The following is a 124,529-nucleotide window of genomic DNA, read 5'->3' on the forward strand; positions in this document are numbered from 1 at the left end:
TGCTGGTTTCCTTCCTGAGTTTCGATCAGAGGGGCGGGTTTAAGGCTGGGCTTGGTTGAGCTAGCAGCTCTTCTTCAGGAAACCTGAAAGCTTTGAAAGAGAAAAATATTGTTTGTTCCAGAGCCAGGGACACTGTCCCCTCAGCCTGGGGTGCTTTTGTCTCTGATGAAGCCCCCTCCCCAAGAGATGTGTGTTCAGGGTGGGGTTGGGGAAGGTGAACATTCACACACCCCCACCTGCACATTTATAACACACCCCCATACACACTCACATGCCTAGCTTCTGTCTTTCTCTCACACACCCTTACACACTGATACATGCAAGCGTCCACTATACCCATCCACAGAAGGTACACATTCCCACCCCACCCTTCCACACACACCGATGCCTGGCACACTCACATATAACTGTGTTACTTTCTTTTTATTTATTTATTTTTTTATTTTTTGAGACGGAGTCTCACTCTGTCGCCCAGGCTGGAGTGCAGTGGCCGGATCTCAGCTCACTGCAAGCTCCGCCTCCCGGGTTTACCCCATTCTCCTGTCTCAGCCTCCCGAGTAGCTGGGACTACAGATGCCCACCACCTCGCCTGGCTAGTTTTTTTTGGTATTTTTTTTAGTAGAGACGGGGTTTCACCGTGTTAGCCAGGATGGTCTCGATCTCCTGACCTCGTGATCCTCCCGTCTCGGCCTCCCAAAGTGCTGGGATTACAGGCTTGAGCCACCACGCCCGGCCAACTGTGTTACTTTCATAGTCCCTATGATTTTACTGGTGTGCACACTCCCCTGCATGATCATAGATGATCTCTGCACCTTTGCACTCATGCCCCCCCATTTATTTATACACATCCTACAAGCTCCCTGCATACCCTTTTCCCTACTCATTTTCTTTCTTTCTCTCTGTCTCTTCCCCTCTCATCTCAGGGAGCCAGAAGGGATGGTTATCCTCAGATGACAGTGAGAGCAAGAGAAGACACAGGCAAGTCAGCCTCTATTAGGCCAAGCCTGGTGGGAGTGGGGCTCAGAAGATAGTAATAATAATAATAATAAAATTGAGGCTGGGTGCGGTGGTTCACGCCTGTAATCCCAGCACTTTGGGAGGCCGAGGCAGATGGATCATGAGGTCAGGAGATCGAGACCATCCTGGCTAACATGGTGAAACCTTGTCTCTACTAAAAGTACAAAAAATTAGCCAGGCCTGGTGGCGGGCGCCTGTAGTCCCAACTACTAGGGAGGCTGAGGCAGGAGAATGGCATGAACCTGGGGGTGGAGCTTGCAGTGAGCTGAGATCATGCCACTGAACTCCAGCCTGGGTGACAGAGCTAGACTCTGTCTCAAAACAAAACAAAACAAAACAAAACAAAAACATAAAATCAAATAGTGGGCAGGTGGGCACTGCTGTGCTAAGCACTGTTCTGAGCACTCTGCACGTGTCATCTTGGTTAACACACACAATAGCGCTAGGAAATAGGAATAAGTATCCCTTTTTTTTTTTTTGAGATGGAGTTTATCCCCTTATGATAGCTGGAAAATGAAGGGAGGCACAGAGATGTTAAGTCGCTAGCCTGAGGCTGCACGGGTAGGCCATAGTGGAGACAGTGTCTGAACCCATGCAGTCGGACCCCTGATCTGATCTTGACCATCAGCCCCTAGGGCCCCTCTTCCCTGATTCTCAGCCTCACTTTTGTGTTCTGCCCAAGGTGTCTCCAGGATCCCAAGAGTTAGCTTCCCAGAGAATCCATGCACTGTGAATTTTCCCAGGTTGGCCCAGGGCCCACTCGGACTTCTCAAGGTCCAGAAAAAGGCCTGGGAATTACCAGCGCTCTGAGTCTCCACTTGGCGGCCTCTGACTCTATCCCCACATCAGGCACCAGGGAGGTGGTGGCAGAGAAGAGGTTTCCAGGAAGATCATGAACTGCCCCTTGCTTCCATTCCAGGCATCCAACCCGGCTCTCAGGTATCTGGATTGCAAGAATCCTGGCCACCTGCAGGGGGAGTCAAGAGTGGGAGAAACTGGCTCCTGCTCCCGCTTGCAAGGGAATACCGGGAATGGGTCTGGGCCCTGGAAAATCCTGGAAAGGTGTATGGAAGCAGGACTGGATTAGACTGCGCTGTCTGGTGAGGCACCGTCTGGCTCCTATGGACTCCAGTGTGTGTATGCGTGATCGTGTGCCTGTGCGTGTGTAGGTCTGTGATCAGGTGGTGCTTCTAGAGCAAGGCTCGTATCTCCTCTGGGAAAGAAATCAGGCGGTGGACTTGTGAAAACCCCTGAGAATCTGTGCAAGAGAATATTCTAAGCCATTCACAGTAATCCAAGGATGTGTTTATTGATAGAGATGAGGGGAAAGCCTGCTAAAATTCATATGTGTAATATGATCCCACTTATGGGAAATGCAATTTTTTTTTTTTTTTTGAGATGGAGTCTCACTCTGTCACCCAGGCTGGAATGCAGTGGCACAATCTCGGCTCACTGCAACCTCCGCCTTCCAGGTTTAAGCAATTCTCCTGCCTCAGCTGGGTTACAGGCGTGCACCACCATGCCTGGCTAATTTTTGTATTTTTACTAGAGACAGGGTTTCACCATGTTGGTCAGGCTGGTCTTGAACTCCTGACCTCGTATCGTGATCCACCCATCCCAACTTCCTAAAGTGTTGGGATTACAGGTGTGAGGCACTGTGCCTAGCTTTTTTGTTTTTGTTTTTGTTTTTTTTTTTGAGATGGAGCCTCACTCTGTCACCCAGGCTGGAGTGCAATAGCATGATCTCAGCTCACTGCAACCTCCGCCTCCCAGGTTCAAGTGATTCTCCTGCCTCAGCCTCCCCAGTAGCTGGGATTATAGGCACCTGTCACCATGCCTGGCTAATTTTTGTATTTTTAGTAGAGACAGGGTTTCACCATGTTGGCCAGGCTGGCCTCGAACGCCTGACCTCAAGTTAAACACCTGCCACGGCCTCCCAAAGTGCTGGGATTACAGGAGTGAGCCACCACACCCGGCCTGGAAATACATATTAATATAAATGGATGATGCATCTATTGCAGTAGAATATACTGCTATACCAGACACATGAGTATGGTCACACATTGCATAACGAGGTCTCTGTTGTAAATATGGTGCATATATGACAATGGTTCCATACATTATAATGGAACAGAAAAAGTCCTCTTGCCTATTGACATCGTAGTCATCATAATGTATCAAATGGCATTACTCATGTGTTTGTGAAGATGCTGGTGTAAAAAACCTACTGTGCTGCCAATTGTATCAATCTATAGCACATGAAATTACATACAGTACATAATACTTGATCATGATAGTAAAGGACTATGTTACTGGCTTGTATATTTACTCTACTTTTTTTTTTTTTTTTTTTTTTTTTGAGACAGAGTCTCGCTCTGTCGCCCAGGCTGGAGTGCAGTGGCGCAATCTCGGCTCACTGCAAGCTCCACCTCCTGGGTTCACGCCATTCTCCTGCCTCAGCCTCCTGAGTAGCTGGGACTACAGGCACCCGCCACTGCGCCCGGCTAATTTTTTTTGTATTTTTAGTAGAAACGGGGTTTCACCGTGGTCTCGATCTCCTGACCTTGTGATCCGCCCGCCTCAGCCTCCCAAAGTGCTGGGATTACAGGCGTGAGCCACCGCGCCCGGCTATTTACTCTACTTTTTATCATTATTTTATCATTATTTTAGAATGTATTCCTTCTACCTTTTTTTTTTTTTAGATGGAGTCTTGCTCTGTTGCCCAGGCTGGAGTGCAATGGCATGATCTCAGCTCATTGCAACCTCTGCCTCCCGGGTTCAACCGATTCTCTTGCCTCAGCCTCCCAAATAGCTGGGACTACAGGTATGTGCCACCATAGCCTGCTAATTTTTTGCATTTTTAGTAGAGATGGGGTTTCACTGTGTTAGCCAGGATGGTCTCAATCTCCTGACCTCGTGATCCGCCTGCCTCGGCCTCCCAAAGTGCTGGGATTACAGGCGTGTGCCACCACTCCTGGCCCTTCTACTTATTTATGTTTTTTTTTAGAGGCAGGGTCTTATTCTGCTGTCCAGGTTGGAGTGCAGTGGTACAATCATAGCTCAATACAGCCTTGACTTCCCAGGCTCAAACGATACTCCCACGTCAGTCTTCCAAGTAACTGGGACTACAGGTGTGTGCCACCATGCTCAGCTAATTTTTGATTTTTTGTAGAGACAGAGTCTCACTATGTTGCTTAGGCTGGCCTCAAACTCTGGGACTCAAGCCATCCTCCTGTCTTGCCCTCCCAAAGTGCTGGGATTACAGGCATAAGCCACTGCACTCAGCAATGATCTGTTTTGCTTACTGCTATATCCCCATTGTTAGAATAGTGCCTGGCACATAGTAAGTGTCCAATAAATATGTGTTGACTGAATAAATTGAAAGATATTTATATATAGAAACACCTGGAAGGTTAAACACTAAAATGTTAATAGTGGCTACTTCTAGGTGACAGTATTTTAGAAGAGTTTTATTTTTTTCTGATTTTATTTTATTGTCTGTCGATTTAACATTTTCAATTCTGAGTTAGTATTATTTATATAAAGAGAAGGAGGCCGGGCGCGGTGGCTCAAGCCTGTAATCCCAGCACTTTGGGAGGCCGAGACGGGCGAATCACGAGTTCAGGAGATCGAGAACATCCTGGCTAACACGGTGAAACCCCGTCTCTACTAAAATACAAAAAAAAAATTAGCCGGGCGAGGTGGCGGGCGCCTGTACTCCCAGCTACTCGGGAGGCTGAGGCAGGAGAATGGCGTGAACCCGGGAGGCGGGGCTTGCAGTGAGCTGAGATCCGGCCACTGCACTCCAGCCTGGGCAACAGAGCCAGACTCCGTCTCAAAAAAAAAAAAAAAAAAAAAAAAAAAGAGAGAAGGAAGCACCACAAGGCTTAGGATCTTCTCCCTCTCCCTCTACACCTTTTTTTTTTTTTTTTTTTTTTAGATGGAGTCTCACTCTGTTGTCCAGGCTGGAGTGCCATGGTACGATTTTGGCTCACTGCAAACTGCCTCCTGGGTTCAGGCGATTCTCCTGCCTCAGCCTCCTGAGTAGCTGGGACTAGGGGCGTGCACCACCACGCCTGGCTAATTTTTTTTGTATTTTTAGTAGAGATGGGGTTTCACCATATTGGTTAGGATGGTCTTGAACTCCTGACCTCAGGTGATCCACCCACCTCAGCCTCCCAAAGTGCTGGTATTACAGGTGTGAACCGCTGTGCCAAGCCCCCCCTACATCTTTAAAACTACAAACTTTCTTCCGGGAGTGGTGGCTCATGCCTGTAATCCCAGCACTTTGGGAGACTGAGGTGGGCGGATCACCTGTGGTTTGGAGTTCAAGACCAGCCTGACCAACATGGAGAAACCCCATCTCTAATAAAAATACAAAATTAGCCAGGCATGGTGGCGCATGCCTGTAATCCCAGCTACTCCAGAGGCTGAGGCAGGAGAATGGCTTGGATCCGGGAGGCAGAGGTTGCAGTGAGCCAAGATCATGTCATTGCTTTCTAGCCTGGGCAACAAGAGCGAAACTCCATCTCAAAACAAACAACAACAGAAAAACAACAAAACAAAACAAAACAATAAAAAACCAAACAAACAACAACAAAAAAATCCTATAAACTTTGACTTTAAGAAGCCAGGCAGTGGGTGAGACCTGCCTGTTCTACCCGCTCTGCTTCCCCACCCAACATCAGCCTTCCTCAGTTCTCCCTCTTTCTGCCCCTTCTTCACCCACAAGCTTCAGCTGGCAGGGCTCGCTGGGCTTTCAAGCCACCTTAGCAGGCAGAGTCGTTGGAACAATGGATCAGGCTGACTCAGGAGCTGGGAGAGGGCCCTGGGCCATACAAGCACCCTCCCCACCTGCCAGGTCAGGCCAGCAAGCAGTGCCTCTGGGGCCAAGGGGAACTGGGCTGATGTTGCAGCAGGAAGGAGTGAGGTTAGACCTGAGAGCTTCCTGATGATAAAGGAGGCTGCAGCCAGTCAGCGAGGTCACAGAGCCCGTGTTCTTTCCTGGAGGGCAGCAGGTGCACTCCACTCTCCCTTAGATGGGATTATTCGTTGCATCTGAAGCACCCAGCACAGTGCTTGGCACTGAGAAGTGCCCAGTCAATGTTGATGGGTGGATAATAGTATGAATGAGCTTGTCTGAAGTGGGATGTTGAGGTCCCCCTTCCTGTGTCTCCATCCTACTCTCAGGGTTTGTTCCAGGCTGTCCATATTGCAAGATGAAATGAGTCCTGGCCTAGTGGACTCTAGTCCCATCCTTCTTATGTGTCCTTGGCCTGTTGCTCTTCCTCTCTGGGCTTGTTTCTTCTGCAGTGAAACAGCATGTTGGACGAGATGATCTGCAAGATCTCACTGCCCTGCCATTCTGCACTGGCAAGTGTTACGCCCCTGTGGGATGTTTCTGCTGTTGGGTTGCTCTAGGCGTGTGTTACTTTGGTCTTTTTTTTTTTTTTTTTTTTTTGAGACAGAGTCTTGCTCTGTCACCCAGGCTGGAGTGCAATCGTGCGATCTTGGCTCACTGCAACCTCCGCCTCCCAAGTTCAAGAGATTCTCCTGCCTCAGCCTCCCAAGTAGCTGGGAATACAGGCACGTGCCACCACACCTGGCTAATTTTTGTATTTTTAGTGGACACGGGCTTTCGCCATGCTCTCGAGGCTGGTCTCGAACTCCTAACCTTGTGATCCATTCACCTTGGCCTCCCAAAGTGCTGGTATTACAGGCGTGAGCTACTGCGCCCGGCCTACTTTGGTCTTCTTAACTAGAGTCTACGTTTCCCAAGGGCAGGCATGAATCTGATATGGTTCTGTGTTGCCCCAGCACCCGCAGCGCTGGGCCCTCCTGCCTGGCTGTGCCCAGCATGCTGCCATCTGTGCCCCTGAGCCCAGCTCACTCCACCCTCCCTAGCCCCGACCAGCTGTGTCACTGTCGTGACCCAGGAAAGGTGGTTACCTGGAGGAGGGAGCTGTGGGTTTTCCTTTTGAGGAGTGGGTGGGCTGCAGAGAAGAGCACATCAGTGGGTTTAGGGATTAGATATTAAGAGAATTTCCTCTCCCTTCCAGGATAGATTGGGAGAGATTCGTCAGTTTCTTAGTTTCCCCTTTCCAACTCTGCTTTTCATTACTTCTCTCCTTTGGAAAAGTTTCCCAGACTCCCCCTCTATGTTCTATTCCCAAGTCGTGACACCTAACGCTGCTCCTGTTTCTGGTCTTATTTTCTTTTTTTTTTTTTATTATTATACTTTGAGTTCTAGGGTACATGTGCATAACGTGCAGGTTTGTTACATATGTATACTTGTGCCATGTTGGTGTGCTGCAACCATCAACTCGTCAGCACTCATCAACTCGTCATTTACATCAGGTATAACTCCCAATGCAATCCCTCCCCCCTCCCCCCCGGTCTTATTTTCTTGGGTTTGTGTGTGTTTGGGTGTGGGGACGACTTCCTTTGTCAGGGAATTTCTGAAATTGTTTTTGAACAATGATCTCTAATAATAAATTCATTTTATATTACAGTTCTGCATGCGCACACACACACACACAGAACAAAATTTCATGGTGCAATATTACCCTTACTACCTGTGATGCACACTCATGTGCTGGTAAAGACTCATGCAATTGATTTCACAATCCACTAGTGGGTTGTAGCTTGCAGTTTTGAAAATACGGATCTCCTCTCAGATGGAAGTTCCTTGAAGACGGGCAGAACCTCACTTCCAACACCCAGGGCATAGCACTCAGATGGCCACGGGAGAGAGGCTGGTGAGACGGTTGACGGGGAGGGAGCTGGTCCATGTAACCCCCTACTCTGTCTCCTGGTCCGGGAGTTCCTGCTGCAGCTTTCACTGAACATCCCCAGGGTGTAGGAATCTTGATAACTTTCCCCTGGAAGTTGCCCTTCACCCTCTGGGGTGTTAGGAGGCTGTCCTTAGTAACAGGTCTCATAATATTTTCCAAATCAGGAGCTGTTGCTAGCGGCAGGGCACCCAACTGGTTGAACCTGATTGGGTCAGGGTGGTAATGGCTGGGTACTAAGCCCTGGATGGGCATGTCTGGATTCTCAACTCAAGTTCTTGTCTGAACACTTCCCTATTCTCCTCTCAGGGGCCCCCAGAATTGGAAGCTCTGTCCAATCCCCTTCCTGTCTCAGGCACCAGCAGTTTGTTCCTGGATGTGTATTCCTGACTCCCAGCCTGGGACAGTCTCCCTTTCCTCATCCTGGCCCATGGTGTGCTGGGCCTGCTTGAGCAAACTCAGGAGACCTGGTTGTGTGCGTCTCTTCCCAGCTCTGCATTCAGTGACATCATGGTGGTAGCTTGAAATCAGCCATGGAATATTTGCACCATGGAAAATGGCAAACACTACAGAAGAGACTTATCTTCCCTCCCCGACAGAGAGCCCCTTGTGTAACAATAACACACCACTGCCCCATCCCTGAGAAGAGTGCTATGTGTTGCAGCAGAGTGGGAGCTGGTGTCTTCTCCCTTGTGCTCTCCCCGTAGCCCCAGCACCAGGGAAACTTCTGGTTTCTTTGTTATATAGGAAACATGTACACATATGTACTACATGAAGGCTGTACAGTGTTCCTGGGAAGACTACTGGGGCAGTGTATGTTTAGAAGATCTGGGTTTTTATTCTAACTTGGCCTCTCTTTGAGATCTTGGACAATTGTTTTGTTTCTGTGTCTGTAGAGCGAGCAAGAATAATACCCACATCTCAGATTGTGGTGAAGATAAAAGAAGATGAAGGATCTGCACAGGTCCAGCCCAGTGATTGGCACTCAGAGAGTTCCCAATAGTATTTTTATTTATTTATTTATTTTTTTAAGAGGGAATCTCACTCTGTTGCCCAGGCTGGAGTGCAGTGGTGTGATCTCTGCTCACTGCAACCTCCACCTCTGGGGTTCGAGTGATTCTCCTGCCTTAGCCTCCTGAATAGCTGGGATTACAGGCATGTGCCACCGCACCCAGCTAATTTTGTGTTTTTAGTAGAGATGGGGTTTCACCATGTTGGCCATGCTGATCTTGAATTCCTGGTCTCAAGTGATCTGCCCTCTTTGACCTCCCAAAGTGCTGGGATTACAGGCGTGAACCACTGTGCCCAACCCCCAATAGTATTTTTAAAAGTGTGTTGTAGAACATGATCATATTAGCCACTATGGGTAAAAGGGCCTTATTATTCCAAAGTTTGGCATCATCCCTCACTCCCACCCTCAACTTGGAGACATATACTTCAGTTCTGGACTCCCAGGCAATGTTTTGCTAATCTTTTCTCTCCAAGGTCTCTGCCTTAGGAATGCCCTTCTTGTGGGTTTCAGGGCCTCTCTACCTGGGCATGGAGAGGCTGCAGAGGCAGCAGCTTGGCTTACCTGTGGGGTACCCTTTCCCTGTTGCAGTGAACCCATTGCCTGGGTGGGTGCCACTTTCCTTCACTTCCAGTTCAGTGACAGGAGCAGGGCTACCTGGGTAGCCTGGGTAGCTACCTCCCAGGCAGGAGGGTACCAGGGGCAGAGAATGCCAGAGTGTGCTCTGCCTGGGTATGGGGTAGAGAAGGGGTGCACTCTGTAATCTTCTCCCTTCTTTCTCTCTTGCCCGACAGGCCAAGATTGGTGCTAGAAGTCAGAGAATAGCCACATTCATCTTTGCCCTTCCTGGCTTTGGAGGAACTTAGAGCCCTTCCTCAAGGGTACTGTGTAAGCCACTGAAGAAACACAAGATGGACTCAGGTGGCGCAAAGACAAATGTCTTACTTTTTTTTTTTTTTTTTTGAGATGGAGTTTCGCTCTGTCACCCAGGCTGGATTGCAATGGCGTGATTTCTGATCACCGCAACCTCCATCTCCAGGTTCAAGCAATTCTCCTGTCTCAGCCTCCCGAGGAGATGGGATTACAAGCATGCGCCACCATGCCTGGCTAGTTTTGTATTTTTAGTAGAGGTGGAGTTTCACCATGTTGGTCAGACTGGTCTTGAACTCCCGACCTCAGGTGATCCACCCGCCTCGGCCTCCCAAAGTGTTGGGATTACAGGTGTGAGCCACTGCGCCCAGCCAAGTGTCATACATTTTAATAGTTATGTTTTATTTGAATATGAATTACAGCATTAAGAATTAGCACACAGAAGTCAAGATTTCAAGGCTGTTATTGTTTAGGGTCAGGATAAGAAAAAAGTGAACTGATTTAGATTTGATTTAAAGAAAACTTTTTTTTTTTTTTTTTTTGAGACGGAGTCTTGCTCTGTTGCCCAGGCTGGAGTGCAGTGGTGTGGTCTCGGCTCACTGCACTCTGCCTTCCAGGTTCATGCCATTCTCCTGCCTCAGCCTCCCAAGTACCTGGGACTACAGGCGCCTGCCACCACGCCTGGCTAATTTTTGTGTTTTTAGTAGAGATGGGTTTTCACTGTGTTAGGCAGGATGGTCTCGATCTCCTGACCTTGTGATCTACCTGCCTTGGCCTCCCAAAGTGCTGAGATTACAGGCATGAACCACCACGCCCGGCCTAAAGAAAACTCTTAAGTATGCCATAATACCTATGGAATTTGGTCAATGCAGCTTGATGGTAAAGGTTGAATGCCAATGACCGATGTTCAGGATAATCAGGATATCCTGGCTTAGAATTCGGCATGCACTTCTCAGCTGCAAAACCAAAAACGGAGAGAAGCTTCCGTGGTGCCTGGATCAGGGAGGTCACTGGGGTGTCCATGGTGAGGGAGCGGAGGCTGACCAAAGGCAGGGGCAGGACACAGCAGCCTTTTCTGTGCAGTCCCTCTCAAACAACACGACAGTAGCCAAGCCTTTCCTTGGCCTGTGAAAGCCAGGGGACCTGAACGCGTGTGGGTGGGCCAGCCTCCCCTTCGCCCAGGCGGAGCTCCATCCTCACCTCCCAGCCTACACTCTGCTCCCTTTGTGCCTGGAGGCTCTAGACCCCAGGAGATGACTTTTGTTTTTTCTTGGAGCATGCCAAGAATACGAATGCCTGCTGCTTCTGCTTCAAGAAAAAACGCAGCCTTCCACAGTCTCTGAAATGGTGCCTCCAATACTCTATTGCCCTTACTGGTTTTCACGTAGGTTCCCCAGTTTCCCAACCCTTCCTCTCCCTCACCAGACTGCAAGTTCCTCCAATGCAGAGACTTTGATTAATCTTCATTGAACCTGGGCTCCCATGGTGCCTGGCACCTGGTGATGCTTACTAAATGCTGCATGAATGATTGTTGAGGGATGAGTTTCAGTTTGGGATCTGCTGTGTGACCTTAGGTACATTGCTCCACTTCTCTGGGCTTCAGTTGGCTAAGGTAGCCTTTAACAGTGGCATTCCTGGGTCTCTGAGAGGAACACAGTGTGGTGGTAAAGTGCAAAGACTCTGAAGCCTGCAGCATGTGTCCAAATCCTGGCTCTGCCATTTACCATTATTGTTCTCTTCATGTCCCTTTCTGTAAGTTTCCCCTTCTGTAAGATGGTGATGTAAAGTACCTACTTCATAGGGTTGTTAGCATTAAATGTTTTAAAGTTGGAGTGTAAATGTAAACACGAAATGCTTATTATATGTAAGTTCTGAGAACCGGGCCTGTCATAAAGTCCCCATTTATTGTTTGATCTTTGGATAAAACAGCTCACTGACAATGTTAACTTTAAAATTTATTATTATTATTATACTTTAAGTTTTAGGGTACAAGTGCACAATGTGCAGGTATGTTACATAGGTATACATGTGCCATGATGGTTTGACGCATCATCACCTCATCATTTACATCAGGTATTTCTCCTAACGCTATCCCTCCCCTAGCCCCCCAGCCCCCAGCAGGCCCCAGTGTGTGATGTTCCTCTGCCTGTGTCCATGTGTTCTCATTGTTCAACTCCCACTTATGAGTGAGAACATGTGGTGTTTGGTTTTCTGTCCTTGTGATATTTTGCTGAGAATGATGGTTTCCAGCTTCATCCATGTCCCTGCAAAAGGATATGAACTCATCCTTTTACAATGGCTGCACAGTATTCCATGGTGTATATGTGCCACATTTTCTTTATCCAGTCTATTATTGATGGACATTTGGGTTGGTTCCAAGTCTTTGCTATTGTGAATAGTGCCACAATAAACATACGTGTGCATGTGTCTTTATAGTAGCATGATTTGTTGCCCTTTGGGCATATACCCAGGAACGGGATGGCTGGGTCAAGTGGTATTTCTAGTTCTAGATCCTTGAGGAATCGCCACACTGTCTTCCACATGGTTGAACTTAATTTACATTCCCACCAACAGTGTAAAAGTATTCCCATTTCTCCACATCCTCTCCAGCATCTGTTGTTTCCTGACTTTTTAATGATTACCATTCTAGCTGGCATGAGATGGTATCTCATCGTGGTTTTGATTTGCATTTCTCTGATGACCAGTGATGATGAGCATTTTTTCATAAGTCTATTGGCTGCATAAATGTCTTCTTTTGAGAAGTGTCTGTTCATATCCTTTGCCCACTGTTTGATGGGGTTGTTTGCTTTTTTCCTGTAAATTTGTTTAAGTTCTCTGTGGGTTCTGGATATTAGCCCTTTGTCAGATGGATACATTGCAAAAATTTTCTCCCACTCTGTAGGTTCAGTTCACACTGAGACTGTTCACACTGATGATAGTTTTTTTTGCTGTGCAGAAGCTCTTTAATTTAATTAGATCCCATTTATCTATTTTGGCTTTCTTTGCCATTGCTTTTGGTGTTTCAGGCATGAAGTCTTTGCCCATGCCTATGTCCTGAATGGTATTGCCTAGGTTTTCTTCTAGGGTTTTTATGGTTTTAGGTCTTACATTTAAGTCTCTAATCCATCTTGAGTTAATTTTTGTGTAAGGCGTAAGGAAGGGATCCAGTTTCAGCTTTCTATATATGGCTAGCCAGTTTTCCCAGCACCATTTATTAAATAGGGAATCCTTTTCGCATTGCTTGTTTTTGTCAGGTTTGTCAAAAATCAGATGGTTTTAGATGTATGGTGTTATTTCTGAGACCTCTGTTCTGTTCCATTGGTCTATGTATCTGTTTTGGTACCAGTACCATGCTGTTTTGGTTACTGTACCCTTGTAGTATAGGTTGAAGTCAGGTAGCATGATGCGTCCAGCTTTGTTCTTTTCGCTTAGGATTGTCTTGGCTATGCAGGCTCTTTTTTGGTTTCATCTGAAATTTAAAGTAGTTTTTTTTCCCCAATTCTGTGAAGAAAGTCAGTGGTAGCTTGATGGGGATAGCATTGAATCTATAAATTACCTTGGGCAGTGTGGCCATTTTCATGATATTGATTCTTCCTATCCATGAGCATGGAATGTTTTTCCATTTGTTTGTGTCCTCTCTTATTTCCTTGAGCAGTGTGATTTGTAGTTCTCCTTGAAGAGGTCCTTCACATCCCTTGTAAGCTGGATTCCTAGGTATTTTATTCTCTTCGTAGCAATTGTGAATGAGAATTTACTCATGATTTGGCTGTTTATCTGTTCTTGGTGTATAGGAATGCTTGTGATTTTTGCACATTGATTTTGTATCCTGAGACTTTGCTGAAGGTGCTTATCAGTTTAAGGAGATTTTGGGTTGAGATGATGGGGTTTTCTAAATATACGATCATGTCATCTGCAAACAGAGACAATTTGACTTCCTCTTTTCCTAATTGAATACCCTTTATTTCTTTCTCTTGCCTGATTGCCCTGGCCAGAACTTCCAATACTATGTTGAATAGGAGTGGTGAGAGAGGGCATCCTTGTCTTGTGCTGGTTTTCAAAGGGAATGCTTCCAGTTTTTGCCCATTCAGTATTGTTATCTTTGTTTTTTTTGACAGGGTCTAGCTCTGTGGCCCAGACTGGAGTGGAGTGTCATGATCTTGGCTCACTGCAACTGTCGCCTCCTGGGCTAAGACATCCTTCCACCTCTATCTCCTTAGTAGCTGGAACCACAGGTGTGCACCACCACGCCTGGCTGATTTTTGTATGTTTTGTAGAGATGGGGTTTTGCCATGTTGCCCAGGCTGGTCTTGAACTCCTGAGCTCAAGCGATCCACCCGCCTTGGCCTCCCAAAGTGCTGGGATTACAGGTGTGAGCCACAACACCTGGTGACAATGTGATCTTCATAGTTATTGTAGGTCCGACAGAGGCTCTCTGGGATTCAATGAGACATTTGACAAATTTTCTGATGTTCTTGAAGGCAAGATGGCAAAAGTGGGATCTGGAGAAAAGTACAGCTGGGTAGATTCCCAAACAGAGGGAGGGTTTCTAAGAAGAGCACGCCACGGGGCCTTGTCCTTGCTTTTCTTCAAGACCGGGTCGCTGGAGAAATAGGAACTCCCCCCACCACACCAACATGCCAACTTGCAACCAGGACAGAACCTCGCAGCTCCTTCCTCCTCTTGGTTTCTGTGCTCATGTGTGTATCTTCCATGAGACTGGACACTCCTTCAGGTTGGGGAGGCGGCTTATGCATTGTGTATCTCCTGTATCACTTAGCTGATTGTTCAGCCAATAGTAGATGCTCAATAACACATACTCATGTGCACATAGAGTAATGAAACCACATTTCCCAAATGAATGGGTGGGCAGGTTGCAGGGGATGACTATTGTTTCAAAGAAGAGAATTGAGAATCAGAAGGATCTCCAGAGATTGGCAGGAAATCACCAAGATGAAACTGAATGGGGATTCATTCATTCAACTAGTATGTACTGAGCACCTACTGGCTGCCAGGCACCGTTCTGAAGTGCAGAGAATACAGAGGTGAGCAAAACAGACAAAATCTCTGCCCTCTTGGATCTCACATTCTAGTGCAGGAAAGCTGGCAAACAGAATGAGTGAGTAGAATACACAGTGTATGAGGAAGCGATAGATGCCAAGTAGAAAGAAAGCAGGGAAGGGGAGAAGAGTGGCAAAGGAGGGTTGGTCTCGGGGTTGCAGTTTTGGTTTGGCGCAGCCAGAGAAGGTGGAGGAAGGCCAGAAGAAGATGGGGAGCAAGCTAGGAGGGTATCTGGGGAGGAGCATGCCAGGAAGAGGACACAGCGAGTGCCAAAGCCCTGAGGCTGGAGTGTTCTGGAGTGTTAGAGAATAAATTAGGGGATAAACTAGGTTAGCCTTCTTTTGTGTCTTATACTTTTCTCTCCCAATCGTAATTACAATTAAAGACTTGTTTAATATCTGTTTCCCCAATAGACTCTAAGGTCTCTTAGTTCAGTGGCTGGGGCTTGATCTCAGGTAAATTTCTGTTTTTTTTTTTTTTTTTTTTTTTTGAGACAAAGTTTCCCTGTGTTGCCCAGGCTGGAGTGCAGTGGCGTGATCTCGGCTCACTGCAACTGCTGCCTCCTGGGTTCAAGCAATTCTCCTGCCTCAGCCTCCTGAGTAGTTGGGACTACAAGAGACTGCCATCACACCCAGTTAATTTTTGTATTTTTAGTAGAGACGGTGTTTCACCATGTTGGCCAGGATAGCCTTGAACTCCTGACCTCAGGTGATCTGCCCACCTCAGTCTCCCAAAGTGCTGTGATTACAGACGTGAGCCTCCGTGCCCAGTCAGGTTCTCAGGTAAATTTCTAACTCTCAGCACAGGGCCTGAAATATGGTAGGTGCTCAACCATATGTTGTTTGTGAATAAATGAATAAATGTGAATAAATGACTTTTGGGTGAAAAGATCGACTGCACAAGCAAGAACTGGCTTGAGAGCAATTAGAGAGAAAGGTTGGAGACTTGTAGCTGTGGCCAACAGTGAACTTAGGGTGGTACGGTGAGAGAAGAGGCCACAGGAAAGCCATAAGAAGCTGTGCTGAGATGCCGGGTGCAGTGGCTCACGCCTGTAAACTCAGCACTTTGGGAGGCTGAGGTGGGTGGTTCGCTTGAACCCAGGAGTTCAACATAGGCAACATGGCAACATGATGAAACCCCATTTCTACTAAAAATGCAAAAATTAACCAGGTGCAGTGGTGTGTGGCTGTAGTCCCAGCTATTCAGAAGGCTGAGGTGGGAAGATAGCTTGAGCCTGGGAAGTTGAGGCTGCAGTGAGCGGAGATTGCGCCACTGCACTGTAGCCTGGGCTGCAGAGCTGGACCCTGTCTCAAAAAAAAAAAAAAAAAAAAAGCTGTGCTGGCAGGGCCTTTCCCATTGATAAGGGCCAAGGCAGGGACAGGCTGTAGAGCATGAGGTGTGGTTGAGAGGGGTTAACCTGGAGCAGGGGAAACTGAGGAAAGATATAACCCATTAGAGCCTTGGCACTGCAGGATTTAGTATTAAGTCCATGATGGGAGCCAATTATACTTTTGCTGCTGCATGAATTGGGATCTCTGTGCACCTTTGTGTGCAAAACCAAGTCACTCGGCTGCTGAGGGGCCTGGTTCAATCTCCAGACTGTTGTCATTCTCCCCATCACTACATGACCATCTTTCTAAGTAGGGGAATTATTTCTAAGTAGGGGCAGCATCTGTTACAGCAGCAATTGCAAATCTGGGGATTCTGCAAGGTCCCTGGGTATAATGGTCGTGGATAAAAATTCATCTGTTTAAACAAATAGTGATTGATGCCTAGTGTATGCCAGATGCTGAGCTGGATAGAGGGGTGGACAGGACATACATCATGGAGCTGTGATTCAGTGTTTAGTGGTGCTGTCTTAGAAAGTTTGAAGGGCGGGCGGGCATGTGGAACAGGGAGGAGGTTCATTGTGGGCTGCTCCATGGGGCAGTGGTCTGAGCTGGGTACAGGTGGTACCTCCAGCCTGAGGAGCTCTGTGGGCTGCCTTGAGCAAGTCCCTAAGATCACAGAGGGATGGGCCAGAGCAGACTTAGAGGTCACCTGGCAACCTCTTATGTTGCCCTAGAGTGTGCAGTCTCTATGCCCTGCCCCACACCTATGGGGCCTCAGGGTCCTCGAGTGTAAAACAAAGGCATTGGCTCAGATGACCTTGAAGTGCCCTTCTGGCTCTGTTATCTACAAAATTACAAATATGGGGAAGTTCCATGGAGGTGGATTTGGCCCCATCCCAAATGTGGCCTCTGTCCTCCACCCTGAATCCTGACAGGGAGGGATGGTAGAGTTCAGTTCACAGAAATCTTTCTCAAGCACATTTGTGGGGTCTGGAAGGCAGGCCCAGAACCTCGCCCCTGCACAGTGGTCCCCAGGGAGTAGGGCTTGAGTCCCCTGAGGAATGAGCAGAATTCAATGCATTTCCCAGCCCTCTTCTGGACTCTGGGGCTGCTCTGCATTGCCTCCTCTCTCCTTGGTGCACCTAATTCTCCTCCTGGGTCTTTTCTCTCCTCTTCTCTTCCTTACCTGGTCCCTTCCTCCTTGAACTCCTTTGTTCTCCCCACTGAAGGCCCTGCCTCTTCTTCCTCTTGAGGTCACCTGCCATTCAGTTTCATTAAGGCGTGCTGCTGGTTGGGGCCAGGGGAAGGAGGAAGGGGCTTTTAATCCTCTGGAGGGAGGTGAGGCATACTCACTGTTATCTGGCCTTAGGGTGGAGTATCTGTGGGATTGTTCAAATTGCTAAGACTGACTTCCTCATAGCACGTCTCTTGAGTGTTCAGTATTCTGAGCCCTCGTTTGTCCTTGCCTTGAGTTGCATTGTCAAAGGCCCCGGTGTCCTTGCTTATGAATGTGCCAGGCTCTAGGAAAGGGGAGGGGGACCGGGAGAAATAGCCCCCTTGCCATGTAAATAAGAAATTTTAGATACTTGCCCAAATCAGAGTGGTCCAACTCTGCCGGCCAGTGGTGGAGGAGCTTAAGTGGAGTCTACTGGATGCCTTCCTTCCAGGAGTCCTGCCACTCAGGAGAGTTTGTACTGAAGTATCAGATGAACCCTAGGGTTTTCCTCCAACCACCAGACTTTCAGGCCAGAGGCAGAGACTGTCCTCTGGGGAACCCCAAATGTCCTGTTTCCGCTCCCAGTCCATCTGGAGTATTTTTCTAAATGCACGTTGCTTTTTCTTTTTGAGATGGAGTCTCACTCTGTTGCCCAGGCTGGAGTGCAGTGGCGCAATCTTGACTCACTGCTCAACCTCTGCCTCCTGGGTTCAAGCAATTCTCCTGCCTCAGCTTCCTATGTAGCTGGGATTACAGGTGTGTACCACCACACCTGGCCAATTTTTGTATTTTTAGTAGAGATGGGGTTTCGCCATGTTGGACAGGCTGGTCTCAAACTCCTGACCTCCAGTGATCCACCCACCTCAGCCTTCCAAAGTGTTGGGATGACAGGCATGAGCCACTGTGCCTGGCCCTAAATGCACATTTCATTTTGGAGGCTGGGTGGCTCTGATTTGTAACCTGAGGAAGCAGAGCTTGATGGCAGGTGGATGGGCCTGGCCCTGAGTGCTTGTGGAAGGAGCAGAGCCATAGGCTGGGTCAGAAACGAACTGTCCATGAGATCCTGGATGGAGATGCCTGGTTTCAGTGGGTGGTGCCTCATGGATGATTGCTGGGTTGGGCAAGAGGAAGGACTTGGAAACCCTGTTTTTCTGTTTCATTTCCAAATCTTGGAGTGTCTTTTAGCCAACGATGGCAATAACACCTCCTCACTTTGTGGCGCTGCAAGTGCGTTCCTTCTCCAACTCCTTGAGGCAGATTCTCCCTTGAGAATCCAGGGCACTCTGATGCTTCCTCTGAACCCCTTCTAGCTTTCTTTCCTCTTCAACCTCCCCGCTGCTTCCCTATCTGCTCCAGGAAGCCTTCCCTGAGTGGCCTCAGTGACTTTGCTCTGGCCATCCCTCCCTGTCCCTCAGTACTGACATCCTGGTCTCCTGCCTGCTTCCTCACCTTTGGGCATGCCTCTTTCTCCAACAACCTGGGAGCTCCGAGGGCAGGGTCTGGGTTTCCTTCTCCCTTGGCTCTGCACGTGCTGGACACTTATTCTCCAGGCACGTCAGAATAAGTCAGCTGGAGCCAAGTGACAGACACAGTCAGATCAAGAGCATCTTGCTCTCCAAGGCCCAGCCCAGGTACGGGAGTGGATAAAAGTCTCGTGCTGGGGCCCCAGGGCAGAAACTCACACACCTTGACAATCTGTCTGTCCGTCTGCAGCTGCGTGACTGTCTGTCTCTGCCATGTCTCTCTCCCCATGCCGGGCCCAGAGGGGCTTCAGCTCTCGCTCAGCCTGTTCTGCTCGCTCAAGGGGCTGCAGCAGGGGAGGCTTCAGCAGCAGGAGCCTTAATTCCTTTGGGGGGTGCCTGGGAGGCTCTCGTGGGAGTACCTGGGGGTCAGGGGGAAGGCTGGGGGTGCAGTTTGGGGAGTGGAGTGCTGGGCCTGGGCTCTCCCTGTGCCCTCCGGGGGGCATCCAAGAAGTGACCATTAACCAGAATCTGCTGACCCCACTGAAGATTGAGATCGACCCCCAGTTCCAGGTGGTGCGGACGCAGGAGACCCAGGAGATCAGGACCCTCAACAACCAGTTTGCTTCCTTCATTGACAAGGTGAGGGTCAGCTCAGCCAAGCCCCTGTCTCTGTGCTTCCCTTAGAGGAGCTGCTCTTGATGGACTTGGGAATGGGAAGTTTGTCCTCCTTTTACCACTTTTCTAATAACTTCTGCAGCAAGGAAGTCCCTCCTGTGGACTAACTGGACTCTCTGGCTATGCGGAGGCCCTGTTGTTCCATGACTGGGGCTCAGGGACAGAGAACGGCCAACCAGCAGGGGGGAAGACCTTGTCCCATTAGTCTGTCCAGTCTTTTGGTGTGTTCAGAGTGTCATGGAAGGTCATGAGGCTCCCCCTGGCCAGGTTGGGCAGGGAGACAGCGGAAAGGTGGGGCTGATGGGAGGGTCCCACAGGCTTTACTTTCCAGAGGCTGTGCACAGGGAGTCCCACGGGAGCCTCAGGGATCCTCTGCTTCTGCTGCAGGTGCGGTTCCTGGAGCAGCAGAACAAGGTCCTGGAGACCAAGTGGCACCTGCTGCAGCAACAGGGGTTGAGTGGCAGCCAGCAGGGCCTGGAGCCTCTCTTTGAGGCCTGCCTGGATCAGCTCAGGAAGCAGCTACAGCAGCTCCAGGGAGAACGAGGGGCTCTGGATGCTGAGTTGAAGGCCTGCCGGGACCAGGAGGAGGAGTATAAGTTCAAGTAGGCACACTGAAATTTCCCCATGCTATGTGGGCGGGGTCTGGGAGGACTCAGATTGGGTCTGACAGTCAGGAGGTGTCCCACATACTGAGCACCCAGAGGCACATGACTGGCCTCCCCTCTACCCCTCCGCATCCCCATTCCCCAGGCTCTCAGGTGCCCACCTGCTACAGGTAAAGGAGGTGTCCCGCAGCCCCCACCCAGGTCTGGAGAACCTCGGAGGAAAGGCGAGGAGACCAGTGTCCTACATGCCCCAGCTACAAGGGCCCGTGTTTCCGGTCAAGGCTGGGAAGGGCTTATTTAAACAATGCCCCAGTGGCTTTTTTTTTTTTTCTTGAGAAATTCCTGTTCAGCAGGCTGTGGGCTAAAGTGATTCAGATGTTCTCTGAATTGACTGAAATTGATTCCTCCCAAGGAGGGGAGGGAATCAATTTAGTGGGGCTGTCGCCAGGCCCGTGACACAATTCACAGATGGGTTGTGGTTCTGGGCTGCACGCCTAGGTCACCTGGTGGAGTGGAGAGAGCCCTGGACTAATAGGGGGCTTGGGTGGGGGTGACTGTGAGTGAGGGGTAGCTGTGCGGCCTGGGCAAGGCATCTCATCTCTCCCAGACTTGGTTTCCCTTCTGTAAACTTGGGAAATGTCACCTGCCCTTCCGGCCTCCCAGACCTGTTGGGATGATGGAATATGAGGCGGAGGAGGGCAGGTTCTGGAAGGAGCCCAGGATTGGGGTCAGGAGACCTGGGTTGGCTCTGTTTTGTCTACCTAGTCATCTGTGGGGTCTTGGTCAAATAGTCTAATCTCTCTGATAAAACCCAAACTGTCTGCCCCAGTGATGGGTGTGAGTAGCAAGTGGGAAAAGGTATTCTAATATGCCTTATAAATTGAAACAATGTGACTGTCGTCATCAAAAGGACATGGGCTGAAAGAGTGGCACAGGTACATAGCCAGGACGTGGCGGGAAAGGAGAGAAGGGCTGCTTGTTGTCCTGTTTGGGGGCATTCTCAGGCAAGGAGTCCTTTTCAGGGAAGTCATGCTTGGAAGTGGGGGCATGAGCTCTGACCGTGGAGCCTCGAACTGCGTCCTTCTCTACTTATTTGGCAGGTATGAGGAGGAGGCTCACAGGCGCGCCACACTTGAGAATGACTTTGTGGTCCTCAAGAAGGTGAGGGTGGGGGCCAGTGCTCCACTTACGTCCTGAGCACCCACTGTACACGGAGCCTAGTCCTAGGCTGGGAGGGAAAGGGTGAGAGGTCCTGATTTAGGACAGGCTATCGCTCTGCCTGCAGGGGTCCCCTGGGGAAATGGGACATCTGCCTAGACACAGGGACCCCAAGACAAGATCTGACTGAAGGACTGCTTGACGAGCTCTGATGTCACAGCAGGAGAGGGTGGGGAGGGAGAGGAAGAAGCAGAACTGGTTGTGATTAATCAGGGAAGACTTCCTGAAGGTGATGTTGGGTCAATGTTGGGCAAAGGAGAGAGCAGGACAGGGTGGGGCTGGAGGAGGAAGGAGGGGGACTTGGGAGGCATGGTGGATGGGTGTCGAGCAGTGCATGAACAGTATTCCTGAGCCAGAGTAGGATCCCCAAAGGAGAAGAGGGGGTTGCAAGGTTTCTCTCCCGCTGTGTCTAGGATGCGGATGGGGTTTTCCTGAGCAAGATGGAGTTGGAGGGCAAGCTGGAGACTCTGAGAGAATACATCTGCTTCTTGAAGCATCTGAATGAAGAAGTGAGGCTCAACCAAAGGGCAGGCGGGAGCCAAGAGAGGGGACAGGGTGGGCAGGCTCCCTGTGGCCGTGGGGAGAGTGGCCAGAGGGGAAGTCTGTTAGGATGGCTTAGATTCTGGGTCATTCAGTCACTTGACAACCAATTACTAAAAACTTACTATGTGAATCGCTAGGTCCTGGGGATATATCAATGAATAACCAGGCAAAAATCACTACAGACAAAAAGATTGCTTTTTTTTTTTTTTTTTTTTTTGAGATGGAGTCTTGCTCAGTCACCCAGGCTGGAGTGTTGTGGTATGATCTCAGCTCACTGCAACCTCTGCCTCCCGGGTTCAAGCAATTGTCTGCTTCAGTCTCCCGAGTAGGTGGGGTTACAGGCGCCTGCCACCACAGCCGGCTAATTTTTGTATTTTTAGTAGAGATGGGGTTTCACCATCTTAGCTAGGCTGGTCTTGAACTCCTGACCTCGTGATCCACCCGCCTTGGCCTCCCAAAGTGCTGGGATTACAGGCATGAGCCACCGCACCCTGCTAAGTTTGCTTTCTATTGGGAGACAGACAATAAGCAACAGACTTAGTAAATAAGGAAATTATACAGTATGCTAGGAGGTTATAAACACAATGGAAAAAAGGAAAATGAGCACAGGGAAAGGAGGATTGGGAAAATGGAGCAGGTGCCAATTTCAAATCATGTGGCCAGGGTAGGCCTTATTTAGGAGATAAAATCTGAGCAAAGATTTGGAGGAGGTGAGAAAGGTTACCAGGCAGGGAGGTTTCTGGGATTCCAGGCAGTGGCTGCAGCCCACAGTGGGAGTGTGCTGTCTGAGGAAATGCAGGAAGGCCAGTGTGGCCAGAGTTGTAGGAGCAAGAGAGAGAGGAATGTGATAAGAGGTCTGAAGATGGCTGGGCACAGTGGCTCGTGCCTACAATCCCAGCACTTTGGGAGGCTGAGGCAGGTGGATCACCTGAGGTCAGGAGTTCGAGACTAGCCTGGCGAAATGCTGTCTCTACAAAAACCACAAAAATTAGCCAGACTTTGTGGCAAGTGCTTGTAATCTCAGCTGCTAGGGAGGCTGAGGCAGAAGAATGGCTTGAACCTGGAAGGCGGAGGTTACAGTGAACTGAGATCATGCCACTGCACTTCAGCCTGGGCAACAGAGTAAGACTCCATCTCAAAAAAAAAAAAAAAAAAAAAAAAGAAGAAGAAGAAAGAAAGAAAAAAGAAGAAGAAGAAGAAAAAAATGAAGCCTGAGGAGTGATGGGGGCTGGGTGATTTCGGGCCTTGCAGGTCATTTTCCATTAATGTCCAAGCTGCAAGAGACCTCAGAGACCACCTCCTATGGCCCTCATTTTTGAATGAGGAGATCAAGTCCCATGGTGAGCAGGGCATACTCAATGCCACCTGGGATGAATGGGGGTCATGGCATGTAAGCAGAAATTTGCCATCTTGCTCAATCATCCTAGGCTTCAAGGGGAGAGGGAGCTGGGGGTGGGTGGACACTGAACCTGTCTTCCCTGCAGGAGCTGGGCCAGCTCCAGACCCAGGTCAGCGACACGTCTGTGGTACTGTCCATGGACAACAACCGCTACCTGGACTTCAGCAGCATCATCACTGAGGTCCGCGCCCGGTATGAGGAGATCGCCCGGACCAGCAAGGCTGAGGCTGAGGCCCTGTACCAGACCAAGGTGGTGGGACCCGGGAGGGCAGCACCATGCTGGAAATGGCTAGGTCTCCATGCCCACAGTCTAGGGTGGTCATCCACCTAGATTCCATTGGGGCAGTTCCAGTTACCTCCCTGAAGGTCTGGGGCTGGGTGGGCAGGGCCATTTCCCCTCCAGGAGGGAGGTGATGCAGAGGAACTGTGGGAGATAAGCTTGGACTTCTCGAAGTACATCCCACTGTGTCCTGGCTACAGGCGTTTAACAAACACTCCAAATAATGAAGTGAGAGGTGGCATTCCAAACATAGGGAGATGGTCAAAGGTGGCGGTCCTCTCAACTAATGGTGTCCCCTCTGTTCCCCTCTCAGTACCAGGAGCTTCAGGTGTCTGCCCAGCTTCATGGGGACAGGATGCAGGAAACGAAAGTCCAGATCTCTCGGCTGCACCAAGAGATTCAGAGGCTGCAGAGTCAGATTGAGAACCTCAAGAAGCAGGTAGATTCCCAGAGCCCTCCAAACATCCTCTCACTGCCTTTGTGTCTTCAACTCACTCCCCAGTTCCTAGTTTCTGTCTCTCCATTGGGGTTGCCAGTGGGTTTGTGTCGAGGACGTTGATAACTGGCTGGAGCTTTGGATAATTTGGGGAGAAGATAACTTCAAGCCCCATTTAGGGTGAATTCAGCCTTCCTGTTGTGACTTCTAGCCGCATGTTGGCTTCTGTGGGATAGTGCCACTGCATTGCACTCCCCTGGCGTTGGGGAGGGGCTGACAGCATTGGAGCCTATGTCCAGGTGTACGTCTTGCTTTCAACCTTTTGGGGAGATGGTTAATTCATCTCTTTTCTCTTTTCTTATCTCTTTCTTTTCTTTTCTTTCTTTCTTGTTTCTTTCTTTCCTTCTTTCCTACAGAGTCTTACTCCGTTGCCCAGGCTGGAGTGCAGTGGCGTGATCTTGGCTCACTGCAACCTCTGCCTCTGGGTTCAAGGGATTCTCCTGCCTCATCCTCCTGAGTAGCTTGAATTACAGGCACGTGCCACCATGCTTGGCTAATTTTTGTATTTTTAGTAGAGACGGCGTTTCACCATGTTGGCCAGGCTGGTCTCAAACTCTTGACCTCAAGTGATATGCCCACCTCGGCCTCTCAAAGTGATGGGATTACAGGCATGAGCCACTGCACCCAGCCTCATCTCTTTTCTTTTTCTTTCTTTTCTGTTTTTTTTTGAAATGGAGTTTCACTCTTGTTGGCCTGGGCTGGAATGCAATGGCATGATCTCAGCTCACTGCAACCTCTGCCTCCCGGGTTCCAGTAATTCTCCTGCCTCAGCCTCCCAAGTAGCTGAGATTACAGGTGCCCACCACCATGCCCGGTTAATTTTTGTATTTTTAGTAGAGACAGGGTTTCACCATGTTGACCAGGCTGGTCTCAAACTCCTGACATCAGGTGATCCACTGGACTCAGCCTCCCAAAGTGCTGGGATTACAGGTGTGAGCCACTGTGCCCAGCCCACATCTCTTTTCTTATCTCTTCTTTTGACTCTTACTTCTCAAGCCCAGCAGGGACTTTAAGGTCAAACACTGAAGGTCCTGGGGCCCTATGGGGGAAGTTGGGAGCCAGGGCCTCAGAGAGTAAGTGAGGTGGGTGGCAGGATGGGGCTAACTTCTCCTTAGGTAGATGCATTACAATGGTCAGAAGTAGAGGAAGGGATTGGCAAGGGGAAGGAAGCCATTTCCTGCTCCTCCTGCAGTGAGGAGACCTCACTTCTAGGTGTGAAGTGTTATGAATTCTCAAACTGTGAAGTATTCTTGCACTCATATTTCCTAAACCCAAAAGATCAATTCGGGGATCAATGGAGGATGGAGAGCAGAGACCACAGAGTCAAGCCATTTCCTCAAGCACTATAGCTTGGTTCGAAAGTCACATGCTGTCCCTTGACTCCCAAGCAAGGCCCTCTGGGGAGGGTTCTTGGAGTATCCAGAACCCACACTTCATCCCAAACCATCTTTCTGGCTCTTGTTTGCAATGAGAGGCAGGGCCTGAGAGGAATGTGATGAGTCCTGTTACTCAATTTGCTGCCACTATGTTTCACCAACCAATTTGAACCCCTTGCTTTGGAATCCTCTGGGGAGGCTGTTAAGATCCAGATTCCTGGCCTCCTGGCAGAGTTGAGGAGTCAGAATCTCTAAGGATGGGGCCCAGAAACCTGCTTTTTAAATGAGGTTGCTGGTTCTGAAGCATGTGGTCTTCAGAGTCTAGTGGCAGCATGCAGGAGTGTGTACTGGGTACCCGGGCCTGGGAATCACAGCTCCTCACACAGCAATGTGCCTTTCCTGGGAGAATCCCTCCTGGGGATATAGCACTGTCCCCTGCTGCTTTTCCTGCACAAACATGATTAACTGGGCTCCCCTGTGCAGGCCCAAGTGGGTTAGGATCCCAGTTCTGCCACCCATCTTTCTGAGCCTCAGTTTCTTCATCTGTAGAGTAGAGATTATGTTTCTATCCACAGAGTGGGGATCTAATAATGACAGACTTTAGATAATTCCTTCTTTCCTGAGTCAGATGTGAGGGCAAATCAACTGTAAGGCTGATAAAGACAGGGATCTCATCCTTCCCCTAGCTTTCTATTGTCAGTAAAGGGATTATATTTTCCTTCTTTTTTTTTGAGAAGGAGTCTCGCTCTGTCACCCAGGCTGGAGTGCAGTGGCGCGATCTTGGCTCACTGCAACCTCCACCTCCCAGGTTTAAGAGATTCTCCTGTCTCAGCCTCCTGAGTAGCTGGGACTACAGGCGTGTGCCACCATGTCCGGCTAATTTTTTTTTTTTTGTATTTTTAGTAGAGACAGGGTTTCACTGTGTTAGCCAGAATGGTCTTGATCTCCTGACCTAGTGATCTGCCCACCTCAGCCTCTCAAAGTGCTGGGATTACAGGTGTGAGCCACTACACCAGGCTGAGATTATGTTTTTCAAACCCAAAATTGAGGCACACGGTTTGATATACTCTGACAACAGGACAAAGTATTCGAAATGGGACTGTCTGAAAAAAAAAAAAAGAACGTTGGTGGCCCTCAGGGGGAGCCTTGTAGGTGGTGATCCACGGTACAGGAAGAGCACTAAGCACCCTGGGAGAGGTGCCGAGGGCTGGGGGTGGGAAGAAATAGGGAAAGAGCACTTGGGGAGGTGGCACAGGAGTTGTACTAGTGTCCTAGGGCTGCCGTGACAAATCTTCACAAATTGGGTGGCTAAAAACAACAGAAATGTAATCTCTCCCTGTCCTGGAGCCTTGAAGTCTGAAATCAAGGTGTTGGCAGGGCTGTGCTTCCTCTGAAGGTGCAGTGGGAGTCCTCCCTGGGTCTTGCTAGCTTCTGCAGGCTCCAGGAGCTCCTTGGCATTTTTCGCCTTATTGCTGCATCATTCCCATCTCTGCCTCTTTCTTTTTTTTTTTTTCTTTTTTTTTGAGACAGAGTCTTGCTCTGTTGCCAGGCTGGAGTGCAGTGGCACGATCTTGGCTCACTGCAACCTCCACCTCCTGGGTTCAAGCAATTCTTCTACCTCAGCCTCCCCAGTAGCTGGGACTACAGGTGCGTGCCACCACGGTCAGCTATATATATATTTTTAAATTTTTAGTAGAGATAGGGTTTCACTGTGTTAGCCAGGATGGTCTCGAACTCCTGTAATCTGCCTGCCTTGGCCTCCTAAAGTGCTGGGATTACAGATGTGAGCCACTACACCCAGCCCTGCCTCTCTCTTCTGATGAGTTCTTCTCTCTGTGTCTGTCTCTGTGTTCTCTCTTCTATTCATAAGGACACCAGTCATTGGATTTAGGGCTCACCCTAAATATGGTATGATATGATTATGAGATCCTTAATTAATTACATCTGTAAAGACCGTACTTCCAATAAGATCACATTCTGGGGTCCTGGGTGGACATGAAAGTTTTGGGGGATTCTCTTCAACCTACTGCAGGAGGTAAGGAAGTGAGGGAAGCAATACCTTCCCTTAGAATGAGAGGAGCCTGTTGCAGGGGTGGTGTTGGTACAGACGGCCATGTATAATTTTGAGCTCATGAGATTATGATCCACCCCAGCCCTCAAGTGATATCCACAGGGGGTGCTTTGAGAGGCTATGTTGGACTTACAACCACTTTCTCGCTCATTTCTACCCCGCTTCCAGAACGCCAGCCTGCAGGCCGCCATCGCTGACGCTGAGCAGCGTGGGGAGCTGGCCCTCAAGGACGCTCAGGCCAAGGTGCACGAGCTGGAGGCTGCTCTGAGGACGGCCAAGCAGAACCTGGCCCAGCTGCTGTGCAAGTACCAGGAGCTGATGAGCACGAAGCTTTCCCTGGATGTGGAGATTGCCACCTACCGCAGGCTGCTGGAGGGCGAGGAGTGCAGGTGAGAGAGGCTTGGAGGGACCTGGGAATATGAGGTGGGGGAGGAGGATGGCATGCCAACACAGTGAGCTGCTTGCTAAAGAGGATTCCGAGAGATTTCCTGACATTGCGAGTCGCTAAGGGCAACTGACGCTGCAGAGAGATATTTTAAGTTGGGGACTGTGGATTTTATCTGCTGAGAGGGTGGGTGGCCTGCTCTGAGGGGCTTAAAAGCTCGTAGGGATGCATTCTTTGCAGTATTTCTTAGCGCATCCCTCTCTTGTCCTTTTTCCCCTAGGATGTCTGGGGAGTGCCCCAGCCAGATCACTATTTGTGAGTATCAGGGGACTTTGGGGATGGGATCCCCATGGGGAGCCGAGGACCCTGCTCTGACCCGGTGCATTTCTTGGCAGCCTCGGTGGGAGGCAGCACTGTCATGTCTGGAGGAGTTGGTGGAGACTTAGGGAGCATTTGTGGACTTAGTGGCGGGAAAAGCAGCTCTGGGTCCTGCTGCACCAGCATCGTGACTGGAGGCTCCAACATTATCCTGGGCTCTGGGAAGGACCCTGTTTTGGGTTCCTGCTCTGTGTCTGGCTCCAGCTCTGGCTCCAGCTGCCACACCATCCTGAAGAAGACAGTTGAGTCAAGTCTGAAGACATCCATCACCTACTGAGTGAGCCAGCAGCCACCTCCTTCCTGAACACATTTGGCCTGCTCCCCCCATCAGCCGGCTCTGCACGGCCAACTCTGTGTCCACTGCCCACAGCCCAAGCCAGCCCACAGCGGATGCTGCAAAAATCAATAAAGTCTCCCCTCCTGCCGTTCTGAATGCTCTAAGTGCTTGCGCACCTCACCCAGCAAAACAAAAGCTGTGTGGCTCCCCAGCCTCCTCTCCTTGGAAGGCAATCTGTGGCATATGTGTGTCCAAACGGGTCCTATTGGCATCTCACTCCACATCCCAGCCACTCTATCAAGGGATCCTTCAAGCCCCCCAGTGTGTTCCTCGGGGTGTGCTCCATCTCTTATACTTCCACTGATGTTTTAGCTGTGCTTGTAGCTCGCTTCCTCGTCAATTGCCTGTGTTAAGAGGTTCTAGTTCTTACTGCGGGCAGCCCCCTTCCTTATTCCTGACTGTGCACCAAATTTTTCTCCTCCTAGGAAGATTCTCTAATTCTCATGTTTAACCTGCTGGGCCCTTCCTGTCCCTGGCAGTCTGGCTGCACCTGTTGCTGTCCCGGGCTCTGTGTCTGTCTGGTTCAGGTCAGGGACTCAGCTTCTCAATTAGCCTGCACTCCTGCACCCAGGATGAGGATGTGCTCAGCTTGTGCCTGGGGGCTCTGATGGAGACTTGGGGCTCAAACTCTGCCCCTACCCCCTTATCTGTTGGCTCTCATCTTATCTTTGGGCAAGTCTGAACATGAGGCTGGAAACTTCTCCTCCTTCCTCTCCTTCAGGAAACTCTGCAGGAAGCCAGGAGTGTGGGAGTTGGGTGGGGTGCCAGGAGGGGCTGTAAGGATCACCTTTTCTACCCACCCCCAGCAGCCTCACGGGTGCCTGCAGTTGCTCTTTCCCCATTCTTGCTTTCCAGACCCAGGTGGGGGACCTTGCTCAACCTCACACTCCACTGTCTGGGCTGCAGGAGTTCACATTACACCTGTCCTTGCTTTAGAGGGAGGGCAGGCCTTTCCTCAGATCCATGAATCTCTCCATCCAAATTATGCAAGAAGGCTTTTCAGCTTTGTGTGAAGGAGACAGGAACCGGTGAGGATGTGGCTAGAACTCCTAGGCTTGAATCCCAGCTCTGCCGTTTCCTAGTGGTGTGACCTTGATCAAGCGGCTTGACCTCTTCAGTTACCTCATCTGTAAAAAGAGAATAATAATAATATGTACCTCACAGGGCTGTGTGGCGACTGTGCCACTAGGATCCCAGAAGGAAACGAAATTCATCCAAGGTAGTTCGATTAAATTGACTTTTTAAAAAAGTAGGCCGGGCGCGGTGGCTCAAATCTGTAATCCCAGCACTTTGGGAGGCCGAGACAGGCAGATCACGAGGTCAGGAGATCGAGACCATCCTGGCTAACACGGTGAAACTCCGTCTCTACTAAAAAATACAAAAAACTAGCTGGGCGAGGTGGCGGGCGCCTGTAGTCCCAGCTACTCGGGAGGCTGAGGCAGGAGAATGGCGTGAACCCGGGAGGTGGAGCTTGCAGTGAGCTGAGATCTGGCTGCTGCACTCCAGCCTGGGCAACAGAGGGAGACTCCATCTCAAAAAAAAAAAAAAAAAAAAAGTATAATTTCCATTTCTCCCACCTCCCAGAGGATAGTCTTTCTTTAGTGCTGAGGGATTCAGCCCCTTACGTGGGCTTTGGCAGAGGTTTCAGGCAGCACCTGCCATTCTGAATCGAGATATGGGTGTTGGGTCCTTCTGGGCTTCACAAGGCTGCTTCCTGCCTGGCCTGCTGTGAGCGGCTCCCCTCACATGGTAATGCAGTTTCACATTCAGCCTGGGAAGCACCCAGACATCCAAGACACTCCCTTTGGAAATGTCCCTGACGGTGGTGGCCTCTACCACATTTTCAGATGAAGACTTTCTTAATGGCCTTGCCCTCGGGCACATGTCAGGTAGAGTTTGTGCAGTGAATAGGCTGCACGTGGCCGTGGGCGTAATTGTTGTTCCTTCTTTTCTTTGTCATCTTGGAAGTGAGGGCCTGAGAGGGCTAAACTGACTTTAATGAAAGGATTACTTACAGTGGTGTAGGTAGGGCGGAGGGAACAGGGATGGAGAGGCTAGGGACCAGCAATGGGGGGAAGCTGTTACCACCCCTAGAGCGAGGTCCACCCTCTCAGTGTGTCCAAGACTGAGAGGACTTGCAGAGCTAAAGCTGGGCAGTCCTGAGAAAATCAGGATGGGCTGGTCGCCTTATGTAGAGCTGAAGGTCAAGAGAAGCAGTGAGGCGGCAGAAGCTGTAATCTTGGGGAGACGCAGCCATGACCCCAGACAGTGGTCTGAAGGGGTTGGAAGTAGGGAGGGAGCTGGGAAGAAGCACCTGACCTCTCTCCTCCCTCTGATCTCCTGCTGGTGTCTCCCTTTGGTCAACCCAACTGGAAGCCAGAGTGCCAGGGAGCAGCCCACAAGGGTCAGAGGAGGGTGGAGAATGGAGCGTGAGGGAGGCAGATGGAGCATCACCATCGTGGAGACTCAACATACCATTGCAGGGATGGTGCCCAGGCCACTGTCTGCCTCATAGTATGTGCTGAGTAAATGCTGACTGTAAAAATGATGATAATTAGCTCAGAAAGCCCTACCCTTTGGAGGCTCCTTTGTTCCTGTAACTTTCTTATTGTTCAGCACCCAGCCTGGCCCACGGTAGGTGCTAGGTTGGCAGTATCCACTGTCTTGCCCCCTCCCTTTGGCGGCAGCAACCTTCTTTCCCCTCTGCTTTTGTGTCCTGCCATCAGGGAGGGACTCTGGGCAGGTGACAGTCTCCAGAGATGGAGCCCCTCAGTAATGAGTATAGCAGTGTGCAGCAGCTCTTCCTCTCTGTGGAGGGCAGGAGGGGAGGAAACCGCTCCTCCCTGGGTTGCAGAAAGAAGGTCTTAGCTTGCATGTCTTGTCTGAAGGTAGAGTTGTGAGGGCTGGTGGAGGCAAAGTGGCCTCCCAGGCTTCTGTCTGGGCCTGGACTGTGAGCCTGGGTGGGAGGGAGGCTGTCTTCAAGCAGCAAGCCGGGAGCTCCATGAGAGTGTGCCCTGGGCCCTGTGCACCTGTCCCCAGCTCCCAGCACAAAGCCTGGCCCAGAGAGCAAGCTTGGTAAATGTGTGCGAGGGATGGTGTGAGTGTCAGTGTCTGGGGTGAGGTGAGACTTGTGTTTACTGACTGCCTCTCACTCCCACCAGCCTGGCTGTCCTGTGACTCAGAGGGGGCCCACAGCCACATCCTGGAGGCTAGGGCCCACTCATGACTGTTTCCTCCTCCCACACGGCCCAGGGAGAGATAAGGGAGGCTGAGAAAGTGATCTCAGCCTGGGTAAAGGAAACAAAGGTCAGTGGGAAGTGGTGGCTTCATCCAGGGATCGCTTTTCCAAAGGGCTTCCATGGAGGGCCCTGCTTATAGGCAGAGGAGGAAATGGGGCTCAGAGAAGTTGCGAGTTGCCCCAGGACACGCAGCTCAGTGTGGGAGATGGCTCGGCTTGGCTCCTCAAATGCCCAGTGTCCTAACTCCAAAATCTCCTCTTGGCTATTAAGGGACTAGTTCTGCAAGTGCTGTCACTCTCATTCCTCGTGGGAGCGGGGTTCAACTTCTTCAAGCAACTGGGAGCCACTTACAGCCTCCCAGGGGCCCTAGGAGAAGATCCCACAGCTCCCTCTGGTCCTGGAGCAGGCAGTCTCTTCACTTGCCCTCCCTAGGCTGAGGGAGGCCAAGCCTTCTCCATGGCAGTCCCATGTCCTCTCTTTTGGGATCCTGGGGACACAGGCTGGTTGGTCGTTCTGCTCATCTTGTGGGGGTGGGGAGCACAACGATGCTGTCCTCGCTCTTTTTTTTCAGGCAAGTCTCGGTTCACTTTGAGCCCATCTTCTTGCTGAGAGATGAAGGGGGTGAGGAGGGCCAGTGTCTAAAGTCACCTCCTCAATCACCCCTTGCCCCTGACAGTTGACGTCTCTATCTTTGCTTGGGGCTTTGTTTGGTCCCAGCAGACTGAGGTGAATAGGAAGTTGGGGGCGACCATATGAGGTGATTTAAGGAGCTCCACTGGCCCCTCTGAATCAGACACACGGGCTCCTGCATAAGGGGAAGATGGGAGTGACAGGGTTTCTGCACGGGCCTCCTGGGGCTTTTTCGGAACACCTGCCTTTTGGAGCTGTGCCTGTTTCCACCCAGGGTGGTCTGTGTCCTCAGCCCACCTCCAGCTCCCTCCAAAGTGGCCGAACCTTTCTGTGGGGACTCTGCTGTGGTGCAGAGGGTCAGGGATCTCAGGTATTGGTTAAATCCCCTGCTGTCTCTTCAGCCTCCATAAGAGGGTCCTTTGCTCCCAGGCTTCTGGGCCCTGCCTGAGGACCCCAGGCCTTTTCTACCTCCTGATCAAGTGCCTTGCCCCCATGGTTGGCCAGGGACCCTCTTTCTGTCTTTGAATTCACTTTGCCTGCTCAGGCTCACTTCCCAGAAGGCTCTGTCGCTCTATGGCAGAGGCAGAGGCTATCCCCACTCTCACCCTGTCACCTGTGTCACCCACCCTGGACCTGTGAGGAACGGTGGGCCATGGGCTGGGGGTGGGAAGGGAGCAGGCCTGGATGCTCTCTCTGGCAGCCCATTGCTCAATGCTCCTTCTCCTACCACCTGCACAGCCCCAGGCCCTGCAGCCTTGGCTTACAACAGGGGCCTGGGACAAACCCCATAGAACAGAGCTTCCATTGACAGCGGCCACTGGGGCTGGGTAGGAGGACAGCAAGGCAGCCACTGGGTGGTGGGGGTGGCCGTGGGAGCCCATATCATCCTGTGCCAACCAAGGAGAGCCTGGGGGCAGGGGGAGAAGGTGGCATCCTGCCCCAGACAGTCTCAGCTCAGCCCCAGCTCTGGAGCACAGGTGATAACCAGGGGGGCCCCTCCCTCCTGCTGGGGGAGACCCCTCCCTCTCCCCCTGGGGCGATGGGGCAGGAGTGTCTGTGGAGCTGGGGAGCCGGCCCAGCTGGGAAAAGATAAAAAGCCCACGGTGGCCCAGCAGCTCACGGCACTCCCTTCCTGCCCTCTCGTCCTGCCCTCTGGCCTCTCTGCAGCTATGAGGTCCTCTGTCTCTCGGCAAACACACTACACCAAAGGGGGCTTCAGCTCCAACTCTGCCAGTGGAGGGGGTGGGTCCCAGGCCCGCACCAGCTTCAGCTCAGTGACGGCGTCCCGGAACAGGGGCAGTGGTGGCGGGGCCCGCTGTGGCCCCAGCACAGATGGCTTTGGCAGCCGAAGCCTCTATAACTTGGGTGGCCACAAGAGTATCTCTGTCAGTGTGGCCGGAGGGGCCTCCTCGGGGTGGGCTCTGGGGGGCTTTGGCTTTGGCAGCAGGGCATTTACAGGACAGGGGGCTGGCAGGCAGACGTTCGGGCCCGCTTGTCCTCCTGGGGGGATCCAGGAGGTCACCGTCAACCAGAGCCTGCTGACTCCCCTCCATGTGGAGATAGACCCCGAGATCCAGCGAGTGCGCACTCAGGAGCGGGAGCAGATCAAGACCCTCAACAACAAGTTCGCCTCCTTCATCGACAAGGTGAGCCAAGCAGGAAGGAGGACGGGAGCTCTTGGGGAAGAAGCGGGACCTCTAAGAGAGGGTGGGCTGGGCTAGGACTGCTACAGCCCCCTTGTACTAGGGTGGTTGTTGACAGAGCTCTGCAGCTCTCCCCGTCTGAGCCTGGGATGCTGAGACGTGGGTTGCTGGAGGCAACCTTCAGGTCTTTGCTGTGCCTGTGCGGGGGAGTCTCCAGTCTACTCATGAGTCCTGTTTGCCAAGCCCACCTTGCCTGTGTTGAAGCCTATTCTACCACCATGATTAATACGATTGATTACACAGTAGCCTTACCTCATCATCAAAAAATGGATGGTCCTCATTGCTCCTCTTAGCAGGGTGGTCCGCATTGCCTTTTGTCATTTTACAGCTGGGGAAACAATGGCTCAGGAGTTGAAAGAGTTGTTCAAGGCTAAGGGCATGGAGCCCTGTTTGTTTCATTCTTTCAGGCTTGGAGGAGGCTTAAGGGCAAGATGTGATCAGAACACAGTTGTGTGTGGGTGGGGTAATAGAGGAAGGCTCCCCTTTGCTTCTCCTTTTTTTCCTCTCTGTTTGAGCGAAGAGGCTCAGGTTGGGGTGGACAATGAGGAGGGTGGTCGTCAGGTCACCACGCTCTGGGGGTGTGGAGTTTGACCTGTTGCCCATAGGCGTGTCCTGAACCCTGCCCTTGCTCCACATGGATGGGGGCAGCACTTGTGCTGGGATTTCCTGGTCTGTTTTGCTGGCATTGTCCTCCTCGATCCTGAGCCAAGGACGTGGGTCATGATGGGGAAGGTCTGGCAGACAAATGTCCCTTGGTTCAGTGATTTGTGTTTTTCCAAAGAACATGCACATCTCTTTTCTCCTGTGGTACCTACAGTGCTTCTATGAAGAGTCAGAAATGGTGATATTGTGCCCATTTTTGAGATGAGAAAATTGAGGTCTAGAGAGCTCAACTGATTTGCCCACAATGATACAAGGAGTTGGAGGTAGAGGCAGGACTGGAAACCAGGCCCCTGGACTCCGTGGTTCTTGGCACTAAGAGGTGTTACTGCTCACGATAGGCACACCTGCTGCATGGTGCTCCCGGGCCATGTGACTGAGGCCCAGGTGCTGTGGAGGTAGGACCTGGAGAGACTGGATGACAGAATGTGAAGCAAGCCGTCTTGCCTGCCTCCTCACCCTCTCCCCTAGTGACTTTTGGTTTTCCTGTGGGACTGTCCCAGAGGCCAAATAAGCCAAAACCTTTCCCAGGCTTGCAGAATCACAGCCTGGGAGCTGGAGGTCTGAGAAATTGCCTTGGAACCCCAGCTGGGTCAAAAACTCCTGGGGGTCCTGTTAAACCCACACTATAAGCTTCCTTCTGAGTCTATAGAGGAAGGGCCCATACATCGGTATTTTTAAAAAAAGTTTATTTTTTGGGAAAAAATGTGGAATTTACAGAAAAGTTGCAAGAATAGTACAACGTACTCCTATATACTCTTCCACCCAGTTCACCAATTTTCTTAATTTTTTTTTTTTTTTTTTTTGAGACAGGGTCTTGCTCTGTTTCCCAGACTGGAGTGCAGTGGTATAATCAAAGCTCACTGCAACCTCCATCTCTTGGGTTCAAGTGATCCTCCCACCTCAGCCTCCTGAATAGCTGGGACTACTGACGCATGCCACTACACCTGGCTAATTTTTAGTAGAGATTTTTAGTAGATTTGATTTTTAGTAGAGACAGTCTTGCTATGTCGCCCAGGCAGGTCTTGAACTCCTGAACTCAAGCACTCCTCCAGCTTCAGGCTCCCAAAGTGTGATTTTAAACAGTTGATTTACATTTTAAACAGTTGATTTTAATGCAGAATTAGGGGTCAGAAACATAGATCTAGTCCAGTTTACGCAGGACAAGTGAGAGAGGGAGACTCAGAGAGAAATGATTTGACCAAGGTTACCAACTAGTAAATTGGTACTGCTATTGAGCTGGGCTTTTGTGCTTATTAACTTGTTAGAGTTCTTTCCATCAGATGGGACGGTCATTTCCAGCAGTCTGTTCCCCTAAGGACCCTTCCCCACAGCCAGGTGTAGGTGCGGCTGCAGTGTCCCTATGATGCCCTGGCCTAGGAGGGGAGGTGGCAATGGACCCCATCCTTGGCCCCTCTGGTGACCGGAGGATGACGTCAGCCCACCCTTTCTGCTCTGGCTCAGGTGCGGTTCCTGGAGCAGCAGAATAAGGTGCTGGAGACCAAGTGGGCACTGCTGCAGGAGCAGGGCCAGAACTTGGGTGTCACCAGAAACAACCTGGAGCCCCTCTTTGAGGCCTACCTGGGCAGCATGCGGAGCACGCTGGACAGACTTCAGAGTGAGCGGGGGAGGCTGGACTCAGAGCTCAGGAATGTGCAGGACCTTGTGGAGGACTTCAAGAACAAGTGAGGAGAGCAGGCCAGGAGGGGCCATGTGGGAATGAGGAGGGGCAGTGGGAAACCTGCTGAGAGGGCCACCCCATTCCCAGGGTCCCAGGCTCACCTGGGGGACACAGACAGAGCTGGATCCCTCAGGTACTCAGGTCCAGCACCTGCTGCCATCTGGAGAATTGGCAGGTTTGTTTGTAATTTTAAAAAGTCTTTAAAGTAGGGAGAATAGTATAGTGAACCCCATGTTCCTGTCACCCAGCTTTAATCATTATTGGCTCATAGCCAATTTTTTACACCTCCCCACTTCCCTTCCTCCTGTGTAGTCTTTTTTGTTTTTTAACTTTGCATTTTTCTACATGTTCTGACTCCCTTGTAGTCTTGAAGCAAATCCCAGACATCTTGTCATTTCATTCATTAATATTTTACAAGTTATATTCATATATCTGCATATATGAATGTAGTTCTTCTACATGACTCAATAAAACATACAGTGCCATAATCACATCTAATACATTTTAAAACAATAATTCCTCAATATAATTAAATATCCAGCCAGTTTTGAATTTCCAGTGGTCCCATACATGTCGTAACTTTAAAAAATACGGCTTGACTCAAGCTCCAAATAAGGTTTATATATTACAATTGGTTGATATGTATATTTATAACTTTAAGGCACATTTAAAAATGACTTTTCGCATAAATCGACCATGGCAATTTCTAAGCCTTAAAATCTCATCGAAAGTGGTTGGGGAGGAGTTAGCTGGTTTGAATGACACCGTGTTGTTGAAAGTGACAGTAAAGGTCAGCCACTGTTGACACATCTTCACTTGTCCCTCTAAAGCCTCCTAAGGGCTTGGATCCAAAGAGATGGCAGCTCTTGATTGCCATACTATTGCACAAGTTCTGTGCCTCTTTCCCTAAAATGGGGTGGGGAGAGGGAATGTTTGAATCAAGGCAGACCCCACATTTCTTCACTGGTTGGCTACATTAAAGAACCGCTCCTCAGAGGTGTTCTTGACCAGTGAGTGACCCATCAGGGCTTCCGTAAAGCTGAGTGGGTCCCATGCCTGAAAGGCAGAGCCAGGCTGAGCCTGGCCTGAGTCTCCCATGTGTAACAGGTACGAGGATGAAATCAACAAGCGCACTGCTGTGGAGAACGAGTTTGTGGTGCTCAAGAAGGTGAGCCGAGTGGGGTCGGGGAGGTGGTCCTTCGGCTGCCAGGGTACTGGGCTGATTCGGGAGGAGGTGACATCCCTGGGGGCTGAGGCTGTGTCTTGCTCTCTCATCCCCAGGATGTGGATGCAGCGTACATGGGCCGGATGGATTTGCATGGCAAAGTAGGCACCTTGACCCAGGAGATTGACTTCCTGCAGCAACTCTATGAAATGGTGAGGTGGCCAACGGGCAGGGAGAGTTTGCATACGTTATAAACAGCACTGGGGGTTTTTGATGGAGGTCTGACCTGAATTCACCAGTGCAGCCTCATTGGTGGAAGATGAAACCTTGACACTTTTTTTTTTTTTGGAGATGGAGTTTCGCTCTATTGCCCAAGCTGAAGTGTAGTGGCACAGTATTGGCTCATTGCAACCTCTGCCCCCAGGTTCAAGTGATTCTCCTGCTTCAGCCTCTGGAGTAGCTGGGACTACAGGTGCCTGCCACCACGCCTGGCTAATTTTTGTATTTTTAGTAGAGATGGAGTTTCGCCATGTTGGCCAGGCTGGTCTTGAACTCCTGACCTCAAGTGATCCACCCGCCTCGGCCTCCCAAAGTGCTGGGATTACAGGCGTGACCCACCGCACACAGCCTAAAACCTTGACACTTTAATTAATATTAGCTTCCACGTATTAAGTGCTTTTGATGGGCCAGGCACTGGGGCAAGCTTTTAACATAATCTTCTCAATAACCCCATAATGCAGGTACTATTATTGTCTCCATTTTATAGTCAAGGACCCTGGGGCTCACAATTACTTGCTTGTGGTCACATAGCTAGGAAGAAGCATTCTAGAATTTGAATCTGGCTCTTGAACTCCAAAGTCTGACTCTTGTCACTGTTACATTGCCCCCTCCTGCCCAGTTGGTAATGGAGCAAGGGATGAGGGAGCAGGAATGGGCAGACAGGAGGGACTGGGATTTCAGATTGGAGTAGAAGGTGAGTAGTGGGTAGATTAAAGAATCCAGGAGGGGTTCCAGGAGACAAGGGGGCTTGGGAGACTGGAGTGAGAGGGTGGAACTTAACATGAATTGACCACAGAATCATAGACTCTTAGGGTCCGCAGGACCTCAAGACCAAACTTTCATCCAGTGCAAGAACACTTTCTATGATATCCCTGACATATCCCTATCATATGTAACCTCTACTCAAGCACTTGCTGTGGTAGGGAGCTCACTACTTTTTAGGGCAGGCATTGCCATTGTTGAACAACTTTATTAGAGCACGGACTTAGATCTCCTTCTCATGACTTCTGCCCTTGACTTTGCTCTCTGGGCTACACATATCCAGTTGTCTTCCATGTGACTTATGCCTTTCACATGACAGCCCTTTAGAAGTCACGATGATGACAGGATAAAAATCTGTGGCATGTGAGTAAAGTATTCAGAAGATAGAGGGATGGGGAGGGAGATTCCAGATACAAACTTCTATTGATGCAGCCTAATAGTGCACTAGTTTATGTGTTGTTTTAGAAGTCATTTCACAATGTTGGCTTCTTAGAACCCCTCCTGGACTTTTTCACATAAATCCTTTCAAATGAGACACACATCTACTCTCCTCCAACTTCCTGTATTTGGGTAGCTGAATTTTGAAACTGAGTGGCATAGTTAACCATTCCCTTTCTTTCCTATGAAATGCCATTGTGGTGTCATCCCAACATTTTGAGCTCTGTGGGCTCTGAGTAACTTGATTCTTTTATCCAATGTATTAGTGATGCATAGCTTTGTGTTATCTGCAGATGGGATAAACTTTCAGTGTAGGTATTTGATAGCATCTCGTGTAAATCATTGATACACATGTTAAGGCAATCAGGGCCCAAAACAAAGTCCTGTGGGTCTTCAGTGGTGATTTTCCATGGGACTGTTAACAGACTGTTCCATGTCTGTTAATCAATAATTTGTGGTTAAATAGCCTCAGCTACTTTAAAATCCCCTTAACAGTACTCTTACCTGGACCACATTTTTCTGTCTTCTTTCAAGAATGCTATGAAAGGCTTGGTCAAACATTGTCCATGGCAGACCTTTAGCAGTTTAATATTATAATCATGAAGGAAAATTAAATCCACTTGGTTCCACTTTTCCTTAGGGAACCCATGATGGCTTCATGCCTCCCACACACATTTAGGAATTCATTCTATGGGTCTGGAGGAGGTTGATGTCAGCCTTATTTGAAGAATTCCAAATCTCTCCTGTTTGAAAATCAGGCCAGTTACTGTGGGGTTTTGGGGTCTCCTCCTCTCCATATCTCTCAAGGATGACCAGGCATTCCTCCCCTTGGCAGTCCCTGGAGCCTCTGAGTGTATGCTCTTCCGGCCTGGATCCCTGTGATCTCCAACAAGGCCAAGGCCTCTCACCTTCCCTGTCTTGGGTCCCCATTTCCTCTCAAGTATTTTTCTTGTGCTTTCCACTTTGATGACCAGTTTGTTCTTGATGGAAAAGTGGCAAATGACAAAGCAGCTAGCTGAGCGATTGGCCTTTCCTGGATCTTTTGTAGGGATCAGCCCAAAGGGACCTCCGTGTTATTCCTGCCTAGAGTTCATCTAACAGCATCTGACCTCTGACTTTGCTGTTTCCCAGGCTTATCCTTGGCTGGACTGCTTGCCTTCCAGCATCTCTGCACAGCCTGTCTGGATGGAACTCGCTGGGAAGTGTTCTGGGCCGCCATGCTGAGTTTTTAGGTGCTTCCCCAGTTTCTACTTTGCCAGGGTCACTGATGGTCATTCATGGTCTGGGGCCTCCTTGTGGTCCCTTAGGTTCCATTCTCTCTCCTCTTCTTCTCTGACTTGGCTTCTAGGACTTGGCTTTTCTCTGGTCTAAGGCACATAGCTGGCACACTCAGCATTCCTTTCCTTTGCTATGCCTTGTTTATTTAACAAACATTTACTGAACACCTTCCACATAGCAACAAAGACAAAGTCTCAGCTCTTGTGGGGACAGGTTATCAGGTGATGAGAGCTGTAGGGGACAGGCACAGGTGCAAAGGCACATGGGGACGCCGAGGCTGACACTTCCTAGAAGGGCTGCAGAAGCCTTCGAGGGAGATGACATCTGAGTTGGATCTTGATGGAGGGGCTAGACTTCTAGAGAAGGAGCAGGAAGGACTTTGCAGCCTGGGGCCCAGCCTGTGCAGTGTCACAAAGGCGTGAAGGAGCATGGTGCTTGGGTACCAGTGGGTGGTGAGTGCCCACATCGAGTGTGTGGGCACAGTTAGGTGAGGAGGAGGCAAGGGAAGGAGAAGTAGAGACCAAGCCTGGGCCCTTTCCTGTCAGAGGTCCTCACGGCCTAGCAGTGCCTCAGTGGGGTGAGAACAAAGGCCAGTACAGTTGTTCCCTTGTTGTCTCATGGGCTCAATCAGTCACGGAACCAGCATGGCTCTCAATAATGCCATGGTCTGATTTTGGCGAAGCCAGATCCCACAGCCATCTGGGCGGTGAACCACCTATCACTGGGTGTCTCACGGGGCAGGAAGGCAGCCTCCATGGTGGCCTCTCTCTGGCCTGGGGTGTCTGCGGAACCCAGTCCCTCTTCCAGTTATGCCACTTCTGCCTGCTGGCTCCCTTTACCCTTACCTAGACGTCTCCACTATCTTTCCCCCTTAGAGTCCCTGGTGTCTAAGGAGACACACACCTTAGTGATTCACAGAGCTCTTTCTGCTCTGATTTCATGAGCTCCCTTTCATTGGAAAGCCTGACTTTTTCTTTTCTTTTCTTTTCTTTTTGAGGCAGGGTCTCATTCTGTCACTCTAGCTGGAGGGCAGTGGCGCAATCACGGCTCACTACAGTCTCGACTTTCTGGGCTCAAGCGATCCTCCCACCTCAGCCTCCCAAGTAGCTGGGATTACAAGCACACGTCACCATGCCTGGCTAGTTTTTGTATTTTTTGTAGCAACAGGGTTCGCCATTTTTCCCAGGCTAGTCTCGAACTCCTGAGCTCAAGTGATCGGCCCACCTTGGCCTCCCAAAATGCTGGGATTACAGGTGTGAGCCACTGCACCTGGCCAAGCCTGACCTTTCTATCCCCTTGGTCTAGCAAGACCATTGCATCACCTCATCCACTCTTGATGCTGTTCAGTGGAGAGTTTTTGCCTCCTTGTCTTAGAAGTTTCGGGTTGATTTTCCTCGGGACTATGCTCTGACATGGGGCTGGAGAGAGACCCTGAGTTGGGGAGGGCAGGGGCAGGATGCTTCAAGATGATGCTGACAGTTCATCTTGGTGGGGAAGGAGTCAAGGCAGCTGTGACAACACAATCTTATCTGTGACAAATAGGCCTTATGGGCACCTCCAGTGGCCTTCAGAGAAGTCTGGGCAGGTAAGAATGCACTTAAATCAGCACATGCCATGGGTCATACATGGATCTTAAGCCCCACAACCACCGCAGGAAGAAAGTATGATCAGGCCGTGGTACAGAAGAAGGAACTGAGGCATCGCAAGTCTTAGCTGCTACATCAGCTACAGAGCCAGTGCACGTCAGGCCGGGGTCTTGATCTCAGGCTTGTCTATCTCCAAAACTCATATCTTTCCAAAAACCACAAGTTTTTGTAGTGACTGGATTGATTGTGTCTCTAACCTCCTCATCCCACTTTTTGAAATACAATCTGATTTAACAATCTGCATCGACATCAGTATGGATATTGGTTTTGCCTTTGGTATTTCTCTTTACCCCTTGTCTCTCTTTGTTCCTGCCTAGCTCTATTTTAGTCTATGTCCTCTCAGTTTCTGAAGTCAGACTCCTGGGGTTTGAAACTGAGCTCCTCACTTACTGGCTTGTGATCTGGGGCAAGTTACTTAATCTCTTTGTGCTACTGGAAAAGGGCACGTAATGAGTTAGTACCTGCCACGTGCCTAATGCAGAGCCTGAACCACAGTGATGCTCAGCGTCCGAGGGTTGTTATTATTATTCTATTATAATTCCCTGGGCTGCCACGAAGGGCCAGTGTTTGAGAAAGGATGGACACAAGACCAGAATATGGGAGGTGTTGGGTTTTAGGGTTAAGGTTCTTCACCCATCAGGGAGCCTCTAAGGAGTACTGAGTGAATGAGTGATTTGTTTAGGGCATTCTATGGGCAGCCCAGAGCAGGAAGGACCATGGGAGAGATGGAGGCAGAGCCCCACGTGCGACCAGTGATCCAGCTGGTCCCAAGACCAGAACAGAGACCCTTGACTCCCCATCACCTAACCTGCCATTCACAGCATCCTGAAGCCTACTTATGTGTGAAAGACGATACTTCTAGAAACAGGAGGGCCCAAGAACATCATGACAGTCTATACCTTTCTGTGTGCTCTAGAGGAAACCACTTGGGCTTTGTGGTGTAATTGACTGGTCCGAGGCTGGGTCCCACCCTGGACCTGGTGGTCTTGGATGCATCACTTCTCTCCAAACCTCTTTCATCACATGTCCACGGTCAGGGCCACTGTGGATGGTGGTGCAGCTGGTGATTTGGCTGGTGCTGGATGTGCTGCTTCCACCTGAAGGGCTGTCTTTCCCCAATTTGCACAAAGGCACTCTGTGAGCCTGCCGCGGGCCTGCCTGTGAGCCTGCCATGGGCACCCTGTGAACCTGCCATGGGCCCGCCTGCCGCACAGGGTGTTCTGAGGCCTAGAGGGGTTAGTGAATGTGCTAGCACAGTGCCGGGCATCAGTGGTAGTGCAGGGAGTACACATTCTCTTTTCCCTCTCTAATCTTTTGGAAGCCTGCAAACCCACAAAAATAAATGAAGTCTGTAAAAATGGGAGCTTCATTTTATAGCTGGGGAGACTGAGGTCTTTCCAGTTGTGACTTTGCTCTAGGCTGGAGCCTGGACAAGAGCACAGGCCTCCTGATGCTACCTGTCTTTCACCCCCTGATGCTTCCTGGGGCCTGGAGCACGGATGCTGGTGGCAACTGTCTCTGTTTCTTCAGGAGCTGAGCCAAGTGCAGACCCACGTGTCTGACACCAATGTGGTGCTGTCCATGGACAACAACCGCAACCTGGACCTGGACAGCATCATCGCCGAGGTCAAGGCCCAGTATGAGCTGATTGCCCAGAGGAGCCGGGCTGAGGCCGAGGCCTGGTACCAGACCAAGGTGAGAGGCATAGCTGGCTCAGGTGTGAGGCCTGGGGTCTGATCAGATCTTCTCCCATCGTAAGAGGCTTGGGCCTCTGGGACTCTTGGAGTCCGGGGGGCCAGATATACTCAACTTGCATGGGGCCTCCAGCTGTGAGAGTGGGCTGGGGCCATTTGAAAGCTCACTGCCACTTCTTTGGTCCCCAGTATGAGGAGCTGCAGGTGACGGCTGGGAAGCATGGGGACAACCTGCGGGACACCAAGAACGAGATTGCTGAGCTCACCCGCACTATCCAGAGGCTGCAGGGGGAGGTAGATGCAGCCAAGAAGCAGGTGGGACTCTACCTGGGGGCTGGGGGCTCTGGCCTGGTGTTGGCAGGGCCTTCTCATTGTCATCCCGAGGGGCTAGGCCTGCTCTTCTCTTGATGGACACAATAGAATGCTAGGCCATTGATCACAGGCTCCTTTTACAGGGGGGAAACTGAGGCCCAGAGAGGGAAGGGGCTTGTCCAATGTCACACGATATATGAGTGGTAGAGCAGGTGGCACAACCTTCTCCAAGAAGACTGATCCATCCCATCTCCAGGAGGTCAGAACAGGAGGTAGAGGGTTCAAGGGGCCAGGTCACAGATGCTGATGCCGACTCCATCTTGAGGACAGCTGAAAAGTCTGGGTTCTTCCACAGATTAGAATGAAGCACTTGGTTACTAATCAGGCTCTGTTATTTATTTCATCTCTTCTGAGGCATTGGGCTGATCTGCAGTAGGAGGGGTTGACGTTAGACTTCAGTGAGGACTTTCCCAATGGCCTTACTTGATCCTGCTTGTGTAATAGCATCTCTTCAGATAAATACTTCTCTCTTCTTTCTTTCCCAGTTGGTTGGGGGCAGGGATGTGGGAATCATGATGCCTTCATGGCTTGAGGGCAGAGAGATGAATGGGATGACCCCGGAGGGTGCTTCCAACACCTCTCTCCGCTGGGCAGTGTCAGCAGCTGCAGACGGCCATTGAGGAAGCGGAGCATCGTGGGGAGCTGGCGCTCAAGGATGCTCAGAAGAAGCTTGGGGATCTGGATGTGGCCCTGCACCAGGCCAAGGAGGAGCTGGCGCGGCTGCTGCGTGACTACCAGGAGCTGATGAATATCAAGCTGGCCCTGGACGTGGAGATTGCCACCTACCGCAAGCTGCTGGAGAGCGAGGAGAGCAGGTGGTGGCCCCTCCTGCCCGACCCAGAGAGCTGCTCAGGCCTGCCCTGGGGGAGAGCCCGAGGAGTCTGCTCTGGGGTCAAGAGGGAGAGGGAGGAACCAGGGAGCAAGATCCTGACTCACGCCGGGGGAAAATCTGTTTTTGCCCACTGCCTCCGTCACTCCTCTCCTTGGCTGGCACAACTCTTGTTAATCCTTATTGTGGCTGACAGCCCGGTAGGAATGGAACTTCCTCTTCCATCACCAGATTCCACCAGCAGTGGAAGCTTTGGAAAAAAAGTCCACCATTTTTGTCCTTAGGAAAGGCATGAAATAGAGAGAAAGTGGGCAGAAACTAGGCAGCTCTGTCTGGTTGTGGGCTTGTTGCCATTGGGGCAGGGATGCAGTCCGTAGCCCACATGGGGAGAGAGGAAAGAAAAGGGGAGGATGGGAGTTGGCACAGCCTACTGGCGACTCTGCCTTCTCTGCAGCACCGGGTTTTGGACCTGGGCACAGCCCTATACACATACTTCTCACGTTTCCTGGTCTTGTCATCAGGATCCACTGAGTTGATCCAATGTAAAGGCAGAGGGAAGGAGAGGGTTTTCATGTGGGCACCAGGGACCACTGACTGCTCTCCCGGCCTTTCTGTGTCCCCTAGGATGTCTGGAGAATGTCCCAGTGCAGTCAGCATTTGTGAGTATTTACTCCCCGCTTCCTGCTCCACCCCTGGCCAGGCCCCAGAACTCTGCTCAGTTTATGCAACCTGTCCTTGTCCTAAAGCACGCTCTCCTCCATTCGAGCCCCTGGAGACAGGTTCAGAGGGTCCTAGTACTGGGCTTCTCTATCCATTTCCCATAGCTCTGCTGCCTGATTTTGTTCTGATTCTCCACTGATTTCTGGGTGTCCCCCAGCCCTCTCCTGGCACAGCCACCCTGATTAATCCAGACCCTTTGCTTTGCAGCTGTGACTGGCAACTCCACTACTGTGTGCGGAGGTGGCATCGCCCTGGGTGGGAGTGGGGGGGCCACCAAGGGTGGATTCAGCACAAATGTGGGCTACAGCACCGTCAAGGGAGGGCCAGTCTCTGGGGGAACCTCCATCCTGCGGAAGACCACCACGGTCAAGACGTCCAGCCGGAGGTATTAGCTGCTGAGCCCTGCAAGGGCCCCTGCAATCCTCTCCCTGCCCTCCTCACCCCACCTCTGCTGCCCTTTCCAGTCACTTTCTCAGGAGCAGGAACAGCCAGGGGACCTCAGACCCAGGGTGTTTTCATACCAGACTATTTGCATCTTGGAAAGCACTCAAATCTACTCAGGTTTTTTTCTTGGTCCTGCAATAGGGTGGGAGGGGAGGTTAAAGTTGCCAGCTTGAGTGATGTGCTTGGGTGACTTGGGGGTGATCTTTTGACCACTGAGAGGAGGCTGAATTTCCCAAGCCATTTGGAGAGAGAGAAATTGAGAGTGGTCCCCAAAGACCCTTCAACCTCCCCAGTCCCCCACCAGACCCACCCTCTCCCTGAATCTACCCACACCCCCCTTCCCTGTCTGTGTCTCAATAAATGGTACAACTACAGCTAGCTGTCTGTGGCTGCAGTCTGTTCTGCCTGGGGAACTGAAATTGTGTCCATTGATTAATGTCCTGATGCCTGACACAGCAACAATCACACACTCACTACGTCCCAATCGCCATGCTTACTTAGGTACATTAGTTTGATACCATCGCCACTCCAAGGCTGTACATGGCTCACAAGAGGAGACTGAAGCTCAGAGGGAATATGTACGCAGCTCAAGGCCAGACCTAGCTGAGTGGCTGCCTATTACCCAGCCACCCCCTGGTGCCCATTCAGCCTCCCACTAACTCTGTAGGGGCAGATGGCATGCTTTGTTCAGTGGAGAGATCTTAGGCTTTAGAACAAGGCAACTTGGGTTTAAATCCAAGTTCTGCCACTTACTAGCTGTGTGACCTTGGTCAAGCTACCTAACCTCTCTGAGCTTTAGTTTCCTTCTTTGTAAAAGTAGGTTGTGATAAGAACATGTGTAAAGCATCTGGCTGATGGAGGCCCTTACGGGAATTGGGTTTCTTTGCTTCCCCACTCCCTGACTTCTGGATTTCCAGCTCATCCTCCTGGCCTCAGTGATGTCTCTCTCAGCCCCCACATCCAGTCAGCAAGAAAAATCCACATTTAATTGGATTTTGTGGTTTACAAATACATTACTTTGCCTGTGACCATCACCACAGCCCTGGGTTCAGCAGTGGGCACGTGGTGTTCCAGTTTACAGGTTAGGCGATTCACGCTCACAGAAGTGAACTCTCATGCTGTAGTCATCCTGCTGGTTAGAGGCGGGTCAGTAGTGTCCAGGGCTGCAATTTCAAGCCCTCTGTCCCGTGACCCTGGAAGCTACCTCTGTCCTACTCCTGCCTCCATCACTTGCTAAATTTTACTGCTCCTTCCTCCGTGTGTCTCCTGATATCACCTCCTTTCCTCTTCATCTCCACAGTTCTCTACTCTGAGGCTGGACCCCATTCTTCAAGCTGTACCCAAGTGATTCCCCAATTGGCTGGCCTCTCAGCCCTGCAACTCTCAGGCCCTCCCCACCCTGCTACCAAACCAGTCGGCCCGACCCGAGGCTGTCACCACACTGCTCCCTTCCTTGGCAATGTTAGTGCTGCCAACCCCTTAGGGCTCCTGGCCGTTGCTGGGATGCAACCCTCACTCTTCAGGCCTGATCACCCCGTCCTCCTCAGAGGAGCCCCGAAGAGTTCTGATAAAGCTTCCTCCAGGGCTGTGGAAGGCCAGCAGAGGGATTTTCAGCCAAACCCTAACCTCCAGCTTAGGAACACAAAGGCCTAGCGGTTTAGGGTCAGCTCTGCCTCACCAGCCTGGGTGGTCTCTAGCTTCCCTTCTCAGACAGATGGAGTATAGCCCACCCCATGTACAACACTTTGAGGAATACTTGCTAATGCTCATTGAGTGCCAACTGTGTGCCAGCATTGCTGTGAAACCTTTAACTGATTATCTTCACAGCAGCCTGTAATACAAATACTATTATCATCCTAATTTTGCCTAGAAGGAAAATAAGGCAGAGTGGTTAAGTAACTTGCCTAAGGTCACACAGCTAGTAAGTAGCAGAGCTAGGTGTGGAATCCAAGTAATCTGGTTCCAAAACCCAAGCTCTTAACCACCAGGTTATTTTGCTTATATAGAAAAAGGAATAGAGAGGAGGGGGTGCTGGAGCTAGAAGGGGCATTGGATGCAATCGACTCCAAACTTTTTATTTCATAGATAAGAAAACAGGTTGAGGAAGGGGAAGAATTTATCCAAAGCCATGGTAACTTAATGGCAGTGTTAACAAAAATCAGTTTTACTGAGATCATAGGCCAGGTGTGGTGGCTCATGCCTGTAATTTCAGCTCTTCAGGAGGCGGAGGCTGAGGCAGGTGGATCGCTTGAACCCAGGAGTTCAAGACCAGCCTGGGCAACATGGTGAGACTCCGTCTCTACAAAAAAATACAAAAATTAGCTGGGTTTGATAATGCATACCTGTCGTCCCAGCTACTTGGGAGGCTGAGGTGGGAGGATCACTTGAGGCTGTTGAGGCCGCAGTAAGCTGTGATTGCACCATTGCACTGCAGCCTGGGTGACAGAGGGAGACCCTGTCTCAAAAAAATTCTATTTAGGGCTCAAAAACTGAACAATAGAAACTTTTAATTGTCATGGAAAAAAACCTCAGAGATTATATTGCAGCCCAGGAGGGCCCACCAACAGTAATGTGCTGCTTAGACATACTTGTTGAAGGATGGGAATGGCCCAGACCCAGGGGTTTCCAAACTGAGGACCCTAAGGGCTGCTTTCAGGGCTGCAGGGGGAGGTCAGTAGGTGAGAAGTATCATGGTCCCCTCCTCTGCACCAACTGGATTATCTCCCCTTATCTGTTTTACTCATGAGGCTGTGCGCGTGATTTTGTTTGTGAGGGTGCTTTTGCTGCCAGAACATGCGGGAAGCCCCTGCCTGTATATGCCCGGGGTAGGAGGCCAGCAGGGGCAGCTCTCTGGCCTGGGGGAAGAGGAGCCCCTGGGTACAGACCCCCACGCCTGGCTCTCAGGAGTGCCCATCCTCTCATTGCCCTCACTGGCCTCTCCTTAAAACGCTGATGGCCCTTTTCTGCAGAATCTCCGATCCCCATATTGGCTCTGGCTCCTCAAGAATGACTCAGGCCCGGTGGGGCAGTTGAAGTTGGGTGACCGAATGGGGTGAGGGTGCCTGCCTGGCCAGGGAGGGCAGGAGCACTTTCCCACACCACACAGCGGATTTGGAGCTGAGAGTGACAGAAGCCCTCAGGATCCCTTAATCCCAGGGCTGAATGTGTGAAGGGCTTGCCTCCCTCACCCAGAAAGCCCTGAGCAAACACTCCCTCCGCCCGGCTCCACACCCCTGTCAGCTGCTCATCCCTCTGTGAAAAGACTGGGAACAGCTGCCAAACAAGGAAGGGTCACGGAGGGCAGTAGCAGAATCTGCGTGTGGGGGTCTGGGGAAGGGCAGGGGACCAGCTTTTAGCTGTGGCTGCTGGGTAGAGGCACCTTGTTCAGCCGCCTGCCTCTGGCCCAGATACGAAGGAGATGTCTGTCCCATTTTCAGGGAAAGAAACTCATCTCTCTTTCTCTCTCACTCTAGGGTGTAAAGGCGCTTTTGCATAGGAAGTTCTTCCTTATGTCTACCTTCAGTTTCTCAGGCTCAGTTTGAAGATTCTGTGAGCTTCTTGCAATTCTGATTTAATAATAAGGACACAGAATGTGGCTCTAGACTAGAACTTTCTTCCTGTTTGGATTGGGTTTATTGTAGGGTTTGTCATGAAATTAATTTGGATTTAGTTAATTGGAGGATACAAAACTGGCCCCTCAGGACAGTGTCATATCTTATTGGGTACTTGTAAGAACAGGGCCACATCAACCAAGCAACTGACCATGTGCCGAGGGTAAGGACAGAAAGGAGCTGAGCCGCATCTGCGGAGCTTGCAGTCTGCTGGCCAGACACCATGGCCGTCCTGGTGGACCATGAGCTACTGGGCTGTATAAGTTGCTGTGTACTTTTTTCCCTGAAGATTCTGTGCGGGCCAGTCACTCATATAAAACATTGTATCTACCGTTTTATACATTGTAAGGTCACAAGCTTTGAAGTCAGACAGATAGGACTGACTTCCCATCTCTACCACTTCCTGGCTGTGTGATCTCAGGCAAGTTACATACCCCTCTGAGCCTCAATGTCTGCAGCTCCAAACTGGACATAGGAAAACACTTCTTTGGCCGGATTGTTAGAAGAAGCATCTAGTGTTCAGCATATAATGGTAGTTCCAAAAGAAAATCCCTTCCACCCAAGAGGCACCGCTGCCTTTCCTTTGTCTTCCTTCTTGTATCAGGGATAGAACATCTCAAGTCACCTTCATGAGAAGTACCTCAGTTGCAGCTCCTTGGTTTGGGTGCCCTACAGGCACAAAATAAGACTGATTGCATATTCTATATTGTTTCCCTGAAAATCCCCTTGGCTTCTGGCTTGCTTTTTGTTCTAAGCAGTAGACACAACTTTAGGGGCAGTGAACCCACGCCATTTTCTCCTAGTGTTGGAGTGTTACAGCCATAGAGTAAAAGACCCAATAAGCACACTACAAGCCATGTGCTCAGGCAAAGCCTCTACCCTGGCCTGTGATAGTCCCCATCAAACCCCAGGGGCTACCAGAGAAGAAAGCAGTGAATGGCAGGTGCAGAGGCTGAGGTGAGGCAGCCGGGGGCACTGAGCTCTGGCCCTCACTCAGGCTGAGATCCCAGTGGTCCTACCATGTCCTCTGGGGCAGGAAACCAGGCAATTGGACCTCAGCTTCCCAAGGGGGATACTCACATGTTTCCTCTGCTCCTGCAGCTGCAGCCCCCAAAGACCTGCAGTAGTTCCCACCCTCCTTCCAAACCATGTCCACCTTAGGAGCAAGAGTGGAAATTGATAGACCCTGGGATGCTAGTGCTCCCAGAGCCCCTTTGACCCAAACAGCCAGTTCCATCAGGTTTATTCGGGTGCCCATTCTGCATTGGTTATGACACAATTTAGACAGAGTGACTTTATACCAGGCAGAACAGTGTGAGTGAGAGGCCATATGTGAGTGAGAGGCCATAGAATATGGAGCCTTTGGGACCAGACTAATGTGAGTTTAAATCCTGCCTCCATCACGTGCTGCTGTGTGACTCTGGGAGCTACTTTACTTCTCTGAGCTTCTGAAAGGAAGGTTAATGGTGCTAACTGCATAGAGCCTTTAAGTAGACTAGTTGATCAAGTGTAGGTAAGGCATCCAGCACAGGACTTGGCACAAAGTGGGCGTTTGGTGAATCTGGGCAGAAAGGATCAGTGAAAGTCCAACCCCTTCCTTCTAGGAGATGGTTCTGGCTCTAGAATGCTCACCTATTGCAGGTGGACTGACCCATAACTCGGGCATTCTCCCGTGATGGGGCCTGAGGACTCCAGTCCTTACGACCACAGTCCCTCCACCCCCTCTCCACTTACTTAGAGGCCATCTTGGCAGAGACAGACCACAGGTAGGGGTAGGAGGGGTTGGGGGAATGGGGATAAGGGAGGAAGTGGCTGGAGAAGGAGCTGGCTGAGCTCTCAGCCAGCCTGGCCTTCCCTGCATCCCTGCATCTGGGGTGGGATCTGCTGACCACTCTGTCCTCAGCACTGGCCCCTGCCTTCTGTCTGTGCATGGAGGCAGCCGTTCACTCTCTCCCTGGCCAGCTTTCATTCAGCTAGGGGCAGCTTGGGTCTGTGGGATTAATCAGGTGCTGGTGACCACTCTTCCTCAGACCTGGGGTCATTTCATCCATGAGGAATTGAGAAAAGGAGGGAGAACAAATACAACAGATATCTCCTTGTAAATGACAATGACAAAGCTTGGGCAGGAAGAGAATGAATGCCTGCTGACCTCCTATATGCCAGGCACCATGGGGACATTGTCTCATTCCCTGTGAGGCACATGTCCCATTTGGTAGATGAGAAGATGGATTGGATGGTCCATTATCACGCTGCTCATAAAGACAAATTGAGTCTGGAAAATTTACAAAAGAAAGAGATTTATTGGACTTACAGTTCCACGTGGCTGGGGAGGCCTCAAAATCGTGGCAGAAAGCAAAAGGCACTTGTTACATGGTGGTGGCAAGAGAGAGAATGAGAGCCAAGTGAAATGGATTTCCCCTTATTAAACCACCAGATCTCGTGAGACTTATTCACAACTACAAGAACAGTACGGGGGAAACTGCCCCATGATACAATCATCTCCCACCGGGTCCCTCCCACAACATGTGGGAATTATGGGAGTACAATTTAAGATGAGATTTGGGTGGGGACACAGAGCCAAACCATATTGGATGGGTTCAGAGTGGTTAGATGGCCCGCCCAAGGTTACACAGCTAGTTAGTGGCAACAGGAGGGATTTGAACACAGATCTGTTACACTCAGCTGGGAAAAATTTAAGTTATGGCTTAAAACTAGGATTTTGCGTTTAAAAACATTGATCTGAGAAGGGATCCACAGGTTTCATCATTCAACCAAAGGGATCCCCAGCAGCAAAAAAGTGATGAACTCTTGCCCCGAATTCTGCACCATTATAGAAAATCAGAACGCGCCTAGCAAACAACTGGGCAGCAAATGGAGTCGCAGAGTGCACAACACCAGACCCTGCTGGAGAACGCCCGTCTAGAATTGTGCGAGCACAGACTGAAGGGAGGCCTGCAAGGCAGCATGGGTACCCAGGGCTGAGAAAGACAGTCAGGGTTTTCTTAGGGAAGATGTTTTGTCTTCCCCCATCTCCTTAGTACCTAGCTCCATGCCTGGCAGGTTCTCAGTAGCTGTTGGCCAAGTTGAAGTGAATCTGGATCTAGGTTTAGAAGGCTAAGGCTGGCATACAGAATATTCCCCTTTTTATGGGTACATGGAGCCAAGCACATGTGGAGGAATAAGAATGCTAAGAATAACAAATATACATGTGGCTTTTGACAGTTTACAGAGCACTCCGTTAATCACTAGCTCACTCTATCCTGAGAAGTGGTAAGGCAAATATTTGTATTACTTCCAATTTATAGGGAAAGCAACTGGGCTTCAGAGGACAATTTGTTCCGATTTGCAGAGCTGGGAAGTGGCAAACTGTGCACTCAAACTCAGGCCCTCTAACTCCACATTCTGTAGGGTGAGAGGATGGGTGATGGGATGTCTTTTCTGGAGGAAGGAGGTACTGTGAGGCTGGAGAGATGGAGGTACAGTGGGTGGGGACCTGGAGGGCTGGGCCCAGGCAGGGGCTTCTGATTAGGAAGCCCTGGGGCGCCGGTTCAGGTTCTCCCAGAGAGGAGTGTGATGGGATCCAGTAACCTGTGCCCTCCAGATGACTTCTGTAGGTGTGTTTAGTGACATGCTCAACAGGTGCGGGAAGGATGGGTTTGTGCCAAGGGCCAAGCCCAGAGATGTTTCAGATTTTTCTCTTTATGCCCCTGCAACCAAGCCCTGCTGCTCCAGCACATATAAGAGACCCAGGTTGAGGACTCCAGCATTCACCGGCCTGGGCCCTCTTGCTTCTCTGATAGCTCCCAGCTTACTCTCTGCAGCCATGATTGCCAGACAGCAGTGTGTCCGAGGTGGGCCTCGGGGCTTCAGCTGTGGCTCAGCCATCGTAGGCAGTGGCAAGAGAGGTGCCTTCAGCTCAGTCTCCGTGTCTGGAGGTGCTGGCCGATGCTCTTCTGGGGGCTTTGGCAGCAGGAGCCTCTACAACCTCGGGGGGAACAAGAGCATCTCCATGAGCGTGGCTGGGTCACGACAAGGCGCCTGCTTTGGAGGTGCTGGAGGCTTCGGCACTGGTGGCTTTGGCGGTGGATTTGGGGGCTCCTTCAGCGGTAAGGGTGGCTCTGGCTTCCCTGTCTGCCCTGCTGGGGGAATTCAGGAGGTCACTATCAACCAGAGCTTGCTGACTCCCCTCCACGTGGAGATTGACCCTGAGATCCAGAAAGTCCGGACAGAGGAGCGAGAACAGATCAAGCTCCTCAACAACAAGTTTGCCTCCTTCATCGACAAGGTGAGCTATGTCCCCGGCCGGAGAGGGGCAGTTAGAAGAGAAGGGTCCTGAGTCGTGGGGTCTCAGACCTGAGCCTACCACAGGTGCTGGGAAGACCGCTGAACTTCCCCGGGCCCCAATTCTCCAGCTGTTGAAGGGGCATCGTGACTTTTAGCCTTCCTTTTTTTGTCCCATGGCTGGTGGGAAGGTGGGAGGTTCAAGGCAGTTAAATGTTTGGATTTCCCTAGACATGCTGTGGGATATTGGACAAATCATTTGACTTTTGTGGCTCTAGTCATCCCAGCTATAAAGTGGGTTCATTATTTCTCTGCTTCTTCTCAGATTTTGGTTTTGAATATAATGCAGTTAACTCCACTAATCACTTAACAATGGCCACTTCTGCTCTTACAACAGAAGAAAACTAAGCTGATTGTGCAAGTGAAAAAGGGACTGGCTCCAGTGGCAGATTCTAGGTCTCACCAGGGCCTTGGAAATTTACCTTTTTCATTCCTTTGATTAAACAATACTGCTCATGTCTGGGTCTGTTTGAAGAAAGGAGGAGACAGGTCTTTTCTTTTTGTAGCCCAACTTCCTTTTTCATGCAATGTCTAGAAGTTCAAGTTCTTTAAGCTCAGTTACAGTCATGCATGATGGATGATAGTGAGCAGCGCAGCCCCAGAGAGCCGAGTCATCCAAAGATTGATGACTGGGTGGATGAGTGCCGCCCTTTTGTCCAGATTGCCCTGGTTTACCAGGCATCAAAGTCTTAGGCAGCTTCGACATATGGGGCAAGAATGAACACTCTTGGAGTAGAATAAGGTGCATATTTGCTCTTCTTGCTAGTTTGAATAAACCCACAGTAGCTTAAAGAGGTTTTACTGTGACTGTAGGACATGCAGATATGACAGCAAAAACTCAGGGCTCTTTGATGCATCCTTGTCTCATCTCATCTCATTTTACCTTTCGAGTTCAAAATGTGATCAGTCTCCCTTACCTGCTTTCCTTTCGGTTCTGAGGCTCATAAAGTGGAAATGTCATGCTAAGCTGCTGTCTTGGTTCATCTGGATAGATTTTTTCATAGAGGGAGGGAAAGTTCAGGGAAGTCCTTTGCAGAATGGAGTTTAGGTGAGACTCATAATGTGTATAGGGCCCTGGTTTTAAATATCTATACTCAGTTGTTCACAGGTTCACAGGGACACACCAGGTCCATTGATAAGTAAGCTTATTAAAAAAGTCTGTAGTGACTTTATCTTTTGTTTGCTTTGGGTCAGGATCACTTTGAATGCAACAGCCTCCAGACTGTGATGTCTCCTAATTTCATTTTGTTATTTCACAGAAGTTTAATGTTCTTCTTTGGGGCTTTGGGTGCCTGTGGTTAGGAAGTTGTTCTTGCTGCACTGTCAGGCCCTGCTGCTCTGGCTGTGCTCTGTTCTCCACAACATATGTGACCCCCTTGGTGCTATGGGCTCGAGAATGGGGCCATCATGTTGACCTGAGTGAGTGGTGCCCTGGAGATGCAACATAGTGGCCCTACTTGGGTGGTTCTTGGGCCGTGTGGTTCCCTGGGATTGACTGGGTTGGTGTTGGCCTTGGCTGGCCCTCCTGCCACACTTCAGGCCATTATCAGTTGGCTGGTGCCTTTATCAACACAGGTGCGGTTCTTAGAGCAACAGAATAAGGTCCTGGAGACCAAATGGAAGCTGCTCCAGCAGCAGACGACCAGCACCTCCAGCAAAAACCTTGAGCCCCTCTTTGAGACCTACCTCAGTGTCCTGAGGAAGCAACTAGATACCTTGGTCAATGACAAAGGGCGCCTGCAGTCTGAGCTGAAGACCATGCAGGACAGCGTGGAGGACTTCAAGACCAAGTAAGTGGGGAGGAAGGAAGGGACGCCATCTGACACATGTGCCCAGCCACACCCAGGCTCCCGGGCCTCTCTCCAGTGGCTTAGAATCTCAGGCTCTGAAGGTGGCTAGGAAGGCCCTCTAGTCTGTTTTCCTACATCGACATAGTCACGTTTTCACAGGGTGAGGTCTAGTAACCACAAGTTGTTCCAAATGGAAATTCAATGATAGATTCAGGGATTTGGGTCTGCCATATACAAACAAGATCAGAACCCAAATAGATGAAAAGCAGTATAATATGGTCAGAAGAATACAGGCGGTAGAGACAGATGGAGCTGGTTTGCATACTGAGTCCTCACTTACTATCTATGTGACCTTGGGTGAGCTGCTGAACCTCTCTGAGCTTCAGTTTTATTCATCTTCAAATGGGAATAATATTCCTACTTTATGGATTGTGAGAATTAAATGAAATAACATGAAATAGAGAAAGCATGTGGCATATTTCAGTACACAGAGTGAACACTGAATACACAGCACCTCTCATTAAACTCACTATGGGATAGGACTGACAAAATAAATACCAACCCTCTCTCTCAATTCATTCACCCACCAAACAAAGGAAAATGGAGTGTGCTGATGACATTGCTGAGAATTTAATCTGCCAAAATGGCCAAAAGTACAGCCCTTCCATGGATATTAAATCAACTACACCATTGCTGGGTTTTCTCTCGAAAACAGCCTCTTTAAAGTTTGGTTTTCATGTCTCTGAATAAACCTTGGCCTAAACTGGTACTTCCTATATTCAATGAATGCAGTGAATGTAGGTTAAATGAATATCTGTATAAACATGGGAAATGTAACTAATTACCTGGATATCTCCAAATTTGTTTGGAAATGCTTGAAAACAAGCAGCAGAGATCTGAGAAACACCAGCTCACTGTGGGCTTTTGTCTTTTTCTCCCTGTGCCCACCCCCAGATATGAAGAGGAGATCAACAAACGCACAGCAGCTGAGAATGACTTTGTGGTCCTCAAGAAGGTAAGAGACGAAGGATGGTAGGGAGTGCCTTCAGGGTGCTCCTTCCCTTGGGGAGTGGTCTTTGGTTGAAGTCATGGGTTTGGTCCTTCTCTGCCTCATCTCCACTTACTTGGAACTACCTAGATCTATACAGTCAAAGAAAGTGGGTAACCAAACCAGGTTCTAAGGAATTAAGGTAGGGAGGAAAGCCTATTTGCATTTTTTTTTTTTTTGAGATGGAGTTTCACTCTTGTTGCCCAAGCTGGAGTGCAATCTTGGCTTGCCGCAAGCTCCATCTCCTGGGTCCAAGTGATTCTCATGCCTCAGCCTCCCAAGTAGCTGGGATTACAGGCATGTGCCACCACGTCTGGTTAATTTTTTATTTTTAGTAGAGACAGGGTTTCTCCATGTTGGTCAGGCTGGTCTCGAACTCCTGACCTCAGGTGATCTGCCTGCTTCAGCATCCCAAAGTCCTGGGATTACAGGTGTGAGCCACCGCACCTTGCCAATTTTTATTTTTATAAATTCGTGAGGTACAAGTGTAATTTTGTTACATGGATAGTTTGTGTTGTGGTGAAGTCAGGGCTTTCAGTGTATCCATTGCTGGGATAACATACATTGTATCCAATAAGTAATTTCTCAATGTCCACCTCCCTCCCACCCCTCCCTCTTTCAAGTCTCCATTGTCTATCATTCCGCGCTCTATGTCCATGTGGTACTTGCCTTTCTGTGCCTGAGTTATTTAACTTAAGATAATGAACTCCAGTTCCATCCACATTGCTGCAAAAAGACATAATTTCATTCTGTTTTTATGGCTGAGTAGTATTCTATGGTGTATATGTGCCACATTTTCTTTATCCAATCATCTGTTGATGGACACTTACGTTGATTCCATATCTTTGCTATTGTGAATTGTGCTGTGATAAACATGAGTGCAGGTTATCTTTTTGTTACAATGATTTCTTTTCCTTTGAGTGGAATTCCAGCAGTGGGATTGCTGAATCCAATGGTAATTCTATTTTTAGTTCTTTGAGAGATCTCCATACTATTAGAAAAGCCTATTTGGATAATCAACTTCCATGTCTTCAGGTGGCTCTAAGGGAAGAATATATAAAATTGGTCCCCCACCAGCTCACCTGCTGCTGAGTAGTCTTTCCTAAGAGTAGACTTTCCTAAATGCTGCTGAGAACATCTGTAGGTGTCACTTAGTACCCCGCCCCCCCACTGGCATTCCTGTTCCTCATCTCTTATCCTCCTTCCTCCTCTGCAGGACGTGGATGCTGCCTATATGAACAAGGTGGAGCTGGAGGCCAAGGTGGACAGTCTTAATGACGAGATCAACTTCCTGAAGGTCCTCTATGATGCGGTGAGGGATCCTCCCTTCCATTCAGGGAAAGGGAATCCCCTGTCTGCGATGCTGCTGGCTGGGATTCACAGTTCTTTGAAAGGACTCCAGCTCCCTTATTTTAGGGCAGTGGGTTCTCATCAAGGTCATGCATAGAAAGGTTTGAAGTGGGAAATTCAACTGGGAGATTCTTAGAACCAGATGTAGTCTTGGTCTTAGAAGGGGTGATTAGATCTAAAGAGTGCTTGGAATAGAATTCATTGCTGTCTAGCATTTTTTCTGGTGAAATGGATCTGTTCCATTCCCTTCCATCCAACACACCGACACTCACTGCATTAGACAGAGTGGCTTATGGTTCCTGGGGACCAGTAAAGACTAGAAGCATTGCTCTTCCATTCTGAGCTGTCACAACCACTTGATTTCTGCTTAGAACTTTACCTATCTCTCCCCTTCCTACACATTGTGAATGCCAGCTCTGCTCCTATCTGAGCCTGTATCAGGTCAGTGAAGGCTTTCCTAGAGGGCTAGGAAAAGCCTATTTGATGTGAGACATTTGCCTTGCAGGAGCTGTCCCAGATGCAGACCCACGTCAGCGACATGTCCGTGGTCCTCTCCATGGACAACAACCGCAACCTGGACCTGGACAGCATTATTGCTGAGGTCCGTGCCCAGTACGAGGAGATTGCCCAGAGGAGCAAGGCTGAGGCCGAGGCCCTGTACCAGACCAAGGTGGGTGGTGTGGATCTCTCAGGAGATGGGGCTGGCTCTGGGGCTCTGCTTTTTACATCTGTGAACAGGGGATCATTAGCTCAAGACCAACAGAAGTCAGATACGAACAGACATTTCCGGGCATCGTTGGTCCTGGTCTGAATTGCCACCTGTGGCAATTCTCACTGAGTTCACTTGAGAATGGACCCTACCCAGATGCCCCTGACCCCTGGTTCTCTGTGTTATTCTTGAGTATTAGGTCCAGCAGCTCCAGATCTCAGTTGACCAACATGGAGACAACCTGAAGAACACCAAGAGTGAAATCGCAGAGCTCAACAGGATGATCCAGAGGCTGCGGGCAGAGATCGAGAACATCAAGAAGCAGGTGGGTGTCTCTCCCTTCCAGATGAAGCACAAGGCCAGGGGCCTCAGGCAGACATCTCCAGAGTGGACAGGCAGATAAAGCATCGGGCCAGAAGACCCTGAGCTTGTTGCTGGGAATTCACAGTTCTTTGTGCAAGCCATACCCAGATTTTTTCAGCAATAACCCAGTTGGCACAACATGACGCTCCTGGTGCATAGGTTTCTTGGCTCTTCTTCATGGGTTTTTGCTCATCTTTATTTAATCAGTCAGGTGGAGGCATTGGTGGGCTATGGCTGGAGTGAATGAGATGTGTAAGTGTCAGGGAAAGTGGGCAGTACAGATAGAATCTTGACATCCTGACCCAAGGAAAGCTGGACCAGGGTAGGGGACAGGTGTAGAGGCCTTGAAGGCAGGGCACTGCTGACCACCTATCTAATGCCTTTGTCAACAGTGCCAGACTCTTCAGGCATCCGTGGCTGATGCAGAGCAGCGTGGTGAGAATGCCCTTAAAGATGCCCACAGCAAGCGCATAGAGCTGGAGACTGCCCTGCAGCAGGCCAAGGAGGAGCTGGCACGAATGCTGCGTGAGTACCAGGAGCTCATGAGTGTGAAGCTGGCCCTGGACATCGAGATCGCCACCTACCGCAAACTCCTGGAGGGCGAGGAGTGCAGGTGAGGGGTTAGGCAGGGTGTGAACATGAGGGCCGGAGAGGTCCAGGGCCATGAGCTTGTACCTCTGCCGGGCTGCAAGCGTCAGTGCTGTGCCAGTGCATTACGAACCAGGACAGCTTAGATAACAGGTTCACACTGGGTCCTCAAACTCAGAGGCTGCTCAAGGGTAAGAGAGGTGAGTGAGGTGGGCTTATTGAATGAAATTCTGTGCTCCCTGAGGTTCACTGCCTTTTCTTTCCCCCACAGAATGTCTGGAGAATGCCAGAGTGCCGTGAGCATCTGTAAGTACCTTCTGCTCCTGCTGTAGTTGTTCATTCACCTGGGTCTTGGCTGAGACCCCTGGGTGCTGGCACCATTGGAATAACTATGTCCTTTGTGTCTTTTCTGCAGCTGTGGTTGGAGGTAGCACCAGCACTGGAGGCATCAGTGGAGGATTAGGAAGTGGCTCTGGGTTTGGCCTGAGTAGTGGCTTTGGCTCCGGCTCTGGAAGTGGCTTTGGGTTTGGTGGCAGTGTCTCTGGCAGTTCCAGTAGCAAGATCATCTCTACCACCACCCTGAACAAGAGACGATAGAGGAAATGAGGTCCCTGCAGCTCACTGTGTCCGGCTGGGCCCAGCACTGGTATCTCTGTGCTTCCTTCACTTTACCTCCATCCTCCCTCTCTGGGGCTTGTCTTACTAGTGTCCCCTCCACTATCCCATGGGCTCTCTCTGCCCCAGGATGATTTCCTGGGCTGGGACAGGGACTCTGCCTCTTGGAGTTTGGTAGCTTCTTCTTGATTTGAGCCTGGTGACCCACCTGGAGTGGGAGGGATGTCAGCTGACAACTCACCTCCTATGGACAGAGACGAAAATGACCAAGAGTGTCATCTCCAGAATTATTGGGGTCACATATGTCCCTTCCCAGCCCAATGCCATCTCCCACCAGATCCTGTATTATCCATCTACATCAGGACCAAACTACTTTTCCATCACCTGGTAGCACCTGGCCTTGCAAGCTTAGGACAAGAACTACTTAGTGTCCCATTCTACTCCTGTCATTCCCTCTTATCCATCTGCAGGTGAATCTTCAATAAAATGCTATTGTCATTCATTTTGAGCAATGGTCGTTTTTCCCTGGGGAGGGGTCTCTAAAATCCTGTATAACTAGACAATTTTGGTGAAGGTGGATGCTTGAGGGTCTGAAGGATCCGTCTATACAGATCTGGGTCATCGAATAATTTCTCAGGTCTCTACTTCTAGGTTGCTCGAATTATTGGGGTAGAAGTACAGTGTATAGAGGCCGAAGGCTGCCTACAGGGCAGTTGTACAGATACAAGGGGCGGCCGACAATTACACACACATTAGCTATTGTAGGGCAACCTGGGGCAGCACTGTTTCAATGCTGATCCTGGAATAAACCTGGAGGGAAGGGGTTTAAGTCTGCAGGTGGGGGGCATTTGACAGGTGTGAGAGAAGCAGGCCAGGGGTCTCTGTTGAATATAGAGCAAGAAGGTATGGAGCTTATGAGAGTGCTTATACTCTGTGTCTAGCAAGGCCTCCCTATTTTCATGAAATTCCATGCATGGGGCTAAATCTCACTGGCCCAACAAGGCTTTCAGGAACCTGTTCCAAGAATCAACAAGGTCACGGTTGTTGGAAGGAGGCATGCATGTGCGTCATTCTCCTAGAGTTTTCATGAGCTGCTCACTTCCCCAGCTCCTCAGGGGTGCCTGGGGTTATGTCTGTGGTGCTCTCCCTGAGTGGCAAAGAATGTTGGAGGTGGAGCAGGGCTTCTGGAGCAGCAGTGGAGGGAGCTGTCTAATTACAGAAGTGAGGAGAGGATAGTCAGAGGTGGGGGTCTGGGTAGAGCCTTTGAGGACACCCTTTTTCTATACTGGAATTGGTCCAAGGTACTTGGAATTGGTCTGAGTATAGAAAAAAAGCAAAGTCTCCCCTTTTCCAAAGATTTCCCAGCTCCTGCTCTGCAGTCTGACCCGAATCAGTTTGCCGCAGATGCAGAATGCACTCTCTGCCTTGGCCACCCAACTGCACCTCCCACCCTTGACTGCCACAGAGTTCATTCAGGCTCCAGTTCCTCCAGCCCTGTGTCCATGGGGCCTCATGGTGTGCAGGCAGAAAGGCACATGGTTTTCCCAAGACCAGTCCCTGCCCATGGGACCCTCATGCAGATCCAAGGTAGGCTCAGGGTTGTTCTGCCTTTGGGAAAGCGAGGACAGAGCAGCAAAGCATTAATCTCAGGGGCTTGTGCTCTCTGGGCAGGGGACTTTGCCAGGAGGAACCTGGGCTCTGTCCTTCACCAGCCTGGCCCTAAAGTCCCCATTGTCTTAGGGCTCATTGAGCCCCATGTGTCAGACCAGGAAGTCTCTACAGCCAGCCGCATTTGGCGGCTTTGACTTCTTCTAAGGGCTGCACTCCTCCCCTGGCAAAATGCTGATGGGCTCTTTTTTTTTTTTTTTTTTTTTTTTAGTTTCTGGGAGTGGGGAGGAGGAGTTAAGTGTTGGAAGTAGGGGTGGAGCTTCTCAGGTTCGCCCACCAGGAGGCTGCAGGTTGTGATGGGCCTCACGGAGAGGCAAGGGGCAGGTTAAAGCATTTCCCATGCCCCCTGAGTGTGGGAGCAGCCAGCCTGAGCGGCCCTCCGTGCCTCTCAGTGTCTCTTTGGTTGAACTCAGTGATTTACACTGCAAGGTCAGGCCATAGATTATATGTGTGTATGTGCATCTTAGAATAAACGTGTTTGTATTCATAAGCACATGGCTATGTAAGCGTGTCAGTGTTTCTTATTTATATAAAAAGTCTCTTAGGTTGGGTGCAGTGGCTCACACCTGTAATCCCAGCACTTTGGGAGGCTAAGGTGGGCGGATCACAAGGTCAACAGATCGAGACCATCCTGGCCAACATGGTGAAACCCCGTCTCTACAAAAAATACAAAAATTAGCCTGGCGTGGTGGCAGGAGCCTGTAATCCCAGCTACTAGGGAGGCTGAGGCAGGAGAATCGCTTGAACTCAGGAGGCAGAGGTTTCAGTGAGCTGAGATCACGCCACTGCACTCCTGCCTGGCGATAGAGCAAGACTCTGTCTCAAAAAAAAGTCTTCTATTTTACATAAAAGATGAAAAATCTTCACATTGATCTCTGTTTCTAGAACAGTCCAGGAGAGTGCATCCTGGCCTTGATTCATATGTTTGAAGCTGGTTGGCTAGTCAGAGGGGATATTTAGGGTAAATATACTGCTGAGATAATAGGCACTACCCTTCTCTCTGATCTTTCGAATTGGATTCTGGCCAGCTCCTAGTGCTCAGGAAACAGGGAGACATGGTTTGCATTATCTGCCCTGTTGGAGGCCCCATGCTCTCCCTTTTCTTTTAAATGCTTCACCTCTAAGTATACAGAAATCACTTTTTACATCTGAAGGGCCCAACTGCAGGTTGGCAAATCTCTAACTTGGTTTATTTGGCTCATCTGCCCTGACTCCATTCCCCAAGCTCTCGGCTCCCAGCCCTGACTGTAGTAGTCCCACCATCACTTTGGCTCAGGCACCTGTCGGCTCCTAAGCAACTGTTATGTTTGCCTAGATCCCTCCCACCTCACCAAGACCCTCTGCTCTGGGTTCAGCCCTCTCAGTTCCAGAAAGTTCTCACTAATGCTTCTGAAGTCTCCCTACCTCGTTGCTAGTAAAACCAGAAGGGTACAGCAAAGAGGGGCTTATTTAATGTTCTACCATGGGGTTTTGGTTTAACTTACTGATGGGGCCCAGGCTTTGGGTTCTAAGACCAGAGGACCTCAGAATAAGGCACGACTGCTCTCATGTCTTGGGTGGATGTTCAGGGTTTAGTGAGACAGCTATGGGGGGAAATAATTGAGGGAGGTGGGCCCCCTTTGTGGGCCCTCAGGACACGGTAATAGTGGGCCAACGAGGGACAAAGGGAGGGAGCAGGCTGAAGAGAAAAACGCCATTTTAGCACCATTCCATTTTTTTTCCGTGTTGATGGTAGAGTCTGAACAGTCATCTCGTTATTCCACTGAGAAGGCCGGGAGTGTAGAGTTGTGGCCACGAACGGTCTTGGCGGTGGGAGCCCCAGACTCAGGCTCATTGCTGCCCATGGTTTTCTGGCTTGGCTTTGGGTCAAGGTAGGACTGTTCTGCATCTGCATTTTTTTTACTTGATTGTTGTGGATTTGATCCTCAAAAATTCGAGAAAGTGGACGAGAAGCCAGATAAGCTGGGAAGACACTTTCTGGAGAAAGTGTTTTGATTGTCATTTGCCATCCACCCATTCACCCATCTACTCATCCATCCGTCCATCCATCCATCCATCCATCCATCCATCCATCCATGATCCATCTATTCATCCATCCATCCATCCACCCACCCATTCACTCATTTACTCAACAAACCACTAGTCTATAAATTATTTATGGACAGGAAACATGACTTTATTAATCTTGACATTCCAGGGCCACTGTGCTTGCCATATAGTAGCTGTTTAACAAATGTCAATTGAATAATGTTTACTGAGTGCCTAGTTTGTGCAGGGCAATGGGGACCCATTATGGAAAGAATAATTATACTCTCTTTTCAAGGAGCTTTCAGTACAGATGATAATGTCTAGATAAAAACATGCACATAAAGAACTTGGTAACTGGATAGACAGATAAATGACTTTGGAAGTTACAAATGAAGGACATGACAGTCCAGAGGAGAGTAAAATTACTTGTAGTCTAGAGCGAAGGGTTGGCACTCACAGGAGGCTTCATGCAGGAGGCGGTATTGAAGTGGGGTCTTGATGAAGAAGCTGGTCCTAGATGCTAGAGACGGGGGCAGGTGTTCTCCTTACAGAGGGCAGGATTCTGATACCTAAGAGCAGTCCTTTCTTCTAGAAGTCTTCTAGGAGTGGCTCCACCCCTTTGGAATATCCTGCTGTTCTGTCTCCCTTAGGCCTCCTCATACTGGATTTTGGTCACACTCCATTTTCTGTGCAGTGTCCTGTGAAGCTGCAGCATTTCTCCCATCAGGCTGGGAGCCCCTTCTCTTGTGAATCCACCACCCAAGAGCATGGCAGGGGCAGTTGCTTCAGCTCGACAAGCATTGTTGAGCGCCTACATTGTGTCAGACTCTGTGTAGGGCCATGAGGATATAAAGCTTATTGCAGTATGGTCCTCACCCTTGAGAATGGCATAGTGTAATGTGAAAATGGTGCATGAGTGTGGGGAGTGTAGACACATTAAATACACATTCTCCACACTTTCAGGAAAATGTTGAAAGCAATGGTGTATGCAAACACTGAGGCTCTGGAAGCATAAGGGAGAAGCATTTGCTTTTGCCAGGGATTCAAGGAAGACTCCCTGGAGGAGGTAACACCTGTGAAGCCAGCCACGTAAAAGGGGTGTGGACCTGGAGCTTGTGAGAGGGGTGCAGGGGAGGAGGGTGCTCTAGGCAGCAAGAATTTCAGAGTAAAGACAGGGAAGTGTGGCTCAGTGCAATACCAAACCAAAAGCCGCTTAGCATCACTCCAGGCAGGGCAGGGAGTGGTGGGAGAGGACGCTAGAGAGAAAGATTGAGGCCAGGATGTGGAGGACATGGGTTGGCCCATTGCCTAATTTGTTTGGGGTTTGGGCTTTATGTTCCAAGACTAGACAAGCTCAGAACAAGGCGTGTCTGAGAGATTAAGCTCAGAAACAGATGAGGAGGTAGCTCTGGGCCACCTGCTCTCAGGGTGTGGCCTGGAGGCCCATGATGTGCTTTGAATTGCAGTCTAGGAACCACCACTCTGCCCCTCCCTCCCCTGCCATGCAGCTGTAAAGCTAAGCCTTGCCATGGCTCTGCCTCCTTTCCCACTCTTGTTTCCTATGAGGGTATGTTTCCAGGAACAAAGACGTTTGCTGTCATTCCTTTGTCTCTTGGCAGAATGGTATCTCACCCCGCATGCTGGCATCCATTCCTTTGATATTTATTGAGCACTTTTCATATGCTAGGGGCTATAAATTGCTATTTTAAAAATCCCCTTGTGTTACTTGCAGTGTCCCCTGGTCCCCTTATTTCCACTATGATTGTACCCTTTGCTTTATGTCCAACTGGATCCCCTCAAATTCCTCAGTGGAGAGAGATCCATGCTTTTCAAATCATTGCATTGAGAAATAAATGTATTTTTCCTCTTAAATGCCTCTTTCCCAGGTTAAATGACCACCTAATGGTTGTTTTCACCTCCTCTTTTTTTTTTTTTTTTTTGAGAAGGAGTCTCGCTCTGTCGCCCAGGCTGGAGTGCAGTGGCCGGATCTCAGCTCACTGCAAGCTCCACCTCCTGGGTTTACACCATTCTCCTGCCTCAGCCTCCCGAGCAGCTGGGACCACAGGCGCCCGCCACCTCGCCCGGCTAGTTTTTTGTATTTTTTTAGTAGAGATGGGGTTTCACCGTGTTAGCCAGGATGGTCTTGATCTCCTGACCTCGTGATCCGCCCATCTCGGCCTCCCAAAGTGCTGAGATTACAGGCTTGAGCCACCGCGCCCGGCCTCACCTCCTCTTTTAACTTTTTTTTTTTTTTTTTTTTTTTTTGAGATGGAGTCTCTCACTGTTGCCCATGCTGGAGTGTAGTGGCGCGATCTTGGCTCACTGCCATCTCTGCCTCCCTGGTTCAGTCATTCTCCTGCCTTAGCCTCTGGAGTAGCTGGGACTACAGGCTCCCACCACCACGACTGGCTAATTTTTTGTATTTTTAATAGAGACGGGGTTTCATTGTGTTAACCAGAATGGTCTCGATCTCCTGACCTCGTGATCCGCCCCCTTGACCTCCCAAAGTGCTGGGATTACAGGCCTCAGCCACTGCACCCTGCCTATCTTTTGTTTTACGACAACTGTTTAATAACTTCCTAAGATCTCTTGGGAATTCTCCAGCGAGGACAAGGTTGTGATTTCTGTCGTGCACAAGCATCTGGTTTGAGCAGGCACGCCAGCCAGACATGATTCAGCACAAATATAAATGGACAGCTCTTATCCATGCAGAGGAATCTTATGTAAATAGAGGCTTATTCAGGGCAAACCTTTTTTTTTTTTTTTTTTTTTCATTTTTACTGTTATGTTTATTTTCTCTGTAAGTGCTTTGTGAATGCTGTCCCTTCAGTTTATTCTTACAGCAGGACAAGGAAGTGAGTTATTTAAAACTAGGAAGCTGGCCGGCATAGTGGCCCATGTCTATAATCCCAGCACTTTGGGAGGCTGAAGTGGGCGGATTGCTTGAGCCTAGGAGTTCAAGACCAACCTGGGTTAGATCGAGAGACCCTGTCTCTGCAAAAAAAAAAAAAAATAGCTGGGCATGGTGGTGCATGCCTGTGTCCCAGCTACTTGGGAGGCTGCGGTGGGAGGATGGCTTGAGTCTGGGAGGTTGAAGTTGCAGCGAGCTGAGATTGCGCCACCGCACTCCAGCCTGGGCAACAGAGTGAGACGCTCCCTCTCTCTCTCTCAAAACAAAAACAAAAACAAAAGCAAACCAACCCCCCTCTGCACCACCACCAACAAACCCATGCCTTACCATTCTCCTCCTCAGGCAGGACTGATGGAAGTCAAGAGCTAAGGAAGGGAATAGAATCTTAGCTTGCATTGAAAGAAGCACGGTGCCCCCATCACAGACAGGAAGGGGCTTCCTATTAGTTCTGGTGCACATGAAGCCACCTTTGAGTACCCTATCTTAGCACTGTAGTTTTAAGAGATCCATTACATATTAAAGTGGGTGCAGAGAATAGTCCTGGAAACCATGTGTACTGAGGACTGGGAGAAACAACTGGGTCTATCAAACTGGGAGGTTGGTGTCTGTGAACTCCACAGTATTTTCTAATATTGGAAGGGTTGTGATACAGAAGCCAGGGGAGTTTGTGTGTTTTACTCTGGAAGGCCAGGCAAGAGCAAATTCATCTGAACTCAGTTCCCATCTGCTGAAGGCCTGCAAAGGCCACAGGCTGATGGACACAAAGGCAGGGAAGACAGGTGGTAACAGCGCTCAGCAGGGAATCTCAGCTGGGGGCAGGTGTCCAGCGGTGGAGGGGGCAGGAGCTTGAGACCTGAGGCTGAGAGGCCCCAGTTAGGGTTGCTGTTGTGTCAGGACTGCAAGGGTTCTGAGAATGCACATGGATGCAAGTGTCTCTTGATTGAGTGAATAGTGTGTCTTTTTATGTATATGTATTACCACTTTCAAATGTATATGATTATGAACTGCAATTTTATTTAAAAGTGTTTGCTAAATTCATAGTAAAAAATGTATGTTCTTAAAGGATACTGGAAGTATGAGTTCTGACATGTGTGAAGGTCAATGTAATTTTGTGTGTGTTAAAAGGGGCCTTCATACCCAGAGAGGTATGGGTGTCATGCCATGACGGACAGGTGACTGGGGCTCCCGCTGACCAAAATTTCACTGATCCTATAAGAGGAGTTGGGTTCCCATGGAATGGAGTGGAAGGCCTGAAAGCTAGATCCATGAAGGCCTTCCTTGGGTCAGGGTGGGGTCTTGCTGGCCTGGGCAAGTTAGGAGATTTGATGAATTGCCTTCCATGGGGATCTTGAAGAGTAGGAGTGGCCAGGTGGATTCTGCCTCCAGGTAGAGGAGTGGACTAGAGAGTCTCCTGGCCATAGCACCCTATGAGTCTCTGATTTCACACATTGCAATCCAGTGACTCACTCTTCTCTCCAGGGAGAAAGCACTTAAGGAGCTTAGTTAATAAACTTCAGATAATTCAGGTGTTGGAGGTGACTGTAAACCAACTCTATTTTCTCAAAGTGTTTATTAAGCCCTCCAAGTTTAGAGGGCTGGGCCCAACCAATAAGAATTTCAACTCACTGATTATCTCCTCCCCTTCCACCACTTCCTTCACTTACAACTCTGATCAGAATTGACATTCTAGTCCTGGGAATGTACTCCCCAATCTTTGTTTTGCTCCCTGTCCTCTCAAAGGCCAAGCCATGTCTTCTCTGCTATCCCAACCCCAAGAGTAAGTATAGATTATGCCCTTCTTCCCTTTCCTTCCACCATCTGTTGGGGAGGTCCCAGACCCAGGACTAGCTGATGACAGCAGTGATTGTGATTGTGATTCTCCAAGATTCTTCTCCAAGATAATTCCTTCTAAAGGAATGACAAGCATGATTCAGAATCAGTGGGCTCTGGCAATGGCTGAGATCTCCCTCACTGGGGGCACTAAGTACCCTGAATCACTATGGGTTTAAGAATTCCTAGAGACTCATTGCCCTGGAACCGAGGCCCCACACCTGACCAAGCAGCAGCCTCATTTCTGTCTGGCATAAAGGCAAGTCCTCCATCCTGCTCTCTTAGATATTATAAGAAAAAATATGGCCTAATTTTTGTAATATGTTTCTTTTTTTTTTTTTTTTTGAGAATGGTCTTGTTCTGTTGTCCAGGCTGGAGTGCCATGGTGCAATCATAGCTCACTGCAGCCTTGACCTCCCAGGCTCAAGTGATCCTCCAGCCTCAGCCTCTCGAGCACCTGGGTCTCCACGCACATGACACCACACCCGGCTAATCTTTGTATTTTTTTGTAGAGATGGTGTTTTGCCATGTTTCCAAGGCTGGTCTGAAACTCCCGGGCTCGAGCAATCTGCCCACCTCAGCCTTGCCAAGTGCTGGGGTTACAGGCGTGAGCCACCACACTTGGCCTCATGATATGTTTCTTGAAACACTGGCAGATATTTCATGCATCTAGCTATGTTCCTGTGAGATCTAGAGGGTCAGAGATGATTGATTATCTATTATGGTTAGTGATGCTGAAATGCATAGAATTTAAACAGCCTTGGTCGTACTTACTTATGGGGAGGATCTGGTCTAGCCCTGGGATTGGTTCATTGCCTCTGAGGGAGCAAAGAGGAGAGGAGCCTGTGTGGCCACCCTCTGGGCCAGGGCTAACTTCACAGTCCATGGGCAGAACTTACAGAAAATCAGGGATATAAGTCAGAGGTGCTGGAGAGGGGATCCCAGCAATGAACGGGACAGATTGTGTGACCTGGAACGTCCAGTCAACTTCAACTTGATTCTGTAATTGGTTGATTCTTGATTGATTGGTTCTTGATTCTGTGATTCTACTTTTTTTTTCCCCCTGAGGAGGTGACATTCATTTTGCATGTACATTTTTCTAAATCTGAACACCAAATTTGAGAAGTCTGGATTCCTCACATTGAAATAATCTCAATTAGCTTGTGCTACCTCATGCAATGGGAGTTGAACTAGCTTTCAACCAGTTTTACCTGGTTGTAATCCAGTAAAACGGCTTAACCATTAATTCATTAATAATAAATTGATGGACTCATTCATTTTTTCAACAAACCAAACTTTATGGCACTTACTATTGGCAAAGCACTGTGCTTTGGTCCAAGAGACCCAGTGTATTAACAAGACTGGAAACTCCTGGAGAGCTTATGGTTTTATCCTGGGGTGGAGCTAGGATGTTGCACAGCCTGGCAGGTAACACATGGGAGAGATACAGATAAAATGGAAGAACCAGGCCACTGAAGAAAATTTCATTTCCTTTGCACTTGGGCCACTCCCAGCCCTAACCAGTGGGTGTTGAAGTCTGTCCTTTTCCCCAATTCTAAGGAAGCTCCTGCCAGGGCCATACAGACCACACCCTTAGAAGGGCCCAATGTGCAGCAGACAGAACAAAAAAAGGCCTGTCCTGGAGAGATAAGCAGCTAACTTGGCCAGCTCCAGAGTGAGCAGGATGGCTTTTCTCTCGGACAAACTAAGCCCAGTCATAAGCCTCTGGACAATACCAGACAGGCAGAGTTTCAGGCTTTTGGAGTCAGACATGTTCCATAGTGCTGCCAGCTCTGCCAGATCTGGCTTTCTGGGGTTTAGAGGGGCGTGGGCGACTCTCAGGAGCACATCTCTCAACCAGAAAATGGTCCCACAGGGGCCCTGTGTGTCTTGTCCATGACTGGGTCTCTAGGGTTTTGCACAGGGCCTGGCACACATTTGGCAGTCTGTAAATATTTGCTGAATTTGTTGTTGACTTGATGTTTGAGTTTCTCGTTCCCTAGGCCTTAAGCTAAAACCAGAGAAATGCCAAAATGTGGGGAGCAAGAAAGGAAGCCATAGAGAAACCCCGAGATGTGTAATAGTGTACAATTTCTTTGGGAAGTTTTAAAGAGAAAAAAATATTAGGCATGTTGGATTTTGCCAGTGTCTGGTCAACATGGACAGGTGTTAACTTGACTTTTTCTCTGAAGATAGTCATAAACCAAAACACCACTACCTCCTGAACTAAAGCTTGGGGTATAGGGAGAACCCAGGAGGCATATTTGTGATAGTTCTGGGCTTTGTTTCCAGGAAGGGAGGAGGAGAGGTCAGCGCTTCATCCCAAAACCCAGCACAGAGCCGGGCACATACTGTGCACTCAATAATCGTGGAGAGATCTGCATCAATCCTTCCATTAAGACACTTTCCCAGAGCTGTGAGTGGGCTCCACTGTCTCTTCTGCTCAGAGAAGCAGAACCTCCTCACGTCTCCACTCTATCCTTTCCAGAGCTGGGCACAGCTCTGCGGGGCCCAGGGGCAGCTAACAGGCAGAGGGACGGCTGCTGAGCACCTGATGCAGGTGAGTGTGCCTCCTGGCTCCCGTCAGACAAAGCTAGGAGGAGGCCATGCCCAAACATGGGGCAATGCCAGGCACCACCCCCTCGCCAGGTAAGCCTGCCACCTTAGCACTTTTACCATTTCAGATTATTTTCAAGGTGTGTTTGGTAGCCTGGAATAAACTTATTGCCTTGGAGGCAAACCCAACCCATGAATATTTGGGATTAATTATCTCTCCTTCGTTTGAGCCCAACGACCTCCTCAAATGTATATAAAAGGATTTATTTTGCACAGGTCTTCAGTTCCTGTCCCTCTTCCTCTGACTGTCAGTGTTCCCTGCTTAACCTACACTCTTCTCTTCACCAAACTCTTCACCATGAGCAGACAAGCCAGCAAGACATCTGGTGGCGGGAGCCAGGGTTTCTCCGGCCGCTCTGCCGTGGTCTCTGGCAGCAGCAGGATGAGCTGTGTGACCCGCTCTGGGGTAGCTGGTGGAGGAGCCTATGGCTTCCGGAGCGGAGCAGGTGGCTTTGGCAGTCGCAGCCTCTACAACCTGGGTGGCAACAAGAGCATCTCCATCAGCGTGGCAGCTGGTGGCCCCCGGGCTGGAGGCTTTGGGGGAGGCCGTAGCAGCTGTGGCTTTGCAGGTGGCTATGGAGGTGGCTTTGGGGGCGGCTATGGAGGTGGCTTTGGTGGTGGCTTTGGTGGTGTCAGAGGAATGGGAGGTGGCTTTGGTGGAGCTGGTGGCTTTGGAGGGGCTAGTGGCTTTGGTGGTCCTGGTGGCTTTGGCAGTCCTGGTGGCTTTGGCCCTGGGGGCTTTCCTGGGGGAATTCAGGAAGTGACTATCAACCAGAGTCTCCTGCAGCCCCTCAATGTGGAGATCGACCCCCAGATTGGACAAGTAAAGGCCCAGGAGCGGGAGCAGATCAAGACCCTCAACAACAAGTTTGCCTCCTTCATTGACAAGGTGATGAAGCTCTGACTGGCCATCCCTTCCTGGGCTGGAGACTTTGAATTTGATCTTTGGGACACAGTGTTTAAATGTGTCTTGGATGGGCCAGACTGGAGGGTGAGGAGTTAGGTGGAACTCTAGGGTCTGGGAAGATATTCAGGGTTGAGGAGTTTGTCCACATGGTCAAGTGAGGGGAGGTGCAGAAAGAAAACAGTCCCCTATTTGGACCTGAGCACCGCATATCCTGTTTGTCGGAACCTCTGCTGAAACTTCCAGTCATTGCCTTACTGAGGCCCAGGCTGGCAGGGCAGGCAACCCAAGGCAAGGGCCACAGCCACCATCAGGGAAGGGTCCACTGAGAATGAGAGGCTTTTCAAATATAAGCTGTCCTCTGAGCTTTCCAGGAAGCCCTTTCCCCTACATGTTGCTGTGCCAGGCAGAGGAGGCTGATCACCTGCATGAGGGATTAGGAGCATAAGAACCTTAGTCCCAAGGGAGTGCAGAGAAATGGGTGACTGTGCACTCCTACTCAGCCTAGTCAGGAAGACAAGAGTGCTCAGTGAGCTTCTCCAGACCAGGACAGCTCTCATGGGGCTGCTGTCCCTCCAGGGTCAAGAGAGGTGTTGTCACGCTAACTACGGCATGCCAGCCAGCGTTGCTTCCCAGCATCACTTCACTGTTTTTGAAGAGCTAACATGTCAGTAGAGTCATGGGTGGAAATGGTGCTGCTGAGGTTTATGTGCATTTTTGCAGAGTGTACTGTAGTTTTGAAAGTTGAGATAGGGTCATGAAGTCCTTAGGAACACCAAGGGGTCAACCTTACAATTCTATTGCTTTCCGGTAGGAGTCACTTCTGGTTTCCCCTTCCTTTGTGACTTTCCGAACCACAATGCAAGTGTAGTGTCCTGACTGATCACCCATCTGACCATAATCTCTCTGACTACAGTAGGAACCTATCTTTGCATACTTTCTAGGCCTTTGTGCTGGGGGCCCAGGAGATAGACACCTGGTCCTACCTGAGTGAAGGCCCCTCTGCTCCTCTGCTACAAGTGTTACCTGATGTTGCTTCCTGCAACCATTGCAGGTGCGGTTCCTGGAGCAACAGAACAAGGTCCTGGAGACCAAGTGGAACCTGCTCCAGCAGCAGAGCACAAGTTCCATCTCAGGCACCAACAATCTTGAGCCTCTTTTTGAGAATCACATCAACTACCTGCGGAGCTACCTGGACAACATCCTCGGGGAGAGAGGGCGCCTGGACTCTGAGATGAGGAACATGCAGGACCTGGTGGAGGACTTCAAGAAAAAGTGAGTGACGGGAGGAGTGGGAAGATGCCATGGCCCACCCTGTCTCAGAGTCTTGGCCCCTTCTACATGCCTCCTGACTTCTAGGCAGTGGTGTCACCTGGCCCGTTTCCCTCTCCTTACCTTCACGAAGGACAACTTGGTTCATTCAGTTTCCCCTCACCTTCCTTCTCCAAGCATAGTGCTTTGCAAATAAAATTGGCAAGAGGGATGAGTTTAGGCTGGGCATGGTGGCTCATGCCTGTAATCTCAGCACTCTGGGAGGCCGAGGTGGGCAAATCATTTGAGATTAGGGGTTTGAGAGAGGCTTGGCCAACATGGTGAAATCTCATCTGTCCTAAAAATACAAAAATTAGCTGGGTGTGGTGGCACACACCTGTACTCCCAGATACTCGGGTGGCTGAGGCAACAGAATTACTTGAACCCTGGAGATGGAAGTTGCAGTGAGCCAAGATTGCGCCACTGCACTCCAGCCTGGGCGACAGAGCGAGATTATGTCTAAAAACAAAACAAAACAAAAACAAAAACAAAAACAAACAAACAAAAAAAACGGATGAGTTTAGAGTGGGGGAAGCATTTTCTCATGAGCCAGGTTGGGGAAGATCCTGGTTCTGGCATCCGAAAGATTCTGGGACAACTCGTGGTATGGTGATCAACTATCCAGAGGTTTGCCTGGGACTGAGGGGTTTCCTGGGATGCAGAACTTTTAGTGCTAAAGCCAAACAGTTTGCCTGGGCAAATTGACATGGTTGGTCTCCCTAACTAACAGGGAGATAGTAAAGAGGATGTGCTCATCTGAGAGGGGTGGGATAGGGATGGAGGGACGGAAGAGATGAACTTTCAGAGTTCCAGGGAACAATGGTGTTTACGATGACCTCAAAACCAAACTCAGCTGTTTCTTTTTTTCTCACACAGATATGAGGATGAAATCAATAAACGTACAGCTGCTGAGAATGAATTTGTGACTCTAAAGAAGGTAAGGGCTGTGTGTGAGGTTTCCGAGGCTTGTAGCTGCAGGTTTCTGGCTGGGTTGGGGGAATCTCCTCACTCCACTGCCACAGAGCTGCCAAGTTCAGGCCTTTGGAGCAATAAACAGAAGTCAGGTGCACCTTAGTCTGGAAGATCCCTAAAAGAGTCAGTTAATCAGTCTCTAGTTTTTAAGTAGGATTGAACTTAGACCATCCTAATGAGATACAAATTGCCTGTTCAAGTGGAGACTGGTTTTGGACAAGGACCATCACTTCACCAGTCCCCTCTGCTGTTTCTTGCTGCAGTTGTGGTTTGTTGTTTGTTCCTTGGGGGAATAAGGCCTTTATGCTCTTCTTTTCTCAGGATGTGGACGGTGCCTATATGAACAAGGTGGAGCTTCAGGCCAAAGTGGATGCCCTGATAGATGAGATCAACTTCCTGAGGACCCTCTACGATGCTGTGAGGATGTTACCTACTAAGAAGGGACAGAGGGAGAGTGAGATGTTTCCAGATTTGAGGCTGGTGTATTTTGGTATATCTAGGCCCCAGAAGACATCTGGGATGAGCCTGGAGAAGAGGACCCTTGGAAGGGATTCCACAGGATAGGCTGCAGACATGGGGTTCGCTGAGTGGCTGGGGGGCTGGGGACAGAGGGTGGCCGATACACATGTGGAGCAAGGAATCAGTGAATGAGACTGTTGATCAGGAGTCTCTCAGGGCCCTGTGTGCTTGTTATAGAGACCCCAAAAGTGAACAAGCTCCCTCTGTGTTGACAGGAGCTGTCTCAGATGCAGAGCCACATCAGTGACACATCTGTGGTGCTGTCCATGGACAATAATCGCTCCCTGGACCTGGACAGCATCATCGCTGAAGTTCGTGCACAGTATGAGGATATCGCTCAGAGAAGCAAGGCCGAAGCTGAGGCCCTGTACCAGACCAAGGTGGGTGCCAGGCACCTCTTAGAGGATCCACTGGAGGTTTCAGAGAGGCTGTGGCCTATTGGACAGCTGGGTGGTGAGATCCCAGTGGTCACTGGGTGAATGACTTTTGGTTTTACCCTCTGAAGACATCCTTCTAATGGTGGTTCAGTTGCAGAAAGTCTTGCCCCTGGGGGAGCTGGTTGCCTGCTATGTGGGACTGACTCCAGCTTGCTCAGGAACTACAGGGCAGGAAAATCTTCTACCACAACAACCCAGATGTTCTCTTTCCTGCTGCCTTGGGGGTGTCCCTGACGAAACACAATGCAGTCATTTTAGCAAATGCTTACTGAGCTTCTCAAGGTTTGGTGGGTGATGTCGTAGGTATAGAAACAATTCAATCAAAGCTGCAGGAATACCCCATCTTCCCTTCTGTTCTCTAGTTGGGGGAGCTACAGACCACAGCTGGCAGGCATGGGGATGACTTAAGAAATACCAAGAGCGAGATCATAGAGCTCAACAGAATGATCCAGAGGCTGCGGGCAGAGATCGAGAGTATCAAGAAGCAGGTGGGATGGTCATGGATGCTGGCTCCTGGGATGACTGCTGAGGGGTGGGGGCTAGGATCTCAGGACTCCTCCCTTGGAATAGATGTCTGGAGGTCATCTCAGGCTGGCTGACCCACAGGGCACTATCTCCACAAATGGAGACAAGATGGAGGCACTAGGGGAGGAGGAATGTTCCCTGACTTTAAGATGGGATAATCCATTGCAGGTAAGGAAGGGCCTGGGGCCCTCTTACTGAGCTCGTCCCTCCTACCTCCCTTGCTCCAGAATGCCAACCTGCAGACAGCCATTGTGGAGGCTGAGCAGCGTGGGGAGATGGCCCTCAAGGATGCCAATGCCAAGCTCCAAGAGCTGCAGGCTGCTCTACAGCAGGCAAAGGACGACCTGGCGCGGCTGCTACGTGACTACCAGGAGCTGATGAATGTCAAGCTGGCCCTGGACGTGGAGATTGCCACCTACCGCAAGCTGCTGGAGGGTGAGGAGTACAGGTGAGCCTCTAGTCCCGTCTTCCCACACCCCCTGTCTCAAGTTATATGTCAAGGGCCAGATAAGTGACCAAGTAACTGGGGATGGAGCCCTGCTATATAAAGAGAGGCTTTGCAGTGAAGCATTTGCCTCTACCAGCCCACTCCTTCCCAGGCAGCCAAAGCACTTATGCAACGGGTGCCCACGGGCTGTCCTTGCTACGGCCCAAAGAGGGGTGGAGAAAGTTTACTGATGTGCCAGGCTTCTCGGTTCAGCTCTGGTTGCTATTCATGCCCTTGGTCCATGGACTTGTTGGTGTGTGCTTTGTGACGGGGCCTACTTTCTCCTGTCTTCTCAAACAGGATGTCTGGAGAGTGTCCCAGCGCTGTCAGCATCTGTAAGTACCGAAAGTAGCCAAGAAAATGAGAGTTAATTCTGAAGTATCTGCACTAATTCAGGGTAGTAGCAACTAATTTAAACATATTTTTATGGAAGTTGGAGGGGTTTTCTGGGAGAGGAGAGGGAAGCGATTGGCTTTTGTAATTGTTCTGGGTTCAGGGCACTTTTGATAGGCTTCAACGGCCAATGTGGAAGATCCATAGGGGGCCCCTTGATGGGAGGAGAAATTCAGAGGCTAGATCCCCTCCCAGGGGGTCATCAAGATTGTACTGTGGGAGGAACCACTGGCTAATTCATAATGGCTTAATGGCAGGGGAGTGAGTAGCTAGTGGCCATGGAACGGCTCGTTGTGACTATCCTGTGCAAAGCTGCCTTGGTCAGCTCTGGATAGTCCCGGGCCTGGTGGATCATTGATGATAACACAGCAGCCGGCCTGGGCGCCGGCGCTGACCGCTGTCCTGTCCTCTCCCCCACAGCCGTGGTCAGCAGCAGCACGACTTCCGCCTCCGCAGGTGGCTATGCGGGCGGTTACGGCGGAGGCGTGGGCGGTGGCTTAGGAGGTGGCCTTGGCGCGGGCGGAGGCTCAAGCAGTGGCTTTGGCCGGGGAGGCGGCGGTGGAATCGGCGGCGGAATCGGGGGTGGAATCGGCGGTGGATTTGGTGGCGGCAGCAGCGGCGGTTTCAGCGGTGGCAGCGGCTTTGGCTCCAGCTCCGGCGCCCGCTATGGAGTCAGTGGTGGGGGCTTCAGCTCGGCCAGCAACCGGGGCGGCAGCATCAAGTTCTCCCAGTCCTCCCAGTCCTCTCAGCGCTACTCCAGATAAAGAGTATGCATCAGCATCGCAGCCACCCGCGCTTCCCCTCCGCTCCCCACGCCCCCATATCGGCAACACCCCCAGCTTCCCAAGAACTTGGCTCTGCGCTGGAAGGTTGGTGGCCTCTTGCTCCTCCTTCCAGATCCCTGGCCAAGCCCAGTCACGAGAATTTCAGGCTCTCCTCTCTGGCTCCAGCCTGTGCCTGTGATTGTACAGGTGTGGCCTAGGCCGCCACCTTCTGCTGCCCCGGGGTCCCTTCCCTGGGTGGGATGCTCACTACAGCTCTGATGTATATAACACACAGCCCCCTCCGCCCCTCCGGTCTTTCGCCAATAAAGTGCACTGTTTCACTCCGGGCCTCTGAGTATTCGCTCCATGTCCTCCTCAGGGCACTGAGCTCCCTGGTCACCTCCCTGGCCTCCCTGCCTCTGCCTCTCCCATGTGGGCTCTGTGATCCACAGAGCAGCTGGAGAACTCTTCCTCTGAAACAGAGGCAGTTTGTCTTCTTCATACGTTGTGCGGATCCGGTTGTTCATTATTCTGTGAGCACTGTGGGGAGGGAGAGGTTCTGCTCCCGGATGCTGCGTACCCTGTGTACCCTCACCGTCCTTGATGGTGAAGGCTGGGCCATGCAGACATCTATCTCCTCCCTGCCTTCTCTCATGTGGGGGAACTAAGAGGGCCTTGGGGACAGACGGTTTCTTCCCTTGGTGTTGATTCTCACTCCAGCTGACATCGTGAAAGCTTTTCCCCCATCAAAGTGCTCCGGGAAAGTGCGGGCTGCTGGAAGCCCAGGGATGGAGAGGTTTCCCCAGAGCAGCCTATTCAAAGTCTGACCCAGGAACACCATTCCGTTGAGACACTCTGCAATAAAAGATTCCACGCCCATTACATCTTTTCTTTTTGGAGCACACATTAGAGTTTCTAAGAAGTTCAGTAGCAAGGAAAACCTGTTAGCTTCCTTGAATCCAGCATTTCCTGCAGAGGCCCCCATTCTTGCCCCTAAGCACTGTGCATGCACTTGGGGCCTGAAAGTATGTGCCCCAGCCATGAGAGTTCTTGTCATCCTGGCCTCTGCCCTGCACCAAGAAGTTCTGAGAATGTGTTAGTTGGCCATGGGAGTGCTGTCCAAAAGGTCACTGCTGGAAAGGACTCAGAAGCAAGGAGTCCAAGGCCTTTGCTTCCAAATGAAAAGACCGAGGCTCAGAGAGGAAGGGTGACTCCTCTAGGGTCTTATAGCATGTGAATGCCTGAGCTGGGAATGAAGCCTTGCATCCCAAGTCTAGAGCTCCTTCCACTCCCCCCACTGTCTTTGACGATGCCTTCCAGGCATGCCACACTGCCCAGGCACCCAGAGAGAACACACAGGCTGTGGAATAGAAATGTGTAGTCAGGCTAGGCCAGGGAAGCAGTATTTCCATCCTTGGACAAGGTTGAATTCATTTTAGAGATGAGGAATGGCAGATAGATAAAGAAAACCTGCAACTGGCAGTTGAAGAGATTCAGTGTGGAAATCCAGCTGGTTCCACTTTTTGAAGGAGGTGGGATTTAGGAGCTGTTACTTCACGTTTGGGTAGGAAGGTACTTTTTCTGGTTGGTATCCTTCTGTGGAAAGAAGTAGGAGACATAGGTGGGGAGGCTCAGTGCCCGACCCAGTTTAGGGGATTGGCCCTATGGGACTGTGCCAGTCATGGGGCAGCTGCTTCACCCTGGGCAAAGTCTTTATCATTGAATTCCTTCCTTCACTCATTCAACAAGTATTCATTAAGTGTTTGTTTTCTGTCTGGAACTGGGCTAAATTCTGGAGATGAATTGGTGAGCAAGAAATCAGATGTTGACCCCACCCTCATTTTAGTAAGGAAATCAACAAAAAAAAGTAAGCAAACCAAATGAACAAAATAATTTTAAATTGTGGGAAGTATATAAAGAAATGAAACTAGGGTCTGAGTTGGATAAATGCCAGGACTGGTTAATGGACTGGATGGAGGTGGGGAGGTTAAGGGAAAGGGGAGATTCAACCAGGATACCCAGTTTCCCAGTATGAGCACTTGGGTGGTTGGTGCCATTTACTGACTTGAGTGGAGGAGTGGGAGGGCGGGATAGATGTGGAGAGAAACTTCAGCTCTGCTTTAGACAAGCAAGAGCTGCTCATGAGATAGACACGTGAGACGTCCAGGTGAGATGTGAGCCTGTAGATTCAGAAGGGGGCCCCATCAGGGCTAGACACTCGCATCTGGACATCATCAGCTTAAGGGTGGATTTTAAAGCCATGGAAACTAATGAGTTTTTCTGGAGAGAGGGTGGAGAAGAGGGCCCATGCTGAGAACCAATGCGGACTGGAATGTAGAGTCAGGGACAGGAGTGCAATCTACCAGATGGTGGAGCCTGGGCCACGTTCTTCAGAGTGCCCCCACCCGAGCAGTCAGGGGGGTTCTAAATTGGCTCCAAGGAAAGCCCAGAGCAGGCCTGGCCTTCCTGGGTACTATGCACACTGGTTTCCAGTCTCACGTTCAGACAGTGACCTTTGTCCTTTGCTGTTCCTCCCTGGACCTATGCTCACTGGCCTTGTTTCTCCTGTGGGGTTTACAGGAACCCCTGCTACCTAAGTAACCACTAGTGGTGAAGTGGTGGGGTGGGGCTCCACGCAGCTTCTTAAAGGACAGCCTGGCACAGGAGGAGTGGGGCGGAGAGGCTATTTCTTGGAGGTGTCATTGTTCCAGAGGAATAGTCAGGGCAGATGACCTTGGTATCAGGACCTGGGACCCAAGGAGTTAACTCTATGCTTGGCTGGATATTCTCAGCCCAGCACTGACTGTTTCTTTCTTTCTTTATTTTTTGAGATGGGGTCTCCCTGTGTCACTCAGGCTGGAGTGCAGTGGCACTATCTCGGTTCACCGCAACCTCTGCCTCCTGGGTTCAAGTGATTCTCATGCCTCAGCCTCCTGAGTAGCTGGGATTACAGGTGCAAGCCACCACGCCCAGCTAATTTTTGCATTTTTAGTGCATGTTGGCCAGGGTGGTTTCTAACTCCTGACCTCAGGTGATCTGCCCGCCTCCGCCTCGCAAAGTGCTGGGATTACAGGCATGAGCCACCACGCCCTGCCAGGCCCTGACTGTTTCTAATCCAGGCTGAAACCCCCTTGCAGGGAACTTTACCTGCTTCTGAGTGCTCCTTCTTTTCCTTTGCCTTAGCATTTGCATAGTTTTTTTTTTTTTGCAGAATTCTATGTTGACTTTTCAGTGCTCTTAAGTCACTGGGCTTGAGTTTGCTTTCTTGTACTTGACTAGACTTTTCATTCTTCTAGTAGGTAGTCAGTGAGTCCTGTGTTGTCCATGCTTTTCCTGTCCTCTAAGGCATACTTTAGCCCATAATGAGCTCACAGTGATTGTTGAATAATGCCTACTTGTGAGCCTGGATCCTAAACTAGGATTTGCGGTCTTTGGTCAATTGTCAAGAATTTCTTTGCTCTCTCTTCCACATCTCTCTTTCCTGGGTGTGGAGAGGTATATCCACTTGCAATGAAACAGAGGAACCAACTTCTACCCTACACCCTATTCTATCTATCTATCTATCTATCTATCTATCTATCTATCTATTCCCTCCAACCACTCCCACACTGTCTTCCACAGAAGATATGCTCAAAAGAGTGTTTTCCTGTTCTAAGAGCTTGCAGACTCACTGGTTCACTTCCCATTAGGAAGACCAAGTTGAGTTTTTAGATTTTAGGTGATTCCCTTCTATATCTTTGTGAGAATATAGGCTACAGGTCAGAGCAAGTATCAATGGTAACAGTGTCACATCTACAAAGGCTCAGTTAAGGAAATCAGGGGATTGTTTTCTACAAGAATTTGAAAGTAGTTCAGCGCTTGCCTATGGATAATCTAGACTTGACTGCTGATGATCAAGGTTTGCATGTAAAGTTTTACGCAATTTGCAGGTAAATCTCTACACGATTCTTCTCTGTTTTGCCTAGAACTGGGTGGAGTGTTTGTTAGCCAAGCATCAGAGATCTCACTTTCTGGGATTTGGACTGCACCTTCTCTCTGCCTTCTCAGAACTTCAGTCCATGTGCATTCTCCCTCTATGCAAAGACAAAGACAAAGACAAAAAATGTGGGCACCGTGAGATAATCTTGGGATGATCAAGAAAAACTCACTTAAATTCTGAAAATGCTTCTTCACACATTTTATCTGAATCTTCACTACATCCTTCACAAGCCCTTCTAGCACACGCGCTGTCTAACGTACCTCTTTGTTGTGCCTAAGATAGAGATAACCCCCACCAACACTTCCAGCCCAGGCTGAAGGCTGAAGGTGACTTGGCTTTCCTAGGGAACCACTGATGGAGGTGTGCTGGGAGAATCTGATACTTTTGGAATCCGTGGTGACGAGACCAAATGGTGACAGCTCTGTCAACCACCAGAGAAGACGGTGGCAGGAGAAGGTGACTCTAGGTAGAACTAATGCTGTGACTCTCGGTGGGGGCAATTTTGCTCCCCAGGGAACATATAGCACTGTCTGGTTACATTTTTGGTTGTCACAAGTGGGGGAGTGCTACTGGCATCTAAACAATAGAGGCCAGGTTGCTACTAAACATCCCACATCACACAAGCCAGCCCCCTTCAACATAGAAATAGCCAGCCTCAAATGTCCACAGTGCCACTGCAGAGAAAGCTGTGCCAATGAGGTCATCTCATTCACTTCTCTCCTTGGGAGAAGATCTTTAGTTACAGTGATACGGGTTACAGTTGAACTGAATAGAGACTCTTCTGGATTTGAGGGAACTATGTATTTGTAGAAGTTTTTTTTTTTTTTTTTTGAGACAGGGTCTTGCTCTGTTGCCAGGCTGGAGTGCAGTGGCATGATCTCAGCTCACTGCAACCTCTGCCTCCTGGGTTCAAGTGATTCTCCTGCCCCAGCCCCCTAAGTAGGTGAGACTACAGGTGCACGCTGCCACTCCTGGCTAATTTTTTTTTTTTTTGTATTTTAGTAGAGACGGGGTTTCGCTAGGTTGCCCAGGCTGATCTCGAACTCGTGAGCTCAGGCAATCTGCCTGCCTCGGCCTCCCAAAGTGCAAGGATTACAGGCATAAGCCACCATGCCTGGCTGAAGTTTGTTTGTTTTAAAATGGAAATGCCCTTTTATTCTGGATGAAGACATAGGAAACAAGCCAAGGAAAGAGTGTGGCCTTATGTGGGGACTTTCAAGACCTGTGCAAATGACCCACAAGGTGCCTGCAGTTCTCGTATCAACCTGGCTTCCTCATGCCTTTGTGCCTTTGATGCTCTGTTCTCTGCCAGGAATGCTCATCTCACCTTCACCCACTTGCCCTGCTCACTCATCACTGAGGATTACCCAGGCACTGCCTCCTGAAAGCCTTCCTAGACCCTCCATGGCACTGAGCATCTGTCTGGACTCCCATGGGACTTTGTCTATCCCTTTTTATCATGTGCCATATTATATTAAAATGACAAGTTTCAGTGCCTGTTCTCCACATTAAAATAGAAGTTACTCAAAGGGATGGCTGTGCCTTATTCATCTTTGTGCTCCTCAGTGAACAGCAAAATGCCTGGCACATAGCAGGCCAGGCACTGTGAGCTTCACTAAGTTAATGAGATTTTGAAAAGGATAGGGTAGACTCTTAAAGGTAATTACTGCCCTGACATATTTAACAAAAACAACTGGATTAAACAACTAACTTTTGTGACTAGTGCAAGTCATACACTGGGCATTTTGCATATGTCATCTCATTTCATCCTTTGCAACTGCCATAGGAGGCAGGCAGCAATTATCCTCATTTTCTAAATTAGGACACTGTGGCTTGGAGAAGCAGAGTGACATGACTGATGGGAAGTGGCAGATCTGGCCTCAAATCCAAAGGGTACACATGTAACTACTGTGCTATGCTGCTGAATGGGGCCGGCTGGTGTCTTCTTGGACTCTAGGATGTCCTCCCTTGTATGTGGACTAATGACTTTCCACAGTTTTGAACCAGAAACCAAACCTGAAGTTCCTACATTAGCAGATGAGGTTTCTACAGCTGAGGCCCTGTGATGGTGAGTGGGCCCACGTTCAACTCTCAGGAGTTCTGATCTCCAGACAGAGAAGCCATCGAGATTGATTAGGAGAATACCTTGATAATGATGGGTGTTCCTCCTTGATACCAAAACGGAATTCACAAAGTTTAAAACTATTTTCATCAGCACAAGTTGATGCTTCAAGGCAGATCTGACCAATTACATTCTAAGGGTGGGGTTTTTTTTTTTTTTTTTTTAACATGCAACACAAATGTATTATTTAAAGGTGCATCTTGATTACCTGTTTGGTGAGCAAAAACAAAATATGGTGGCTCACGCCTGTAATCCCAGTACTTTGGGAGGCCGAAGCAGGTGGAGCACCTGAGGTCAGGAGTTCGAGACCAGCCTGACCAACATGGTGAAACCCTATCTTACTAAACATACAAAAATTAGCTGGGAGTGGTGGGAAGCACCTGTAATCCCAGCTACTCAGGAGGCTGAGGCAGGAGAATCGCCTGAACCCAGGAGGCGGAGGTTGCAGTGAGCCTTGATTGTGCCACTGCACTCCAGCCTGAGCAACAGAGTGAGACTCCATCTCGAAAAGAAAGAAAAAAAGAAGATTGTGGCAAATCATTCCTGTGGGCCAAGTGGTCAAGTGCAACATCCAAGATCCAGCAAGCAGCCAAGCTAAGTGCAACCTCCTGGTCTCTTGCTGTTTCTCCAACAGGGTGAGGACATCACCTTTTACATTGCAGATGATGGAGCAGCTCATGTCATCTATACATTCCATGCGCACCCATGTGTTCTGTCCCTGAGACACATCCTGACCAGCACCTTGGTGACCCTGGCCAGCATGGTAGGTTGCACATGGCTGGTGTCCAACCTATCATGCAGCAGTCAGGTAGAGAGTATATGGGTGGGTTCTTTACATGTCAAAGTGGACTTTTCACTTTGGGATGGTGTAATTTGACTTGCTAAAGTCTAAATAGAAGAAAAGCATCCATGAATTTATGACAGGCTTTGAGGTTGGACAGTCTTATTAAAATCCAAGCTTGCGGGCCGGGCACGGTGGCTCACACCTGTAATTCCAGCACTTTGGGAGGCCGAGGTGGGTGGATCACGAGGTCAGGGGTTCGAGACCAGCCTGACCAACATGGTGAAACCCTGTCTCTACTAAAAATATAAAAATTAGCTGGGCGTGGTGGCGGGTGCCTGTAATCCCAGCTACTCAGGAGGCTGAGGCAGGATAATTGCTTGAACCTGGGAGGCGGAGGTTGCAGTGAGCCGAGATTGCGAGATTGCGCCACTGCACTCCAGCCTGGGTGACAGAGTAAGACTGCGTCTAAAAAAAAATAAAAAAATAAAAAAATAAAATAAAATAAAAAAAAAATCCAAGCTTGCAAGTGAATTGACTTGAGGCAAGTTAATTAACCTCGTGCCCTTATCTGTAAAATGTGAATAAAAATTCCTGCCTTGCAAAGTTTTTGTGACAATTCGAAACGATACATATAAACAACCTGTCAGTGACTTGTATATGTCAAGCAGTCAATGTTAGCTGTTTTAAAATTCTGTTCAGAGATGGACAATAGGAGTTAAGATTTGAAAGAGGAAATTATTTTCACTGAAACATAGTCCCCACACCTCTAGAAAGTATGCAGCAGATCAATAAGTATTTGTTGATTGATAGATTGCACTACTGATGAGGCCCTGTAGTGGGAAAATGGCTTGACCAGACATGGGAAAATGGCTTTTATGTAATTCCCAATATAGACACTATGATTCCTTGCAACCTGTTGCAAAAATAATCAAAGATTTCACTATTGCCTTGACCCTAAACTGGGCTATCCCTTATAACTCCTCCTTCCTCTTCAGCCTCCGAACTGACACCTTCTAGGAGGGCTTCCTACATTGATATCATCATCACAAGAGCTGCCATGTGTTGAGCACCTGCCTCGTGTAAGGGTTTTCCAACTTTACCTCCTACAGTTCCCACTACAACTCCATGAGGACGCTGTGCTAACTCCAGTTTGCTGAATGGGAAACTGAGGCCCAGAGGGTAAAACGCCTTGCCTGATGCCATGCAACTGGAAAGCGGTAAGGCTGGGATCTGAATACAGGCTTGTCTAATTCCAAGGCTTCCATATTTTCCACTCTTTCAAGCTGCAAGGGAAGAGAGGAGGAGATGCAGTTATTTGAGTTCCAGAAAATCCAGCATGCCTGTGAAAGAGCCATGGTTTTTGGAAATATCCAGCCAAATCCATTTACTGGTGAGAAATATTCATTGACAGGAGAGCTGGTCTTTAGAGAACCTGTACAGTTTTCAGCACCCCAGTGCCCTTCTTGCTGCATCTTCAACCCCAGGCCTCAGTCTGCTCTCAGCTTCCTGCTATCTCACTTGCAGCAAGTGCTTCCTCTCCAGGGATGAGGATGTCTCCTTATGCCCTAACCCCTATCTGCACATTCTCATCCATCCTGGATGGCTAGTTGGACTAGTGTTTCCCGACTATACTTGACAGCATGTTAGTAGTTGTTAAGATAGAAAGATTTTGTTGTTAAATTTGGGAAGCTGTGATTAAATTAAGGCAAAAAGATTATTTTCTATAGGACTTCTTAGGGCTTTTAATATGCTGAATAACTTTACTAAAATCCCAAGAAAGAGCCATAGACTTTTCATTTCCCAAATTTATGTAATCACAGAAACTTTTAATCAGGGCCATCTTGGGAGATAGAATTTTGCCCTACATATGCCCTGGGAGAGATCCAAGTACCAGATAAAGAATTAGGGGTGAGCTGGAGTGTGTTTTAATCAAGTGTAGAGATAAGACCAGAATCAGAACAAATTGTGATTGCTAACAGCTAAGACCTTAGTAACATAAGGATTTAGTTGTACTTAGATGTTTGCTTCTTTATCAAGCTTTCACTATAAATCTTGCTCTATATGGTAATTATTTTACTGTTCATTGGTTAAAGTTGCTTCATTAGTAATAAGCTTTTATGTCAACAAGAAAAGAATGCTAATTCCTAGTCCAGGGGCGGCATACCCAGAACGTTAATTATTCTGTTTTTTATTTTTGAGAACAAATTGGTGATTATCTTGAAAATGGGATCTGCGAACCTCCGTGGAGAAAGAGGCAGCAGCCATAGCTTCCTCATCCTCAGCAGATGGTGGTGGAGAGGGACGTCTGCCCACTTTGACCAAGGATAATGACTACTGTCTTATGATGCACTCCTTCACTCATAATTATGTTACAGGCAATCTGAAGTCTTCTCACCGCAGTTGACTGCCAGAGAGCAATTTGGTTAGAGGGAATAACTACTTGGTTTTAGTACCCCCAATTTTATAGGTGGGGAAATAAAAATCCAGGGTGCTCAGCCATCTGGCAAGCTTTACACAGAAGGTTCCAGCAGGTGAGGGATTGGAACTCAGATTGCTGGCAGTGGGCAGATCCTTTAGATACTGTTCTGAAAGATCCTACAGTGAATAAGGGCAATGTTGCTGAGGACTGCAACTCTGGGTATTTCCAGCGGCTCCATTCAACTGCTGAGAAGACAATCTCCATCTGATAAACAAGGTGATGCTTTGGCAGGCTCAGGCGACACGTATTAGGTGACCCAGCCCAAGCCCGTGCTTTTGTGATCTGTACATCACCTTTTTCCACCATGCTTCTCCAGCCTATGCCAGGGTGGTAGAAGTGAGCCACACGTCAGAGGCTGCCACTCACCACCTCAGCACTGCAGCCAAGGGAGGGAAGGGAATCAGAGATACTTAAGTCTGTTGTTTGCTTTGGGCTTTCACCTGGAGCTTCAGCTGAGCCTGGCTCAGCTTTCTTTCCAGGAAGGGCATGTGATCTGCTTTTAAAGGATCCAGAGAATATGAGGAAAGACCTTACCGGGGTGGGGGGCTGTCATTCAATTGATGGGTGGAGTAAATGTCTCATGGAAGAATTCAGCATGAAATCCTCTTCCTGGATTATCTATGGATGAATGATGTTAATTTAAAAATCCAAATATATATTGCTGAATACTACGTATTTAAATTTCAAAACAATTCTACAAGTAGGATCAATGCCACCTTTTACAAATGAGAGAGAGAAGTCAAGTACCTTGTCCAAGGTCACTACATAGTAAGAGGTAGACATAGGATTTGAACCCAGGAATTGAACCTTTGGAATTCCACAATGACAGGTTTTCTGTTTTCTGTTAGACCACAGCTATCTTACTCCTGTGTGGAATTTTGTGATTTTCAAAGGACTTTCAGTTACATTATCCTGCAAGTCTCACCACAAACCAGTAGGGTAGGAAAGGGTTTGGCAGATTAGAACACAGACTTACGTTAAATCGTGGCCCAAGGTCACCCAACCCAATCCTATTCAGTATAGGTCTCACTCTTTTCTAGTGAGCTTCTTAGGGATGCAAAGTTGTCTTGAGAACAGCCAGGGCCAAACACGTTATCGCTTCCCCATTCTCCCAAATAGAGTACTGGCAGTAGCTAAACATACAGCGCTTGCTACGTGTCAAGCACTGGGCTAAGCATTTTATATTTACTTAACTTGTTTAATGCTCACAACAACCCCATGAAGTACTTGCCATTCTTAGTTCCATTTTACAGTTGATAAACGAGACACATAAAAGTTAAGTAACTTGTCCAAGGCCTAAACGCTGGTGGATAGTGGATCTGGGATCTGACGCCAGACAAGCTGCAGAGCAGAGAGCTGAAAATTAGCTGCAGAGCTCTTGAAGTTGCTCAACTCATGGTGGTTCCCAGGTTTTCAGATCAATCCTCTCTCCTAGACTGGACTGTTCAGAAACCAGAAACTCAGAAAGAGCGCCCACTGCCAATTTGGCTGGAATTCTGGAGATAGACTCCCCACCAATTTCTTAGGAAGTCTAGAATCAGTGCCCCCGCTCCTGTCATATGTGTGAAATCTCCTATGCAGACAACAACCTGAGGATTTGGTCTTGCCCTGTGTGATGTGTTTGGGTGTGGAGGTGGGTTGGATGGGAGTGGGGATCCGCTGAGCTCTTGGCAGTGAGAGCAGCAACTCATCATGTGTCGTTCATTCTGCCATCAAGCGTCCTCCATCCTCCTACTCCTGGCCCCTGTGGTGCAGCCATGGTCTGGACCAGGGCTTCCCAGACATCCTGCATTATAAGAATGACCTGGAGGGCTTGTTAAAAATGCAAACTCTCAAGCCCTTCCTCTGAAGATTTTCATTCACAGGGCTGGGGTGGGAGCTGGTTTTAGGTATTTGCAGTCTTAGACATCAGTCATCAGTCAGTTAACATGTTTGTGCTGTGCTTACCCTATGCTAGGAGCTGGACATTTAGGATAATTTAGAATGGGCAGGACTCAAGCCTTGCCCTCAAGAAGCTCAGGGACAGGTGGGGTATGGACAAGTAAGCAGGTAAGTATACTTTATGTCAGGGCCATGATGGAAAAAGTACAGGGTATGGTGGGAAGACAAGGAGGGGCATCTGACCCAGACCAGGGAGTAAAGCATGGAGGGGATCCCCTTCAGAAGATCTGAGTTGGGGCCTAGACACAACATGCACTGTCTTCCTAAGATGAATGGGGTCCTTGAACCGACTCTGCCAGCCAGCTGGAGGGTTCCCAGATTCTGTCCCCTCTTGCTTCTGGGTCCAGAAATGGCCTGCTGTCAGTCTAGGATGGTGGGGGGAGGGCTTGGTCTGAGGCTCTCCACTGTGCATGCCTCCTCCTCTTCTCAAACCTCATACTTGTTTGCTTCCTGTTCCAGGAGCTAGATGTGTTTAGCTCCACTGTAATTTCTTTCCCATAAGTAGCATTTCTCAGCCCAAACTCCAGGTTTGCTGAGATGGATGCCTTTAGCTGAGGTGCTGGCAGAGCAGACTCTGTGGGTCTGGGCCCCTCTCACTTCCGTTCCCACTCCAGGCCCTCTGAAGAGTTGGGCACAGGTGGCATACCACCGGAAGATAAAGCCCAATGATGGGAGAGATGGGTACAGCCGCTGTGGGAGCCTGTGGACACTGTGGTGCTGCAGGGAGGGACCCAGCCCGCCCGGAAGAGGTTGCCTGGTCCTCACCCCTGTGTCAGAGAGCTCATGGCTCCTGATCCCCTGGTGTCTAAAGCTGCTTCCTCTTGCTGGATCAGGTGCTGCTTGGGTTCCCTGAAACCCTTGAGGACATCACACAAAGAGAGGGAGGAGAGCTCCAGCATTTTGTCAACTGAGGCAAGTTTAGGTGATTAAGCTAAGAAAGCAAAGCCACTCTGGCCCAGAGGATTATCTTTGAGGTGTGTTGGGAATCGAGAAGTAACTTAATGCCTACGAGGCAAACCAAACCCAAGATGACTCTCAACTAATTGCTTGCCTCTCCTTTTGCCAAGCCAAACTCTCTGGTGTATAAAGGCCAATCTCCTCTCTTATCCCCATCCCTCTCAGCTCTCAGCTCTTGCTAAGTGATCACTAGGTCACCTCCAAGCTCTCTCACTATGAACAGACAAGTCTGCAAGAAATCCTTCAGTGGCAGGAGCCAGGGTTTCTCCGGCGGCTCTGCTGTGGTCTCCAGCAGCAGCAGGATGAGCTGTGTGGCCCGCTCTGGGGGAGTTGGTGGAGGGGCCTGTGGCTTCCGGAGCAGAGCAGGCGGCTTTGGCAGTCGCAGCCTCTACAACCTGGGTGGCAACAAGAGCATCTCCATCAGCATGGCAGCTGGTGGCTCCCGGGCTGGAGGCTTTGTGGGAGGGCAGAGCAGCTGTGGCTTTGCAGGTGGCTATGGAGGTGGCTTTGGGGGCAGCTATGGTGGTGGCTTTGGTGGTGGCAGAGGAATAGGTAGTGGTTTTGGAGGGGCTGGTGGCTTTGGTGGAGCTGGTGGCTTTGGTGGTCCTGGTGTCTTTGGTGGGCTTGGCAGCTTTGGCAGTCCTGGTGGCTTTGTCCCTGGGGGCTTTCCTGGGGGAATTCAGGAAGTGACTGTAAACCAGAGTCTCCTGCAGCCCCTCAATGTGGAGATCGACCCCCAGATTGGACAAGTAAAGGCCCAGGAGCGGGAGCAGATCAAGACCCTCAACAACAAGTTTGCCTCCTTCATTGACAAGGTGAGGGCAAGGCCAAGAGGTGCTGTGGAGGGTTTGGGGTTCCCAGGGGTTGGTGTAGAAAGATCCCATGGGGACCTGTGAGACACAGGGCAGGGGTGCCTGGCTCTTGTCCTGGTGCTGCCTTGGTCCCTACAAGACAGCGATCATGCCTCTTTCACTTTTTGGGCCTTGTTTTTCCAGCTATGAAATGGGGGGAAGAATTCCTGGTCCTGGTTTCCTGCTAAGAGTGAGATGAGGGTAAATGAAGTGGGGGTCCAAACACACTCTTAGCTCTTTGAAGAATGAGCCATTAGTCATAAAATTATTGCAGTTACTTTAATTTCTCCTGAAAAGCAATTGCTTGATAATCCAAACTAGCTAGTAATCAAAAACTGTGTTAGCACAGATCTTGGGGCTGCCTCTAAATGAGGAGTATTGGCAGCTGCCTTACCTTCCAAACGACGCTGTGCTTCAGCCAATGTCAAATTGAGCTGTCCATGCTGGGGCAGATGAGGGTGTGCTGGGTCTGTGTGGGACTGAACCCAGGATCTGAAGTGAATTTCCCGTTTATTAATTTGGGAAAGATGAAGATTTAGAAAAGACAGAACTAGAATTTGTTGAGTGATTATGCCATACCTGTTATTTTCATGTTTCCATCACATGGAAATACATCACATCATATGAAGGATGTCTTCATATGTGAAACTTCTAAAGAAATGTTAGACCTCATTGACTGTTTTCACTGCCTTTATGGAGCTGAAAAAAACTTACATCTAAAAAACAATGACAAACTTTATTTGTGCTGACCTCCTTTAGTTGTATTCTGAAGGACCCCTATAGACCCAGGGCAGTCCTGGGTTTGATTCTTAGCTTTGTCACTCAGTAGACTTGTCACTTTGGGAAACTTAAACTCTTTGAGTCTCAGTTGCCTTATCTACAAAATGGGGATCACAGCAACTCCTTTATAGGTGGTTGTGAGGATTAAATGTGATGGAAATACATGAAAATAACAGGTATGGTATAATCACTCAACAACTTCTAGTTCTCTCTTTTCTAAATCTTCATCTTTCCCAAATTAAAAAACAGGGGAAATTGCAGATTGAAGAACTGGGTTCCTTCTCCACATTTCTACCATGTGGGATGGGCAGCCCCACATGCCCAAGTCAAGAGGCTGACTCCTTTTCTTCCCCCTTTGATGCAGGTGCGGTTCCTGGAACAGCAGAACAAGGTCCTGGAGACCAAGTGGGAACTGCTCCAGCAGCAGACCACTGGCTTGGGGCCCAGCAGCCTGGAGCCTTGTTTTGAATCCTACATCAACTTCCTACGCAAGCAGCTGGATTCACTTCTAGCAGAGAGGGGGAACCTAGAGGGAGAGCTGAAAAGCATGCAGGACCTGGTGGAAGACTTCAAAAAGAAGTGAGGGTTCCTCCTGGGGAGTTTCCCCTTCTGGGGAATTAGCAGGGAAGTGTGGTCCTAATTTGAGATTTCAGCTTTTCCCAACTGTGCCTTCAGTCAATACTCTGGGATGGATTTATTGAGTGAAGCATGACCAAGCAGAAAGGGGTGAGAGGGTGGGGACTGAGACTCCCAAGTGGCTATGACACAGATTTCAGTCTCCAGGTGGGCCCCCTCCTATTCCAGCCCAGAAGGACAAAAGAGTCCTCCCAGAGTTTAGAACCCTTTAGGATGAGGAGTCTGACACACTTGACTGTACATAGGAATCACCTTGGACACTTGTCAACAATGCATATTCCTGTATTCCAGTCCTAGGTATTCTGAATCATAGGTGTGGGGGCAGGCCTCAGGAGTGTGAGCGCTCCCCTAGCTCCTGGGGATTCTAGGCAGATGTCCAGGGCTGAACTTGGTAAAGGCCTCTTTCAGTGAGTCTCATCCAATGTCCTGTTCTGCAGTTTTGGTTTGCCTCCTCCTCAGCGTTCCATGTTGCAGTCCATACCCGTTGAGGTCTGTGAGGAGCAAACTGGGCCTCTCAAGGTGGGAGGGAGCTCCCAACTTCCCCAGGATCAGAACCCACAGGACGGGCACCTGCTCTGCAGAGGCCCTATTCCAATTCAACCGCACGAACCTGGTGGGCACCCGCTCTGTGGCAGGCTCTGTGCTGGGCTCTGGGAATCCAGTGGCAACTCAGATTCACATTCCCAAAAGAGGTTTCAGAGGCCTCTTTCCTCCTAGAGGAAAGAAAGAGATCCTGCCCAGAGACCTCTTTTCTCCTAGAATCAGTCCAATTCCTCAAGCTTTATGAAATACAAACTCTTGGTAGTAGATTTTAGTCCTTAACAGGCAGGAATTCCACCACTCTGATGCATTCAGAAGATATGAATTCATTTTTAACTGAAATTCTTACAAGAAGTAACTGTAATTAAGTAAAACAGAAACAGAGGAAACAGGTAGAAATGCCCAATGAGAGCAAACATTTATTTCACTGGGTTCCATACGCACACATTGTGCTTTGCAAAGTCAATCAAAGAGCTTAGGCAAGTAGTCAAGCTCCTTGAAGTCTGCCCTCTCACCCTGACTGCCCATACCTCTGCCCATCACTGGATTTAGAGGGAAGAGGGCCAGGCAGTGCCCTGAGCTCTAAGAGGTCTCTGGGCAGGACTAGCTACATGATTTTCAGGGCTCAGTGCAAAATGATAATGCAGGAACCTAGTTACAAAATTATTAAGAATTTCAATCATGCCTGTAATCCCAGTACTTTGGGAGGCTGAGGACGGAGAATCACTTGAGCCCAGCAGTTCGAGACCAGCCTGGGCAACAAAGTGAGATCTTGTCTCTACTAAAAATTAAAAAATTGGCTGGATGTGGTGGTGCATGCCTCTGGTTCCAGCTACTTGGGAGTCTGAGGCAGGAGGATTGCCTGAGCCTGAGAAGTTGAGGCTACAGTGAGCCATGTTTGTGCCACTGCACTCCAGCCTGGGTGACAGGGTGAAACATTGTCTCAGAGAAAAAAAAAAAAAAAGAAAAGAAAAGAAAAGAAAGAATGTCAATATGGTGCCAGCATTGAGCTGAGTGTGAGGACCCTGAGCCCAGGGTCCCGTGTAACTGCACATGCCCATGAAGCTGGTCCTGTCTCTGCACTGGTGAGAAGAGTGCCTGGAATCCTCATCTCTCTTTTCCACTTCTGAAATGCCAGTGTTCAAATGTGTGCCTCTTGTTGTTCCAGGTATGAAGATGAAATCAACAAACGAACTGCGGCAGAGAATGAGTTTGTGGGGCTCAAGAAGGTAGGTGAGCCTGGACCAGCATATCCAGGTTCCCTTTCTGGGAGCTGCCCCCATGGAGAGAGTGCACAGCCAGCTGTTCTGGGGCACAGTGACCTTATATGGTGTGTGAGATTGACACTTTTCCTTACATTTTTGGAAATGAAATGTTTAATGAAGGAAGCTGCTCTAGGTACATTACCATGGGAAAGTATGTTAAAATGTTACTGTGACTAATGAGCTGATTAGCAATGCGAACTAATAATGAGCGCTTTATGTGTAGAATTAATCAAGATTTTCAGCCTACAAATGTACTCCAGATGCTATTAATAACAATCAACAAATACTTGTAGCATATTTAAACCAGTCATCATAAAAGTGAAGTAGTGAGAATACCCTAATTTCTGTTCAGGAGGGTGGGATTTCTGGTACTACACAAACAAAGTCACATACATATTAGGTAAATTTTTTTCTACCCTAAAATCAGATGGTTACTCTTAATTTCTACCTTTAATCAGATGGTGCCTTATGGTTTGTATTTTGTTAAAGCATTAGGATTTGACATGTCAAGCAAGGAAAAGGAAGAAAGCCACTTTGAGTTTCCTTATTTTAAAAGGGAAGATGAGAAGTCACAGTTAGGAGGAGAGCTAGGGGAGGAACAAAGATGAGACATGAGGGCTTAGGAAAGAGCCACTGGGTGGGAGGGGAACAGAGGGTCATTCTCTGGGTTTCTGACCTCCTCTGCAGGATGTGGATGCGGCTTTCATGAACAAGGTGGAGCTGCAGGCCAAAGTGGACAGCCTGACAGATGAAGTCAGCTTCCTGAGGACCCTCTATGAGATGGTGATTCCTTGGTTTGCAAGCTCCAGAACCTTCCTGTCTGATTCTTCCCAAGCATAACTTCAGGAGACAGCCAAACAGCACAACACTTACAAAACCAGCAATGGGGCTCAGGACTCAGCTCCACCCCACCTGGGAAATGTTAACTGAGCTCCTTCAGTCTGCATAGACCTGAGCCACAGGTCCTCAGGCCATTTTGCTCTGCACCTTCTCTCTGGCTCCTATACTCATATTATAGCTGGCTTCTTCATAATATTCCTCCCTGCTGGGGGCCCATGGACACTTACACAATAGGACTCACTGGCTGATACTTTCAGGCTGACAGCCTGATTATATTTCCATATTTTGCATATTTCCTTTAGCCTTGTTGTCTAACATCCTTTAGGCTGTAACCAGGCATAAAGTGTGAGCTTATTTTTCCAACAGATCCACTTCTAGCCCCATCCTTGGAATATCTCCGCTAGTAGAGGATTCCCAGCATCCCCTGGGCCAGGGGATGGTGAGAGTAACGATCCATGTTTCCTGCAGGAGCTGTCCCAGATGCAGAGCCATGTCAGCGACACGTCTGTGGTTCTGTCTATGGACAACAACCGCTGCCTGGACCTGGACAACATCATTGCTGAGGTCCGTGCCCAGTATGAGGAGATTGCCCAGAGGAGCAAGGCTGAAGCTGAGGCCCTGTACCAGAGCAAGGTGGGAACCCTCCTTGTGTCCTTAGATCCTGATGACCTTCATCAAGAATGTGCCAACACTTTGCAAAAGCCATTTTGATTGGTTTTTCCTCTGCTAGCTTGGGGAGCTGCAGACCACAGCTGGCAGGCATGGGGATGACCTGAAGAACACCAAGAGTGAGATCATGGAGCTCAACAGGATGATCCAGAGGCTACGGGCTGAGATTGAAAATGTCAAGAAGCAGGTGGGGCTGGGTTTAACGGAGAGATCCCGGAGGTCTTCTGGGCCCTGGAAAGAAGCAGCACAAGCTCTGCTCCTCTGCTACATGCTCTCTCCATCCTTTCATGGTGTCACATGTGGGATAGCACAGTCTTTGGGAAACTCTGTTCTTCCAGATGTTTCTTTTGGAGGTTGAGCTTCTTGGAATGCTCACTCAAGAAAGATGTTTGCTTATTCCAGTTTGCCTAGCAAATCTTGCAGCTGCAGTGCTGGACTTAAACACTCAGCTCTCAGCAGGATCTGCCCTTAGTGAAGCTGTTTCTCACACATTTCACATAACCTTGATGGCTGTTCTGTATCATTGGAATAAAGTGATTAGGCAAGAGAGTTTTTAACAGTCTTGCAAAAAAGATTAGAGACTAACCAGAGCACTACTACCTGTACCAGCATAGGAAAGCAAATTAGTGCTCCCTTTCTTGATGAGCCACAAGTCGATTTCTATGCACCAAAGATGAATTAAGCAATTGCAAAATGGACTTCTTTTCTCTGCACATGCTGCATTGAGATTTCTAAGGAAAGGGAGGAAGGGATGCAGGATGTGGGGGAAAAGATCTACTCCTAGTAAAGATCAAGTGTTTGTTTCCGGGTCACTATGCTAATTGATCTTCTACCTCAGAATGCCAACCTGCAGACGGCAATTTCAGAGGCTGAGCAGCGTGGAGAGATGGCCCTCAAGGACGCCAATGCCAAGCTCCAAGACTTGCAGGCTGCCCTACAGAAGGCCAAGGATGACCTGGCTCGGCTCCTGCGTGACTACCAGGAGCTGATGAACGTCAAGCTGGCCCTGGATGTGGAGATTGCCACCTACCGCAAGCTGCTGGAGGGAGAGGAGTGCAGGTGAGGGGTCATGGGATCTCCATTCTCCAGATATGGTTTTAGAGTGACCTTTGATAGTGTGAAAAGTGAGCAAGATGATAAGGAGAGGAACACTCAGACAAAGGGCAAGGAGTGTCTTGAATGACAGAGTCAAGGGTTCAAGTACCACTATTTTATGTCCATTGAGACCATCTAACTCTCAAATGTTTAATGGGCATCAATATTATGTTACATATCTCTACTGAACTTCACTGTGTGCAATGTATTAGGAAAGTTCTTTGGCATTATGACAAGTGATAGGCCGGTGCTGTCCACTGGAACTTTTTGAGATGATGAAGATGTTCTATTCTTGTGCTGTCCAATACAGTAGCCATTGGCCACTTAAGCACTGGAAATGTGGTTAGTGCAACTGAGAAACAGAGTTTTACATTTAATTTAATTTTAATTAACTTAAATAGCATCATGTGGCTACTGGCTCCATATTGGAAAGCTCAATATAGAGAGTCCTACAAGCCCCACCCATGAATCCCATATGGGGAGATGGTTCATACATCCATGCTCTTGGAAAATAATACTACATTAAGCAGCAGACAAAGTCTTAGCGAGTGGTTATTGAATGCTAAAGGAGTGTCAAGAATCGAGAGATCTTTCTGCTGAGTTCCTGCCCAATGCATCATGTGTTCGGGGGTAGCTACCCCTCTGTCCTCGGGTAGCTCCCAATCTGATGAAGGAAGCAGAACCCAAGTATGAGAAGGAAAGCGAGAGTGAAGATGATGTCAAGTGTACTAGGAGTCATGGGATGAGGAGAAAGTGGTCAACACCAGTGGGCACACATGGGCAAGGTGTGCACACCCATTCCATATCTTCTCAGATATGTGGATGTGCCTGCTTCATGAACAAGACACAGGAAGATGGGCAGTGTAGGTGGGGCATTTCAAATCCATCCTGCATTTAGTGTCAGCCCCTCCCATATTTTCTCCACCCTGAACAACCCCCATCATGTCACCACCACCCCAGGAGGGCTCATTGTGGAAGCCTTCTTGGAAAGGGAGAATTGGAGATTAAAAAAAAATCCAGGGCTGAGTTGAGAAAAATGAAAGAGCATGCTAAGGTGGGAAGATGGTCTTAGCAGGGGATGAAAGGTGGGGACAGGCCAATCAAGGCAGATCTGGGTGTCAAGTAGTTTGCCTAGAGAAGATAATCTCTAAGTGCTAAGGGGAAAAGGGTGGGAAGTCTCAGCTCTTGAAGCACCCCCCTTTCTGGGGAGATACGGTCATGGAAACAGACTTGGAATAGGCTTTCTTCTCGCAGGAGCTTGACCCCTAGTGGGGCAAATGGGAGGGTGTGGCTCCCAAAGTTGTGAACTCTCAACTCTGGTTATTGACTCATTGCAGAAATAATTCACCTCTCCTCTTCCTTTTCAGGATGTCTGGAGAGTGTCAGAGTGCCGTGTGCATTTGTAAGTAGTCTATTCAAAAAACCCTCTCCCTGGGTTGTAAGAAGGGCAACTAGAAACAACCTCACTGACTGACCTTCAGGCAAGAAGGCCTGTTCCATCCAAGGAGGTCAGGCCACCTGACAGTGTCTAGGATCTCAGGCCTCGGCCACACGCTCTGCCCCTAGCATAAGCTGACAACCTCTCAGGCCAAAGATAAAACTCCTCTGGTTTGGGGAGTGGCCTAGGTTGGAAAACCAGAAATTTCTGTGGATACTTCTGGTTCTTATTCTTAGGAGAAGGCACTAGAGGCCAGGCTCACTCTCAAGGTTTGCAAAGTGAGGCATTAGATAAGTTAGCATCTTTCTGGAAGTCACAGAGCCAAGCAGGGTGGGGATGTAATACAGTGCTTGGCTTCCCATTTCCCAGGCCCTTTGCCTGAATTGTGTGCCTGTTGTCTTATAGCAGTGGTCAGCAATGTCACCAGCACAAGTGGCAGCTCTGGTAGTAGCCGTGGAGTTTTTGGAGGGGTCAGTGGCAGTGGTGGCTACAGAGGCGGCGGCAGCAGCAGCGGCAGCAGCAGCGGCTATGGAGTCAGTGGCGGCAGCAGCAGTGCCCATGGAGCAGTCAGTGGCGGCAGCAGCAGCAGCTATGGAGGGGTCAGCAGCGGCAGCACTGGGGGCAGGGGTAGCAGCGGGGGCTACCAGAGCAGCAGTAGTGGGAGCATGCTCGGTGGTGCAGGTAGCATGTCCATGAGCCACAGTGGAATGGGCTCCAGCTCTGGCAGTGTCCAGACTTCTGGAGGCAGTGGCTATAAGTCTGGTGGTGGAGGCAGCACCAATATCCGCTTTTCCCAGACCACGAGCTCAAGCCAGCATAACTCCACCAAGTGATCTTCTGTGCCAAATCTCTATAACCACCTGCTTCCCACTCAGCCTGCAATAGTGTTTCCCACTCTCTGCTTGGCATCAATGGATGCACATGGGTCAACCACATTTTTCCTCAAGTTCCCTGGAGAAGAAGCTGAACTTCTGGTTTCTCTACTCCCATGACCTTCCCAGGGCCATGGAGGTCCAGCTGCTGGTCTGGGATGACGATGCCCCTGGAAACCTTCCTGCAACGGCCCCTTACTTTGGACAGCAACCTCTGAGTCCAAGCCAGTCTTGGCCTTCACAGGCTGGCCTGTTCCCACTCTGGCCCATCTCCCTTTCTTACTGGGAGTTGGTAATTTGAAGCCAATCATCTAAGCACTGTCTGAGGAGGGCAGAGTCATGGGTTCAGTGCTGGAGGGTGCATGGTCAAGATCTCCAGACTGCTGGTTCCCAGGGAACCCTCCCTACATCTGGGCTTCAGATCCTGACTCCTTTCTGTCCCCTAATTCCCTGAGCTGTAGATCCTCTGGTGATGAGTATGCTGAACTTTCTTTTCTCAATAAATTGCACTGAATTTTACATTCTGGTGTTTGTCTTTTATTCCAGGAGTCACAGAATAGATCATGACCCAAAAGTGATGAGATATCAGGTGATGGTGATGGTTTTCCAGGAATTTAAAAGTGGGCATAAAGGCCACTGAATAGTCTTGCCTTCTCCATCTATTTGGTTAGGTTGTTGTGATAGGTCTGCCCAGGAGTATGTTGTTTAAGGGGAGACCTTCCCCACTCCCAAGAAAGTCCCATCCATCCTCCAGCCTCTAAGCAGGCCTCTGCAATTCAGTCTTGGAAGAAGAGGGTTCTGCAGTTCATCAAGGAAACAGATTCCACTGGGACTTCAGTTCCTTTGTTCCACCCCCATCCCAGCCAGACACAGAACCAATCCTCCTTCTGCAAACACAGATCTTGGAATCTGAAGGGGTCAATACATAACATCCTCTTCTCCTTGCATAGATTCTGAGCCAATTAAAAAATAGGACAAATGAATGAGCAGATGGAGGGCCAATATTGCCTTTATTACCAATAAAGTAGATACTGGAGCATGTTTTTTTTTTTTTTTTTTTTTTTTTTTTTTTTTTTTTTTTTTTTTTACCTCGGATGGAAAGGGCTTCTCCTATCACAGGACCTCAGGATTAGGCCAGATTTTCTACCTGGGCAGGGGCAGCCTAGGGCCACTGCGGCCTTCCCTATGGGGTCAGATCCCTAATAGCCGAGGGAGAGCACAAGAGAGAAGAATATAATCTTGCTGTGGACAGCCAGATCCTAAGAGATGGAGGGGCATTGCTCTGCAAACTCAACTCTTCCTTCCAAACTCACCGATCAGGTAAGAGAGTGGGTGGGAGTGTTAAACCAGTAAAACTCACTCCAGGTGGGTATACAATTAGGAACGGGGATGATGTGTGCCTGCCCTCACACCAGCATTTACCAGCCATTTTCAGAAAACTGAAACCCGAACCCAGGGAGCACAGGGGTAATGAGATAGTCACTGAGAGAAACCAGGAAAATTGGGGGCCTCAGGAGATGACATTTAGGATCTGTGATTTTTCCCTACCCCGCCCCCCAACCAATCCCCTCTGCAGGCCACTAAGCATGGCAAAATGCTAGTTTGTAAGTCACTGTAGACCAAGTGTTATTGCCCATAAGTCAGGTCAGGGCTGGAATAACGAGAGGGCATCTGTACATTTGTCTAATGTCCAAGGGGAGTGCCAGGGCCTGGTCTCTATATTTCTGAGCCTTAGCTCACCCCATTTAATCTCTAAAGTACTGTAGCCCTGGCCTCAAGAATTGGAGAAGAGGACATTTTAAAGTTTCTATACCTGAGAGATCAATAAATACTTGCCCATCTTTTCATGGCTTACAAGCAGGAGGTAGTGCCCTTTCCACTTTCCCTTGGCCTAGCTCTGGGTATTTTGAGCAGGCGCAGGCAGTTCTGAATTGCTGCTCTTACTGGCCTTTTAGAGACGCTGCAAGAAACATAATCGGTTGTCTCCCCAACTCCCCACAGGAAAACACCCTGGGAGCTCTGCTCCATATGTTGCTGGGTAGTAATCTCAGGGCCCTGCATAACAGGTGGGGAACTGAGCAAAAGTTTGGTGGTCAATTGAAAGGATGAATAGAGATGAATAAGGGAAGTGGGCCTCCCATCCCCTCAGCCTGAATGAAAGATGGGATAGGTCACACGCCAAGGTAGGACAGAGTGAAAAGTTTACAGTGAGGACCTAGGACACTCTTTTGAACTCTTGTGAGGAGGAATGGTGGAGGGGGCTACCAAGGGAGGTAGTGAAAGACTTAAGAATACCTCGAATTAAAGGAAGGGGCCTATTAAGAAAGGCACATTGTAGAAGCAGCCTGGAGCAGGCCTGGGAAGGAAAGAGACTCTGGGCAATAAGGAGGAAGGGCAAGGGGTCAAGGCTCAGCTATCCAGACCAAATCCCAGGAGAACTCCAGGACTAGTGTCATCTTCCATGTTCTTGACACAGTGGCACTAAACCATGTGACAGTGGAGCACATGGTGAAGCTCCAGGGTGAAGGCATCATGTCTGAGTCCAGGATAGGGGCTGGGGAGAATAGAACATTTTGAAGACTGTGGGAGACTGGCAATCTTGGGCTGTCTCAGCCTTACAGAATCCCTCAACCCATCGCCCATCTAAAGACAGAACTGGGGCAGCTCTTTGTGTTTGAAGGCATCCAGGGTAAGTACAGTAGGTATTTACCTGTGTGGAATGGTCAAAAGGGTGACAGGAACCCTTCGGAATTCATACTGGAAATCCTACCAGTTGTCTTTAGAATTAAACAATCTGTCTCCTAGTGGCAACTACTTTGTTGTTTTCCATCCTTTATTCTTTATCCTTCACTCTTCTCCCTCTCCTTCTAGATATCTTTTACTAAATTATAAAAGCAATGCACATTTAGAGCAAAAATGCATAAAATTTTAGCAAATTAAAAGAAGATTAAGATCATCTATGATTCTACCATCCTGACATTTTCCTACATTCATGCATGTGCATGCATGCACACATATTCATAGAAATATATAAAATATTTTACAATGGGGTCTTAATACATTCTGCCTTTTAACTTGATTTTTCACTTAATGTACTGTGGAATTTATCCATTTAGTTATTCAACAACTATTAATAGACTGAATGCCCACCATTTTCTAGCTACTGTGCCAGGCCCAAGGATACAGGGGAGAACATATACAGTTTCTGCCCTCATAGAATTTATAATCTAGCTGATAAGAAATTTACTAATTAGCATCTTTCCACAACAGCAAATGTAGATTGAGATCATAATTTTCTTTTTCAGTGCAGATTCTTATTTTTACTTAACAAACAAAATCAAAGGTACACATTAGGAACTATAAACAATTATATGTTTTTCTTCTTTCTAGAGGTGTGACATATATGTTTTCTAGTCAGCAATGTCCTACCAAACATTTTACTAACATGAAGCCAGACAGATGACCTTTGATACCTCTGAAGCCTTTTGCTACCTCCTCTTACTCAGGCTGAACTAGACCAGTGGAACACCATTTTTTTGCAAGAAAGATTTTGAAAGGAAGAAGGATAGAGTTGGAATTACAGAGCTTGAAGAATTACATTTTAGCAAACTCACCCCCACCCCAACCAAAAGCCTAACAGACTGATTTATACGGAAAGGATTTTAAGTAAATCTGTACGAATACACTTAACATGCTGTAAGTAAAAGATATCTTTCAGTTGATTTCCAGCACATAGCATACATCCATTGATGTCCAGTAAAATAGGAAATTCAATAAAAAAAAACATTTTTGCCTTCATAGCACTACAATTAAAAAGTACAAGCCATTGAATACTTAGATCTTTAAGGGGCTATTCAGAAATTCTAAAATCAGATCTACTGTATTAGATCTACCGCTTGAGTATTCATCTACAAAAATATTTTTTCAACAATGATGTTTAAAAAAATAAAGGCTTCTCTAGAAACTGTGGGACCATATCAGGACTAGCAGAAGACAGTGATAAAAGTACTGCAAACCCACGCCTAGGAATTGATTTTCCCATGTAGATTTTGGTTAAGGACATGTTTTTCAGTTGCTTCCTTCGGCCAAGACTGGCTCTAGTTTTCTCCTAATAGTGCGCAGATAATAGGAGCTTCAGAAATCTCAAGTCAGGGGCAGTTGGTTTGAGTGACATCCTAGATAAATACTCCCAAAAAGTAAAATACCTGCACAGGTGGATCCCTAGGGTTGATGGACTACAAATCTTACCCAAGGGAAAGAGCTGTGAGCACACGAAAGTTTGGTGCAAAGCCTGCCTGTGGTATTTGGGACAGGGAGGGTTTGTGATGATGTTATTTTCCATGTTGTTGACACAGGAACATGTATGGTGAGAAAAGGGGTCTTCCAGGTGGAATGCTAGACACAATCTCTTGTCCCAGAGTAGTCTGACCCTCAGAAGTTCCTGAGAGCAGTGTCTACTTTGGCAAGGGCAGTAGGGTTACTGAATACAAGAACGTGTTTCAGGAAAAGCAGAGGTCCCTGGAGGGTAAGATAATTATCTTTTTGATTCATCAATGCTTAACATTAAAGAAGAGCGGCAGAGTCAGTCTTTCCAAGACATATTCTGTCATTAGGAACAGACGCCTCTCCCCGCCTACTGGGCCTATGATGTCCAGAAGGCTCCCAATGCCTGGAGACGCGAGCTAGTGCCACAGATTGTTTTGGATAGCTGGTGTGGAAGGTGTTTTTGCACAATGAAGTCACCACTAAGTCACCACTTAAATCCAGTCCCCGGCCTTCTTTTTCTGCTCTGTAGTCCAGAAACATCTCTTTAAATGCCAGAAGGTTTGTAAATGTGACTAGCATGTCGAATATGTCATCAGCCACTTCATCTTTATGGTGCTCTAATGTTGCTGTGAAAGTCGCCATGTTGAATTCTGGAATCCGCTCCAGCAGCTGTTCTTCAATATATTTTTCTACCAAAGAAAGGTATTCGTTAAAGATTGGTGTGTAGGTGAGTTTATTCTCTTCCGTGTCTTCAAATTCCTGGTAGTATTTGTCCATGAAATTTCTCTGCGGTACCTGGAACTCGAGATCCATGATGATGGCCTCAATAGAACCAACCACAGCATCAAATTTGGTTTCAGAGGCGGAAGAGATGGGCACTGCAAAGCTCTCTTCCTCTGGGGCTTCCGTCACTTCCGCTGCTGCGTCCATCCCTGATCTAGGAGCTGGCGAGCGGCCTCCTGTTAGCCTGAGACCCACAGAGTCCGCTTCCGTGCGTCCTTCTCCTCCCCCGCACCCCACCTCCCAGGTTACTGAGCTGTAGGTGCCATGCCCTGCCACCTGTTAAGACATGGCCAAGTCGTCCTTAATAACTACATAATATTCCATTATATAGATGTAGCATCTTTTGATATATATATTCATTTCTACTTTTTTCACTGTGGTAAACGTTGCTGCAATGAACACACACTTCTCTGGACTCTGGTCCTATTCGTTCTTTAAGATAAGTTTTTAGAGGTTATTGGAATTGCAAGGCCACTTAAAATTTTTGATTTATATGCTCAGGCTGCTCTCAAGAAAGATTGTACCAATTCATGCTTTTGTAAGTAATGTGTAAGACTTCCCATTTCTCCACAGTCTTCTGAACACTGTGTGGTATTCTTTTTTAGTTTTTTTTTATAGTTTTCTATTTTCATTTCTTTGACTGCTAATGGGGTTGAGCATTACAAATATGTTTATTCGCTATTTAGCTTTCATTTTCTGTGAATTGTCTCTTCACTTATTCAGTCCATTTTCTCTATGAGTGATCATTTTGTTTTTCTGAATAATCTGTACATCCTCTTTGTAGATTAACAAAACTAGCCGGTTGTTTGTAAAAGCTATTATAAACAGTGTCTTATAAATGCAGATAAATATTACATCTAACTCTTGCCATGGTGTCATGACTGGATGAAAGAAAGACACACCTTATTGGCTACCTACTGTGTGAACAGCCTAGTGGTATGTCTGAGATCAAAGGATCTATGAACATTTTGAGCAGAAAAAGATAATGATTTCTTTTACTCCCAATTTTAGCAGAGGCTGTCCAGGGCACATTGCATTGTTTAGACTATGCCTGGATAGTCTGTTTAGATCTGGATCCCCCTAAAGAGACAAAGGCAAAGCAGAACCTGCTGGGGAAGGATGACGTGGATGGAGAAGATTTTATACTAATATCATATGCTGAGTGTTGACAGGACTGCAGAAACGTCCCTGAAGGGGGCCTGCTGACTGTCCTCTACAACCTGAGCTTTCACTCTCCACCCTGTCTTGCTTTTCTTTGTCAGGGGCTCTGGTGTTGGCTAGTCCATCTTCTTCAGGGGATCCTGATCCATGTACCACCATAGCTCCTGGCAAGTCACCCAGAAGCCAGTCCTACATATATCCTAGTCCCATTCTGTGGTTCCGCATTGGGAAGAAGCAGCTGCTCCTCTCTTCTTGCTTGTCTGAGGCAAGGACTCCAACAGCACCTCAGTCATTCAAGTATCCAGCAACCATTCACAATTGTGCCAGAATCAGTGCCCTGTTGGGGATGCTGAGAATAGCTGGGGTGGGGTGACAAAGAGAGAACCTAGTTTAGCAGGAGGGAGACCAGAGGGGCTTACAGGATTGCAGGGAATTGGGGTCAAGTTGTGGGAAGAGGCCACCTCCAAAATTATGTCTGTGGTGGTAGATGAGATGACAGAGTGAGGCAAGGCTGGGAGAGAAACAGAAGCAGGATCAGCCCCCTAGGGATGTGGGGTCTGTAGTGGATGGGTGGTGGGCTCTCACCCTTTTGAGAACCTAGCACTCACTTCTGCAGCCCCTGTGGCTCCTGATTGCTCTTAGCAGAGTGCCTTACCCTAGGCTATGATCTCTCCCCAATGGCAGGTCTAGCACTCCATAGGATGGGCTGAGACCTTTGTTGCAGCCAACCCAACTACATAGCAGTTTAACCTTTCCCCAATCCCGAATCCTGCTTCGTTCACTTCCTTACATATTGATCCGAAGAGTACTCTCCAATAAACTTCCTGTACACAATCTTCATCTGAGTCTGTTTTTGGGAATTTGACCGGAGACAGGACCAGAGGGAGCTGGTCAGTTGGCTGGTTGACTGGGATTTGGATGGGGAGCTTGCCTTTTTTTCTGGTAAAAACTAGTGCCCTGGGAGCATGGAGAAGACCCTGGGATCCTTGAAGACCTTGGAGGTGAAGGTCCGGTCATGGTGGGCAGCCCACCGCATGTATAGAATTCATGAGAACATTCTGCAAGGATTCTGGGGGGTGGGCTTCTCTGGCATGCTGCCATTTGATCAGTGGTAAACGCTTGCCTGGGACATTCAGGAAAGCCAAGCTAGAGCTGGGGTAGGGATTGCTGCTACTTAGGCCGGGCTTCCCAGGCCCCCTGCTGCCTTCTCTGTCTATTCCAGATGTTCTTTCTCCCACTGGCTGAATTTCTGAGGTCCCGACTCTGGTGTCCCAGTTCACTGAAGTAATGGCTCTTGCTAGCTCATCCCTGGCTGACAGAGACAAACTCCTAACTGTCCTCCTTGCCTCCAGGGGGCTCTGGTTGACCTCTTTCAATTCACCTTTGCTGGCAACAGGGGAGAGCAATTAGCAAAATGTATGTATTAGAGCTCCTTTCTCACTCCCACTGTTTAGACTAATTATTTGGTTGTTTCAAGCCAGGCGTTCTGCCTTATTAAAGCTGAGGTTACTCACAATCAAGGCCAAATAGTCCACGTCTGAATTCCCATAAATTTATTTCATGAATGTTTTGCCCTGAAAAACTGGTAATTAAGATGCAGGGTCTGGCCGGGTGTGGTGGCTCACCTGTAATCCCAGCACTTTAGGAGGCCGAGGCGGGCGGATCACGAGGTCAGGAGATCGAGACCATCCTGGCTAACACGGCGAAACTCCGTCTCTGCTAAAAATACAAAAAATTAGCCGGATGTGGTGGCGGGCGCCTATAGTCCCAGCTACTCAGGAGACTGAGGCAGGAGAATGGCATGAACCCAGGAGGCAGAGCTTGCAGTGAGCCGAGATTGTGCCACTGTACTCCAGCCTGGGTGGCAGAGCGAGACTCTATCTCAAAAAAAAAAAAAAAAAAAAAAAAAAAAAAGATGCAGGATCTTAGCTGTGCTTTGTAATAGAAGTACAGAGAAAACCTAGGACTTGAGGCATTTTTAGCTTATCTTCAGCTTTGTAAAATCATCGTGGTTTAGTTAGAATTGGCATGGTTTTTAATATAGGGCTGAATCAGTCTACTCAGTTTCCCTCTGCACACATGGCTGATGGCCTGAGTCTCCTGACTGTAACCCTTGCCTTACCTCCCACACAGATAGATACACACCCTTGCACTCACACCCACACTCTTGCCTTTTTGAAACAGGAAAGCACTGAACAACTGTGGCAACAGCACCCACATGCAAACTTTGGAGAACAAAGACCCTGCCGATGAGAGGGTGTGTCCTGTGGTTGATGGTCCAGAGATGATTTTCTGTCATTGTACATAAGGATGACACAATTAGTTAAAAGCTAACGTGTACTGAGTGCTTGTTATGTACCAGGACATGTTCTAAAATAATTTAATCCTCACAGCAAATTTTTATCTGATAGGTGGAAATCAAGGCATAGTGGGTTAAACAACTTACCTGAGGTAGTGTAACTAAGAGGTGGGGAGCCAAGATTTGACTCATGGGGTTTCACTACATACAACATGACTTAACTGACCTGAAGACGAATGAGGCACAAATGAAGGTTTTCTAGCACTAGATTCTTCTCATTCTGAAACTCATAATGTTAAACTGGTGTTCTGAAGTCTTCTGGACCTCTCAGGTCTTTTTGTGAATTAGAAATAGGTGTCCATTCTGTGCAGACAGCTTCATGGTTGCATGTCTTAGCAAAGGATAGCACTTGTGTAAACTAACAAATGTTTGTGTTCTTCTGGGTGGACATAGTCCATGGCAGAGCCCACAGCTCGGTGACTAGAGTATGGGCTAGATTTCCGCTCCCTTTCACATCCTTGGCCTGGAACTCTTATGTGTGACACAACCCGCACAACTGACATGATGGCCTGGTGGTTTTGTGTTAGTCTGTCACTATCCTGAGCCCTGAGATCTGGAGAAGAGGGGCCTTTCCTCAATCCAATGTTGAATCTCCTCAGTCTTCAGTTTCTGCAGCTGGCCTGCCTCCACACCACTCAGCATAGGATCAGCACTGCCTTTCTAGAATAAGATAGTAATGACACCACAGCTTCTCTATACCTGCTCTCCAGTGGCTCACTGTCACTCTAGGAGCTTTAGAATCTCCTGGTTCTAGATTCATTTCATCAAGGAGCACTGTGTTCACATTCTCTACAAACTGGACCTGCCCATGCCTTATCCACCACATCCACAAGGAAGTTGCCAAGTTGTGCCAGAATGAAGCTGGAAACCTATTAATGCAGACTTTTAAGGAATGTAGGAATTCAAAAACCATGTGCAAGTTACTGTTGTGATGATACTGCAAAGAATAGCTTATGTATACACCATATTTCAGTTGCAGTAAAGAGATCTGGTGGCATGAAGACTGAAGGTTGTCTATTAGATTTGGCTTTTAGGAAGTCAGGGAGAAAGGCATTCTTAGGAATGTGATGTCCATGATGTCAGGGTTATGTACAGAACTAGATTTCATAGGTTTAGGAGTTGATCAAGACAGGGAAGTAGACAAAACGGGGTCATCCTTTTCAGACACTTAGTTGAGAAGGGAAAGAGACACAGAGTGATAGCAAGAAGGTGTCATGGGGTGACAAGAGGTACTGTAAGGGTGGGAAAGACTTGGATATGAGAGGAGGGGTTGAGAGGAGGGGCAGGAGAGAGAGGAGAGTAACGGGTGGAGCAAAGAATTAGAGGAGATGGGTGGGGATACATCTTGAAGTCTTGTACCAGAAAAAGGAAAATCAAGTGGGTGTGGAGGCAGGCAGGAGTAAAGGCACGGAAGGGATGCTGAGGGGATCACTCCTGATGGCTTCAGTGTTCTTGGTGAAGTAGGAAGCCAGGCTTGGGTGGTCTCCCCTATCTGAGCTCAGTGCCTGCAGCAGGTGGAGGAAGGAAGGTTGTAGTCATGGCCTTGAGAAGGGACTTTTTTAGGCTGATGGTTGAAAGATAGGGGAATAGGGGAATTGATGAGGCTGGTGAGAAGGTTGTCCAGATGGTGCGGTCCAGTCTGTTCTTTCTATGAGGAATGAGACAGCATCAATTTTCTTCACCACTTTCCACTACCTGGTCAATGCCTAGCACATAGTAGATGCTCAGAAAGTATTTGTTGAATGAATGGATAATGCTTAATGTGAGAAGAGCAGGAAAAGAAGCCAGGAGAGAGCTAACAGCCTCGGAAAAAATGAAGGGGTTAAGGCAATGAGATTATTTATATGAGTGAGGAGCAGATGTGATGAGAAGTAGGTGGGAGAGCCCTGGGAGATAGAAAGTTATGGCCAGAAAGTGGAGCTTGGGAATTAAGCTTCTAGGAGGGAGCAGTTCTTGGTGATGGTCCAGGCTGCAGGCCTGGAGTGTGTGGTTGAGGTGGAGTGAAGGAGAAGGTGACCAAAATTGAGAAGACCCAGGGATTCCATGTCTAGGACGCTGAGTGGGTCACCCTCTCAGAGGTGGAACTTACCAAGGACGATGGTGGTAGGAGGGAGGAGATGCATGGTGTTCCAGAACCCAAAAAGGGGAAGAAACCATAGAGGTAATTTGTTCAACTTCCTACCAAATGATAGCAAGAAGATTGGCTTGGGTGGAATGACAGAGTTTTAACATTAAAGTGTTGGAGTCAGGATGGAGGAAAGAAAAAGGGAAAGGGGAGGGCATTTAAGGTCAAAAGAGGAGATCTTTCTGCTAGAAGAGGCAGGCTTGTCAACTTTTGGGTAGGAGAGTGACATGTTGAAAATGGTACTTGCATAAGATCATGTTGGCGGGGGTGGATGGGAGCAAAGGGAAACTAGAGACTCTGGATGATCTTTGGGGAGCAGTGAGCCACATCCAAACTCATGACCCACTGCAGTTTGCCAGGCTGTCATAAACAGCATAAATTCTTCCCACTCAATGTGTCAGGCTGGTACATACCCCTGTGTTCATGGATATACCACGCTCTGCTTCATAGCCTTCAGCAGCCAGCAGCCTTTGATGATCTTGCTTCAAATGAAGCTGTAATATTTGCCACACAGATAGGTTTCTGCAAGTCTCTTTATCTCCCCAACATGGGATACTCTTTATCCTCTCCATCAACTCACCTCAAGATACCTTCTCTGGGAAGTCTTCCTTGACTAACTGACCTCCATAGTTCCCATTTCAATCCCCTCCTGTAACTGCAATAGTCACATGACTGTTTCTGGTCCCATCTGTGTCTGCCTCATGCTCTGGGTAAGAGTGTCAGGCTGTTTGCTTTCTGGGTATTAACAGAACACATTTTCTCCTTCCTATAAACTTATTGTTATATGATCAAGAAGCTATTCAATAAATGAAAGAGAACCGCATTTGCTTAAGCTTTAGCTCCCATGTTGTCTTATGTGTCTTGCAATGAGTGCCCTTCCCAAAATCTTTAAGAGCCGACTTGCCATCCCATGATCTACTCCTGTGGTGCTGTTTACAGAGGCAAGCACAACATTAGATTCCTGTAGATGTGATGGTGCCAAAGAATGCGTCTGTTCTAAGCCTGGTATAAGCACCTACCAGAGGTGAAAATAACTGTAGCCTCCAGGGCAACCTGAGCATGCTCTTTGTTTTTATTTTAATAAACTGTAACTAGAAGGTTCTCAGTCATCAAGTTGTTTATGTTCATGCACAGGGTCAGTTGGCAGTGAACCTACCCCTGACACCCAGTCAAAACTTCTCTTCCTTCCAGAGGTGATGGCACGGCAGCTCCGAGTGCCCAGCTCTCTGGCCTGTCTGCAGGGAAGGCCTTCTAGCACTCCTGCTACTGTGGTGTAACTTTTTTCTTGGCCTGTACTCACCAGAAACCACTGGATTCAGATCCTCTCTCCTTATAGCCAGGATGACTGTTGCTGTTACCCCGGGTTAAATTCTTAATAAAATTGCCTCTCTTTTGTTTATTTTGAGGATGATCTGCAGCCTCTTCCCAGGCCCCTGAGGGTGTCAGGCTGCCAAGACAAGCATCCAAGCTGGGATGTTAGGGGCTTCTAGGGGCTGAGAAAGTGTGAGGGTGTGAGGTGAGATTCAAGGCCTTCCAACCAGCTGGGTCTCTTTACCCTCCAGTTGGATGATTTGGCTGCATTTCCCATGTGCTTAACATGGGCTTGGTGCACAGGTGGGCATGTTTAGCAGAGAGGGCAGCCATTCCTCCAAGTGGCAGCTGATTTAGTCAGTTTGTATCTCAAAACCCCATTTTGAGTTCATGCATGCAGGCTTCTGTCCTGGGTTTGGGGCAGGAGATGATTGGGGTAGAAAGGTGTCTGGAGGGCCAAGACTTCTTCTCCAGCATGACAGTGGAGGCGGGACACACAGCTACCCACACAGAGGACGATGCTATAAGCAGGAGGAGCTGAATAGTTGTTGATCCCACAAAATCTGGGAGCCTACCATAGGCCAGGCACTGTGCTAGGCAATAGGGAACCCTGGAGAACCAGGCAGAGAGGATCCTGTCATAATGGCACCTGTTGTCAGGTGGACAAGGGTGCAGCCCTCCCTGCAGGGGAGAGGCAGGAAGGGAATGCAGGCAGCAGAATACATAGGGGCCTGAAAAGGGGGCTAAGGGGGCGTGTTTGAAAGAGGAAGAGACTGGGCATGGGATGTGAGATAAGCGAGATGAGGCTCCCTGGGTAGCAGGTGGGGGCAGCTCCCCAAAGCCCAGGATTATGGCTCTGATGAAAGTGGTGTCCTGGTATGCCAGAGGGGCACCTGGACCTAGTAGGTAGGGCAGCCTTTCAGACTCCTGATTGGGAGCTTTTGCAACTGGGCTTGCCAAGTGGTACCACACAGAGCAAGGACTTTCTGCTATCTTAACTTACATCCATCAACTTAAAGGCAGAATGATCTTCTCTCAATCTGGTAGACAGGGTCCCCAAAACTTCATAAACTATGTGGCATTGAGTTTCTGGGATCTCAGAACATGGATTATTCCTTCCCAAGAGGTGGGAAGCAGGAGACTACTATCTCGGGATAAAGGCTCAACAATCACTGGAGTTTCCCAGCATGGTTTAGTTTATATGGATATGAATGCTATGAGCAGAAGTTAGCATCACCAGCCACATAGCACACAGGTTAAATATTTTCACTAAGGGGACAGATGGAGACCTGTGCTCAGTTATATACGCAGTTGGATTTAGGGACTCGGTGCACTTCCTCCTCCTGCTTCGGAATGCTAACCTGCAGTGGCAATTGCTGACACTGAGCAGCATGGTGCCAGGGATGGTGCTGACCCTCAAGGAAGCCCAGGCCAAGTTGGCAGAGCTCAGGGAGTCCCTGCTGCAGGCCAGGGAGGACCTGGCCCATCTTCCATGTGACTACCAGGAGCTGCTGAACATCAAGCTGGGCTGGGTATGGAGACTGCCACCTACCAGAAGATGCTGGAAGGCAAGGAGTGCAGCAGCGTAGGCACTCTGATAAAGGCACAGAACCCAACTTGAGAACTCCATTTCACAGGATTGTGTGGTCCTTTGGTTAGCTGTGCTGTGTTACAGTGATTTTTGTCCCTACATTTCCTTCCCCTTGGTATACACAGGCTCTAACACAGTGGCAGGGGACAAAGGAAGGGCTCAACAAGTGCTTGACGAACTGGACTGTACCGCTCAGCACTCTCTCTTTGGGCTCAGAGATACAACTTTTATAATATTTGCTAGAGTGGAATGCTCAGAGCCTCCTAATAGGCATATAGTGCACCCAAAGGCAAATGTCAGTGAATCCTGGTGTGGTGAAGAATATGAAGATCTGTACCAGGTAGTCCTAGTAGCCTGCTGTCCCTACACTTTAAACTGGTGTTTCCACTTTCCTCAGAACCAGTCACTCTTCCTCACCTTCCCTTCTTTGTTAATGTTATCATTGGACAATTGGAGTCTGTGCAGTGCTCTGGAAAAGATACTTGGCCAGCTGGGTGTGGTGGCTCACACCTGTAATCCTAGTGCTTTGGGAGGCTGGGGCAGGATCACTTGAGGCCAGGAAATCCAGAACAACCTGGACAACATAATGAGACCCCATCTTTACAAAAAATAATACAAAATTAGCCAGGCTTGGTGGTATGTGCCTGTAGTTCCAGCTACTTGAGAGGCTGAGGGAGAAGGATCACTTGAGCTCAGGAGTGTGAGGCTGCAGTGAGGCGTGATTGCACCACTGCATTCCAACCTGGGTGACAGAGAAAGGCCCCATCTTAAAAAAAAGACAGCTGCACCTGGATGTGGGTGGTGTCCATGGGCCCAGAAGGATGATGCAAATAGAATCTGTGTCACTTATGGTATGGGATGGGGAATATGCGGGGCACTCTACCCAGCTTGATTTACTCATCTCACACACTGCTGAAAAGCCGTATTATCCCAGTTTTGCCCATGCGGTAACTGAGGCCAAGGTGATGGCAGAGCCATGTATCCAGAGACATATTACATTTCTATTCTCTGCATTCCCCATCCTAGAATCTCAGCGAAGTCCCTTCTCATGTCTAACCTCAATCCCTGATGCTGGAGCTCATATCATTGTACCCTGGCATCCCAGGGGCTAATTCCAAAAAGAGCTTGTCTCACCTGGCTAATGTCACCATAACCTTTCCATGATATTTATTTTGTTCCTCAATAGGGTATCTGGGGAGTGCCAGCATCCAGTGTGTATCTGTGAGTATACCGTGCACTTCTTTTCTATCATTTTAGATGATTTCTCATGGGTTTGTATCAGCTTTTCAATCCTAGAATTGTCTTCTACAGCCTTGTCCCTAGAATAACACAAAGGCAGGGGCACAAGAGAGAGACACATAAGTCATATTTAGGTAGGATTCATCCAGTGTATGCCCTGGGCCTCCCTCAGACAGGGAAGGCGCATGGGAGCATTGTCTCTCCTCTTCTTTTCTTTTGCCCTCTTTTTGTAGTGTCTTTTCACAAGTCTCTCCTCTGTGGTTTTCCTTGACCACTCATTTCTCAGACAGGGATTGGCATGAAATGGGCATTTAGGAAGACAGACTGTGACTAAGCAGTCCATTCTCATTGCAGCTGTGGTCAACCACATTTCTAGCAGCAAAAACATTAGTAAGGGGGACAGTAGCAGCTCCAGCAGTGGCAACTGGAGCAACAGAGATACCCAGGGTCTACAAGCGGGTATCAACCCCATGGCTGATGGGAAGGATGTCCAGTTCAGAAGCATAGGTCTCTCCGTGGATCAGAATCCCAGACTTGGCAGTTCATCACCATCCTCCTTGGCCAGGATTGTGCAGACGACCACCAGCAGTGGCCAGTGCTCCTGCACCACATACAGAGCCTGAGACCTAATACATGACTACAGAAAGTCCCCCTGACCTTTGCCACTCTTCCGTAATAGCTCCTTTCTCCTCAGAGTTAGTGACACCACAATCCCATCCCCTTGGATGTTCAAAGCCAATCCAAGAAGGGACCCAGAAAGACATTGTCAAGCTAGGGGGTTGAACCTGAGCCATGGCACTATTGCCTTTTTCTTTTTTTTCTATTCCTCTTCCTCTTCCTTTCCTTTCCTTTCCCTTCTTTGCTCCTCCCTCCCTCCCTCCCTCCCTCCCTCCCTCCCTCCCTCCCTCCCTCCGTCCCTTCCTTCCTTCCTTCCTTCCTTCCTTCCTTCCTTCCTTCCTTCCTTCCTTCCTTCCTTCCTTCCTTCCTTCCTTTCTCAGAATCTCTCTCTGTTGCCCAGGCTGCAGTGCACTGGTGCAATCTCAGTTCACTGCAACCTCCACCTCCAGGGTTTAAGCAATTCTCCTGCCTCAGCCTTCCAAGTAGCTGGGATTACAGGCATGCACCACCATGCCAAGCTAATTTTTTGTATTTTTAGTAGAGATGGGGTTTCACTATGTTGGCCAGGCTGGTCTTGAACTCCTGACCTCGTGATCTGCCTGCCTCAGCTTCCCAAAGTGCTGGGATTACAGACGTGAGCTATCGTGCCTGGCCCACCTTTATGTTGTCTTATATAGAAACCCTGCCTTTCCTTCTTTCAGCTCTGTTTTTTTTTTCTCCATTAGACTGTAATATGTTATGCTGCATTTTGGCTCTAAGTTTTGTAGAACAATAGAGGCCCATTGTGCCTTCTGAATTGGAGGGTGACAGAAAGGCTGCAGAAAGTTATGGTAGCAGCTGTGTGTGGACTGAACAAGAGATGAGAGGAGAATGAGAGCACTGAGGGAGTCTTTGGGGTTAAGCAACCTGCGTCAGACAATTGGCCTGATTGCAGTGATATGCTTCCCTCTTTCTGGATCCACCCTAGGGCAGCCCACTCCCTGAGGCTGGCACACTTCTCGCCGAGGCCTCAGTGGTCATTGCCAAGAGCTCCAAATGGCTCAACAACAGTCAACTGTCACTTCAGTGCCCAGCCTGGGTCTCCTCAGGGCCTTCCTCACTGCTCCTCTTAAGGTCTTTGGGACAAGGTAGTGGGGGAATGCAGTCAAATGCTGCCCATGTATCTTTCTTTCTTATTATTCAAGAGCAGCCAACCCTCTCCCCAGCAAGATTTTGCCCACAACACTTCACATGCCCTTTTCCCCCACATACTGAGATCTCAAGGTTATGGAAAACCAACAAATGAAGCAAATATACACTGCCTAGTTATATACGTAATTACTCCCTGCCATAAATTGTTCTGGGAACTTCACATATGGCTCATCTAATCTTCACAATGATCGTATTGTTACGGGATCCTTGGGATGTCACTTTTCTGGCCAGAAACCTCTGTGGCTGGTGGTACCTTTGCCCAAGTTCTTGTCCTGTGTCCAGGAAGAGTGAGGTATGCAGACAAGTGGAAGGTGAACAAGATGAAGAGGAGTTTCATTGAGTGTTACAACAGCTCAAAGGCGACCCACAGTGGGTAGCTTCCCTCTGTGGGGAGGTTGTACTGTGTAGAGTGTGCAGCTCTCAGGAGAGAGGAGGCCCTGGAAAGAGTGGCTCCTTTCTATAGGGAGGTCACCCCAACATCTCCACGGATCTCTGAAGCTCTCAGCAGAGAGGGCTGCTCCTCTCTGCAGCTCATCATCCTGGCATCTCCAGCTATCAGCAGAGAGGGTAGCTCCTCTCTGCAGGTGGTCCTCCCTCATCTCTTCTTCCTCTGTGTCCTTTCCCCTGCTCTGGCTGTGCCCTGGGATTTTATGGATCTCAGAGGGGAGGAAGTGTGTGCTGAATGGCCCATGGGCTGCCCCAAGGAGGCACCACAAGTCCCCACTCCAGTTGGTGGGACTGGCTGACCATTCCCCAGCCTTCAGGCCCTCCCTGGCCTGAAAGTGAGACCTTACTGGGGACTGCTCTTTTCCACCCAGTAATCTGCCTGCCTCCCACTGCCATTCATGACCCTGGGGCTCAGACTCAATCCAGCTTGGAGATCACAGCAGGCAACAGGAGAGGAGAGAGGCCAGGCAGGGGAAGCAGAAACTCCCTGAAGCAGCAGGGACTGGAGTGGGGGGCCCTTCCCAGGCCTCTGAGGGTGCAGGCTGCAGAGATGCCCAGGTCTTGCCCCTGGGAGGGCAGTGGCAGCTATATCTGGGGAGCTTCTGCCCCACCAACTTGGAAGGGGCAGGGCTCCTGCTTGTCCCTGGCTCCTGCCTGCTCTGCAGAGTGGGAGACCCAGGTCTGCTGCTGTAGATCAGGCAGCTGCAGCTGCACCCAGGAAGGCAGACCCTGCCTACTCCTGGCCCTCTAAAGAGCACAAGGAGGCTCCGATCCACAGCCACAGTTTGCAGGGCTGTAACCCTGACCAGGAGGGTGGGGCTCTTGCTTTCTCCTTAGAACAGGAGGCCTGGGTCTGCAGCCACAATTTGGGAGGCTGCAGCAGCACCTGGGGAGGTCCCGCCCCAACTCAGAAGAGGTGGGGCTCCAACCGGCTCCATGGAGTGTGCAGCCCCAGCTGTGCCTCCCTGCTGCAGCTGCTGCCATCACTATGAAGTGGGTATGATTATCCTTACCTTACAGATGTGGAAAAGGAGGTATAGAGACTTAAAGGCCACATTGTGCCACAGGTTAGTTAGCAAGTGGTAGAGCCAGTGTGTGAACATAGGCAGTTAAGCCCCAGAGTCCATGCTTGTCACTCCCATACTATATTAATAACATAGGTGTAGTTTTGTTTCTTCAAGACAGTGTGTGTGTGGGGGGGTGTGTTTCTGGTCTTCAACGGCACAGCTTTACTTTAGTGAGAGGCGTTTGAGCCTTTAGACGCCATCCAGGAAGCGGTGCTCTGTCCTTGGTGCTGAAATCTGGCCCAGGTGTCCAGTGGCCTTTTCTATTTCAGGAGGCTGACGCTGTAGTCATTTCCTCCAAACTCAACTCTTCCCATCCCCTGCTTCAGCCCTGACTATTTGCATTTGGGCGCACAAGTTTCCTGTGCAAGATCAGATAAACATTTGGTTCAGAGCCAGACTTTAAAATAGTCTCAGACTTTGTCTATTTTGTTATATTCCCAATAAAACCAAGACCAAAAAATTTGCCTCTAAGCCTTTATGAATAATAAAGCCTATGAATATTGGCATGTTTTCCTTTCTGCCTCCTGCTACTGGAGAGTATTTGTCATTGGTGATTAGAGTATTATATTTACTTTCTATTTTAACATGGATTATTATTTTGAGTTAACTCCCTTATTATTGTGATAAGAGGGATATAAAAATAAAAAATCTAAGAAGCTAGTCTTCTCTTGATTGAGGCTGGGTTCACGCTGAGTCACATGTCTCACTGGTCACTCCCAGAGGGAGAGAATGATTTAAAACATTAGGTATTATTATTCATTAATACGGTAATTAAAATAATATCTTCCTCTCTGGGATGTGTTGAAGAACATATGAAGTAATATATGTAAAAAACACTTTATAAGACAAAAAATGTTCATACTGATATTGTACTATATGTATGCAAATTTTTATTAGCAACTCTATTCTAAATTCTTTAAGGTAAGCAACTGTGTCATATAGTGCTTCTGTGTTACACAATACTGAGCAGGAAATGTGCACTCAGTAAACACTTGCTGACTGATGGACTGATTAAATGACGTAATGCATGCTAGAGCTTGGCACAGCTCTTAGAACAAGATAAGTGCTCAATAAATGGGAGATATTGTTATCATTATTCCCTATCTATCAATTTCTAATGCTATCACTGTTAGTTAATTTCTGAGGAATAAGACTCTTAAGGCTAGAAGTGACTTCAGAGGCCAGGAAAAGGAGCCTCCATTTAGATACCTATGTCCTCTCTAAAACATTGTCTACAGTGGTGTCCCACCCTGCTGTGGTGGGGAACTCCTCTTCCTCTCACAGAGGAGGTTAAGCTGAGTCTTACCATGTAAAATTCCACTCGTTGGTCCAAGTTTTCCTGTAGCTATAGGTAACAACTGTAAATCCCTTTGTGCATGAGAGTCTACAAATGTTTAAGGAAGGTTTCCCCTTTATCAGGGTCCTTCTCCAGGTGGGACACTTTCATCTCCTCTCAGCTGGGGGATGCCCCCAACCATCCTCGGTGCTCTCAGACATTTTCCAGGTGCCTAGAACCAAACCCTTCAGGTGAAGCCTGACTAGTACAGGAAAAAGGTGGGCACAGAGCTTGTCTTTGTGCATCCTCTGACCTTGCAGGTAATTTTGGCAGCTGCTTTTTGCCACTGACTCACCTTAAGCTGGCATGATTTTATGCAAGCCATTGTGAAACCTTATCTCCCCATGGGGAACTGTGCAGCTGTTTTGCTTGAATGCGCATGTGGGGTTTTACATTAATCTCTGTTAAATCTTTCTTATTAGTTTTGGCTCAAGCTTCAAACTGTCAAATTATTTTTGGATTCTGCCGTCCAACTTACTTGTTACTCTTACTAGGTTCAGGCAAGCTATATATTTGAACTATATGCCCATATGTCCTTATTTGCATTTACTGGAAAGAGAAACTGCTATTTACAGTGAAAACTGCTTATTTATAATAGGAAGGAAAGGTGTCATAATTAGTCTAAGGCAAGGTGGCTCTTCAAAAACTTTTTTTGTGTGTGTGCACAAAAAAATTGGAATGAGCAAAATCTTTCTTATGGAAAATGTCAAACAAACATCAAAGTAGAATGGTGTAATAAACACCTGTGTGCCCATCACCCACCTCAGCAATAAACTCATCTTATTTCATTTCTACCCATTCCATGCCTCTCGATGGTGGAGCAAATCTCAGACATCATACTATTTTATTCATAAATATTTTTATAAGTTTCTATAAAAGATAAGGACTCTTTAAATAATATAACCATAATAACCTTATGGCCCTTAACAAGATAAACATTAATTATTTAATATGATCAAATATCCAGTCAGGTTTCATATTTCCCCTAATGTCTCAGGCATGTTTTCATTAAAATTGCTGGCTTGCATCAGGGTCTAAATAATGTTCATACATTGCAATTGGTGGATATGTGTGGATTCCAAACCTTCTTTTTGTTTCTTGTAATTTATTTATTGAAGAAACCTGGTCAGCTGTGTGTAGAGTTAGCATCCTACTAAGTTAGTGATTTTTTCCTCCTCACAGTGTGATATTGTTTAACATGTTTCTCCATCCTTTGTCCATATTTAAAAAAATTTGTCGCCGGGCACGGTGGCTCATGCCTGCAATCCCAGCACTTTGGGAGGCCGAGACTGGTGGATCACAAGGTCAGGAGATCGAGACTATCCTGGATAACACAGTGAAACCCCGTCTCTACTAAAAACACAAAAAAATTAGCCAGGCATAATGGCAGACGCCTGTAGTCCCAGCTACTCAGGAGGCTGAGGCAGGAGAAAGGCATAAGCCAAGGATGTGGAGCTTGCAGTGAGCCCAGATCACGCCACTGCACTCCAGCCTGGGCTACAGAGTGAGACTATGTCTCAAAAAAAATTGTCATACATTAAAATGGACTTTTTGGGGGTGTGTGTGTGTGTGTATATATATATATATTTTTTTTTCTTTTTCTTTTTCTTTTGAGACAAGGTCTCTCTCAATCACCCAGGCTAGGGTGTAGTGGTGGGATCATGCCTCACTGCAGCTTTAACCTCCTGGGCTCAGGTGATCCTCCCACTTCAGCCTCCTGAGTAGCTGGAACTATAGGTGCATGCCACCATGCCTGGCTAACTTTTGTATTTTTTGTAAAGATGGGATTTCACTATGTTGCCTAGACTGGTCTTGAAACCCTGGGCTTAAGTGATTCTCTCCCAGCCTTCCAAAGTGCTGGGATTACAGACATGAGCCACTGCGCCCTGCCACCAGTTCTATAAATTTTAACACAGTTATAAGCATATAGATTTAGGTACCCATTCCCACAATCAGGGTGTAAACAGTTTCATCACCCCCCAAAACCCCCTTGTGCTATTTTTTATAGTCGTTCATTCCCCCCACCCCTAACCTCTGGCAACCACAGATCTGTTCTCTGTCCCTGTAGTCTTGTCTTTTTGAGAATTTCATGTAAAGAAATCATACGGAGGTTCTCCTTAATGTCCAGCCTAAGACATGCTCAGTGAAATGCAACACTCTGTCCTTGTCTTGGGATGGGGGACACAGTTGCTCTTCCATGCCTTCATTATCTATGTGGTTTGCCTGCTGTTACCTGCGGCACAGTGTGGGGTTCAAGTCGGTGCCTCCATTCACTCTTTGTTATCTGCTTGATTCCACTCGAGCGGATGCTGGATTGCCAACAGAAGGGCTCTGGGTGGGGCAAGGGGTTTAGTGTGCTGGGAACCTGGCACCTAGAGGCTGAGGACAAGTGAGCATGTGTGGGTGGCTCCAAAGCCTGGCTGAGTGACTGTTCCCTGCCACCGAGGCCTCTTCTCCTACCAAGTACGTGAATAAACAAGAATCAGCTGGTTTTCTAATGTGCTCGAGTCAGGCATGACAAATGACCCTGGCAGGAGAGAGAAACATGTCCCAAAAGAATGCACTTGGAGGTTGTAATGAATATGTCTATCTTCCCACACCTTGTCCAGAGATCCCATGCTCCGGGCCATGTGCTGAGCTTGGAACAAGGAAAAAGCATGCTGAGGTGGAAACATAAGCTTGCATGGGACATTTCATCTTCCTCCCCTCCTTTTTTCCCCTGAAAAAGTTCATTGCCCACTCAGCCCAGCATGAGGTTTCAAGTCCTTGGTGAGAGCCTAGAATGTACAGTGCATTCATTTGATGGTCTGGGCGGGAGTTAGGCTTCACTCCGAACCACCTAGGCATGAGATGATTGCAGGTAAAGCCCCATATACAGGGCAGAGAGTCCTGTCCTTGCAGGCTAGGCACCGTCCAGAGGTAAGGAGAATCACTTCCTCAGGACAAAAAGGCAAAATGTTACCTTAGAGACTCTTGATGGTCCCCGCATCCCGAGGACCCCACCGCAGTGGATGTGGTTCCCAGGAGAGCTGAAGGGCTTTCTCTCAGGACCACACTGCACCACTAACTGAGACAAGGTCTCCTGCAAACATTTTATGTTTTAAGGACTGGGATCTGACTGGCAGAAGTCAATGACCCAGGTCACCGGAGATGGGAGGAGCATGGAAAATCACCTAATTATAGCAAATGCCGAAGTTTGGGAGTGGGTTCTATTAGGAAGCAGCCCGTCCATTGTAGGGAGCCTAAATGTTTTGCTGCCTTGGATCTGGTGAAGGAAAAATGAGGCCAGTGTCAGAGAAAAATCAAAGCAACTAGTGGCTCCAGGGTTAGGACTAAGGTGTGTTTGGGATTTGAGGCGTTGACCTGTTTTGGCTAGAAAATCAAGCTCAGGAAATTGTCAAATTAGTAAGCCAATCCACCGGGACTTATAAAAAGGACCACCTCTCTCCTTGTATCAGAAGGTGCCCTTTCCTCAGGCTTTCTAAACCAGGACGTCTTCCTGCATCCAGAGAAAATGATGAGCCAGCAGTCCAGCGGGACCTTCCACGTCGCCCAGGGCTCCAGTGGCCACTCTGCCATCCTGTGTCTGACCAGAGCTGTGGTGGTGCCGTCAGATCCATCGGCCTCACGCTGTGGGGGAGGCAGTGCTGCTGCGACCTGTGCCGTGACAGGGGGCACCTTTGGCAGCAGGAGTCTGTACAGCTTTGCGGGGAGAAAGAAGATCTCACTGAGGGTGGCTGGAGGTGCTACCCAGGCTGGGGGCAGGGCCAGGGGTGCTGGGGCACCTTTGGAAGCAGTCTGTGTGGGGCTGAAGGAAGGGATATGAAAAGTGTCTTTGGAGGAAGCTCCTTCAGCATTGGAGGGAGACCTAGTGGCTTTGGAGGAGCGCCTGGTGGAGCCGGGGGCTTTGGAGGTTTGGGGGCCTTTCCGTTTGGCATCCAGGAGGTGACCATCAACCAGAGCCTCTGGTAGCCCCTGAACATGGAGATCGATGCCTAGATTGAGGTTAAGACCCAGGAGAGGGAGCAGATCAAGACCCTCAACAACAAAATTTCCTCTTTCATTGACAAGGTGAGTGTCTGTGGTTGGGGAGGGGCAGAGGCCCTGAGAGCCCCTGGGATCCCAGGCATGGGAGGCCTGGGTTTAGAGAGCAGGTCTGCTCCTGAGCTGGGGACTGGAAAGAGCATGACTCTCTCCTCCATGGTTGATCACAGGTGCGGTTCCTGGAGCAGCAGAACAAGGTGCTGGAGACCAAGTGATGCTTCCTGCAGGAGCAAACGGCCACCTCCAAGGCCAGTGCCAATGACCTGCAGCCCTTCTTTGAATCCTAATTGGCTGCCTCCAGGCTCACCTGGACAAGCTGTTGATGGAGCAGGGTTGACTGGAGGGGGAGCTGGGCACCATGCAGGCACTTGCAGAGGCATATAAGAGGAGGTGAGAGGCAGTGCTCCTGGTGGTGAGGCTCAGGTGTCCAGAGCGTGAAAGTCATCTGGCCTCTGCGGGCATCGGCAAGGAACTGGGGCAATATGGGTAAGGAAGGTGCTTGACAGGGCTTATTGGTGGACCTGCCGTTCAGCACCGTGTAAATGAACAAAAGCTCTGCAGCCAGACTGCCTGGGTTTAAGCTTGACTATGTTTCTTTCTAACTGCACAATCATAGGTAATTTATTTAACCAATCTGTGCCTCAGTTTCCTTATTTATAACATGGAGGTGATAACTGTACCTACCTTAAAAATTTGTTTGAGAGCTAAATATTTTAATATATGCTGTTCAAACAGTGCCCGGCAAATAGCGACACACTATTAATTAATTAGTTAATACTAATGAAAGGCCCATCAACCAAGTAGATTGTTAATGCTGGTTTTATCATTACTGAATGACATGAACTCGAAGGTCATAATAATGAAAGGCATTAAATGTCTCCTCTGTGCTGGCCCTGTGCTTGGTGCTGGGGCTACAGCTGTGCATGTGGAGCTCAGGGGGCCAGTTGTTCCCATAGGGCCCTGTGGCTGGGGTAGCTGGCTGCATTAGCATGGCAGAGGCAGAAGAGTGGGGCCCTTGGTCATCGTGGCTGTGGTGTAGGGCCTGGACTGAGTGAGGGGCCTGGGAAAGAGAAGCTCAGGGGTGCTCTCTGGGAGCTCCCACCCTGTGGGACTGGAAGGGACATTAACTTCAGTGCTGACTGAGGAACACTGAGAGACCCCAGGACTGTGGGAGGGGCTCAGGCCTCAGTGTGGGAGATGGGAAGCCATATGGGAACACATCAGAGGACCGAGCATGAAGAACAGGTGGGAGAATGGAGATGGCATTCCATGCAGGGTAGCTGGGCTTGGAGGAGGACAAGGTCTCATGCCGTTACCTCCATCACCACCATCCTGAACATTTATGCCAGTGCGAGAAGGGCTGGGAGAACTCAGGGCTTCATGGATCCCTATGACTCAGAGAAATTTCTGCTTGGCTCTCCCCTGAGCTGGACTGGCCAGGGCCCCTTCCTAGCACAGCCCTGTGGTACAGCCGCGGCTGACCCTTGCTGTTCCTCCTGGAGGAACCGTGAAGAGCGGAGCAAGCGTGCAGCAGCTGAGAAGGACTTGGTGCTTCTCAAGTAGGTAAGGATGGGGGCTGGATGGGGATTGGGACTGGGGCTACAGCTGCCAAAGCAGGTTGAACAGTGCTCCTCAGGGGTCAGGCCGAATTCCCACCATGCCCGTGAGACTTCCCAGCATCCCAGGACTTTCTCAGTGCTGCCAGCCTGGTCACTTCTCAAATGTCACACTCTGCTTCCCTCATCACTAGATCAGTGCCAGAGGGGCCTGGGTGATGGGGGCAAAAAGTGATGAGGAGAGAGAGATATATGGAGAGTCTCCCTGAACCTGAGAAACTTCCCGGGAGAACATGCCCCAGGGTCACATGGACACTTACAGGTCCCCCATCACTGGTGTCTTATGTAT

The 124,529-nt window shown here is 49.0% G+C and overlaps 5 protein-coding genes and 2 pseudogenes across 6 annotated transcripts; 5 read left to right on the forward strand and 2 right to left on the reverse strand.

Moving 5' to 3' along the window:
- The first annotated feature begins 18,269 nt into the window (after nucleotides 1-18,269).
- LOC105474298 (keratin 78) lies at nucleotides 18,270-29,761 on the forward strand. 2 transcript variants are annotated; one of them, XM_011728869.2, is made up of 9 exons: nucleotides 18,270-19,394; nucleotides 19,818-20,032; nucleotides 21,136-21,196; nucleotides 21,667-21,762; nucleotides 23,281-23,445; nucleotides 23,789-23,914; nucleotides 27,587-27,807; nucleotides 28,084-28,118; nucleotides 28,199-29,761. In XM_011728869.2, the coding sequence occupies exons 1-9, from the start codon at nucleotides 19,029-19,031 to the stop codon at nucleotides 28,456-28,458; spliced, it is 1,545 nt and encodes a 514-aa protein (XP_011727171.2). In that variant the 5' UTR covers nucleotides 18,270-19,028; the 3' UTR covers nucleotides 28,459-29,761. The 2 variants fall into 2 exon arrangements, with proteins under 2 accessions (XP_011727171.2, XP_011727172.2); XM_011728870.2 differs by lacking the exon at nucleotides 18,270-19,394 and adding an exon at nucleotides 19,656-19,721.
- Nucleotides 29,762-33,505: 3,744 nt separating this feature from the next.
- Nucleotides 33,506-46,471, forward strand: LOC105474299 (keratin 79). Its single transcript, XM_011728871.2, has 9 exons — nucleotides 33,506-34,033; nucleotides 36,215-36,435; nucleotides 37,539-37,599; nucleotides 37,713-37,808; nucleotides 43,530-43,694; nucleotides 43,883-44,008; nucleotides 44,660-44,880; nucleotides 45,519-45,553; nucleotides 45,822-46,471. The coding sequence occupies exons 1-9, from the start codon at nucleotides 33,557-33,559 to the stop codon at nucleotides 46,004-46,006; spliced, it is 1,587 nt and encodes a 528-aa protein (XP_011727173.2). The 5' UTR covers nucleotides 33,506-33,556; the 3' UTR covers nucleotides 46,007-46,471.
- A 6,965-nt stretch (nucleotides 46,472-53,436) lies between these two features.
- On the forward strand, nucleotides 53,437-60,975 carry LOC105474303 (keratin 4). The gene is made up of 9 exons (XM_011728874.2): nucleotides 53,437-53,954; nucleotides 55,586-55,800; nucleotides 56,755-56,815; nucleotides 58,065-58,160; nucleotides 58,704-58,868; nucleotides 59,107-59,232; nucleotides 59,663-59,883; nucleotides 60,130-60,164; nucleotides 60,274-60,975. The coding sequence occupies exons 1-9, from the start codon at nucleotides 53,493-53,495 to the stop codon at nucleotides 60,453-60,455; spliced, it is 1,563 nt and encodes a 520-aa protein (XP_011727176.1). The 5' UTR covers nucleotides 53,437-53,492; the 3' UTR covers nucleotides 60,456-60,975.
- A 10,767-nt stretch (nucleotides 60,976-71,742) lies between these two features.
- On the forward strand, nucleotides 71,743-78,179 carry LOC105474301 (keratin 3). The gene is made up of 9 exons (XM_024790541.2): nucleotides 71,743-72,415; nucleotides 73,485-73,705; nucleotides 74,618-74,678; nucleotides 75,035-75,130; nucleotides 75,448-75,612; nucleotides 76,032-76,157; nucleotides 76,422-76,642; nucleotides 76,982-77,016; nucleotides 77,495-78,179. Exons 1-9 carry the CDS (start codon nucleotides 71,825-71,827, stop codon nucleotides 77,836-77,838), a joined length of 1,860 nt encoding a protein of 619 aa, XP_024646309.2. The 5' UTR covers nucleotides 71,743-71,824; the 3' UTR covers nucleotides 77,839-78,179.
- Nucleotides 78,180-80,077: 1,898 nt separating this feature from the next.
- LOC139356799 (small ribosomal subunit protein eS28-like) lies at nucleotides 80,078-85,782 on the reverse strand (annotated as a pseudogene).
- A 4,533-nt stretch (nucleotides 85,783-90,315) lies between these two features.
- On the forward strand, nucleotides 90,316-99,047 carry LOC105474300 (keratin 76). The gene is made up of 9 exons (XM_011728872.2): nucleotides 90,316-90,915; nucleotides 92,096-92,310; nucleotides 94,076-94,136; nucleotides 94,860-94,955; nucleotides 95,481-95,645; nucleotides 95,743-95,868; nucleotides 96,520-96,740; nucleotides 98,144-98,178; nucleotides 98,620-99,047. The coding sequence occupies exons 1-9, from the start codon at nucleotides 90,316-90,318 to the stop codon at nucleotides 99,045-99,047; spliced, it is 1,947 nt and encodes a 648-aa protein (XP_011727174.2).
- Nucleotides 99,048-102,332: 3,285 nt separating this feature from the next.
- On the reverse strand, nucleotides 102,333-104,282 carry LOC105474395 (ADP-ribosylation factor-like protein 2-binding protein pseudogene; annotated as a pseudogene).
- Nucleotides 104,283-124,529: the final 20,247 nt, after the last annotated feature.

Source organism: Macaca nemestrina, chromosome 10 (genome assembly GCF_043159975.1).
Source record: "Macaca nemestrina isolate mMacNem1 chromosome 10, mMacNem.hap1, whole genome shotgun sequence".
NCBI classification, from domain to species: domain Eukaryota; kingdom Metazoa; phylum Chordata; class Mammalia; order Primates; family Cercopithecidae; genus Macaca; species Macaca nemestrina.

Excerpts from the sequence above, each read along its gene's own strand:
- LOC105474298 (XM_011728869.2), top strand. The coding sequence starts at position 19,029 with ATGTCTCTCTCCCCATGCCGGGCCCAGAGGGGCTTCAGCTCTCGCTCA. Across the intron at positions 23,446-23,788 it reads AGGCCCTGTACCAGACCAAG|TACCAGGAGCTTCAGGTGTC; the intron begins GTGGTGGGACCC and ends TTCCCCTCTCAG. Across the intron at positions 23,915-27,586 it reads TTGAGAACCTCAAGAAGCAG|AACGCCAGCCTGCAGGCCGC; the intron begins GTAGATTCCCAG and ends CCCCGCTTCCAG.
- LOC105474299 (XM_011728871.2), top strand. The coding sequence starts at position 33,557 with ATGAGGTCCTCTGTCTCTCGGCAAACACACTACACCAAAGGGGGCTTC. Across the intron at positions 36,436-37,538 it reads GTGGAGGACTTCAAGAACAA|GTACGAGGATGAAATCAACA; the intron begins GTGAGGAGAGCA and ends CATGTGTAACAG. Across the intron at positions 37,809-43,529 it reads TGCAGCAACTCTATGAAATG|GAGCTGAGCCAAGTGCAGAC; the intron begins GTGAGGTGGCCA and ends CTGTTTCTTCAG.
- LOC105474303 (XM_011728874.2), top strand. The coding sequence starts at position 53,493 with ATGATTGCCAGACAGCAGTGTGTCCGAGGTGGGCCTCGGGGCTTCAGC. Across the intron at positions 56,816-58,064 it reads ACTTTGTGGTCCTCAAGAAG|GACGTGGATGCTGCCTATAT; the intron begins GTAAGAGACGAA and ends CCTCCTCTGCAG. Across the intron at positions 59,233-59,662 it reads TCGAGAACATCAAGAAGCAG|TGCCAGACTCTTCAGGCATC; the intron begins GTGGGTGTCTCT and ends CTTTGTCAACAG.
- LOC105474301 (XM_024790541.2), top strand. The coding sequence starts at position 71,825 with ATGAGCAGACAAGCCAGCAAGACATCTGGTGGCGGGAGCCAGGGTTTC. Across the intron at positions 75,131-75,447 it reads TGAGGACCCTCTACGATGCT|GAGCTGTCTCAGATGCAGAG; the intron begins GTGAGGATGTTA and ends CTGTGTTGACAG. Across the intron at positions 76,643-76,981 it reads CTGGAGGGTGAGGAGTACAG|GATGTCTGGAGAGTGTCCCA; the intron begins GTGAGCCTCTAG and ends CTTCTCAAACAG.
- LOC105474300 (XM_011728872.2), top strand. The coding sequence starts at position 90,316 with ATGAACAGACAAGTCTGCAAGAAATCCTTCAGTGGCAGGAGCCAGGGT. Across the intron at positions 95,646-95,742 it reads AGGCCCTGTACCAGAGCAAG|CTTGGGGAGCTGCAGACCAC; the intron begins GTGGGAACCCTC and ends TTCCTCTGCTAG. Across the intron at positions 98,179-98,619 it reads TCAGAGTGCCGTGTGCATTT|CAGTGGTCAGCAATGTCACC; the intron begins GTAAGTAGTCTA and ends GTTGTCTTATAG.